The following is a 144,179-nucleotide window of genomic DNA, read 5'->3' as shown; positions in this document are numbered from 1 at the left end:
GCTACGAGGTCACTCAAGATGACATTCTTTGCAGTATGAAGAAACTCAAGTTAGTTCTTTAATAAAGTGTTGACTGAAACTCCCTGATGCGTTTGATTAGGTGAAAACGTATTCTTTTGATATCGGGACCTTCGTAAACAAACATCTATGCAGTGCTGGGAATGTTATGAAAACATTTTGATTTCTTGTGTCAATGTTCAATGCAATATCTATTTTCAGCTCTTCTAGAATAGAACTGGTGGTATTTATTTCAGAAGCGACAGTATAACCCAATTACTCAAAGAGATCGGATACACGGCAGACATTGATGGTGTTGCTCAAGGGCTGAAATATCTCCCTTTTGAACACCAGAACAGCGCAATTCTCGAAGGAGCGGGTGACGTAGCTAAATTTGTCGAAGAAAATAATCTCGCTGAGGCAATGAAACGTCTAAGAGTTGATCAAGTTCGGCGAGCGCTGAAAGTAGCGAAGCTCGATGCTGACGTCATTACAAACGAATTGCTCCACAATTTCTTGAGTAAGATGGGAGCTTCAGAATTGGCTGGTTTTATCCTCAGTAGAGGTCTGACTGAGTCGATTGTTTCGGATGTGCTTAGAGGATGTTCGCAAGATGTAGTTGTTAGAATTTTGAAATGCGCGGGGTTTTTCCCATTTGATGCAGATGTTATGGCTCAGTCGTTCCAAAACATGTTAGAAGCTTCTCAAGCGCAATTCTTCTCAAATATCATGATAGCTGACGCCAGTGTTCTAAATGGCTTCTCAAAGTATCCATTGTCCTTCAAACGTAATCTCATAATGAGTATCGATTATTTGCCGAATCCAGATGACTTGGCTAGATTTATGAGACACCATAATCAGGACGCGAAGCGAGAGATAATAAATGCTATCGATTACCAACCTACGGGTGCAGACATTGTGTATGCGTTTAGATCAACCCCACCAAGGGATGTTTCCAACATGCTACATTCGGCTGGCGTAGAGTTGTATCCTCATGAAGAAGATTGTGTAAGGGCGTTTAAAGATCAGGGAAATGAGTTTGCGAATCGAGTGATGAACGGTTCTTTCTCGCTGTGTGATAAAGAGACTTTGGAAAGGGGATTGCTTGCTTTAAACCCAATGGAACAACAGCAGGTCATCTGTTGCGTTGGCATTCAACCACCGCTATCTGAACCCTTGCTTTTGGAAACACTGAAAGTGCTTCGTCCTGATGAATGCAAGCGAGCTTTGAGGCAGGCTGGTTTCACTTTTGATTCCGAAGAAGAGCTAACAGAGCTGATGATGAAAAAGACATGGCCGCAACAAGAGGAGATTCTGAAGAAAGCGGGGGCAAATTTTGTTCCATTGACAGAACGAGGAATGAGTGACGGTTTGTGTACTTTCACACAAGATAAACTTCGACAGGTGCTCTCGATGATAAACAAATACCCGCCTCCTTATGCAGACAGCCTTGTTGGATTTAAAGCTTTAACTATAGACAAGCAACGTCAGTTTTTAGCTGAGTCGGGTTCCAGAGCTCTCCCTACAGACGAACAGATGTTGGAAGGGTTTCAAGCCATCCGCACCAAAGGGGATTTTCTCTCGAAGGCCGGATATGTACCATCTAAAACAGAATTCATAGATCTGCTAAGCTGTGCTGATCAAGCTATGCGACGTGAAGTGATGATTAGTACAGCTGTACCCTATACGGCGGGAGATGTCAGCAAATTTCTCAAGTCATTGGTACCCCAAGAAGCAGAAGCAGCCATTGTGGCTTCTGGAGTCATAGCTTTGCCCAATGAAGAAATGCTTGTAAAATCGCTATCGCGGCATGCTGAGAGTGTAATTAGTCGTGTGTTCAAAGAAGTAGGCTATACCCCAGATACAGAAGATGTCATTCGTGGATTGCAAGCTAGTAATTACTTGGAAATTGAAAGGATATTCAGACTGGCTAACATAAAACGACCAGTTGATGAAGATGTGATTATTGAAGGACTCAGGACTTTACGACCTGATGAATGTCAGCGAGCTATTAAGAGTGCGGACATTGGCAACCCGACAGCTAAGGACATTATAGATTCCTTGAAAAGCATGTCTGATTACGAACAGCAGCAGATTGTGAAGTCTTCAGGATTGCAAGTAATTCCGGCTACTGAAAGTGCCGTTGCAGAGTACTTAAAGAGTAAATTGAAAGCTAAACAGCGTCAGATTTTGAAAGCAATCGATTTTCCTGGGTACCTTGATCTGATTGAAATTGTGAAAGATCTAGATTTATCGAAGCAGTGGCAGCTAATTGAAGACGCAAACATAGACTATTTCCAGCACTTGATACAGGATGCTGAAAAGCTTCAGGTTATTTTGGTTGAAGGGTTGAAACAATGTGCAAGTATGCAACAAGCACATGTGATTAAACATTCTTGTGACCGATTACCAAGTGAATTAGTTCAGTATTACCTAGCAATGGTGGCACCGGATGAGCGTAAGAAAATATACAGGGAAATTGGACCTTATCCTAACGACCATAGCTCATTATGTGAGTTGGTACAAATTGTTAATTGCATGTCTCCAAAAGATCGCCATAACTTCCTGGAAATGGTTGTGTGCGATGATCTGCCGAATGATATTATGAAGAAAACGTTCAAAAGCAAAAGACCTACAGAAATGCAAGAATTGATTTGTGAATTAGAGCTTATGTTAGAGCCCTATGGTCCACTAATGCGAAAAGACCACGAAAAGATGCGTTGTTGCGTAATCGAATTCTTGAAATGCATCTCAGATATTGACACAAAAGAGATCTTGAAACTTGCAGACAAGTGCATTGTTACTTTATTAAGTGTCCCGCCTAAAGAGTGCATTCCCGTGGAACCGGTAACCAAACTATTGGATTCGATGCCCCGAGCAGATGCTGTTGAGGCCATTGCTAAAACTGATCTTCAATTACGAGCCCAAATTATGCGTTGTCTCTTGGCTGATGTTGCCGTCAGAAAAATTATGAACTACCCATCGCTTGAGGAGTTAGCGATAGAGATACTTGATCTGAAACCAAAGGATTTAGCAGCTCTGATCAAAAGAGTTATGAATGATATCCCGTTTGAGCAAATACTACCAGATGACATACTACTCAAGTGTCTTATGGGACTTCCAGAAACTAGAAGGTACCCACTGGTGTCAGTTTCATGTGGCGAACAAGTTTTGTGTCCATTTCAAATGCCGAGTCAAGAACTGTTCTCTTACATGATTGGTCAACTGCCGACGAATACTGTTATCGAAGTCTTACTCAGGTCTGGAAATGTTGAACTTGCTGATTTATGTACAGGTCTCACAATTTCTAAAGCTATCGAGTTTTTAAGAAAACTGACGGTTCATGATCTGGGGAAAGTCCATGACGAAGTGTGGTGTAAGAATGGATCGTGTATTCAAGTTGACTCTTCGGCCATGATGCGTGAAACTGAAATTCGTATTCGTGATATGTTAAGTCGTGAGGTTGAAGAGTTTAAACAGTGCGTTCATAATGAGTTTGCTCTTCGGGAAAGTGAAATCCGTTCCCAGCATGAAGCTTCTATAGTGTCAATGCAACAGGAAATTGCTACTTTTTTGAAAAGCGAGTGCTGTCGAATGGCCGAGAGAATAGTTAGGAATTTAATTGATGGTATGCACACTCTCGCTCTCTGTTCGAATCAAGACTTCGCTGCTAAACTTTCAAGCGAAGAAACTAAAGAGCTTAAGACTAAGCAAATTTGTGACGAAGTTATAAATGGCGCAACTAGACAATGTATTACAGTAGTAACACAAGGGTTAAGTGACCTCATTAATGAATACTGCGCTAAGTTAAAAGATGCCATTTGTATCAAAAAAGGTTCAACGTCAGCCAGAAACGAAGCATCGGCAGCCACTCCAAGAGGAACCGGAAGCTGTATGTGCAATGCGAGCTTAAATGGCACCTGTGGTACCATGTCGTGTGGTAATTCATGTGGAGGAATTGCCCCCATGTTTCAGCTTAGCTCAAATTTGAACAGATTGATGAGTAAAGTTGATGAAATGGCATCTGGATGTCGAGTGAGAAATAATAGGTGTGGCGTGGGAGGAGGGTGTAGGAAAAGATGCAGGACTCCATGTCATTAGATAACAGAGAACAATAGTTGTTGACATTCCTTCCGGGCTGGTACAGGGCGATGATTTACCGGGCTGGTACAGGAGCGAAGTCTTGTCTATTTAACAGATCTATGTATTAGCATAAATTATAGCTGCTGAACTAAGCGCAAATTTAACTGTGAGATTACGGTTTCTGACAATGCGATGCAAAATTTCAGGATCCTCCTTGCCGCTTTTGAGTTTAAAAGTTTGTAGCAATGATAGTCCTATGATCTCTTTAGTGCTCTTTCGCTGGATCGATTTTTCGTCTGTCCCATTTGACTTTTAGTCCTCAAAAATGGATAAAGAGGTAGCGATCGGAGGGAATTAAATGGGCCTTAGAGCCTTACTTGTCTCTAAGTATGCGATTTACCAAAACTGTTTCGAGAAGAGAATTTCTGGGAGTGTAGGGTGGTTCCTAGTCTTAAAATTTTGAACCCCGCAGACACCCCAACCCCGACACCCCCTTCCAACCCACCAACATCCCCTTTCGATACCCCCTTCCAACCCCCGCCCACCCTCCTCCAACCTGGTAATTTGAACCCCCTTTGCCATCCCACAACTCTACCCCCATTGCTTGACCCCCTAACTCAACTCTCCCTCCCCCCTAATGCTACCATCTCCGAGTCGATGGACAGTCCGAGTGACTTGCTGATGCGATTGGGAAGGTGAGGTCTGGGACTAACTACTCGATAACTTTAATGGGGTTGGGGGTTTGATATTCGGCAAGCACAATCAATTTATATATTCACACATGGCGAAAAGCGATACTTGTAAATCCGTTGAGATAGAGAGGCTATAAATGATTAATTGATTCCATCGCGGGTTTTTTACAACTCAACGAATTTGAATTGATTGGGGGCGCTCTTCTTTTACGAAACTTTTTTTTAATGTTTAGACCCAATTATTTTGAACACCAATTTCCAAAGTGTTTTGGCGGCTATTTTTTTGTTTTTGATAGCCGCGAAGCGATAGCGGCTATTATTGGGGACATCGTGGTTTTTTAATTCGTCGTCCGCATTGATGATTCTTGCGACCATTGACTTTTTCAATTTCAGTGACTTCTACTGCTTTGAAGTTAAAGTTTGTGTGCTTGACGTCATTAGTTCTGCTTCTAGGTCAATTGCGTGACTTACCACACTCAAAAAATGACTTCTGAACTCACTTAATGAACTTTGAAGTTTATGAACATTTACTAGGTAAAGATATATAGTGTGCATCTAAGTATTGCCAAACTATATGCCCTAATTCGTGAGTATTATTATAATAATACGAATTATAATAATATTAGTCTTCTCGGTCTTTTTATGCAATTTTTTGCTTGTTTTTTCGTCTGACGGTTTTGACTTTTGGTCGTCTAAAAAGCGATAAACAGGCAGCGCCCAGTGGGCATTAAGTTCTTTTTGACGAAAGGTGCAAATTTGTTTCAGTTTTTTTGACATCTATTTTTCATTATTCAGGTCTTTCCAGACGTAAGAGCCAGAAAAAGTTCTTAAGGTTTTAATAAATTTTTTTTAAAGAAAAAAAAATAATTCGCTATGGAATAGCTTTCAATTTTTTAATATGACAAGTTTTAGTGATTGCTTTTTTAAATAAAATTTGCGTTTTATAAGGTTTTTGAAAATTTTTGTCGGTTTTCAGGTTTCATCAGCCTCAAAAGCCGAGGGACCTCTTCTGGGGTTTGACAATAGGGTTTGACAATTCAGGTTTTTCATACCAAGAGAAAATCTCAGTTAGGGTTTGATAATGAGTTACTGGAAAATGTTTTTTTTTGGCCAAGGAATAGTTTTCAACTTTTATCTCAAATTTTAGAATTCCTTTATGCAACTTGCAATATTTTTTCAAGTTTTTTGAATTTTTTTGTCATTCTTAGGTTTCTTCCGGCCTCAAGATCCACATAACCTCCTCTAGGGTTTGTTAGGTTAGTGCATAGCTTCTAGATGTAATGGAATGTTTTTCAAGATTTTAATATCAGCCATTTTTAAAAATATTTGCAATTTTTGCATTAAAAGTTATTTTAATCTTTCCATCATTTTTCCGGCACCAGGATCCTAGGGACCTCCTTCAAGGTTGGATGATAAACTGTCGCATATTTTTGAGAGTTAATGGTATGTTTATCAATATTTTGATGACTCCAGCTTTAGCAATTTTTTGATAATTTTTTTTTCAAATTTTTGGAATTTTATTATCATGTAAATTTTATGGATCTTTATGCGCCTTTATTTAAAGCTTGAAATAGGGATACTGGATAGGCTCTTGAGATAATGAAATGGTTTTGAAGATTTGAATATCTTGAATTTTGGCAAGACTTTGTTAAATATTGCGATGTTTTTCAAAATTTTGAATATTTTTGTCCTTTTCTGAGTTTAATGATCATTAGTGACCAAATTTTTTTCAAATCTTGCAGATGGGTTGTTTGACAAAACTCCAGAGACAAAAATAGTTGTGAGCTTATTCACTGCTAAATCTGGAAGCTTAATTTTTCAAATTATTAAAATATCAGTTTTTTATTTGATTTATTTACTGACAAGGGTAGAAAACTAAAAGTTGCAGAGTCGAATCAAGCTAAAGCTAGCCTCAATCAACCTTGGATAGCTACTTAAGAAGCCAGACGGTTGTTTCAGAGCACGCCCGACGTTAGTCAGTTATGTTTTCAAATATTAATTTTGAAAAACTTCTTAGGACTTTTTCCTTGTATAGCTTGTGTCTCATAAAATGACTGCCCGAATCTAACCCAAAAAGTCTAGTTGTCTATAAAAGGACTGATGGTCAATCTGTCTATCTTATTCCGTTAGTTGTTTCAATTCCATGGAAGGCCACAACCGTCTATCGTGGCTGTTTTCCGGCAATCTGCGGCCATGTTATTAACCGATTAATATGAATATTGTGACAACAAAGTCCTTTGAGAATAGTTTGGGGGAGTCCGTAATTTGAAGAGATTTTTGAAAAGGTATTTGTTTGTAGATTTTCTTTTCTAAATTGCTTTTCTTCCAGTTGCCGGCTTATTCTTTGTTGTTGTTTGAGAAATTTGTGTTTATGTAATTGATCAATAGCCGCTATTAGCCTCTAAACGGCTATTATTTAGGCGCTCTCCTGTATGATGCCCAGGGGCATCAAGTTTGGTTGTTGCTCGTCTTTTTTGTTTAATTGTTTCTGACATATTTTTCCATGACTTTGATCTTTCAAAACGAGATAAACAGGTAAGGCATAGGGGGCAAAAAGTTTAATTAGAGGATCATAGCTGTTCCTGTAGTCCTTCATGCTATTATAGTGCTGCAGTTGCTGGAGGGCCCTAATTCAAGGTCAAAAGGTTAGTTTTGGAATCGAGATGAAACTGATGCAATTTTTGCCATTTATGTTTGTTTTTTATTTGATTAGGTTTGAATTGAACTTTCTCTTTTAATTTGAACTTCAGAGGTCGATGAACTTCCTCTTTGGTTTGATAATATTTTCTGCATACTTTTTAGTGGCAAAGGAACGGTTAACAATAAAATATCATGGATTCTAGCGATTTTTCTATAAAGTTTGCAATTTTTCAAATATCTAAAATTATCAATTTATTGTTCATTAATTGATCTCGAATAAGAAGCAATTATTGTAATCGTGTGTCTTTTTTAATGAATATTTTTCGCTGAACAGTTTTTGGGCTTTTTCAGAATGATCTTTGACTTCTCAAATGACTTTTTCACGTACTCTCAAGTGCTCTCACTTCGAAAGAAAGTTCGTTCAAACAAAACCGAATGTTAGAGATGCGATGATAAGGCCCTGAAAGACAATTGGTTTATGCTTCTGTCAAGGTGATGGAATCAGACTCAGAAGGTTGGGGTACGGGGCCTACCTTTTTGCACCCATAAAGAAAATTGCGGCCCCGCCTGTCATTCGAGAGCAATTTTTCCGATGTTGGTCGGTTTATGTTCAATCTTTAAGGGCCAGTGAAACTTCTTCAAGACTTGCATTTGTGTTAATGGATAGTTTCTGGGGATAGTGAATTGGTTTTGCAGACATTACTATCTTAAACTTAAACAACTACCAAGAAAATTTATAGTGTTTAATTTAAAAAATGTATTCGTCATTTTTCTCGAATTTTTATTATTAGTGGCCAATAAAACCCTTTCAAAGCTTTGCATGTATTAATGGGCATATTTAAATTGAGACAATTCGGCTCTTATTATATTAGGTTCCAGAGTTTAAGCACTGCAAATTTTTTGCTAAAAGTATGTGCTCTTATTTTTCAATTGGTCTGCTGGTCTGTTTTAGTAATTTTTAGTTCTTTAGTCAATTCTTTGGATTGTATTTCAGGTTTTGCCGGCTATCTTTTTTGTTTCGCTTTAGCTTTTGATCACGTTTTATGCTTTACATAAGTCACGATTTTTACGTTTGACTTCGACTTTCCTCATTCACTGTTTTAACTGAATGGATTTTAATTTTTTCACTCATTGAATTAACCAATGTGGTGAATACGATCAATATCAGAAGAACAAAATCATGCTAAACGGCATAAGCCGATAGAACCCTGTCATTAAGTCATAGTGCATTAGATTATCACAGCTCATTAGAGCGATCGATAGCTGACATTAGAAAAAAAAAGAAATTAGCTGACTGCTAATTTTTATTCAATCCCGATGTCCGTCAAACGCGCCAACGGCGGCTATTTTCCGTCAATTTGTGGGCTGTGTTTCAGAAATTAATTTTACACGGTATTTTGGGAATTGCTGTTTCTGGGTGTATAAAAGTCGTAACATTTGTCCAAAATATCTGATATTCGATTTCGCTTTCCGTTCTTCGTTTTACTTTTTGTGACGTTATTTTTTCGAATTAACTGAGAAAATGGCGGTACTCTAATTCTAGGTTCACATATAAGCGATTCCGGAAGCTTGCCTTTGTTTTTTGGGGTCTATTCATAAATTTGTCCTCTTTGTTGCAATTGAGAATCATAGCGATTCATTCACGCTGAAATAGTTATGAGCAGAAATCGATTAGTTTTATGGCCTGAAATTTCTTGCAAATGTTTTTTAAGTGACAATTTTTGTATGTAACTTGGTTGCTTTTTTCCAGCCGCCGGCTATTGTTAGTTATAATGCCAATGATTTTGGTAATAATGCCAATAAATTCGGCAAAATACCATCTAAAAATTTTAGGCTATTGGAGATTGTTCTTTCTCAGTTTTATTTTTTGATAGTTATCGATGAGATTTTGTTAAAAGAAACAAAAAAAATAACAACTCCTTTCTAGCAACTTTTGAATATTTTTCAGAACCTAATGTTCATTTCAGGAAACAATTAGTTCGTTCATTTCTTTGTTATAGTTTCTTAATTGCCACATTGTTGGTTGTCTTCGGTTTTCTGATCGGTAGTTTTTTTCTGACAATTTAGTAGAAAAACTTAATAATTTTTGATTTTGCAGGTATCATTATCATGCTTAAAAATTGCTATTTCACTTATTTCTATTTTTTACCTTTGTCAAATTACATTTCTAGTCGAGGCACGGATATAGTTTTCTCGACAGTCGAGTTTTGATTTTCAGATGCAATGCGATAGTGAGTATATTATTCATCTCATCGTAGTTTTAACAAATCGAAGAGGAATGTTGGTATTCTATAGTTTTTTTTTAGCTAAAGGAAGTCCGTTCATGACTTGAACTTTTACTTTTCTTTTCGAGCATTGAGTTCTGTTTTAGAACTTTGACTTCTGGTTTCGAACTTTGGACTTAGCTTAGTTTCTAATATACAGTTTTTAAGATTTGCTGGTAAAATTCAATGTCGAAAGGTAATTTTTAGAAGTTTTGATCACATAGCAGTCCCTGCTCTTTATGCAAACTACAGACACTCCAACTAAAGTTCATTTTGAACGACTCTTCTAGTCGTTTTGCACTATTCTATCGATTGTTTTTGATTCATCGTCTCTATCGATGATACTTGCGACTTCTTCATTTTCAGTGACTGCTACAGCTTTGCAGATGAATTTGCGGGCGTGACGTCTTTTGTTACTCTATTTGGGGTCAGCTTTCAGGTCAATTGTGTAATAAGTTTTCAACTTACCTCACTAAAATTGAGTGCTCTGATAATGGACTTTAAATTTTCAAAGCTTTACTAATTGAAGATCAAGAATTTATCTAATATAAAATGCATCTGAAGTGGGCTAATTTTGAGGATTAGTGGATTTGAACTTTTCATCGTGAACCTTTAATTTTAATAGAGCTCTATTCTTTTAGAGCTTTTTCCTGCGTGTGTCATTTAACAATACACTCCGAATCTGCCTTACACTTAGAATTCTTGAAATCAACAGCTGTTGAATTTATTTATCTTTATTCTTTGCCTTTTTCAATTCTAAATGAAGGTCAAGGCGGTCTATCATGACTATTTTCCGGTATTTCCGGTGTTGAATTTTTTTTGGATTGCATTTCAGTACTTGTTCTGCTATATTTTTCGTTGTCTGCTTAATGCTGAGAAGGTCAGTTTTTCACTCTTTTCAACGGGATTTGTGCGATTAGGTTCTGATCATACGTGACTTACTAATTCAATAAAATGAAATTCATCTCTAAAAAGGAGTTTTCCTTATTTTGTAAGAGGATCTATATTCTACGGCACTCAATTCTATCTCACAGCTATATTTGGCTGTCTGACAGCTATATTTGTGTAACGGATGTGAAAGTAAGAGCTGTTTTGGGGCTCACTGCTGACCTCTGTTGTCCCCAATTATCAGGTTTTCAAAGCCTTTTGAAACTTTAATTGTCAGGACATCCTTCAACTAGAAAAGCAGGCAATCTTTTGCTAGGATAATGTTTAGTCATTCATGCTGCTACATAACGCAACTAAGGGTTAATGGGAGCAAAGTTTGACCGGTTGCAGGATTTCTAGGCTCTGAAACGGGTGACTTTACATCAAAATGAGTTTGGAATATTTTGTCCGATAAAACTATTGACGTAATTTCAATTGAAAAAAAAAAGCAATAAGTGGTCAAAGTTTTGCCTCTATAGAGTTAAGTTACGCTTTGACTTTCTAATTAGCGTTAGTTCGAGACTGCAGAGCTACAAAGTTATCGCTGTGAATTTCATTGTTTTGATACTTCGGAAAATTATGTTTCCGGGCTATTAGGTGCGGTACCTTTTTCAGCTTTTCTTTTTGCTCTTTTCGATCAAGAAATTTATCTCTCGGGAGATTATTTGATTTAGGTGCTAAAAAATGAATTCCTCTTAATTATACGATATCTAACAGATTTATTGGAAAACCGTTTGCGTTCCGTTTGTTTCTTTGCGGTGAGCAGTGACAGGTTTTTCACTTGTCTGGGCGGTCGCTGCTGCAGTTGTGATATAGAAAGCTACAGGCCAGTACAAAGTTGTTTCCAGTTGTATCAATCTGCACTTAACTCTCTGAGCTGAGTAGGCGTAAGATTTGTTGCTGCACTTTTTGGTGTTTTACAAATCGAGAAGCGGCTGATTTCTTGCTTGAGAGCTTCCATTGTGTTGATATTTTGACTTAACAAATTTACTGCATCTCATCTCAAATTTGCAACAAGTGTCGTTGAAATTTGAAACTAGTAGACGTAATCCAGAGCTACTTGGAAGAATTCATAGAATGCCAGTAAAAAGTTCTCAGTGTCGGTAAGAACCTTCAAATTTTTACCATGTTAAATATTTAACAAATAATATGTGGATCAAATAAATGTTCGAGCAAATTTTACGCACAGTTTGTCATGAAATATGTCAGCTTAATTTTTCTTACAACTTTGGCACTGTATATTATAACACTTAGTTCACAACTTCTGGTTCAGTTCGTATGTCCGTGCTTGAACAGCTCCATTATGTGGAAGAAATGTTAAATTGAATCAATTTTTCAGATATGAATGCACTTGCTGGATTAGTTGGCAATTATGGCAGCGGATCAGACAGTTCGGACAACGAAGAAACTGTGATTCCTGTAGAAGTACCTGAAAAGGTACAATCACTTGTGAAAAGTAAATGTCTCCAAATTGTATCAGCCCCTGACGTCATCACAAAGGAGGAAGTTTTTCAATCTCCATTCATGGTGGACACAAGCAAACCTCTGGAGTTATCCTACAATCCGACATACGAAGAACTGTTTGCACCTGAGCAAGGACCGAAGAATCCCTTCAAAACAAACCAAGCGCTAGCCAAAGCAAATACGCTCACAGGTTTTGTCGAAAAAACACACATCAATGACTTCCAGTTTGAAAATCAGCGAAGAACATTTCACAGTTATGGATATGCAGAGGATCCTAGTTTAAACAGTGGTGGAGTTATCATTACCAATTGTAATAAGGTAATTATAAGTTACAATAAAACTTTTAAGTACACGATATTTGCCGTTCCCGTCTTTGAAAATTGAGATTAGTTGTGAAAAGCCATTGCTTATTGCTCCGTCTTCGTTTTATGAGGTAAGCAACTCTATGCCCTTTTTCTGCCATTTTTGTCCTCCCAAAATATTTATATGACATCATTTCAAATCAGTTATTTCAGCAACGAGATTTTTTTATCTTGGTTTTGCTAAGGAAAGAGGTCTTAAAATTTTTGAATTTAATGAAAAGTTAATAAACGTTGAAATGAGTGGTTGTCTCATAACTAATGACCGGTTGTTGATTTGCAAGCGAAATAGGGAACATCGGCTCACAGAGCTGTTTAATTGCTCTCAAACGAAGTTTGTAGCAATTATATTAGTCCTGTGTTCTTTTTATGCGATTTTTCGCTTGACCGATTTTTAGGCTGACCATTTTGACTTTTCGTTCGCGAAAACGGGATAAACAGGTAACGCTGAAATGGCATTAAGTTCGTTCGGTTAGAGCCTTACGCCTGACCAGTCTCTAAGAATACGACCCAAAAAAAACAATTCCCCTCCCCCTCCACTCACCCCAAGTCCGCCCTCTTCGACCTGGCGATTTGGCCCTCCGCTCGGAGCAAATTCTAGACAATTTTTTAAATGAAATAATTCAACTTAGTTTTTCGAGGAAATTCTACAGCATCTCTGAGTCGCAGCTGGATACTACCGAAGGTACGCGCTCGCCGGTCGTTTGAGAGCATTTCGTCCGACGTCAGTTATGTTTATTTATTTGCATGCATTTTTTAAAAAATTGTTTGAATTGATGCTACAAGAGGGTTTGGCATCGGGAGAGACATGATAGAAAACGCATGAGGAGACGAAACGAGAACAATTCTTATTAATTTGATCAAAGTATAGAACTGAAAAAATACTAATACTGTTTCCGTTGAAATATTCTAACGACAAATACATTATTTTTTTAAAAATGACTTGTTAACCCATGTTTTGTTATGCTTCAGCCTGTCATTGTAGATCTTTTAAACATATTTTTAGGAAAATTTTGCTTGCATTTTCAAAAGGTGTATTTCGTAGTGCATCCTGTGTAACGAGAACTGAAAACAGTTTTAAAAATTTTCAGCAAAAAAATATGATTTTTCGTCAAGGGTTGATTCAATTTTCGAAGAGCATTTATGTGCTCACTTTTCGTATGGCTGAGCAAAGTTTATTGATCAGCCGAAATTGACTTAATCGAAGAAATAAAACCAGGATGGCATAAATTTGGAGGATTGGAACAAAATTATTAAAATGGTTTTCCAAAACTAGTTTCATCCTAGTAAAAATCTACATAATTATGTCTAGTTGAATAAAAAATATGACATTTCGAAATGGCAAAAAGTGTCAAAGGTATTCAAAAAATAACCATCCGCAAATTGGCCACAAATTTATAGTGTTTCAACTGGAAAAACGTTGAACAGAAAATATCATTTTGCTCCGAACCTTTCCAGGAACCCGTTTTGGTAGCAAATCACATAATCATGCTAATCGAATTCAAAGTGAAGTGTTTCAGACTGCTTAGTTCAACTGCTTCTTAATAAAAACTATTGTGATCTCATTAATAGCCGCCCTCATCTTCTGAGCCGGCTATTATAGGGCTCCTATTTTTTTTGTCAAACTTTTTTTTCGCTTTACCCATTTTGCCGCTTTTTCGCCTGAAATCTTTTTGACTTCTCTAGACTAGTTTCACTCTTCTGTAATTCTGCTCAAAGTACTTTTTAAACAGCAGCTGCTCAGCAAAGCAATTCAAAATGAAGAGAGTCGGTATAAAAAAAAAACAAAGTCAGAAATAGAAACGGGATAAACCCATAAAGCCCATTTTTAGATGCCCGGTACTTGAACTTTGTTCTCATAAGTTTTAGTTACTATCTATAATGCTTATTGGTATTGATACTAGACCCTGTAGCTTCTCACTGAGAGACAGGAGTATGTTCAATTACGAAATGACATCAAAATCAATCGCACCTAAAAATGTTTTTATACAAAAATCAATTTTTGTTGATATTTTCTTTTCTTTCAATCCCAATAGAGTTATGGGAATCAACGGCGGCTATTTTCCGGCAATCTGCCGGGTATGTTTTTACTTGAAAATTGCTGCGTCACAATGAAATTTTCTAATATGTCACAAACCTTTTGTGTGATGATTTCTCGTTCATTAGAGGACAAAGTCTGTAATACGCAAGTATTAACAAGCCATGAGTTCATTGTCTGGCAATGTACGTTCTCATAGATAAAGAATTTGTTATCAAGAATAAAGTATAGAAATTGACATAACTATGTTTTAACCTTTTATCGTATGAACTATATCTTAAAAATTTGAAGTAATAATTAATTTGTGACTGAAATTTTCATTTTGTTGCAGAAGATCTCAGTTAAACTGAGGGTTTAGTATATTTTTCATTTTATCTGCTTTAGTAGAAGCTTTAGAATATTTTAATTTTCAGTTTTTTCTGGGCTCATGTCCTGAAAGAATCCCTGTGGACTACTTCAATTTAAAATGCCTTGATATCTCGACATGATCTCGAAATTTCGAACGGGACTTCTAAAAAAAATTTTTATTGGATCAACCAGTCGTAAACTTTCTTCGACGTTAGCGTTAAAACAACGAATGTTTGACGTTAGCATTAAAAACAACGTTAGCATCGAATTTTTGCAAATCTCAAGTCAGGCGTTTTAAACATCATGTCTATTTTTTTGCTCTGAACTGCCAAACATTATCCATACAAGTTTGTTTGGTAGAATAAGATTCATGGCCAGTGGTTGAATTTTTTGGGAAAGCATGTTTAAGGGTGAGATACCCGAATGCTCCTGGAAAGAATAGTCCTATAATTTAAAATGGAAATGCTATTTAAAAACAAAATTATTAGCTCTAATTGCGCTAAGTAATGTGAACTTTCTGATAATATTGTAGGTGGCAGATTGGAACTAGTTGTACAATGAGAGAAGCGCGAGCCTCCTTAAACGTTATTTTCGCAACTGTTGTAGAACTGTGCGTAATCGTTCAATTTTTTATCTTGAGTATCTATAGTTCTCTCGAAATCCAGAGTTCTCTGTCCGAATTGTAATTAAATTCTAGGGGTGGGCTCAATTTGGTGAATTAATTGAATGACAAGGCAATGAATTTAGGCAGAGGTGGGGAAATCAGTGTTTGAGAAAGTAAAGAAGCGCGCTGGTGACAAGCGGGAGAGACAGATTGCGAGTGACCCGAGTGATATTGACGGCTACTTGGGACCATGGGGGAAGTATGTGGACGAGCAGACTGTATCCAAGCCTACGGAAGAAGATCAAGTATATCTCAAAGAGGTACTTTGTTAAATCTGTTTTTTTTGGGCAGCTGTGATGAATTTTCTAATAAAGTAATGCCAACATCACCAAAAGAATTAGTCATGGTTGCATAGAATGACGATTATGACCATTAAGGAGTGAGCAAATGCAGAAATATTGGAATCAGAGTGTTCTTTGTGATTATAGCTGCGAAGCTGTAAGCTGAGCGAAGCTATATTGCGGTGCTCTTGGTTTTTTTACAATTCAAAGAATTTGAATTGTATTGGGGCGCTGTCTTTTTTTTTAAGATCTGTTCACACATTTTCATGATTTTTGAAGTCAAATTGGAGTAGTGATTTTGGTCACGCCGAAACAGGAAAAGGAGCGAAAAAGCGAGTGGTTTTGCGGCGTGAATTTGTTTCGCTCTAATTTTAAAGTAGAGTGAGAAAACGGTGTTTGAACAAAAATTCGCTTTCTCGCTAGTGGTTTTTTGTTCACATGCGGCAATTTCACTCTGATTTTTACTGTTTTTTTTTTCGATTTTTTGGATCGGATTTTTTTCTAAATAGTTTTTCCCAATCCATTCGCAGCTCATTCTAGGTCTAGATTTTCTGTTTAGTCAATGAAAATTCTTTGAATTGTACGTCAGGACTTGTCCTGACGTGTTTTTTTGTTCCGTCGTCTGACGCTCTTTTTTCGTTTTACATTTGTTCACACAGCAAAGCTGAAAAGTCAATTTTTCTGAATGACTTCTTCCTCTCACTAACGGCATTTGCGCGCGTGACGTCATTTCTCTTTCGCTTTAGCAAAAGTTTTTAGGTTATTTGCGTGATTAGATTTTGATCATACGTGACTTACCTCACTCAATAAAATGACTTTTGCACTTTAAAACTTAAGTTTAATTTGAATTTGTTTAAGGTCAAAGGAACTCATATGTGCAGTAAAGGTCCCTAATAAGAGGCTTCTGCGGAATGAATTTTAACAAGCTTTATTGATTTATCGCTGAATGTTTTTTACCTTTTTTTTGAGCGGCGTCGATTTTTTTTCAGTTTAGATCTGTATCCGTTTCTAGCTCTATTATATGGCACGCAGGTCTATTCTTTCGCAGCTATTCCGGCAATGTGCCGGCTATTTTTTTATTCTTTATTGAGCTTGTTTGTAAAGCTGGAATAAATAACAGTAAAATATCTCCATGCGAAAAATATTCCTTTTTTTCAGATCACTCAGGCAATTTCCAAAATCGCGGCTTTATGCGCAACAGGATTTGAAAATTTGTATTGCTCCGACCTCGTGTAATGGGGGAAGAAATTCTATGCTAGCCTGGCTTTTTTATTCTGTCGGTTTTGATCTTGCGATATATTAATTGAAGAACAAAATGAGTGGTGAGCAGAATGTTACCGTGAAGACGAATTTTGAATTTCGTTTTTGCTAGAAACATATGAGGTTCTTTAAAAAAAATAGACCCTTAAAGTCATATTTCTCATATTTCATTCCTCATCTAGCTCTTTGAGAAGCTTTTTGTTTGCATGAAAAAAAATTCAACTAACTTTATTATTACTCATTTAGAAAATAGGTCATCAGGGAATTGTTAAACAAGAAATAGGTAGTCAATATGAAAAAAAGGAAACTTGAATTTAAAAAGTAGTTTTTTCGTAAAATTTTATACCTTTTACATAAACCATATTTAACCATTTTTGTTCTTTAGAAATGAAAGGCATTACTAAGAGAATATACTTCTTATTATTTGTTAACTGCTCTCGAATGATGTTCGAAGCAATTAATGTAAACTGTGTGTTTAAATGGTTGCAATTGTTGTTTGAACTGTTTCAGTATCTCACCAAGCAAGCTAAACGGAAGCGCCGAACATTTGACGATGGTACGGAAGAAACTGGTGATGAGAAATCTACACTTCACATCGATAACCCTTACGACTATCAAGGAAGATCATTCCTCACAGCTGCGAAAGACCTCACAGATGCTGATTTAGAGTCCAACGATCCACCACAAAAATGTTACATCCCGAAAGCTTGCATACATACCTATACTGGTCATACCAAAGGTCTAAGTGTTATTAAATGGTTCCCAAACACTGCCCATTTGCTAATGTCTGCAGGACTTGATGGAAAAGTGAAACTTTGGGAAGTTTACAATAAGCGTAGGTGTGTACGAACATATTCTGGACATAAACAGGCAGTCAAAGATTTTGATTTCAATAACGATGGCTCTAAATTCTTAACAGTATCTTATGATCGAATGATAAAACTGTGGGACACTGAAACTGGTAAATGTATATCACGATTTACGAATAAAAAGAACCCTTATTGTGTTAAGTTTAACCCAGACGAAGAGAAACAGAATCTGTTCTTGGTGGGTTGCAGTGATAAGAAAATTCATTGTTTCGATCTAGATTCAGGCGAAGTCACGCAAGAGTACGATCGACATTTAGGCAATGTTAATACAATTACTTTTATCGACGAGAATCGAAGATTTGTTTCAACTTCGGATGATAAATCAATGCGAGTGTGGGAATGGGACATACCAGTTGACTGGAAGTACATTGCAGATCCAAGCATGCATTCGATGCCAAGAGTTGCATTATCTTTTACCGGGAAGTGGCTTGCCGGTCAATCTATGGACAACCAAATTAAAGTGTTCAATGCTCCAGCCAAGCTTAGAGAGAACCGGAAAAAGGTTTTCAAAGGACACATGGTGGCTGGTTATGCGTGTGGGCTCGGATTTTCGCCCGATGGGAGTTATGTAATATCGGGTGATGCGGACGGCAAGCTGATTGTGTGGGATTGGAAAACAACGAAATTGTATGAAAAGATTAAAGCTCATGACAAAGTGTGCATTGATGTGTTGTGGCACCCACATGAGGCTTCGAAAGTGGCCACTGCAGGGTGGGATGGTCTGATCAAACTCTGGGATTGAAGAATGTAACGACCAGCTTGGCTTATGCCGGTAACAGATCAAGTCCAGTTTTGTCGGATTAATGGAGTGGCGGAACTGTAAATCAAAACGGTACTGAATTAGTTAGGATAAACGGACGCTCACGAATGTTCAAAAACTGATGACAAACTTAATTTTATACTGGGGAGCAATGAAAAGTTACAATCATTTGTTTTCAGTGATAACGGCCGTTCGAAAGCGTCAACGGTTTTGTGATATCATTTCAACTGTTTCTTTAGCATTCTAGTCAATTTAGTCTTCACAAAGTTTGTATCCAACTAATGGCAAAGTTCAATCGGCAAACAGCAATCGAATCGTTTTCAGACAGAAACATTATGGTCTTGACGAAATTCCACTAAAATACCTTTGCATGAGAATATTTTGAATATTTTGGTAACTGAACACTATTCATTTTCTTTGAAAGGAATTTTATGCAAAAACAACTACCGCCGTTTTTAACCAATTTGTCCTGGCTGGTCGGTTATGGTCTATATTGGTGGGTGATACTGATCTACGCAATGCAAAAGGCGAAACGTCTAAATGCATTAGGCATGCTTGCTTACTTAGGTATTAAGCAGTCTTGAAGATATTGTTGCGAGCAGATGTACATTTTTGGTGAAGCTATAATTCTGCTCTCACCTAAGAAATCCAAATTATTAAGTTTTCTTTTTGCGGCCATCATTTCCAAATTTTTTTTCGATGAAATAAATCATCCTTGGAAAGGTCAAAATTTTACTGAACTTGCTGCAGAACAGCTGACTTTTGAATTTGATGTGCAAACAAAAGGCCAATATCACGAAAGCTAAGAAAATAATAAATAAATGTTACGCTCCATAATTGTCACATTCGCGGACACTAGTTAGCATAGAAACTGAAAGCCTATTTAATAGCATTAACAGTGTGCACACATTGACGCTTGTCAGCCTACATAGAATTCAAAGCTGAGTGAAATCCTTTTCTAAAAATCCTTTTCTAAATTGAACTCGGAAGCTTGAAACGAGGATCTTGTTCTTTGTGATTAATAGCCTCCGTCGGCCTCTCAACGGCTATTATTTAGGCTCTCCTTTTTGCAATTCAAAGAATTTGAATTGTATTGGGGCGCTGTCTCTTTTTTTAAGATCTGTTCACACATTTTCATGATTAATTGCTATTGAACGAAGTTAATAGCAATTATTGTAAACGTGTGTCTTTTTTATGCAAAATTTTCGCTTGACAATTTTGACTTTTCGGGTGACTTTTACGCCCTTGACTTTTTGCGTTTCGCGTGATCTAAAATTCTATCTCAATCACAATATCAAGCAGCTGCACTCAATTGGCGGCAATTTAATACTAAAATCAAATGAAAAATGCGCCTAAACTTGTGCAATTTTTTTTTACTTTAAAATCTGAATAGTGGCATATGTTAACCTCTAATGTGGTTATTTGAAGCCCACTATTGAATTTCTTAGTCCCATTTAGGCTCCCCCTCCCTCCCTCCCTCCCCCCCCCCCCTCTTCCGACGTTTAGTCGGTTATGTTTTTTTTTGTTCAAATTGGAGTCGTGATTTTGGTAAAGCCAAAACAGGAAGCGAGTGGTTCTGTGGCGTGAATTTTTTCACTCTAATTTTAAAGTTGAGTGAGAGAGCGGTGTTTGCACTCAACTTCGCTTTCTCGCTAGTGGTTTTGTTTGTTCGCATGCGGCATTTTGACATTGATTTTCATTTTCAGTTTGTTTTAATTTTTTTTGGAAATAGTTTTCCCAATTCACGCATAGTCTGCCCGAGGTCTAGTTTTCATTCAGTCACTGAAAATTATTTGAATTGCACGTCAGGACTTGTTCTGCTATGTTTTTTATTCGATTTACTTTTTGATCAAGTTTTTCGTTATACGTAAGTCACGATTTTCACGTTTGACTTTTGACTTACCTCATCCACTGTTTCAACTGAATGCATTTTAAATTCTTTTACGCATTCAATTGCGCAATGTGTTGATTACTGTCAAAGTCAAAAGATCCAAATCAAAGAGACGGGATAAACCGATGAAATCCGATCTTTTAATTCAGTGGGAATTAGGTTATCGAAGTTCATTAGTGTTTGCTAGTGGACATCGGTATTAAGCTCATTAGCTTTCAATTTAAAAGCTGAATTAAGTAAAATTTTAAAATCTAACCAAAACTGCACGCCAAATTAGAACAGTGTTTGACATTGAAAAAAAAATTACGTCAATTTATCTTTTTTTGTTTCAATCCCGATGTTTTACACAAACAGATTTGTTTTTTTTTATTGACACTCAAATTAGTTTTCGTTGATTGGGATTGATGTTTCGCTCAGCGCGTACGTTTTACAAATTCTAATTGAGTTCTTGTCTGCTACAAGTTCTTGTCTGCTAAACTTGAAGATGAAGACGCCTTGCAAAATGGATCAAATTGACCGATTATTCAGGAGCAGCAAAATTAGGAGCATTGGGAGACTTTGTTCATGACTCCGCATTGGGAGACTTTGTTCATGACTTGTTTATATATATATATATATATATATATATATATAATTATTTTGTTTATGTTCCTGCATTGTCCTAACAAAGTAAGTTAACTTGGGGTACGAAATCAATTAAACTTGATTTTATAATAACTGCCCTTCAAATTAAGTACTTGTATATGAATTTTACTGCACTAAATAAAATGAGATTACTATGTACAACATTTCCCATTTTTATGTTGAATATTGTAACCTCATTTTATCTAGTGGAGAGTGATGTGCTTCATTTACGATGTGCTTAATTTAAAAATGTACTTAATTTGAAGGGCATATATCATAAAAGCAAGTTTAATTTTTCTATGTGTCCCTCTCTAAGTAATTTATAAATTTCAGTTGTAACCGTTTTTGTAAATTAATAGGTACTCATCTACCTTTTTGGTGTTTTGGTTGGAGGCGTTTTTGAAATTTTGACTTTACAATATGTACTATAGAACGTCCGATACTTAAATTTAAGTTTCGAAATTATTTTACCATTCTAATTTCAAATGGACTCTGTATCGATGTTGTTGATCATACTACCTTCAATAGGGTTTAGATTTCAATAGGGTTTGAGTGACTGATATACCAAGCGTGTCAAATAGATAGCGACCAATGAGTGAAACCATCTCTGACCTTTATAAACTCGGCGTCCTCGATTCGCCAACCATTGCTTGTCACTGGAGTTTGCATCATACCAATTACAAGAATTGGCTCATTGGCAAAAATTTTAACGGCTTTTAATGGTGTAGTGCTTACAATAATTGCTACCATAATGTCTGAACTTTCATAATCGGATGCGAATTCAGTGTTGTAGTTCCTGTTGGGGATTGCGTTAAGTGAATCATCTGTTACATTTGCTTCGATTGAGTTTACATTTGAACGCTAAGTTTTGATGCATTTATCTTTGTGGTTGATTGACCAAGTGATATCGCAGTTTCGACAGAGTTGATTTGTAGATCGGGTTTGTAGTTGAAAAATTTTGACGTAGATTTGCGTTTCGAAATTGACGTTGTAATATAGCGTTTACTTGTGGGGTGGGTTGAATATTAGAAATTTGAAGTTGATTTTGCTGAACGAGTTCCATATTGATTGCCAAACGTAATGCTGCCTGGCAATGATCAACTGTTTTTTATAACATTTCTTTCTGAATTTCAGTATCCTGCATATTGGCTATTAAGAGTATATTCTTGGTTACCTTGTTCGCAGTTTTCGGATAGTTCTTTCAGTTTTCTATAAAAATGCTCGATCCGTTCTCCTTTTTTCTGTTTCGTTGTGAGTAGCATATATCGGCCGAATGTGATGTTTCTTGGTATAATAAAAGCCTCTTCCGTGATACGCCAAAGTTCTACTGTTGTTAGGAACTCCTTTGAGATGCGGATTTCGGCTACAATCAATTCTCCCATCGGCTGCATTGTTGAGGTATATTACGGAGACAGTCTTTTAGTATCCGGATTTCCAATTGACGTTGACAACGGTTTTCGAGATCCATTTTAACTGTGCATTCCGGGCTAGTCTCTCGCGTTCTGATTGTGCTGATGATCCTTAAATGGTGTCTGTATAAATCGGTTCAAGTGGGAATTGTACTTGCTCCGGTTGAGGGTCGAGTAGAGTCTAGAATTATGTTTTCCCTCGCTAGAAGAACTAACTTTAACTGAATCTGCCATTTCTCTCATTTTAGAGGAGGATCCGAGTTTGGTTTCTCCCAAAAAGGGCTCGATGCCTAAAGGGGTCCGTTTGTGAGAAGCTGACTGCGCCATGTCGTAAACAAACAGATTTGTGTACTTTATTTGAGACTCAAGTTAACTTTGGTTTACCAGGATCGATATTTCGCTCAGCGCGTACGCTTTAAAATTTTAGTAGATTGATTCGCTTGGCGAATTGCCTAGCTAAATCTTGTCTGCTAATTTTGAAGATGAAGCGACTAAAATTGAGCGACTATTCACGAGAATCAAAATTAAGAGAATGAATCTCCATGAGAAAGAGATACTTAAGTCATGAACAAAAAGGCTCCCAATGTGGGAATATAAATTTATATATATATATATATATATATATATATATATATGTATATGTATATGTATACACACACACACACACACATATATATATATATATATATATATATATATATATATAGATATATATATATATATATATATATATATATATATATAGATATATATGAACAATGTAAGTTAACTTGGGGTACGGTTTGAATTTAACTTGATTTTATAATATCTGCCCTTCAAATTAAGAACATCGTATATAAATTTTACTGCACTAGATAAAATGAGATTACTATGTACAACACCCGATGTGCATAAAGCGGGTCAACGGCTGTTATTTTCCGGCAATCTGCCGGCTATGTTAATCCTTTTTGCCGTTAACTCAATTTTTCTTTCCTTTGGCAAAAGAGCAATTTTCAGTGAAACTTCATTGTCAGGCTAAGATTAGCAGATTGACTGAATCTGAAATTATCTGATTTCCAACAAAATTTCAGATGTTATGGACTCAATAGTTTCCAATGCAGCTGCGTCTGGCTCTTCGTCTGCTGGGGAGTCAGTGAAGATTCATCCGCTTGTCATTTTGAACATATCAGACCACTTCACAAGAGTGAGGGCCCAGAACAGTATGCAGACATCCAGTGCCAAACAGCTGAACTCTATACAGGCACGTGTTTTTATGGCTCCCAAAAATGGTCTCGTTAAAAGTTAGCTGGTATATTTGTTTTCTAATCATACGGTTGCTCACTGCGACGCGTTGGGTCAAAAATGGATCTCTGTATTGATAGAGGCAAGGTGTCTTGGAGTATTTTACGGATCTTTTTGTGGTTTGCACTCGATTTAACTTTAAGACTACAGGGCGTTCGATCTATTCCCATTATTTTTATCACATATGTCTCAAATACCTATTACTTTGCTCTTTAAATTTACATTCGTATGTAAGTAGACGACAACTTTTAAATTTAACTATGCTGATATATTCAATTTAAAGCAGTAAATAAAAATGAATGTTTTGTTGCGTATTTCTCTCAATCTTCGGAGCTTTGATACCACAGCAAATTTATAGTACCACGACAAAAGAAGTTTTATCATATTTCCTTCGGGCAAAGTGCTCCTTTTCTGCTTGCTTGAACGAATGGAAAATCATCTATGGAGACAAGGCTGCACGAGATCAGAAACGCAGTTTTATCAATGCTAGCCATCTCAAACTAACCATTAAAAATTTAAAGCATCAGAAAACAACTAGAAGCATAAAAACTCATTTCAATAATTAAATTGAAACTTGTGGTATAAAAAAGGCGTACCAGTTGCGGTGACATCACACGTAGCGGCAGGAGCCGCCACTAATTCAGTGACACCAGCAAAACTAACACTGCTTTTTTATCGCAAGTTTTGGCGTATTTTTTGAAATCATTTTTATACCTGCAAAGCTGTAAGCTGAGCGGAGCTATATTATGGGTGCTCTTGGTTTTTACGACTCGATTGGGAGTATTGGCTTTCTATCGGCCTTTTTTTGTTTTTTTACAGGAAATAGTTTTGTTCATGGGGTATTTTGGACTAAACGCGAAAGTGAGAAAAGCCGCCATGGTGAACAGATTTCTGCTGCGCGAGAGAAATTTTCTGCTGATCATGCGCAGCATTCGGTGAATGACTTTTCGACTTTGAAAAATGTGTTTTGACGGAATGGAGCATATAGATAACCGTTTTTCGTCCAATTGGCCCATTTTTAATTGCTCTTGATTCATAAATTATAGAAATTATCGTAAACATGTTGGTCTTTTTTATGGAAATTTTTTGCTTGACCATTTTGCGCTTTTCTTCTAGGATATTCTTTGAATTCGCAAGTGACTTTTTCACGCTTTCGTTCTTCATTTTTAAGTGATCTCTATTGCTCTCACTCCGATACAAAGCTTGTTGCTAAAATAATATCGATTGCAGCACAGCAAGAAGAAGGGCCTGATAACCGAGTAGGCAGCGCTTCTGGGCAGGGAGCAGGGGGTCAATGGTTTGAATCCCGGCGTGGTAAACTTTTTTTGCATCCTTAGAGAAAAATTTCAAAAAAAGCTGCAGCCCCTGAATTAAATCGCTTCGTCTGTCGTTCAAGAGCAATTTTTCCGACATTATTTGGTGTCTGTTTTTGTTTTTAATTTGGTTTTTTTGTGCAGATAACTTTCATTCGATGCTCATTTGACATGAAATCCTCCTAAAATTAATACCAGTTTTTCGAGAGCCTGATAATGAGTTTCAAGTAAAATGGGCACAAATTTCAGAATTTTGGTCATTTTTTACTTTATTCCTTTTTGAATTTTTGAATCTTTAAGAGGACTTATTTTCAAAAATCAATGCACGTGGAAACTTCCTTTTGATATATCATGCATTGAGCGCCTCTTTCTAACGTGAGGTATCTTGGTTTCTATAAAATTATGATATATGATAATTCGATTTTGCCAGTGCTTCCCAATTTTGTTTATAAGTACTAGAACAAATCTTTCTTGCACCCTCAGGGATATTCATTTGGCCTTATTAATAGCAGAGTCATTTTTGGCATTGAGCTTTTTAAATTTAGTATTTTTTCAAATTATTTTTAAGTTTCACATCTTTGACCTCGGTTTTCGCTTTTTTTGTGCTAGAGGATGGCTATGAATTTTTTCTCAACATGAATGCTAAATAGTTAAATGTATTAGTTTTTCCGCTTTAATTTTCAATTTAGTTTTGTTAGCTCAGAATCAAAAAGTTTTTTAAGGTTTCTATAGTTTTAGACTGTGTCCATATTCTCCACATTCTTGCTCATATCGTTCTAGTATTCTCCTAAGACCTATAGTTTTTTATCTGTGGCTTTATCATTTGTTTTAAAATAAATTTTTGAGCCTGTTTCTTGGAATGTTAGTCCTTGCAATTTATTTCGTTCATATATTGAAGCACTAAGATTCTGCTGGAATTCCGTTTAAACGTTTTGGCTGATTATTGCTTTTTGCTAAAAACCTTGGGGCCTCAGTTTTAGTAATAAACTATTTTGTGCTTTTTATGATTCTATTTTTGTCATGTTCAAGATTTATTTAATTTTTGCAATAGATTGAACTCAGTTTGCCTAAGATATTGCCAACAGGAGAATTATATCTACTGTCTGTCTTAATTGCTATGACTTAAGCTGAAAGATTTTGAGTGCTAAACCCCGTTATAAAAATTAATCAGTTTAGGTTCTAAGAATAATATCTGCCTTAGGATTTCACAATTTGCCTTTGTGGCGCCAAGAGTTGATTGTGGAGTTCTAGTTCTTTTAGAGACTATTATCCTGTTTTATCCAGTATTTAACCCTGTAATTTTTTTCAGTCTCAGTATTTGGCCGTCCTCAGCGTCAATTGCTCAAAGTGTTTTAGTCAAAATTATGTCTTACGGTTTAAATCTGCGGTTTTTGTATTGTTACTGAGTGATACAGTGTTTTTATTTTTTAATTTTTTCAAGGATTTTAATGCTGAATTATTTCTCGTTACGACAGTGGTGTAAGTTTTACCAGATTATTTCGATCAAATCCGTTGAAAATCTACTGTTTAAGGAAAAGATTTTGTTTTCTGCTGGAAGTACGTTTTTTGGGGTTCTTACTCATCGAGTCGGTTCCTGAATTGTTGTTTTTTTTTGTTTTGTCTGACGCTCTTTTTTCGTTTTGGATTTGTTCACACTGCAAATTTTGTGACTTACTTATTCGTCTCACTAACGGTGTTTGCAAGCTTGACGTCTTTTCTCGTTCTCTCTAGCAAAGGTTTTTTAGATTATTTGCGTGATTAGATTTTGACCATACTTAACTCATGCCTAATTTAACCTTGCAAAATCTTCATCTGAAAACCTTTTCCCCGAAACATTCGTGTACCTATTTTTGAATGTTCAGTGTATCAATTTTATAATTATTTAAAATCGGGGTGAATTGATAGATGATTAAGTCAAATTTATTGGGTTGAGAATGCAGGAAATATGATAAAACATTTTCACAAAAAATCAATTAACTGTAAAGATTTCTCTAAATTTCGCTTTTTTTTGTGCTAGAGGATGGCTATGAATTTTTTCTCAACATGAATGCTAATTAGTTAAATGTATTAGTTTTTCCGCTTTAATTTTCAGTTTAGTTTTGTTAGCTCAGAATCAAAAAGTTTTTTAAGGTTTCTATAGTTTTAGACTGTGTCCATATTCTCCACATTCTTGCTCATATCGTTCTAGTATTCTCCTAAGACCTATAGTTTTTTATCTGTGGCTTTATCATTTGTTTTAAAATAAATTTTTGAGCCTGTTTCTTGGAATGTTAGTCCTTGCAATTTATTTCGTTCATATATTGAAGCACTAAGATTCTGCTGGAATTCCGTTTAAACGTTTTGGCTGATTATTGCTTTTTGCTAAAAACCTTGGGGCCTCAGTTTTAGTAATAAACTATTTTGTGCTTTTTATTATTCTATTTTTGTCATGTTCAAGATTTATTTAATTTTTGCAATAGATTGAACTCAGTTTGCCTAAGATATTGCCAACAGAATTATATCTACTGTCTGTCTTAATTGCTATGACCTAAGCTGAAAGATTTTGAGTGCTAAACTCCGTTTTAAAAATTAATCAGTTTAGTTTCTAAGAATAATATCTGCCTTAGGATTTCACAATTTGCCTTTGTGGCGCCAAGAGTTGATTGTGGAGTTCTAGTTCTTTTAGAGACTATTATCCTGTTTTATCCAGTATTTAACCCTGTAATTTTTTTCAGTCTCTGTATTTGGCCGTCCTCAGCGTCAAATGCTCAAAGTGTTTTAGTCAAAATTATGTCTTACGGTTTAAATCTGCGGTTTTTGTATTGTTACTGAGTGATACCGTGTTTTTATTTTTTAATTTTTTCAAGGATTTTAATGCTGAATTATTTCTCGTTACGACAGTGGTGTAAGTTTTACCAGATTATTTCGATCAAATCCGTTGAAAATCTACTGTTTAAGGAAAAGATTTTGTTTTCTGCTGGAAGTACGTTTTTTGGGGTTCTTACTCATCGAGTCGGTTCCTGAATTGTTGTTTTTTTTGTTTTGTCTGACGCTCTTTTTTCGTTTTGGATTTGTTCACACTGCAAATTTTGTGAATTACTTATTCGTCTCACTAACGGTGTTTGCAAGCTTGACGTCTTTTCTCGTTCTCTCTAGCAAAGGTTTTTTAGATTATTTGCGTGATTAGATTTTGACCATACTTAACTCATGCCTAATTTAACCTTGCAAAATCTTCATCTGAAAACCTTTTCCCCGAAACATTCGTGTACCTATTTTTGAATGTTCAGTGTATCAATTTTATAATTTTTTAAAATCGGGGTGAATTGATAGATGATTAAGTCAAATTTATTGGGTTGAGAATGCAGGAAATATGATAAAACATTTTCACAAAAAATCAATTAACTGTAAAGATTTCTCTAAATTTCGCTTTTTTTGTGCTAGAGGATGGCTATGAATTTTTTCTCAACATGAATGCTAATTAGTTAAATGTATTAGTTTTTCCGCTTTAATTTTCAGTTTAGTTTTGTTAGCTCAGAATCAAAAAGTTTTTTAAGGTTTCTATAGTTTTAGACTGTGTCCATATTCTCCACATTCTTGCTCATATCGTTCTAGTATTCTCCTAAGACCTATAGTTTTTTATCTGTGGCTTTATCATTTGTTTTAAAATAAATTTTTGAGCCTGTTTCTTGGAATGTTAGTCCTTGCAATTTATTTCGTTCATATATTGAAGCACTAAGATTCTGCTGGAATTCCGTTTAAACGTTTTGGCTGATTATTGCTTTTTGCTAAAAACCTTGGGGCCTCAGTTTTAGTAATAAACTATTTTGTGCTTTTTATTATTCTATTTTTGTCATGTTCAAGATTTATTTAATTTTTGCAATAGATTGAACTCAGTTTGCCTAAGATATTGCCAACAGAATTATATCTACTGTCTGTCTTAATTGCTATGACTTAAGCTGAAAGATTTTGAGTGCTAAACTCCGTTTTAAAAATTAATCAGTTTAGTTTCTAAGAATAATATCTGCCTTAGGATTTCACAATTTGCCTTTGTGGCGCCAAGAGTTGATTGTGGAGTTCTAGTTCTTTTAGAGACTATTATCCTGTTTTATCCAGTATTTAACCCTGTAATTTTTTTCAGTCTCAGTATTTGGCCGTCCTCAGCGTCAAATGCTCAAAGTGTTTTAGTCAAAATTATGTCTTACGGTTTAAATCTGCGGTTTTTGTATTGTTACTGAGTGATACCGTGTTTTTATTTTTTAATTTTTTCAAGGATTTTAATGCTGAATTATTTCTCGTTACGACAGTGGTGTAAGTTTAACCAGATTATTTTGATCAAATCCGTTTCAATCAAAATTTCAATCAAATCCGCTACTGTTTAAGGAAAAGATTTTGTTTTCTGCTGGAAGTACGTTTTTTGGGGTTCTTACTCTTCGAGTCGGTTCCTGAATTGTTGTTTTTTTTTGTTTTTTCTGACGCTCTTTTTTCGTTCTGGATTTGTTCACACTGCAAATTTTGTGAATGACTTATTCGTCTCACTAACGGTGTTTGCAAGCTTGACGTCTTTTCTCGTTCTCTCTAGCAAAGGTTTTTTAGATTATTTGCGTGATTAGATTTTGACCATACTTAACTCATGCCTAATTTAACCTTGCAAAATCTTCATCTGAAAACCTTTCCCCCGAAACATTCGTGTAGCTATTTTTGAATGTTCAGTGTATCAATTTTATAATGAATTAAAATCGGGGTGAATTGATAGGTGATTAAGTCAAATTTATTGGGTTGAGAATGCAGGAAATGTGATAAAACATTTTCACAAAAAATCAATTAACTGTAAAGATTTCTCTAAATTTCGCTTTTTTTGTGCTAGAGGATGGCTATGAATTTTTTCTCAACATGAATGCTAAATAGTTAAATATATTAGTTTTTCCGTTTTAATTTTCAATTTAGTTTTGTTAGCTCAGAATCAAAGTTTTTTAAGGTTTCTATAGTTTTAGACTGTGTCCATATTCTCCACATTCTTGCTTATATCGTTCTGGTATTCTCCTAAGACCTATAGTTTTTTATCTGTGGCTTTATCATTTGTTTTAAAATAAATTTTTGAGCCTGTTTCTTGGAATGTTAGTCCTTGCAATTTATTTCGTTCATATATTGAAGCACTAAGATTCTGCTGGAATTCCGTTTAAACGTTTTGGCTGATTATTGCTTTTTGCTAAAAACCTTGGGGCCTCAGTTTTAGTAATAAACTATTTGGTGCTTTTAATTCTATTTTTGTCATGTTCAAGATTTATTTAGTTTTTGCAATAGATTGAACTCAGTTTGCTTAAGATATTGCCAACAGAATTATATCTACTGTCTGTCTTAATTGCTATGACCTAAGCTGAAAGATTTTGAGTGCTAAACTCCGTTTTAAAAATTAATCAGTTTAGTTTCTAAGAATAATATCTGCCTTAGGATTTCACAATTTGCCTTTGTGGCGCCAAGAGTTGATTGTGGAGTTCTAGTTCTTTTAGAGACTATTATCCTGTTTTATCCAGTATTTAACCCTGTAATTTTTTTTCAGTCTCAGTATTTGGCCGTCCTCAGCGTCAAATGCTCAAAGTGTTTTAGTCAAAATTATGTCTTACGGTTTAAATCTGCGGTTTTTGTATTGTTACTAAGTGATACCGTGTTTTTATTTTTTAATTTTTCAAGGATTTTAATGCTGAATTATTTCTCGTTACGACAGTGGTGTAAGTTTTACCAGATTATTTCGATCAAATCCGTTTCAATCAAAATTTTAATCAAATCCGCTACTGTTTAAGGAAAAGATTTTGTTTTCTGCTGGAAGTACGTTTTTTGGGGTTCTTACTGTTCGAGTCGGTTCCTGAATTGTTTTTTTTTTGTTTGTCTGACGCTCTTTTTTCGTTTTGGATTTGTTCACACTGCAAATTTTGTGAATTACTTATTCGTCTCACTAACGGTGTTTGTAAGCTTGACGTCTTTTCTCGTTCACTCTAGCAAAGGTTTTTTAGATTATTTGCGTGATTAGATTTTGACCATACTTAACTCATGCCTAATTTAACCTTGCAAAATCTTCATCTGAAAACCTTTTCCACGAAACATTCGTGTACCTATTTTTGAATGTTCAGTGTATCAATTTTATAATGAATTAAAATCGGGTTGAATTGATAGATGATTAAGTCAAATTTATTGGGTTGAGAATGCAGGAAATATAATAAAACATTTTTGCAAAAAATCAATTAACTGTAAAGATTTCTCTAAAATTTGATTTCGTTTTCTAACTGAATTGCGCTTCAAAAGCTTCGATGTCGCCCTATGCCACGCACTAATGGCTAAAGATTGGGTCGAGAGAAAACAAATAATTATTCCGACCCCTCTTGAGGGGGGAGGAACTATATACCTAACTGGTTTTTTTTTGTTCAGAAAATTTTGACTGACCGATATATTTATCGAAGAGAGTTGTGAGTGGTATCTTCAAACGGAGTGCTAGCTTAGAATATTCAATTAAATTTTTTTTTTTGAATTTCGTTTTACAGAGCGAGTTATAGTGGTTTAAATTTTTGTGAATATTAGACGGCTTTGCGTTATTTTTATTCACGTTTTCCGGAATTTTTGCTTAAAATTTTGTCAATTTTTCGAAAATATGTAAAAATTGTCAACAATACTACTGTTAGTTTTATTTTTAAAGACAAAAAGGTTTCTTGACTGTTTTGATATGTTTTTTTTGACTGAAGATTTGGCAAAATATAAAATTCAGCCTTTTTCATCAAAACCTGCCCGGAAAAAGCTTCCTTAGTCCACTTGGATTAAATAAATAGATTCTTTAGTCCACTTGGCCAAAAATGCACACCCAAAAACAGCTAACACAATCTTTGTAAACTACATAGGGAGCTATTCCTACGTCCACTTCTTTTGAGAATAATCTGGAATTAAGATTTTGCCGTTTTTTGCTAACTGTACGATTATCAAAAACGCAGCATCTATTTTTGATCTTAACTAACAAATTATCTAGCTCTATAATATTCGAAACAATGGAGTGTTATTAATGGACGAACAGCAATAGCAAGGCTGGTTTTGGTCTACTCTTGGACTCTTACATTCCAAAAATAATTCGGATTGTAATTTTTTTTACAAAAAATTCGATCTTTTTAATGTTATTAAAGAAAAAACAATCCAAATCCCAGCTCAGTGTTGATACTTTTAATTGGCTTTATAAACAGTTCTAAATAATTTATCTAGTTACTTTACTCGAAAGATTTTCGTCGTTTTTACTTAAAAATGTTTGATTTTTAGATAAACAATGGCTTATTGAACTTTGCCACTATTTTTCTCCTAATTTGGTCAACTTGTTGCTTGTTGTCAGCAGCGAAAGAATGCTTCTTCTCCTTTTTTCTACTGAATTGAAATTTGAAATAATTGGATGTTAAGTTAAGGTTTTCTGGCTTTGATACTACTAGATTTCACTTTTTTTAGGCATTGGCCCATTTTGGAGTTTTTTCTCGTTTTGTGACATGATCGAGTTATTGAAAGTTCACATATTGCATTAATGGCTTCAAATATAAGGCACAATCGAACATATAAAAATCTTTACAGGCATTGGTTATGGTTTTAACGGCTTTCGCACCCCTTTCTCGAAGTTTAACTGATTTTTTTAAATTTGATTTTAACTGTCCTTTTTTATTAGTGTTTTTAGTCGTTTAACGTTTCCTGGATGATTTTAACACGTCTCAGTGGCTTTTTATGGAGGAAAAATTGAGCCTGTTTTCTGATTTGAGTAGGCAGCTGATCGCTTTCAAGAATTTAAAAACAATTGCTTTCAAAAATTAAAAAAAACTTTAACTTTTGTTCTTTTTTGTCTATTTGTCTAGTCTCGTTTATTACTGGTCTTATATGACATTATTGTAATCCAGAAACGTTGCAAGTGTACAAAATCTAATTTATATATCAATTTAAGAATTAACTGGCCTCGACACAGGTTTTTAGCAAAAAAAAGTATAGTAATTTTTGATTTTCGTCTAGTTTTGACTCTTTTTGTAGACGAAAGACATTCTGAACAATTGAATGTCTCAATCGCTTCCTTTGAACAAATCCACAAATCTATTAAATTGTTTAATTTTGTGGCTAATGGCTTTCATGACTTTGAAAACAACTGTTTTCGAAAATACAAAAATATTACTTAATTTTGCCCTTTTTTCTCTTTTTTTTTGTCTACTTATTACCTATTCTCATTGAAAAGAGCTCGAATACCACCACATTATTGGCGTTCAAGGAAGGCTCAATTGAACATATTTGGAGGGGCAAAATTTGCCTTTACGGCCTCGACAGCGTTTTTTCGCAAGTTTTAATAGAATTTTTTGTGTTTGTATTTGTTCTTTTTGTAACCGCATAAAAAATTGAATGAAGTCTTAATGCCCTCCATTCGAGGCGAATAAGATCATAAACTTGATGCATGTTTTCAATTGCTATCTAATGGTTTTTCTTTACTTTGAAACTATTTGTTTTTAAAAATATGTTCCAATTTTTTAACTTCGCTGTTTTTTTGCCCTTTTTTGTCTAATTGATACTGAGCCTTATTATGGAGTGGTCCCATATCTTTTCTAGTGAATTAGAAGTTGTTTTGTTTAATTTCAATTTTATATGACGCTATTTTGACTTGGCTAATAAGTTTTTGTTATTGTTGTTTGATTTTGTTGTTAGTTCTGACTTGCTTTCTTAATTTTGGCTGATCTCATAAATCTAATGCGGCATTGTTTACTCCACTGAATTATCTGCGTTGGAGGGCATCTTTTTGTTCATACACATTTTTTTGAAAAATATTTGAATTTTTTGGGGTTTTCAATCTGTTCCTCATTTGGTAGACATTTATGCCAAAAATGCGGATGAGCGGGGTCGGAACTTTGTGCCAAATCACATTACCGAGCCTCCTTTTTACCTTTTTTAGATTTCAAGTTTCAATATAGTTCGGACTTATCAATAAAGTTGTCAGATTCAACTCTTACACTCCGCGCCGTTCGAATTTTCCGCTCTTTTCTTAATGTGGTACCCGTCCTGATTTCAAAAAATGAAGTTTTCAATGTTTTTAAGTTCAAACATTATGTATGATCGATTCATTAATGAACTGAAATTGAGTTTGCTTGTTTTTTTTTGCAGTGAGAACCACGTTTCAGCAAGCACGTTTCTCGTTTTGATCATTTTCCATTCATAAACCCTCCATTTTTCCTTCATTATGTTCAGTTTTAGCTGATGTATATTTTGACAGTTTTTCAGTCGGTATTGTATGAGAAGCAATCTCAATCTATACCGTGTGAGAGAATTGATGCGTGAAAAACATTTAATATACACATAATCATCAGAACCTGTTGAAAATAGTGGGCTCGCAGAAAGACGCATAAAAATTGAGCTGAGATTTTCATAAGAATGATTTAGATAATTTCAATCGGACAATTTCAACATCCAGGGGCTGCTTCTGTGATTGACTACTGATCGGTACTCAACTACTGGATAATTTGTTTTTTGAAAAATTAGAAGAAAAAGTGGAATTGGAACACCAAAACCTATTTACGATTCATCGCAATTTTATATTGAGTCAAAATTTAGCCAGACTAATTTTTCACTTTTTAACTCATTTTGAAATGGTAAATTTAGCATGCTCAAAAAACAACAGACATGAAAAAGCATTTCTAAAAACAACAGATATGAAAAAAAGCATTCAACTTTTATCGATACCTTTGAAGGATTGCTCTGAACCAACAAGGGCGGTTTTAGATTTTGAAACCTTTGTGGCTCTAGAGTTTGAACAATTGTCAGCTATTATATCAGCTTTTATGCACTTTTTAGTGCTTCCCTTATTATTTTAATAGATATAATAGCTACGGTTGGTTTTAGGTTTATGGTGCTTTGTATGGCAAGCAAGAGGGAAGAAAACTAGAGATGTGCACATCTTTTGAACTGGCACTACTGGAGGGCACAGGAGCTAACAAAATCGACATGACATACTTTCAGTCAAAGGCTGAAAGATGTTAGTAGCTTACTGCACTTATTTTTTCATTTCGCTGTTTTAATTACTAAACATTGAAGTTATTGTAATGAAGTTCAACCTGTGCAAACGAAAATTTTCAGCTATATAATTAGAAGTAGTTTATGACCTATTTGCAGTCAAAGAAGTGTTCGGAGATCTGGAGTTCCTGGGATGGTATACTACTGGAGGTGTCCCTGATGACAGTGATTCAAAGATACATAGACAGGTATTTGTTCCGCTTTATTTTCATTCAGGTGGCTGTGTTTATTTTGTTGAGTTTGTTTTTCTCTTATCAAGAGTCCAGTTTTTATAGTCCAGTTTGGCATCTGACTTTCTCAGATGGAAAGGTTCTTTTAAGTAGTTTTGCAGTAATTGAGTATACATTCGAGTCCATTTAGTACATATGTTATCTGCTTGCTTTGCTTTATTGTTCCAACATTTTCAAAGAAAGTGCAAGAAACTATACTACATTTTCGACGCATGCTAGAAAAACTAGAGCGGTGCCATCTATTATTTTGTCTATTAATTTTATTATTAAGTGCTTATTATTTTTTGCATTTTTATTTTCAGCTTTCCAAAATTTTGCTTTGTTTTTTAGGCTTCGTACTAAGCTTGTACTAATTTGGCAGATGGATTATTATCAGTTTAATTTTAGCAACACAATAATTCTTTTAACTGCATTAATAACTAAAACTTAAAGGATATTTCAAAAAATTGAACTTCTAATCTGTTTCCTATCTGTTTATTATAGCTGTGAGCTGAGAGGAGCTATATTGCGTTCCTCGTGGTTTTTACAGTTCAAAGAACTCTAATTGTATTGGGGCTCTCTTTTATAAAGATCTGTTCACACTTTCATGATTTCTGAAGTCAAATTGGAGTAGTGATTTTGGTCACGCCGAAACAGGAACTGGAGCGAAAAAGCGAGTGGTTTCGGTATGAAATTTTATCACTCGAATTTTAGAGTAGAATTAGAAAATAGTATTTGAACAAAAATTAGTTTTTTCGCTAGTGGCTTTTTGTTCACATGCGGCATGCTCGATTTTTTATCCAATTTTTTCTAAATGGTTTTCCATTTAAGTTTTCCTGACGCTTTATCTGGTTTTACATTTGTTCACTCAGCAAATTCTCTTAATGACTTCATCCTCTCACTAACGGCTTTTGCGCGGGTGACGTCATGTCTCTCTCTCTCTCTCTCTCTCTCTCTCTCTCTCTCTCTCTCTCTCTCTCTCTCTCTCTCTCTCTCTCTCTCTCTCTAACAAAAGTTTTTTGCGTGATTACATTTTGATCATACGTGACTTACCTCACTCAATAGAAATGACTTTTGCACTTAAAAATTTAAGGTTAATTTGAATTAAGTTAAGGTCAAAGGAAATCATTTGTGTAATAAAGGTCCCTGATAAAAAGGTTTTTGTTGAATGACTTTTAATCAGCTTTATTAATTTATGGCTGAAATGTTTTTTAAGATAACTTTTTTAGAGGCGTCGATTTTTTTTTCAATTTAGATCTGTATCTGTTTCTATCTCTTATACGGCACTCAAGTCTATTCCGACAACCTGGAGACTGTGTTATCTTTTATATGACAAGCTATCTTTCTGCTAGTCTTTATATTTTGTGCAACCTTTTTTGTAGGCTGTAGCAGGAAAAAATTTAGTACAAAGAAATTATAATTGAAAGAAAAATTAAAAGTAATACTAGTGAAAATTTTATTTTAAAATCGTTTTTCTCTTTCTCTCTCTTTGGGACTGAAGGGCTCAGACCGGTATTAACTTTCGAGATTTTTGACACAATTATTTCTCCATGACGTTAGTTACAGTTCATAGAACACTTATGCATTTAGAACTTTTCTCTGAAATACTGTTGGAGCTATATCGTAATGACAAGAAGTAAAACGAAGTTTTTTCAATTTTTAAAAGTCATTTTGTGGCCTTTTCTCGATATAGGGTCTGAATATATTTTTCAGAAAGAGTCAATGGGCGAATTCGCGCAAACTCATTGGTTAAGATAATAACTTGTTACCTCATATTTGTTTTTTTTTTTGTAAAAACCGAAAATACAAAGGTTTTTTATTCCAAGGTTTATGTATTTTACCTTATTCGAGGAGTATTAATTGGTCTCGTTGGAATTTCGCACAAAAATCTTCCTCTATCATTTTTTATCTGATTGTTGAAAAGAAAAAAAACACATTTTGACCGCACTCATCGAATAAATCCTGTAATACCCCTCATTTGATCTGGAAATTTTTATAGGTAGGCTTTGTTCTGTTACGAACAGATTGAATTTTGCCACGCTATGCAACGTCACGGGCGCGATTGTTATTGTTTCAGTTTATGGATATCAATGAAAACCCAGTTCTACTAAAGCTGTCTCCTCTGCAATCGTCAGCTTCTGAGGTATTGATTCATTTCTCTCAATTAATTCTGATTACATGTGAAGTATATAAGACCATTAAATGTTGCTCACAAATCTTCATTACGTAATGACATGAAACTAGCGCCTATTGTTGGTTTAAATGTACACTTCAAATTCTAAAGATTCTAAATAAAAACTACACGTCGTGACAAAGAATCATGGAACATGTAATTGGTCTCCATAATCATTTATATGAGTAAAAAATCAGAGGCAGAAGAAGCGAATCAATTTTGTCTCTAATATTGATTCAATGTTAGTTGATTTGCGCATTTGTACGTGAAATCGTCTGTTGGTGAATCTTGTGTTGATTTGAAGCTTCCTCTGACTTTGTGGGAAGGATGTGTGTCCTCAGATGGAGAGCAGGTATCTTTTCTGAAATTGAGCTATGCTCTTGCAACTGACGAGGCGGAGAGGATTGGGGTGGATCACGTGGCTAGAGTGTCCACCGTCCATCACACCAGGAAGACAACTCTTGCTGCTGTCAACCCCAATGTAGTTGGATCTAGTGGAGCGGCTGCTGCTGACGCTTTGCAGAATAGCAATATCACTGTTATTGAGCCTACTTCAACAAGTAAGGTTCATTTTTGAAGCTAATAGCAATTTAGAGTAGCTTGTAAAAAATTTGGAAAAAAAACATGTTTTGTTTTTGTGTACGCTGCCATGCAACTCATTTAATTATTGTAACAACGGAATTTTGTTGCTTCCTTCCTGTTGCCGAAATAAATAAATGCTAACCAAAAGTTCATGGTGGTATTTTTAGTCTGCGATCAGTACATGAGCCACCATAGTGCAGTTAAGATGCTTCATAGTCGAGTGAGGCTGATACTGGACTACATATGCTCAGTACAAAAAGGAGAGCTAGGTCCAGTGAACCAAGAGATCTTGAGAGAGATCAATTCCCTCTGCCACACGTTGCCTCTCGTGGCAGTGTCATCCTCCTCTTGTGATGCAACAGTTGCTAGTGGAACACAGGGAGCTGCATCGCCTACAACTAATGCAGAAGAGTTCAAAGCTGAGTTCCTGCAGCAGTACAATGAAGTAGCTCTCTTGTCCTTTTTGGGCACTCTCATGAAAGGCTGCAATACTATTAATCAGGTAACAGGAACTCGCGCGTTCTTTGGGAATTTTGACAGTATAATATCACACGTGCGTCGATAGTTTTTGACTATTCTCGAACGAATTTTAAGCCCCATAGTGAAGTTATCCGTTATCCCCCTCCGCTAAAGCAGCATACAAGCAACATCTGCTGCTGCTGCAAGTTGCAATAAAATCAAGCCCGCGCCTGTCATTCGAGCGCATCTTTCACCAATCGATCGGATGATAGTTTTCTGGCCACTATGACGGTGGGAGCACGCGACCAGACCTTCTTATTAAGTGTGCATACTAACTGTCCATATGTTAAACATACCCGATAGATTGTCGGAAAATAGCCGCAAATGATTTTCATGATCCCAAAATGGATTGATTGCTTTTTAATAGCCTCAAAACGATAGCTGATTATGGTCTTGTATTATTCGTCTTCTCTTGGTTTTTTACGACTCGAAGAATAGTATTGGTTTTCTTAAGGTTTTTTATACCGGAAGTACTGTTCGTTCAGACGTCGTTTTGACCTAAAAGCGAAAGAGTAAAGATGCCGTGTAAACTAATTTTTTCTTGCGGGAGAGAAGTTTTGTAATCAAGCACTTCGATCAGTGAATGACTTTTCCACTTTGAAAAGCGTTTTATGGCCGAATTGGGTATATAGATAACCATGTTTAGCCGTTCTGTCGTCCAATTGGCCCAGTTGTTTTGCTTATAATTTAGTTTTTTTTGTAGAAATAATTTTTAATAGAAGCTGTATTAATATGAAGCTCTGAAAATGGTACCACAGTGTTTTAATTGCTCTTGAGCGAAGTTCATGTAATTATCGTACACGTGTGTGTCTTTTTATGCAAATTTTTTGCTTGACAATTTTGCGCTATTCTTCTAGAACATTCTGTGACTTCTCAAGTGACTTTTTCACGCTTTCGTTCTTCATTTTTGAGTGGTCTCTATTGGTCTCACTCCGCAGTAACGCTTGTTGCTAATATAAATTGGTTGCAGCACAACAAGAGTTTTTCTGATGGCGCAGTTGTAAGTGCTTGGGGGCACGGTTCTGGAGGTCAATGGTTCGAATCCCGGACGGGAAAGGTTTTTGCACCCATAAAGAAAAATTGATCCAGGCTACAACCCCTGAATTAACAGCTACAGCCTCGCCTGTCGTTCAAGAGCAATTTTTCCGACATTTGTGGGTTTATGTTTGAGATTCTAATAATGCGTTTTAAATTCTAATTGAGAACATCTCCAAATTGTTTATTTCATTTACTAAATTAATTTCTTCATTTTTTTGTTATAGCAGATTTTTCTCGCAAAAATCAATGCATAGGGGGATTTATTTTATGCATTGAATGACTCTCTGTAACGTGAACGAGAATCGTACACATATTTGCCCTATTTTGCAGTTTTTCGTCCAATTTTTCTTGTTTGTTTGTTTTTTAGTATAGTTACTAGAAAGTCTTTTTGTGCACTGTCTGGGATTCCAATTTTCTTCTATTAATAATTGAATGATTTTGTGGCGTTCATCATTTGAAATTCTCGAGATTTTTTCATAAATGGAATTTTTAAAAAATGTTTTGACAATTTTATTGTAAAATATATTCTTTCCACTCTTTGAACTATGTTAATATTTTAATCTATACAGGAAGACAGCTATATGAATTTATTTTGAATAGGGAAATGTAATTGTTATTCTACTTATTTTGTTTTTTACTTTGAATTTTATGGCTAATTTCTGGCTTTGAATTTTGGCTAATAATTAATCATCACCAATTTTATTGGGGTCTTAGTTTTGATTTCGAACAATTTAGAGTTTGAATTATATTCTGTTTCTTTTGTCTTTTTATTGATTAATTTGAAGGTTTTTCAACTATTTTATTGATTTCTTGTCTTTGTGTGTTTGTCCCATTGTATCGTTTTGTTGAATTTATTGTTAATTGAATTAAAGCCTCATTCCTGTAGGTGCTGTTTACTAAAAAGTTTTCTCTCTAATCAATTTAACAAAATTTTGAATTTTTACATTTTTTTCCTTATTTATCCCTGTTTTCTCTGCATGGATGCGTTCTGCATGGAGGTATTAGCTTTTTGAAAAGACAGTTCTTTTGGAGGATGCGACTGCGAGTCTTTTCCAGAATTCTTCCGGCTATTTTTATTTCGTCGTCAAGGTTTTTGTTACGACCATATGACGTCACTCTCATTTCAAATCTTTTGTTCATTCGTTCATGCAGTTTCGACTGAATTGCGTGCATGATGTCATTTTTCTCTCTTAGTGAAAATAGTTTTTTTTTCGTTCACGTGACTAAGTTTTGGGTCACACGCGACTTACCTAACTCTCACAAATGACTTCTTTAATCGGAAATTGACTTTTCTTTACATTATTTCAAACTTTAAACTTTAATCAACGAGATAAGTTTAAGTGAGTGCGTGTCACTCTAATTGATGGGTATTTGAAGGCAGCTAATAGAAAGAGCAAAAGGTTAAAAAGGTTCTAAATCAAAATTTAACTTCACAGCATTTAATAAAAAGAAACTTTTTTAGTTTGTTTCTTTTGCTATCTTTTTGTTTGAGACTCCAGATCTACGAAGCTATTGAGGCTATTTTCTGGCAATCTGCCAGCTATGTTAAGATTGTTAAATATTGAGTTAACTTGTTTGCTTTGTTTTGAACGTTGTTTTGAAGTTTGCTTTGAAACGCGACTTATGCATGTGTATCGTTGTAAGGCTTTCTAGGGAAAGGGTTTATCAATAGCCGGAAAGCGATAGCTGAGGCTATTAATGGCCTTATCTTGTTTTTTTTACAGTTCAAAAAGTTTGAATTGTATTGGGAGCCGTCTTTCTTTTAAGATCTGTTCTCACATTTTAATGATTTTTGAAGTCAAAACAAGAAGTTGAGCGAAAAAGCGAGTGGTTTTGCGGCGTGAAATTTTTTCGCTCTAATTTTAAAGTACAATGAGAAGCGTGTTTGAAGAAAAATTCCCTCTCTCGCTAGTTTTTTTTTGTGCACATGCGGCATTTTGACCTTGATTGTTACTGTTTTTCGATTTTTTTGGATCTAATTTTTTTCTAAATGGTTTTGCTAATCAAATCATTGTCCATTTTAGGTCTAGTTGTTTTTGTTTACTCAATGAAAGTTCTTTGTATTGTATGCCAGGACTTGCCCTTCTATGTTTTTGTTTATTTCGTCAACAGGAAATTTGTTACGACGATGACGCTGCAATCACTTCAAATCTGCTTTTTTTTTATTCGTTCATGCAATTTCAACTGAATTGTTTGCGTAACGTCGTTTTTCACTCTTAGGTCAGAACGTTTTTGTTCATTCGAGTGATAATTTTTTTGGTCACATGGAACTTATCTCACTCTCTAAAATGACTTCCTCACTCTGAAATTGACTTTTCTTTACTTCAATTCAAAGAGATAAATTCAATCGAGTGCGTGTCCTTCTAATTGAAGGGTAATTGAGTGCAGCTACTATAACTGGCAACAAGTTAAACAAATTCCTATTCAGAATATAACATCTCAGCATATCAAAATTTTCGTTTTTGGCGTTTGCTGTCTTTTTAAAACTGCAGCTTTACGAAGCTATTGCGGCATTTTCTGACAATCTGCAAGCTATGTTTGAAATTTTTTTAATTGTACAATTGTTTCATGCTGATTTTTATAAAGTTTGGAAAAACCGAGGTCCGATGACGCTTATGGTGTCTGGCTTGCTTTTTTCTGTGAACTAAAAGCGTTCCAAATAGTGTTTTACTTCTTCGACTATTTGAATTTTGCGGGATCTATATTTGTCTCTCATTCGCAGTTTTAACCAATTGAACTCAGTTGGCGCCATTTCAACAAAAATCAAGTGAGAATTGCTAAAAAAAAATCGGTTTTAAAATCTCATTTGGTCGCGGTGACACATGATAGTGGTCTATAATAACCTCTTATAACTTCCTTTTAATCACCTTAGTGAAGTTTTTGCTACCACTCCAATCTGTCCCACGCTTTAAGCCGACTACAAAAAATCGAGTCTCTGCCGGTCGTTCGAGAGCAAATAGTCGGTTAATGCAATTGATCCTGTTAATTGTATGCATGCTAATATAGTTTGAGCTTATATGTTGGGATAGATTTGTTTAATTGGTCTCGAACAAAATTTGTAGCTATTAACTCAGCTGTATTCCTCAACTGCGAACTCAAGTTTGACCGAGGAGAAAAGGTTAGAATTATTGAAGGCTTATGTTTTAGAATGTTTTCACGTGTTGTTATACCAAGCAAGTTACGAGCTGTCTTTTTTCCTTCCATAGAGTGACTTTGTTATGGAACTGAATTTTTACATATTGTTTTTATAGCTGCAAAGCTGTAAGTTGAGCGGAGCTATATTGCGGTGCTCTTGGTTTTGTTCACAATTTGAATTTAAATTTTAATTGTATTGGGGCGCTGTCTTTTTTAAGATCTGTCCACACATTTTCATGATTTTTGAAGTCAAATTGGAGTAGTGATTTTGGTCACGCCGAAACAGGAAATGGAGCGAAAAAGCGAGTGGTTTTGCAATGTGAAATTTCTTCGCTCTAATTTTAAAGTAGAGTGCGAATACGGTGTTTGAACAAAAATTCGCTTTCTCGGTAGTGGTTTTTTTGTTCACATGCGGCAATTTCACTTTGATTTTTTACTGTTTTTTCGATTTTTCGGATTGGATTTTTTTCTAATTGGTTTTCCCAATCCATTCATAGTTCATTCTAGACCTAGTTTTTTGTTTGAACCAAATTTTCATTTCTCGCTAATGGTTTTTTGTTCACATGTGGCATTTTTACATTGATTTTCTGTTTTTTTATCTGATTTTAAATGGTTTTTCCAATTCACTTATAGTCCGTTATAGGTATAGTTTTTTGTTTAGTCATTGAAAATTCTTTGAATTGTACGTCAGGACTTGTCCTGCTATGTTTTTTTGTTTCGTCGTCTGACGCTCTTTTTCGTTTTACATTTGTTCACACAGCAAAGCTGAAAAAGTCAAATCTTCTGAATGACTTCTTCCTCTCACTAACAGCGTTTGCGCGCGTGACGTCATTTCTCACCCTTTTTAGTATAATTTTTTTGAGTGATTAGATTTTGATCACAAGTGACTTACCTCACTCAATAAAAGGACTTTTGCACTTTAAAATTTAAGTTTAATTTGAATTTGTTTAAGGTCAAAGGAACTCATATGTGCCGTAAAGGTCCCTAATAAGAGGCTTCTGCGGGATGAATTTTAACAAGCTTTATTTATTTATCGCCGAATGTTTTTTACCTAGCTTTTTGAGCGGCGTCGATTTTTCAATTTCGATCTGTCTCTGTTTCTATCTCTATTTACGGCACGCTGGTCTATTCTTTCGCAGCTATTCCGGCAATCTGCCGGCTATGTTTTAGTTTCTGATTGTATCACACTTTTTCTACAGTCAAGGACTGCCATTCGTTGCTGTATGGTTAAGAAATTTCCAAACCGTATTTAGCGATCATTGTTGGAACTTTCTATTCAGCGTATAAACTCGCGTCTCTTTTAATCGATGGTGTTCTTACTGTTGCCAGAAATGCTTGTACTCTGTAGCAGCTTTGTAGCGATAAAATATGTGGCATGTAAAGTTTCTAAGTTTTAGGTTTTTTAAAAGAAAATTGCCGTTATGTTTATGATATGTCCATTTCGTGCAAGGAACGGTGAAATGGTGATATATACTTTGCAATGGTGATGTTATTTCAGTATGCCCAGAAGTTCTCTAAGGTGCATGATCAGCCCCTGGGTACTCAACCATCTCATCCTTCTATGCGAGCTACCAGACAGCGCGCCGCCTTCATGTGACCCATAACTCCTCAACTAATGAACAAAACCTGCTAAATCTAGCCGTAGAATACAATTTATTGTTGCTGTAGTGCACTGTGTGCAGTTATTGATTCTGAATGCTTCATGTTAAATTTGATTTTATTGGAATGCCGTTTTTGCCCAACGCGAGAAATTATCTGGTTGGAGAATAAATAATGATTGCCGTCCAAGATAACATTAAGAAATCCAGACCCTGTTTACCCAGTGGAGGGCCTGGACAAACATATGCTGGTAGTGTGGAGATTAGTGTCGGAGAGAACACTCTCTCGCTAGTACCTCATAAATCACTTCAAGTGCTGTAGGTGCTATTGTAACAACGTGGGACTTCTCCAAGTGGGGATTTAGGGTCTACTTTGTAAATTCTCTACTACACTGATAAAGCGCTAACCCGAGAAACATGAAAGTGTATTATTATTAGCTTAGTCTGAAGTCAAATAACCGACATTTCTAACTTGCGGTGCGCGTATAAAAATTGAGCTGCTACAATCGCAACTTCTTGATACAAAATTCCCTACTTGAATTAAGTTTAGGATTACCGCTTGTGCCTTGCGTCAAATTCAGATGACATTCTATAATTTGATTACATGTTTGAATTGTCTCTGAATTACTGATTTGGTGAAAAGTTAATCCCGACTTAAATGTGCAGAAAACTGGACGAATCAAGTGATGATCTCTTGAAGACCAGATCAACAACCCTCTGGTTCGAATTGCTTGCAGATTTCTTTTACATTGAGAGTTAAAATTGGACTTACCTGAAGTACTACCGTGTATAAATCTCGTGGATAAACAACTTACTTCCATCAGAAATCGATTTGATCACAAGTCAAAATGTCTTTGGCAATGGAAACATTATCGCTTGCGGAGAGGTCGCGCAAGAATAACGACTTCTACGAGCATACTATCTCAGACACCTTAGACAGTCATCGGACGGAAGGGAGTTACTCAGATCTTCGCAACTTCGAGGACTTGATTGTTGAGCCGAAAACTTCTAAAACCTTTTCGAGACGTCGAATTTCGAACAGATTTACGTTGCTACTCCTCTGCGTGATGTTTCTACTGGCGCTGATTTGTGTGATTGCATTTGCATTCATGCTTGAGGTGTATCGACTGGATAAGGAGCTGAACAAACTGAAATTGGGACTCAACCAGTGCGCCGAACACAAGAGAACACTTGACCAAAGGCTGGACAAGCTCGCGTTGATATTGAATCCTAATCTTGGTCAAAGCACGAGCACTGAAACATCAGTTGAAAAACGGGATACAACTAATAACGACGTTGCTGACGAACCAATTCTCCCGAACGAAACCCCTAATAACAATTGGGACTTTTCGGGCGTAAATTTAACAAGTTCTGATGAAATTCAGCATATTTTGCCGAGTGCCAAGCCTATTAAGGAGAGGACAAAAGCGGCTAACATATACTATGCTGAACCATTGCCTCCGTCATGGCTCGATGACAATTGGCTGGAATCTGACTTACCATTGGCGGGATCATATCGCTATGAAAACCGTGGCAAAGATGCTTTTGATTACCCACACGTCGGCAAACAGACTCGCAATCATATTCCTATTTCTGCTGAAGTTGCACCTGCGTGGCCCGAGGGAAGTTATTGCCTTCTAGCTGATGGGCCTTGTCCAGAAGGTTTCCAGGCGAACTCTGCCAGTCTGAGTGGAATTAAGTTGGTCTCAAAAATGAGCACCCAGTATTACTCTGTGTTTGGATACTCAGATATCTACGTTCACGGACGCGTTGCAAGTTTGCGTATCATTACATGCTGCAAAATTCCTTAGTGATCAACTTAAATTACGTTACAAATACATTTTATACAGGTCGTAAAATTGAAACAAACTATGCGGGCTCTGCTATTTCTTTCTAATGTTAGCAGAAATTGTCTGTTTTCAATGAGAATATTTGCCCACTCTTAGGATGCGACATACAGAAACAGCTTCTATTTATTTTATGAGTTTTAATAAATTGCACGTCAGTTGTGAAATACAATGATTTAGCGGAATGCTTTGGATTATTTTAATCTGAAGATGGAAAGTGTTAAAAGGCATCCATAGGATGGTGCTTTCGCAAACCGTAAAACTTCGATCAAACAGAGTGCGTAGTTTTAGGCTGAGAAAATTGATTTCATTGGTTCTGAAATAAGTGCGTTTTGGCGTAATAATAATTGAATTTAACTGATTAGTTACAGATTAATTTTGCAAAACATTTACAATATATAACCATCAGTAGAGATTTTCCCTTGCCCCAATTGCCCTTTAAGGGAAGATTGGAAGCCATGAAGAACAAAAAGATTGATATAGGGTGCCCCATTTCTTTTCCTTATACTCAGAAAACTACTTGATCCCAAAAACGAGATCTTTAATCTCTTCATTTCGGCAGATGTACGTTCCTGCAAAACTGTGGTTGAATTTGTTTAATCTATAATCGGATAATTCATCAATGTTAAAACTTATTCTCCAGCGGCTGAGTATTTTACACAGTCCCACTAGAGGCCTATGTAATGGGAAAACGTCTTTCACATCTTGTAATTTCATTGTTAGAGGTCGCTTATTACGGTGAGACAGTTTTTCAATCGTTTTCAAATCGAAGAATTTAAGTATTGGATTGTCTATAGAACCTGTGATGGTTTTGAACCGTTCAAAAATGTGAAGCTCGTATACTGTCATGATTTTATAATTGAACAAATCAGATACCGAATCAAACTCAGCTCTATAGTTAAGAGTATTTAGAATTTTACACTGCATACTGGAAATGGACGACAAAGCACTTTTCGTGGTGCATCCATATACAAAAATGCCATATTGTATTACATAAAAATTAAATAATTGTGTACATGTAAATCTGTCTCTAATATGATAACATAATACACGTAATTTCGATAACTCTCTACAAACTTTCGAAATGTGATTATGGAAAACAAGCTTGCGATCAATAATAAAAAATAATTTTTAATTTGGCGTAAATTTTTAATTATGAGTGGGCATTATGGAAGTGAATAAGTTCGGGTTTGCCATTCCGATTTGGCGATTACACCGCGTCCTGAATTCAAATAGCCTTAACAGCTAGATCAAGGTAGATATATATAGGGAAGGGGTTAAAATGCCCTACATTGAATTGCATTTCAGCCTCGAACAATGAACAAAGAGTTTAAAGAAAAGTTTTCGAAAATTATGCATAAATTTGCTTTTGTCTCGGACAACGCGAAAACCAAGCTTTGAACAGTGACCACGTCAGCTCGAATAGTTATGTAGACACAACAATAAAACTGCTTTTTATTTTTAAAAAATTGCGAAAAGAACATGCAATTTATTGAAAAAATTTTTGAGTTTAGAAAATGACGAAATCGGAAGTTTGAACTTTTCAGTAACAAATTGCTTTGGCAATTTTGAATGAGCAGCGACTTTCAAATTTTGAAAGTTACTGGATATCTATGCCGGTTACATGACAATAGACCCAATGCCGTTATTCCCAATACACTGATATATTCGTTCAACAATCTGACTACAAATAAGCCGTCGATCTTACACATTTTTAACATACTCAAGCTGATAATTTAATCCCGTGTTCATTTGCGATAGCTTTATATCATGTCCCACGCGCCGCTGAGGCATGGCCATGGACATTACGTACGTTAAAACAAGTGTAATAAGCAACTACTGATTTATAGTCGGTTAATTGCATTGGGTATTTTATCCTGACACCATCTACCCCAAAACACTGATCTTAATGTTTTCAGTTCACTTTGAAAATACCTCTTGGACGAGCAAAGAAAATGACTCCCATTCTGAATTTTCTATATTAAAGACAGAAAGTGTGAATGACATTGGGCGTGAAGTTGCGATAATGGGCCAAAAGATAAGAGACTTTCAGTAAAGTTGTTTTATTTCTGCTCCAGGAAGCGGGGGCTCGGTCAAAAATGACCATTACGCTCTCTTGACGATTGCTGCTGTCGTAAATCTAGTTTTTTGGTTCTAAGAAATTATATAAATATTTTTGGGGCTGCTCAAGGGAAGAACTGTGATTAATTAATTGGAATTTAATGCTACTGTGATTAGTTGTCTCGTTGAAAAAAAACTAAGTTAAACAGTAATCGGCTAAACCTGCAATAGATCTCGGTTGTTTCAAGAAGTGTGTTCAAAAACGTGCGAAAAATGCAAAAATAATTGTTCAAAACAGCATTCCAATATGTTTATTGGGAAATCGAGCGACAAGATTTGCCCCACTACTATATGCCCTGACCTCAAAAAAACTTGTCTTCCTAGCTTAGGAGATGCACACAGTTTTCAGACCAATTTTGTTCGATCCAACTTTCCAAACCTGTATTTTACATTTGAGAAGTTTATTGTTTTACGCGTTCAAGCGAGTTGAAATATTGAGTGTTCTAAGTTATAGTGTATATAAAAAAATAAAATGCCGAAAACAGCAATACCGCAGAATATGAAATGTTTCTTTGTAAAAAGTTTCAAAATACACTAGTACTTGACAAAGGCACCGCATGCAGTTTTCCTATTGTAGAGATAAAAAACTTCAAGTGACAAGAATCTTCAAAATTTGGTTCAAAATTTTCACAATTTCGGATGAAGCAGTTCGTGCTTGCTTGTTGTCTTGACTACTTTGACCTTAATGAGATATCCCGAACATCTAGGTTGGAGGCGGTCCGCACTGCAGCTTCATCCGAAAAATTGATTAAAAAAATCAGATATGCGCCACAAATAATGTATTGCTTAAATAATCAACCTCAAATGAACTTCGAAGCAAATATCGAAAACCCATGTGTCTGTTTAATTCAAAATTGCTGTTTGAATATTTTGTGTTTGTTCGAGAAACTCCTTGCTTTCGAGAAACTCCACTCTTTGCTTTCAAGAAACTCCTTAACTTATGCGTCATCTCAAAAGCTCTTATTTGGAAATAAATTCGGTAACTAAAATAAAAGTACTTGTAAGTGAGGAATTAAAGCCCTAACAGCTCGGTGGCTATGGCCGCATACGTAATGTCGCGGGTTCGATCCCCCTCTCGTTGGCTTTGCATCCATATTAAAATTCTAGCTACAGTCCTTCTCAATTAAACTGCCCCGCCTGTCGTTCAATAGGAATTCACCCGACGTTGATGGTTTTATGTATTTTACTGACCATCTTCAGCCTCTCGACACTGGATTGTATTGGAACGCTATCTTTTTTAAGATCTCTTTACACTTTGTCGGCGTTTTCACCCCACTGAGGAGTCAAATTGGAGTGGTGATTTTATTCAGGCTGTAATAGTAAAAGGAACAACGAAGCAAGTAAGTTTGAAACCTCAAGTGACCTTCAAATGACTTCAAAAATCTTGAAATGGCCTTTTAAGTGGGGTGAGAAACTTGTACTTCAACAATTTTTTGTATTTCGGAAACTTTTCACCTGCTGCAAATTGACTTTGTTTCCTGAGTTTATTCTCTTGAGCCCTAATGTTGCAATACTTGTGTTCAAATATCGCGTATTTGCAACTGCTTGAATTCAGCAACGGGGCAGCTAATACTTTTCCTGTCTTGGAAAATTTTTGTTGGCATAGAATATCTGTATTTCTTTGATTTTCCCCCTTTATTATTATTCCTGTTGGCTTTTCATTAAGTATCATTTTAGCCAAATCCCATTGTTTTCTAATGAGTTGTAAAGGAAGCTAATTACTGGTTTGAGTTGATGGCTATTGAATTTAATGACTTTGACCCTATTTGTTCTTAAAAATTTTTAATGAATTTTTGTGTTTTGCGATTATTTGTAGAACTTTTTTGCGTTTTTAAATCTATGAAGACAGGCCTCGCAAATTGCTAATAGCGATTATTTCAATCGAGTCAATTATTTTTATTCAAATCTAATGCCTTCTATGATTTTGGCACCAAATGTTTTTGAGGAATATGGTAAATTTTTTGAGCTCTGATAGTTTTTTATCAACTTTTCGTCTAAAAAATCATAAGTCTTACTGGTTGCTAATGAGTCAAAAAAATACCTAATTTGGTTATCATTGATAGAGTTCAAGGTTACTTTTTCTTGATTTTAGCGCTAGTTGTTTTCAACAGTTCTTTCGAGTTTTTAATGTAATTTTTTTCTCTTGTGAATTAATCTCAATTAATGGCAGGTCTCATAGGTTTTCAATAGGAACTATTTCAATCCGTTTCTTTGTTTGATTTGAAAACAAATGCTTTCTATGATTTTGAGAGTAATTTCTACTGAGAAGTATTATTGAAATTTTCTGTTTTGCTACTTTTTTGTTCCCTTTGTTGTCTTTGCTCTTACTCTGAAAAAAGACAGGTCTCAACTGTTGCAAGTGATGACTTAACTTATTTTCTTGTTTGAGTCTATGGCTTTCGCGTTCTCTGCCCCTTTTTAACTCCAAAAAGAATCAGCGAGTTTTTGGGAAAAATAGTTATTTTTTATTCTCCTATCTTTCATTCTCCTATATGTCGGGTTCAATAGGAATTCACCCGACGTTGATGGTTTTATGTATTTTACTGACCATCTTCAGCCTCTCGACACTGGATTGTATTGGAACGCTATCTTTTTTAAGATCTGTTCACACTTTGTCGGCGTTTTCACCCCACTGAGGAGTCAAATTGGAGTGGTGATTTTATTCAGACTGTAATAGTAAAAGGAACAACGAAGCAAGTAAGTTTGAAACCTCAAGTGACCTTCAAATGACTTCAAAAATCTTCAAATGGCCTTTTAAATGGGGTGAGAAACTTGTACTTCAACAATTTTTTTGTATTTCGGAAACTTTTCACCTGCTGCACTTTGATTTTGTTTCCTGAGATTATTCTCTTGAGCCCTAATGTTGCAAAACTTGTGTTCAAATATCGCGTATTTGCAACTGCTTGAATTCAGCAACGGGGCAGCTAATACTTTTCCTGTCTTGGAAAATTTTTGTTGGCATAAAATATCTGTATTTCTTTGATTTTCCCCTTTATTATTATTCCTGTTGGCTTTTCATTATGTATCATTTTAGCCAAATCCCATTGTTTTCTAATGAGTTGTAAAGGAACCTAATTACTGGTTTGAGTTGATGGCTATTTATTTAATGACTTTGACCCTATTTGTTCTTAAAAATTTTTAAAGAATTTTTGTGTTTTGCGAGTATTTGTAGAACTTTTATGCGTTTTTAAATCTATGAAGACAGGCCTCGCAAATTGCTAATAGCGATTATTTCAGTCGAGTCAATTATTTTTATTCAAATCTAATGCCTTCTATGATTTTGGCACCAAATGTTTTTGAGGAATATGGTAAATTTTTTGACCTTTGATAGTTCTTTATCAACTTTTCGTCTAAAAAATCATAAGTCTTACTGGTTGCTAATGAGTCAAAAAAATACCTAATTTGGTTATCATTGTTAGAATTCAAGGTTACTTTCTCTTGATTTTAGCGCTAGTTGTTTTCAACAGTTCTTTCGAGTTTTTAATGTAATTTTTTTCTCTTGTGAATTAATCTCAATTAATGGCAGGTCTCATAGGTTTTCAATAGGAACTATTTCAATCCGTTTCTTTGTTTGATTTGAAAACAAATGCTTTCTATGATTTTGAGAGTAATTTCTACTGAGAAGTATTATTGAAATTTTCTGTTTTGCTACTTTTTTGTTCCCTTTGTTGTCTTTGCTCTTACTCTGAAAAAAGACAGGTCTCAACTGTTGCAAGTGATGACTTAACTTATATTCTTGTTTGAGTCTATGGCTTTCGCGTTCTCTGCCCCTTTTTAACTCCAAAAAGAATCAGCGAGTTTTTGGGAAAAATAGTTATTTTTTATTCTCCTATCTTTCATTCTCCTATATGTCGGGTTCAATAGGAATTCACCCGACTTTGATGGTTTTATGTATTTTACTGACCATCTTCAGCCTCTCGACACTGGATTGTATTGGAACGCTCTCTTTTTTAAGATCTGTTCACACTTTGTCGGCGTTTTCACCCCACTGAGGAGTCAAATTGGAGTGGTGATTTTATTCAGGCTGTAATAGTAAAAGGAACAACGAAGCAAGTAAGTTTGAAATCTCAAGTGACCTTCAAATGACTTCAAAAATCTTCAAATGGCCTTTTAAGTGGGGTGAGAAATTTGTACTTCAACAATTTTTTTGTATTTCGGAAACTTTTCACCTGCTTCACTTTGATTTTGTTTCCTGAGATTATTCTCTTGATCCCTAATGTTGCAAAACTTGTGTTCAAATATCGCGTATTTGCAACTGCTTGAATTCAGCAACGGGGCAGCTAATACTTTTCCTGTCTTGGAAAATTTTTGTTGGCATAAAACATCTGTATTTCTTTGATTTTCCTCCTTTATTATTATTCCTGTTGGCTTTTCATTAAGTATCATTTTAGCCAAATCCCATTGTTTTCTAATGAGTTGTAAAGGAAGCTAATTACTGGTTTGAGTTGATGGCTATTGAATTTAATGACTTTGACCCTATTTGTTCTTAAAAATTTTTAATGAATTTTTGTGTTTTGCGATTATTTGTAGAACTTTTTTGCGTTTTTAAATCTATGAAGACAGGCCTCGCAAATTGCTAATAGCGATTATTTCAATCGAGTCAATTATTTTTATTCAAATCTAATGCCTTCTATGATTTTGGCACCAAATGTTTTTGAGGAATATGGTAAATTTTTTGAGCTCTGATAGTTTTTTATCAACTTTTCGTCTAAAAAATCATAAGTCTTACTGGTTGCTAATGAGTCAAAAAAATACCTAATTTGGTTATCATTGTTAGAGTTCAAGGTTACTTTTTCTTGATTTTAGCGCTAGTTGTTTTCAACAGTTCTTTCGAGTTTTTAATGTAATTTTTTTCTCTTGTGAATTAATCTCAATTAATGGCAGGTCTCATAGGTTTTCAATAGGAACTATTTCAATCCGTTTCTTTGTTTGATTTGAAAACAAATGCTTTCTATGATTTTGAGAGTAATTTCTACTGAGAAGTATTATTGAAATTTTCTGTTTTGCTACTTTTTTGTTCCCTTTGTTGTCTTTGCTCTTACTCTGAAAAAAGACAGGTCTCAACTGTTGCAAGTGATGACTTAACTTATATTCTTGTTTGAGTCTATGGCTTTCGCGTTCTCCGCCCCTTTTTAACTCCAAAAAGAATCAGCGAGTTTTTGGGAAAAATAGTTATTTTTTATTCTCCTATCTTTCATTCTCCTATATGTCGGGTTCAATAGGAATTCACCCGACGTTGATGGTTTTATGTACTTTACTGACCATCTTCAGCCTCTCGACACTGGATTGTATTGGAACGCTATCTTTTTTAAGATCTGTTCACACTTTGTCGGCGTTTTCACCCCACTGAGGAGTCAAATTGGAGTGGTGATTTTATTCAGGCTGTAATAGTAAAAGGAACAACGAAGCAAGTAAGTTTGAAACCTCAAGTGACCTTCAAATGAGTTCAAAAATCTTCAAATGGCCTTTTAATTGGGGTGAGAAATTTGTACTTCAACAATTTTTTTGTATTTCGGAAACTTTTCACCTGCTTCACTTTGATTTTGTTTCCTGAGATTATTCTCTTGATCCCTAATGTTGCAAAACTTGTGTTCAAATATCGCGTATTTGCAACTGCTTGAATTCAGCAACGGGGCAGCTAATACTTTTCCTGTCTTGGAAAATTTTTGTTGGCATAGAATATCTGTATTTCTTTGATTTTCCCCCTTTATTATTATTCCTGTTGGCTTTTCATTAAGTATCATTTTAGCCAAATCCCATTGTTTTCTAATGAGTTGTAAAGGAACCTAATTACTGGTTTGAGTTGATGGCTATTGAATTTAATGACTTTGACCCTATTTGTTCTTAAAAATTTTTAATGAATTTTTGTGTTTTGCGATTATTTGTAGAACTTTTTTGCGTTTTTAAATCTATGAAGACAGGCCTCGCAAATTGCTAATAGCGATTATTTCAATCGAGTCAATTATTTTTATTCAAATCTAATGCCTTCTATGATTTTGGCACCAAATGTTTTTGAGGAATATGGTAAATTTTTTGAGCTTTGATAGTTTTTTATCAACTTTTCGTCTAAAAAATCATAAGTCTTACTGGTTGCTAATGAGTCATAAAAATACCTAATTTGGTTATCATTGTTAGAGTTCAAGGTTACTTTTTCTTGATTTTAGCGCTAGTTGTTTTCAACAGTTCTTTCGAGTTTTTAATGTAATTTTTTTCTCTTGTGAATTAATCTCAATTAATGGCAGGTCTCATAGGTTTTCAATAGGAACTATTTCAATCCGTTTCTTTGTTTGATTTGAAAACAAATGCTTTCTATGACTTTGAGAGTAATTTCTACTGAGAAGTATTATTGAAATTTTCTGTTTTGCTACTTTTTTGTTCCCTTTGTTGTCTTTGCTCTTACTCTGAAAAAAGACAGGTCTCAACTGTTGCAATTGATGACTTAAATTATATTCTTGTTTGAGTCTATGGCTTTCGCGTTCTCTGCCCCTTTTTAACTCCAAAAAGTATCAGCGAGTTTTTGGGAAAAATAGTTATTTTTTATTCTCCTATCTTTTATTCTCAATAACGACAGGTTTTGAAGATTGCTAATGATGAATAAATGCATCTAAGTAGCCAATTGGCTTCAAAACAGTTGATTTTCTAATTTAAGACTTAATTTACAAAAAGTAAAATTTGAATTCAGTCCGGCGCTTTTTTCTTGTAGTGTTCTTGTTTAATCGCAAAAATAACATTTCTTATCGGGCTTCAGTGCGGCCTAAGAGACGCCCAGTTACTGGCTCCAGCTTTTGTTTTTCGGTTTTAATGAACAACATACTACTATTTTCGAACACAAGTTGTTTTAAGTGAATTGGTGAATCTAACCCTCATTTGTAATCCTTTTGTCCATCTTTTCACCATTGGAACTTCTAAAAGGTATTTTATGATTTTAGTGAATTATGATTTGCTATCGTTAAGGATATTGGCTTTGAGTCATGAGTTTCTCCTATTTGACGCTACCAAAATTCAAAGATATTCTGACTTTCTTTTAATGTCGTTAATTTGGTGCCTCTTCTTGCTTTGTCTGTCATTGATTACCAAATGGTTTTTGCTTTTAGTGTACTCATTCGCATTGGGTGACAGATCTAATAGGTTGCCAATAAGGACTAATTCAATCGGTTTTTTTTATTTGGGTTCAGAGCGATTGCTTTCTATGACTTCGACACTAATAGTTTCTAAGAAATGTTATCAACATTCTGTTTTGCTAGTTTTTTTTCACTTTGTTGTCTTTGCTCTAAGTCTCATTAAAAACAAGTCTCAACTGTAGCTAATAGCGACTTAGTTAATTGATATATTTGTTTGAGTCGGTGATTTTTGCGTTCTCTGCCCTTCTTACTCTCAAAAATAACAGCGAGGTTTTGCAAAAATTGGTTATTTATTCTTTGTCCTATCAATTAGTCTTATTAATGACAGGTTCTGTAGATTGCTAATGAAGAAAAAATGCATCTAATTAGTCGGTTGGCTTCAGTTGTTTTCACGATTTTAACACTTCATTTTCAAAAAGCAATATTGTTTTCATTCCAGCACTTTTTTTGCAGTTTTCATGCTTAGTCGCAGCAAAAACGGATCTAATTGGTCCTTCAGTGCCGCCTAAATGGCGCCACATTTTTGACTCCTACTTTTAGTTTTTGATTTCTTCGACCAACATATGGTTTTTTTTAATACGGCTTCTTTTAAGATAATTGGTGAATCTAACTTTCATTTGTAATTTTTTTTCTTAAAACATAATATTTTCTATTATAAAATTTAAAAACTTTCAGAAGTTTTTGTTCATTTTTGCGCACATAGGGTCATGGAATTTTTGTCTATCTTACTTCAACGTTGCTGTAAAAACATTCACTGTCAGGTCATTAGTTACATCAATCCTGTGGATATTTTTTTCAGTATTTGTCCTTTTATGTTATTTAAATCACTTTACCTTTTGATCACGCTTTTTGGTTTATATAGGTGACAAAATCCACGTTTTAGTCTTGGCTTACCTCACTCACTGTACCAACTCAACTGATTTTAAAATACTTGACACATTGAATGAAGCTGTGATACATGTATAATCATCAATAATTGTTCATTTTATTTAGCGCAGTAAAGTTTAATGCGATGTTATAATTAAGTTCTTTTTTCGGTTTGTCGTTCATTCTTATTTCACCTCCAGTTAGTATCTCACGTGTCCAACTTCAAGTTGCTTTTAATCAGTTGATAAGTATTTCCGGCTTTGTGAGCAGACACGTCTGATCACCTGATCTCATTTGATGTCAACCACTTCACTTTTGTTCTTCTTATTTCTTAATTACAAATCAGTTGCTTTAATCTCTTTAATTCCGCGCCGCGATATCAAGTATAGAAATTAATACGTATTTCGCCTAGAAAAATCCAACTGTAATCAGAAGTGTGCTTTTGCGTTGCAAAAGCCTACTGCAATTGAATGGAGTACGACTTGCTGCAGCCCACAACTGACCCACCTTTACTATGGGATGAATGGAGGGTTCAGTATAAACTAGACTTGCTTGCCAAGGAAAACAGCATCCTCGGTACAGTTCTCGGCCCGAAACCCGAAATAGTAGAACTTTCCCTGGAAACAACAAACGAAGAAACAATTGTCGGATCTTCAGCGCAATCAGAATGGGAGCCCAATGCCCGAAACGCCCAACAAAATATGAATTGTCAAAACATATTCCAAAGAATCGTTGAAATCGATATAACTCGGTATAATCGTGTTGGGAGAAGGCTTGGCCGCTTGCGGATCGAAAGACAGTCTCCCTTCTCTTTCTGAGTATTAATGTAAAATGCCGCAGGATTCTCAACTGCAAAAATTGTCACATAATGATCGACACTCTCACGACTGCTGAATTCTGGAAAATTGTAGAAGATTCATTCATCCGGCCAAGAAACATTACTTTTGACAGACACGTTTTCCTCATCACCAAGCAAATCCCGAGAGAAACTGTTGAACAATTTTACGGAAAACTTAGGGATCTGGTTGAAAATTGCGATTTCGTGAACACGGAAGAAGCGTTGATCAAAGACGTTTTCATTACAAACTTAAAAGACACCTAAATACAAAAAGAACTTCTCAAACAAACTGTAGAGCTGAGACAAGTGTTAGAACTTGCAAAAAAACTTGGAACTCGGGGTGAGAAATTAGTACCAATTTCAACAACACAACAATACTCTCATTCTGGCTAGCGTGAAAGCAATTCAGTATTCACCCATTACCCGGTCTTCGAATTGGTCACTCTCGAATAACGTCCATAAGCAAATCAATTGTCCTCCTCTTTATTGTTTCAATTGTGGCGCAAATTGGCTCCCTAAACACCGGGTAAAATGCATTCCAAAAGGTAAAACCTGCAATAACTCTGGTTTGTTAAACCATTTCTCTAAAATCTGTCGTAAAAAAAGAATCAGAAACCTGAGATCCCAAAGAAACGGTTAGTTAACAACATAGATGAAGAACGTCATCCTGAGGACTCCGTAAATTTCTTACAATCTTCGAAACTAATACAAATCTGACTTCAGTAGCGGCGATGACAACATGGTGACTACAATTCATAATGATCTCAAGAAAATAGAGCCCCTAAACACGCCGATCAAAATCGGTTATACTACTACACTTCTACTCGTTGACTCCGGAAGTGCATGTTGCATTTGAAATCAGTCACTCGCTACGCGCGTGGTCAACAACAATTGGCATGTGATCTGGGTACGGGAATCTAATACACTACAATTGCGGACCTTCTTAAACGAACCGCTCCAAATTGAAAGAAAATTTCAAACACCCGTAACTTACAACGGATGGCACAATCCAGCCGCCACATTCACAGTCGTTTTGGATGGCCTAAAACCTTGGGACTTGCAGTTACACAATCTTCTTCTTAAAAATGTTACAAAGTGAATAATATCTCACCACACTCCGCAATTAAAGAAAAGATAGCCTTACAACTCCCCAACTTAATAACTCGAATTGGACCACCAAAAAATCACGTAGCAAAATCTAAGATTCACAAAAATTTTTAACACCGACATCAAAAGGAGAGACGCATACCCACTAATCTAAAAGATAAAGCAAATAAGGGACTCAAAAATTTGCTTGACGAAAGACACAAATAACAAAACGTGCCATGACATATTTCGTTTCAGCAATTGTAGTCACTACCAGAAAAGACCAGTCAATAAAACTTCCACTTGATTCCAAATTACTTACTAAAGCGATTTGCAAAAACATGAACACAATGCCGAACGTTGATACGCTAATCGAATATATATCTCAACAAATTAGTGATCCCAAGTCGCAAAGCACCACATATTTTTCTACATTAGATCTTAAAAATGCCTACAGCTAGTTAATTATGGGCCCTGATACAGTTTGTCCTTGTAATTTCAATATTATATGCGGTGATTGGACAGGCACAAACAGATTTTAAAATCGATATTGTGGTCTCACAGATGTGGCGGCCGAAATTCAAAAGGCCATGGACAATACATTTTTTGGACTAAGAAATCCATTTTGCTTCCTCGACGACATTTTAATTGTTAGTAAAAGATCAGAGGAAGATCATAAACAATATGTATCATTAAACTGTCTCAAAAGTCTGGATAAGGAAAATCTTTCAATTATTCTTCCGAAATGCCATTTTGCTAATTTTGAAACTGACTGGCTTGGTTATCATCTTTCACAATCTGCTATCTTGTCTCCTGAAGCACCAAAAACACCAAAGAAGCTTCGTTTATTCCGTGGCTCAGTGCATTTTATAAATAAATTCACTCCAAATCTTGTCCAAATTAGTCATCCACTACGCCCATTATTGAAAAAGTCTACTAAACTCATTTTGACTGAATCACAAGAAAATTTTATTCAGGTGCAAATGCAACTGAAAAGTATCATGACAACCCGAAACGCGGGATAAATTTGATGCTTCTCGCTCCGGGCTTGGCGCAGCCCTTAAACAGATAACAGTGGTCGCGTGAAAACCGATCGTCTTCACTTCTAGATTCCTGAACTCTTGTGAAGAGAGATACAGTGGCAATGAATTAGAACTACAGGGTGTAATTTGGTCTATTGAGTACTTTAAAAGTTATTTCTGTGGTAAACAATTTAAAGCTATCACAGATCACAGAGCTCTCCGTTCAATCTTAAAAGAAAATTGTTCAAATAAGTCATACACTAGCTGCCTCACCCATTCGGCAGATAGACTTTTACCCTACCAGTTTGAAATTGAACATATGCCAGGAACCAAATTGAGCCTGGTTGTATGAATATCTTGACACAAAAAGCTAAAACGTTTCCGCTTATGATGAGGAATTTATTGTAGCAAAACATGATCTCATTTCCGCACCCACAAATTCTTTAAAACTGACATCTAGTCAATCTGCAACTCAACTTTACAATTTACTTAAAATATTTGATCCCGTACCGCGAAGCACAACTAATATTGAACCTATCAAGAATTCAATAAATACAATTAACACCTTCGACACTCACTTACACACACATGGATTTCACTTATCTCCTGCAAAGCGAAATCCATTAAAAAATACCAACAAGGTAAATAATTCTAATTATGCATACCCAGCGTCGCAGATACCAATTAACACCACACTCACTAAACGAAATCCACATCATTTTAAGAATTCTTCTCAAAATCAGAACGTAAAATGTTCCGCGGGGCAAGAATCGCAATTTTATAAGCCCAAGTTCCCGCTAGTTAATAGAAATTCCACGCATATTTTCAAAAGTCAATCACCAAGAATAAAATCAGTGCTTTTTTACCCCATCTAACTCTGAAAATCAGTCGTCAATATTTATCTCAAAACCACATCTCAACTTTCCTCGACATTTTGATCAAACTAAATCAATATACCTCCAAAGATGCGAAGTACTCCAGTCCGATTTGGTGACTATTGCCGCACAGTGAATCCATCCTCTATAATTACTACATCAATATTTTTATCGGCATCCTCAAATAACAGCACACTACTCACATTCAGTCCGCAATTTCCTACATTCGAAAATAAAATAGGAAAAGTGTTTAGCAAGCCGTTAGTAGCGTCCCTAACAAGCAAAAATGCGGTACTCAAAGAGATGCGTGACTACATTCTTACCAATAAGGAAGCTAGATTGAAAGAACTAAACCCGTACATTCATTCTTATTGGCGGGATGTACACATGCGTTCCCGTTGCGTCTGTATAGACGAAAAAATTGTAATACCGAATGTCTTGCGGGAAGTGCTTATCGATGATCTCCACGCAAGCCACTCAGGTAACTGTGAACTGATATGTATGGCTACACCTTGCTGGTGGCCATACATGATTAAGGAGCTAATCGTCAAATCCACTTAATGTTAACCCTGTACTGCAATTTGTAAGAATCTTAAATCATTATTTCCCGTTTAGCAATATTACTCTCATATACCGTGTGCTGAACGGAACCAGGAAATACAAATTGATTTTGGAGGACCAATCTTTGATGAAAAAGAATATGAAAAATACTTCCTTGCCGCATTAGATCGTTTTTCTAAATTTCCTTCTACATGTAAATTTGAAAAGCAAACGGTCCCTATGTTCTCAATTTTTTGAACATGTATTTTGAAAATCATGGAAAACAGCGTTTCATTCGTTTGGATCACGCAAAATGTCTTGTGGGACATCAAGTAAAGATTTTCTGTAATAAGAATAATATTGAAAATTTTGAAGCTCCTGTCAACGATCATTGAGCTATTGGACTGTTAGAAAAACTAGTACAGACAATTAAGAATAGACTTGTATGTATCAAAGAAGAAAAATCGGCTACTAATTCGTTCAACATAAAGCATTCACTAAAGATCATCATTATTCACCAACTGCGAGTTTGTAAATAGAAAACAACAATGATGTCGTCCTTCGGAGCACAAGTTGGAAGGCCTATTTACCCGCCGAGCGTAATCTGTACTATACCTAAATTGTCTAACCTCTCTTACGATAATATTATAAACTATTATATAGATGAAGACACAGTCACCCCCGAAGCCATCCTACCTGATTATAATTTGTAAAATGGTTACAGAAGCGATATCGAGGTGGAGAAGGGGATAACAAGAGCGACCAATGACGCTAATGACCAGGAGAGGAACAACACGGACGAAGGATCAGGATTTCTTCTACCTCGCTCTACAGACCAGTACCCCGATCGGAACGCGCGTTGCAACTGAAGCTAGCCCGTAAAGTGCATAGGAAATGCAGGTCAAAGAAAAAGCTTGAAGGATTATACGAAGTGCTAGCACCTGACTCACATATCTTGAAAGTTAGTCCGATAAGTTTGACAATCGATGAACCGGTGAAGTCGATTGTGACTGTTCGCAAAAGCGATATTGCGACATTCGGGACTCAAAAAGAGCGCCAGATACCCTTAAATGTGCACGCCGACCATCGTGGGCCACGTAATAGCAAAAAACAAGTCGAAGAACGGATGCGAATTCACATTAAAGAGCACACATGAAAACTGAAAGGGGATAGTGAATTGAAACACAAGCGACGAGACCCAGACAGCGGCGTATACTCTTCCGGATCAAATATCGCACGCGCGATGCGGGGGTGCATTCCCAAGCTGCCAAACTTTTCTGCTCTGCGAAATCAACTAGAAGTAACCAACCCCGATCCGCCGAGCTAACTCATCATACATGTATCGAATGCTCCAACATCAGCGTTGCAACAGGTTCCGCCATCTACTTCGATTTCATCTACAAAAGACAAACGCTCATCTGAAGCCCGCCATACTATGGCTTCGAGAACTCTTCTCCAGACTCGGAAATTAAGGCACCTCCAAAGAGACCACGTAGAGCGGGTGACGTTGAAATTTTCAAGCCACCAAACGTGTCGTTGGTCGAAACCATACAATCATCCGCCGAGCAAGTTCCGGACGAAAAAAGCATCTCGCGAGTCATCTGGACTGTGTCGCCTTATGATCCTCAAGTTCGTGCCTTAGCAGATCAGAGGAACCCGACACTCGAAGACGATGTTATCTCGATGACGGTTTACGAACCAAGAACCAATATAACTCAGATTGAAATCAAACTCATTGAAACTCGCTCTGTATAATCATCATTAATTGTTCATATTTTTAGTACAGTAAAATTTAATACGATGTTATAATTTAGTTTTTTTTTCAGTTTGCCCGCCATTCGTACTTTGCCTGTAGTTCGTATTTCACGTTTACTTCAAGATGATGTTAATCAGTTGACTAGTATTTCCCGCCTCGTGGTCTGTTGACCTGGTCCCATTTATTGACAACCACTTGACTTTTATTCTTCTTATTTCTCAATTCAGAATTGGTTGCTTCAATTTATTTTTTTATTTCGCGCCGCAAGATCGAGTATAGATTTTAGTACGTATTTTTCCTAGCGAAATTCATTGTAATCAGTAGTGTGCTTTCGCGTTGCAAAAGCTCACTGCGAATAAATAGAGTACGACAAAAGCAATGATTTGAATACGGTCAAAGTCAAAAGGATAAAAATAGAACAAACTGGTATAAACAATTAAAACCCCTTGTTATGGTCAAATAGAATATCGAAGTTCATTAGAGCACTTGCTGGCTGGCATTAGCATTAAGCGGAATAGTTTTATGTTTAGAAAACGGATCAGGCATAGTTTTATAATCTAGCTGAAACAGCACTTCGAATTGGAACATTTTTTGTCACTCGGAAACGACATCTCTAAAGTTTTTCCTCTGGGTTTTGTTTCTATTTTTCAATCCCCATGTGAGACGAGCGCGTCACCGTCAGCTAATTTTCCAGAAATGTTCGGGCCATGTTCTCTAACTCTTCATCTGGTCCCTTTGAAAGTAGTGATCGCAATCGCAGCTTATATCCCATATCTTTAGAACATTTGCTGAAGAAAAATTGACCATCATGTTGCTTCTCGTCATCGTTAGAGCATCCTTTATTTTAACTTAGGGATCACATAGGTGGGTCACTTTTTTTCAAAAACTTTTACACTTAAATTTGTGCATTATTTAGACATAAATAGGAGAAGCAACATATGTATGCGTATGATTGCTAGGCTATTCTAGGATAGGATTTTTGTGAAAATTTTTGTTCAGTTGTAAAAATTGTTAAGTTTTTGTTATTGCTCATTTCTACAAAAAATTTGGGAAAGAACTTATGTGACTATCTTGCTTGTTTATTTATGATCTAACAACAACACAATAATTCTGTTCTACTTCATCGCCTCATTTAGCGCAATTCTAGTTTAAGAGTCAAATGAAGTGTGCACAAAGTACGTTTTACTGGTTTCATTTGTTTATTGTAAATTTTAATAGGGCTCTATGAAAACCTCTAATAGCTCCTTTTTAATCCGCATAGTGAAGTTTTTGACTCCAAATGCCATCCGTCACAAGCATGAAGCTGACTGCAAAATTCAAATCGCCCGTCGTTTGACAGCAATTAGTCGGTTCATCTTTTCATTCCGAGAGCAATTGATCCTGTTAATGGCTTGCATGCTGATATGATTTGAGCTAATGTGTTGGGATGATAGGTTTGTTTAACTGCTCTCGAATGAAATTTGAAGCAGTTGTTGGATTTGGGTTCCTTTTAAGAACCGCATGTGAGGAGTGGTTTAATATCGGGTTACTGATTTTTGCCAGGTTATTCTCCAAGTGTTTGTCCTAAATGCTAAAGAAATTGGCTTAGCTTTCCACGCTCAGAAAACTGGCTTTAGTTTTCTGACTCTGAATTTCAGTAAGGACAATTTCCGGCTGTTTTTAAATTTTATTTCTCTTTCAGCGATGCCATTCACTGTTTTGCTCTATTTCATATTTCGGCATGATCAAAGTTATCACTCAAATTTGACTTCAAAAGTTGCCAAAGTTTCTGCCGAGTTCTCAAAAAGACAAGCCCAAACGCATAAACATTGCGCAGTTCATATCACGCATTCAGGCGGTTGGGGAATGACCAATATGGCCATTCAAGCTGTGTGGCCGTATATGAACCGTGACATCATGCAAAGACGGTAACACGTGACCTTTCTGTACCAATATAGGTAAAAAAACACATCTATGACTCGAGAAAAAAAAACGACAACCTATAAAACGTAAAGTTCCAAAAGTAGAAAAACAAATTACTTTTAAGCAAAAATTAATTTTTAATTGAGATGTTGAAGTATATTTTATAGGTTGTTTAGATTGCATTTGAAGAGAGTTTTCTACTGCAGAATATTTTGAACACACTAATGGAATAAAAATTTAATTTTAAAAAAACCACGTGTAGAGCCGCATTGCAAAAGCAATTAGATGCGATCTAAGCCGGCTCACAAATTGGTCAGCAAATCATGGCATTTGTTAAACAAATTAATATTGATTTAATTCTGGCACCAAAAGATGATCACAGAGCAATCGGTCAAGTTGAACGGCTAAAATCGACAGTTACAAACCTAAAAATGACTCAATATTATGCTCATTTTGGCACATCAACCGATATTCTATTAAGTAACATTAAGTAACTGAGCCTGATACAAATGATTTTACACAAAAACTCATCATACAAGAATTATTAGTTCTGGAAATAGTATGGTGGACCAATTATTATCTGATGACAAATGGGAGGCTTCGTTGAGCAACGATACCGAGATTGATGAAAACCGGTACAAGGTAACACATGACGACAACCGATGTAGGACCATGATTAGCGCAAGGCTTATCACCTGCCATGCCACATCCTGGTTTTGGACTACCAATACCTCGCACCAAAGAACACCTTCACTAAGAATATTAGAAAAAAAGAAGTGTAACACAGCCCAGAAAAACTTAAACGGATTGCCGGAGGTCTTTGCTCCATTTTTATCTGTTGCTATGACAAACAAATATATTTCAATGATCCAAAAACAAGAACTTGAATTAACAATCTGTAGTTCTGAAGTAATTAGCCAAAACTGGAATACACGCCGTGAACAATACACACTTAGCCGTCTATGCAAAACAAGTTCTACACGACAGACGATTGAGAAGATTGGAAAACATGCGAGGAATGTTATACGGAAATTTGTGGGAATAACGATTGGAAGCCGATGCGTTTTTCGATACATTTGAAATTATCCAGTGCTCTGATTGTAGGCCTGCAGCTTAAAACTCAGAACTAAAGCAATCGCACCACAAGATGTAGTTATACTCAGGTTACATCCCAGGTCGAGTTGGCCAGACCAAAGTGACCTTCTGATCAGACTTCGAGCGCACACATGTCCTCGGCGCGCTTGAATTACATTGTCTGGAGAAGACTTCGAGCGCACTTTTGTCTGGACAATGGTCTGGAATTTGTCTGATCAGAAGTCACTTCGCTCTGGGATGGTCTGACCAGAGGCAGTTTTGACCGCACATTTGTCTGATCAGAGGCCGATGCGAGCGCACACAAGTCTGATCAGAGGCTGATTCGAACGCACATTAGTCTGATCATAGGCAATTTCGAGCGCACTTCGGTCTGATCAGAGGCAATTTCGAGCGCACTTCAGTCTGATCAGAGGCCGATTCGAACGCACATTAGTCTGATCAGAGGAAATTTTTGCGCGCACTTTAAGCGCACACGGAGCTTCGAGCGCACTATAGTCTGATCAGAGGACAAATCCGTCTGGGTCGGTCTGATCAGAGGTCACTTTTGTCTGGGATGGTCTGATCAGAGACCATTTCAGTCTGGACCTCAACCTGGGATGTACTGCACTGCAAGTTATCCCTGTTCATCCACAAAAGCCAAAAGGGAAAAATCCAACGCAATACAGCCGTCCCATCAAAGCAAAGAGTTAAGTCATCGTCTCCAAAAACCGAATCAGAGGCCGCCACTGACTCAATCGTGACAGCATCGCGTATTTGACATGGAACATCGAAATCGTTGAAAAAATCTAGCCGAATCTTGTCACAATCAATGACAGATAATAAAGAGAACCAGAATTCCAGTCGCAATTAATGTACTATCGAAAACATACAATAAATTGCGGAGCAAACATCAGCTCGTACGGAATCTACCATTGTGACAGGCGAATGCTCCCCAAACGAACCATACCCCGCCCAAACATTCATTTCGCCAAATTATGAGGCACTAATTGTTACGCGCTCCGTGAAGCGGAAAATGCAAGCGAGTCCAATAGTGACTTTGATTACAACCCTCATTATTTTATTACCTATTATAACAAGCAAATGTAATTTTTCTGATGTTCTCAAATGTCAATTTCAAATTTTCCAATAATCATTTCTCCTTTTGCTAAGCGAGTCAGTTTAAGCGTATATATTGAATCGCTCAGCGATTCACTTATTAGTTAGTTTTCGAGAGGAATTTCGACCGCAAATGTCCAATTCATTTGATGTCATTCACTTGTGAACGACAAAGTCAGTAGCCAATTCCCCTTAATGAACTGTTAGGCCGCTCATTGGCGCTTCAAATGTTTTCTTCACAGAAATGATTTTGAGCATAGAGCGCAATTGTATGCAACCTGTCCTTGTCCTACGAAAAAGGAATAGTTTTTATCCAGATTAGACTATATCCCAATAAGAAAACAAAAATAGTTTATTGAAAACCAGACATGATCACCAGAATCAGAAATTGTGTCTGGGAAAATTCTCTCTTTCTCATTTTATGAAAAGTTGTTTTGGTCTCATTGCAGAAGTTTTGACTGCGCAAAAGCTTGAACTACTGTCTGATCGATTTTTGTTGCCCCTAAGTCTGCTCAATCGTCTTCTCATGATGTATTCTGTGAGCAATTATTTTGGTTGCCGATGGTCTCATCAGAGATGTTTGTGATTAGTGCACGAAGCCCGTTATCATAGGCCATTTTTACTGTGGTGATCTGATCAGAGGTTGCTTTGGCTTGAGACAGTCTGATCAGAGGTCACTTAGGTCTTTGTTCTCTGTTTTCTTAAACCCACATACAATGAATTCAATTTGTTTTTTTTTCAAAACGTACGACCAGTATTTTTCTCACTGCTTTAGCAATTTTTTTTTGCTGTGACTAAACCATTACAATTACAGCTCACAATTTATTCTGTCTGAAAAATTTATTTCTGTTCTAATGGACTCTTGGTTGGATCGTGAAATAACTGAAAAAGTTTTTAGAGTGTTTATACAACCATGGAGTTCTAATGGAATAAATTCAACTTCATGTCCTGTTTTACATCAATCTTTTCAAGCACTAAGAAATGGACGCTTAGAAAAAATCAATCAAAATTAGGTCCTCTTCAGCGGATGAAGGCTGCTTTAGATCTTATTGCGACATTGATCCACAAATCTGTTTATGGTTTTCATCATTAAAAATGCATGATCGAACAGAACTGCTGTGTACTAAATATCTCATAAAATATTCAATCTTCTATTCATTTAAACTGAAGACATTTAATCGCATTTTTTAGTGATGCACACAAAAAAGCAATGCACAATGGTATATAGAATTTAACCGGGACAAAATTGTTAAGTGATTACCACTTACAATTTTCTGTCCCGGTTAAATTTTACATACCGTTGTGCATTGTTCATTTTGTGCATCACTAAAACTTTCGATTATAAGGTATCAGCTTAAATATTTTCTCTCCTTTCACAATATTGACGGACTTACATAGCGACTTCGTATATTTTCTTAACCGTTTCTATATTAATTAATCGAATAATTTCGTTGTACAGCTGATTCAATTTTTGTTTCAAGATAAGAAGTAAATTAGGAAAACTTAAAAAATAAGGTAGTTAGAAGTCAAAAGTCTGCATTAATTGCTTTTTTCGGAGATAAAACAGATAAAATCGATTAAAGAAATAATTCGTTTATCACTATATAATTATAACTTGTGAGCCTTTTTAAAATTGTTACCTCATTTTTCATAACTGCTTAATTACATGGCTTTCAGTTTTGTAGATTTAATTAGGACTGTTAAGCTTCTTTTGACCAAAAAATTTTTTATTCATTATCTTATTTTTGTCACACTAGCTATTAATTTCATGTTTTTATATACATGCAGTTATAAACTTGTCAGAAACTTGAAATCAAAAGAAAACAATACTGACAAGACGGATAACACAGCAATTAAACGACAATTTTCCCCAGATCAAAACGATTGGATATCGTTTAACGCTATTCGACACTCAATACATTCTATTTTATTCGTCTCAGCTCGCCAGAATGACTTTAATTTAGCGAAATTTTACCTAGATTTATCATTGAATTTTATTAAAGGACAATTTGTTACCATTAAACAAACAGTAGGCGAGCTCGACACAACAGAACTTGATCGGAAACTTTCAAAAAAGTTTGAAAAGCTGGGTAAACTCACAAGAGGTCGCGAAAATTGGGAAAAGTTATCACAAATTTCACCGGTTATAACCGATTTGGGAGAGTGGTATGTCAAATTGAAGCAACGTTTTTTGAAACATACAAAAACTGACCGCCTCAAATGTGATCAAGTCATGGGTGAACTTGAACACAGAATTGTTGAACAAATTATTGACGTTCAAAATGGCGACACCTGTCGAAAAAGCAAAGAGGTTCTTCATTTTACAGATTTTAAATTTTGGAAACTCGGGATGGGTAGCTGTGCCCATCGGATTACGTGGTGCATCTCCGTCGCTATGGCAACCAACATACCCTGCTACGTTAACGACACTAATTTTAGTTACGATCCGGGAAATTTGAAAAAATATTTTAACAACACTTCTCTGTGTGAGAAGTCCAAAAGTGTAAATTGGATTCCGTTTGTTTCGACAAGGCAGCCAGAAAGATTCAAGGGTTATCTTGGCCATCCGTACGTTCCAAAAGAGGTCAAAGAGTCAATTGAATTCTGTCACGAGGATGTGTCGGCATGGTATGCAGGAGTCATTTTGAAGCACATGTTCAACAAAAGTAGTTTTCTCTACTCCAGAATAGTTTTCACTTTTACCGTAATTTTCGTTCGAATTAACGTTTTTTCTACGAAAAATTTAATTCAAAATTAGATTTCACGCCAAAAAGTAAATCAATTTTAGATCATACCATTCCCATCCGGAAGTGACCGCTGATCATACCATTCCCGTCCGCAATTGACCCCTGATCAGACTATTCCCATCCGGAACCAAAACCCAGACCCTGTAATTATGGTCTGGGAACACACCGTGTGCGTTGAACTTCGGATGATCAGAGGTCACTTCCGGATGGCACCTCAACCTCCCAGGTTGAGGTGCCATCCGGAAGTGACCTCTGATCAGACCGTGCCAGACGAAAGTAACCTCTGATCAGACCATCCCAGACGAAGATGACCTCTGATCAGACTAATATGCGCTCAAAACACCGTGTGCGCTGAATGTGCGCTCAAAATGGTCTCTGATCATACCATTCCCATCCGGAACTGATCTCTGATCAGACCCAATTCAGACCATTGCCAGACGATTGTGCAACCATGGACCAGACGAAACCCAGACCATTGTCCAGACGATTGTGCGCGTCAGATGACCTCTGATCAGACTATCCCCAGACGAAAAATGCCATTGATCAGACCATCTTCCCAAGATTTTCTGACCACCTCCAGACCATTGTCCAGACGATTGTGCAACCATGGCCCAGACGATTGTGCGCGTCAGATGACCTCTGATCAGACTATCCCCAGACCAAAAATGCCATTGATCAGACCATATTCCAAAGATTTTCTGACCACCTCCAGACCATTGTCCAGACGATTGTGCAACCATGGCCCAGACGATTGTGCGCGTCAGATGACCTCTGATCAGACTATCCCCAGATCAAAAGTGCCATTGATCAGACCATCTTCCAAAGATTTTCTGACCACCTCCAGACCATTGTCCAGACGATTGTGCAACCATGGCCCCCACTAAACCCAGACCATTTTCCCGACAGTTGTTAAGTCAGATGATCTCCAATCAGACTATCCCAAAGGAAAAATGCCACTATTCAGACACGTTTCTAGGAGAAATTTGATTGGGTCAAGGGGCAAGTTTAATGTGAACCAAATTGTTAACCCAGACTTACAATAGTATTTAGAGATATGCGGAGAATTCATATATTTTACCTCATTTACCATTTTAAAAAAGGGTTCTGAATGTTCTTTTACATTTATTACTGAATATATTGTGAAAAAAAAATTAATGAATGAAGATATGTTAAGAAAATCTATGGTTACATGGATTTAAAATGAACTATCATTTTTTCTTTTTATATTCTTTTAACTTCTTCACAAATAGATGTTCTTTATGTTAATTTTGTTGTTTCTTAATGTTTATTTTAATCATCGAAATGCTTATTGGTCAATGTATCTAATTTTAGTGAATTGACAATAGTATTGTAGACAACGTATGGAAAATCAGCTCACTAAAAATAGATACATTGAACAGTAAGCATTACGATGATTAAAATAAACATAAAGAAACAACAAAATTAACATAAGGAACATCTATTTGTGAAGAAGAAGTTGAATGAATTTAAAAAGAAAAGAGGATAATTGATTTTAAACCCATGTAACCATAAATTTTTTTAACATAGATTTTCTCAAGATATATTCAGTAATAAATATAAAAGAGCATTTAGAGTTATTACATTAGTATTTAGAGATATGCGGAGAATTCGTATATTTTACCTGAGTTACCATATTAAAATAAAGTTCTTATTGTTTTATATTTATTAATGAATATATTTTGAAAAAATCCATGTTAAAAAAATCTATGGTTATATGGATTTAAAATGAATTATCCTCTATTCTTTTTAAATTCTTTTAACTTGTTCTTCACAAATAGATGTTCTTTTTTGTTAATTTTGTTGTTTCTTAATGTTTATTTTAATCATCGAAATGCTTATTGGTCAATGTATCTAATTTTAGTGAATTGACAATAGTATTGTAGACAACGTATGGAAAATCAGCTCACTAAAAATAGATACATTGAACAGTAAGCATTACGATGATTAAAATAAACATAAAGAAACAACAAAATTAACATAAGGAACATCTATTTGTGAAGAAGAAGTTGAATGAATTTAAAAAGAAAAGAGGATAATTGATTTTAAACCCATGTAACCATAAATTTTTTTAACATAGATTTTCTCAAGATATATTCAGTAATAAATATAAAAGAGCATTTAGAGTTATTACATTAGTATTTAGAGATATGCGGAGAATTCGTATATTTTACCTGAGTTACCATATTAAAATAAAGTTCTTATTGTTTTATATTTATTAATGAATATATTTTGAAAAAATCCATGTTAAAAAAATCTATGGTTATATGGATTTAAAATGAATTATCCTCTATTCTTTTTAAATTCTTTTAACTTGTTCTTCACAAATAGATGTTCTTTTTTGTTAATTTTGTTGTTTCTTCATGTTTATTTTAATCATCGTAATGCTTATTGTTCAATGTATCTATTTTAGTGAACTGCTTTTTCATACATATGACTGTTTCTTCATAAAAGCTCAAGAAGTAGTCAAGTTTATTTTATTTTTACCTATTTTCACTTTCAAAAATGAAAAAAAAAACGCGTCGAGGAGTTGCTTAAAGTAAACCGAATTGATTCCCCAGACTACCATAAATATAAAACTTTTTAAACAATCAGAGTGGTCTGCCTAACTGATATATATGAATAATCATCCCGGAAAGTGAATAAAAAAACAAAAACTACATTCAAGTTTTTAAGCATTTTCGGCTTCCAAATTTTTTCCAACAATATACGTGTTCCTTGTTAACTGATACGCACAAAACGCTAGTTTCAACGCCAAATCAGACATATAACACAAATGAACTAAATTTTAAATCGGAATAACTTTAAAAAGTTAACTAATTTGTTTTGTTAAGTTTAAACATTTTTTAACGTCTTGAGCATCCTTTTGCTATGAATCTTTGACTATTGCAAACTTTTTTTGACAAAATATTACTAATTGCACCTTTTTGATAATTCTGCTGAAAGTTTCTATTGTTTCTGCAAATCGAGTTGATGGTCAGATCATAAAAAGGACACAATGTAAAATTTTAGTAAATATTTCTTTTTGGTTTTTGTAGTTCTTCTTTAGACACTAACGCTATCGGACTATATCAAATATAAAGCACGTTTTTCTCGAAAACAAAATATCTTTTTGCTGACGATTTGATGTAAAAATGCTTCAGAAACAGCCCCTAATATTGATCAAAATAATGAAATTTTTTCAAAAATTTTCAAAAAGTAATTTGTTTCAATTACTCCTACTCAATTTTCAGAAAAAGTCTAAGAAGAGAGGACGTACTAACAATCAAAACAAAATTTATTTGATAGGAAACGAAAAAAATTGTAAAAAAAGAATTGAAAAGCTTATGATGCAAATTGTTTTGAATAACGGTAATTAGTAGTCATCTTTTTCTTAAATCGTTCAACAATATTTTCTTAAGTAAGCTTTGTTTATTGGAGTTTTTATAAAGAAAATTTAGCCTTTTGGATAGGTCCGACAATGAAGAAAAAACGTTGTAGTTTTATCAACTTTCCTGTAGTAAGAATCTTCTGTATTGCTAATAACAGCTGCAAAGTTTTCAAAATTTTGGTCATTTATAAAAATCTCTTCCTCTAATAATTTTTCAGTTAGAAAGAGATGAGACGCGTATTATAGCTCATTTTCTTGCATTTTTAACGTTTTTTTTTAATATATGTATATTAAATACTTTTTTTTCAGTTTGAACGAAATATTCTGTAAAAGAGTAACTTTTGTCAACAAAAATTACGGTTTTTTCAAGAATCTTTCACTAATAACTTTTTGTTCAGGCAATGTTTTGCAAAGTTTTTATAACCAAAATTTAGCATTTCTATTGGTTCTCACAATGCAAAACAAAAATAATGTAGTTCTCTCCATTTTCGTGCCCTAAGAAGCCTCTGTAGTGCTACAAAGAGCTGCAAATTTTGCTAAATTTTGGTCATTTTCAAAGTTTCTTTCTTTAATAACTTTTAAGTTTTTGTGAGTTAAGACGTGTACTATAGCTTATTTTCTTGCAATTTAAACGGTCTTTCTGAATATATATATATATATATATATATATATATATATATATATATATATATTCAATATGTTAAAACTAGTTTCAAAGGGAATTTTTAACCTTTTTCAAGGGGTAGTCAATTTGACCAAATTCCGGTGTCTGGGGCTAAAATCGTCAAGATGAAAACCTTGTTAAAGTGCTATACTTTTATATGGCATCCAAGCCCGGTTCATCCTGAGTTCAGAACACTAAATTTTATCAATTTTCGTTCAGTAGTTTCGGAGAAATAGCCTTTTTTGTGAGTTTCACAATTTTGGTAACGTGTCCTTAAATTCGGGCTTATACGTGGACTAATACATATGAAATTGCCGAAACGCAACTATTTATAACAGAAACTTTATAGCTGTTTTTAATGATGTTCCCGGACTCGAAAATAGATTCCGTTCAGTTAGTTGAACTCGCCTTATCAAGAGCTTTTCAACGATATATATTTGATACCACTTAAAATTTGGTCCTCCTTCGTCCTAGATCACCTGCGTTCGCCTTGTTAAATATTCGAAGCTGTCCGCAGTCTGCCACAGTTCACATGCTCATTAGGTGGACAGCAGAGGGGTATGAAGACAGCGAAGACAGTACACTGGTGACTGCGAACAAAGGAGGTATAAATAAACATGAAATGAAATAAGAAGTTCAGATTGTGTATAGCATCAGTTCATCAGTTTCGGATTAGTGGGGGTGGAGGAAATTTGCATCAGCTAAGGGTAGTTGAGCAGCGAAAGAGCAGTTGAGCAGCCAGAGGGTAGTTGCGCAGCCAGTTAGTGCGCGAAGTAGAAGCAGTGAGGGTAGAAGCATTGGTTCTTGTAGTCAAATACACCTGTTTCAGAGCAGAATGGAGGTTCTATTCTCAGAAGAACGTGAATATGAGTTTGAGGAAACCACCCGAAGTGATGAAGTGATAAGACCTGGAGGCATAAAGAAGCAATTGATGTTAAAACGCATGAAAGAGCGCGAAGAAGAGAAAGCAACTAGCAAGTTCTTGCGTACTACCCCGAAACCCAAAGACGAAAAGTACGCCCTATCTTTCAAGTTTCAAAAGTATGTTGGAAACTGCTTGCCAGGCGAGGCTCAGGACAAAATTTTCAATCTTTTCGAGGGAACAACGGATGTTAAATTGGGTAGATTGAGGCCCAACGATAAGCAAAACGACAAGACAAAGTACCGATATAACGGGTTGATCAATTTTTTTTCTGTTGGTGATTGTCATAGAGCTATGGAGGCTACACGAAACATCGAAGAAAAAACTAATGGGATGCAGATAGTGAAGATTGGAAAAGTGCGCGAACTGGTATGTGAGTTTTCAAAAAAGAAGAAAGAGCAGAAGAGAGTGCAACCTGCGATTTGCTATAACGGCGATGGAACCAAACAACTGGTCAGAATGGTTAAATTTTCAAAGAAACCAGCGAAGAATGACAAACCCATTGTCAAGCCGCACCCAAATTTTTAGATTCGATCAGAAATTTGTTAGTTTGTTTTGATAGTTGGAATTTGATGATGTTTGGAATTTGTTGATGTTTGGAATTTGATTTCTTGAGATTTGCCCTAATTGACAGCTTTCACCACGGTTTATCTTTTTCTAGATTTACGATTTATGATGTTTATATTCAATTTTTGAGGCCAGTCTGCAGGGGAACCCTAGAATACCAACAGACTGGCCTATAGGAAAATTATCAAATCGTCTTTCTCATATGTTCGTATTTCAATCGGAAATATCGAGTTATTCGCTTATTTTATTTTCAACAATATAGAAATTTTATCGGGTCAAGGAGTTGTTCAAATCAAACCAAACTTGGTATGCAGTATCCCCTGTGTATGTAGATATGTAGAATCTAGAACAAAAAGAATTTTTGCTATAGCTTGCCTAGGAAAAAAGTTAGTTTTGCAATCGGAAATATCGAGTTATTCGCTTATTTTATTTTCAAAAATATAGAAATTTTATCGGGTCAAGGAGTTGTTCAAATCAAACCAAATTGGTATGCAGTATCCCCTGTGTATGTAGACTCTAGAACAAAAACAATTTTTGCTATAGCCTGCCTAGGAAAAAAGTTAGTTTTGCAATCGGAAATATCGAGTTATTCGCTTATTTTATTTTCAAAAATAAAGAAATTTTATCGGGTCAAGGAGATGTTCAAATCAAACCAAACTTGGTATGCAGTATCCCCTGTGTATGTAGAATCTAGAACAAAAAGAATTTTTGCTATAGCTTGCCTAGGAAAAAAGTTAGTTTCGCAATCGGAAATATCGAGTTATTCGCTTATTTTATTTTCAAAAATATAGAAATTTTATCGAGTCAAGGAGTTGTTCAAATCAAACCAAACTTGGTATGCAGTATCCCCTCTGTACCTAGAGTCTAGAACAAAAAGAATTTTTGCTATAGCTTGTCTAGAAAAAAAGTTCGTATTTCAATCGGAAATATCCAGTTATTCGCTTATTATATTTTCAGAAATATAGAAATTTTATCGGGTCAAGGAGTTGTTCAAATCTAACCAAACTGGGTATGGAGTATACCACGGGCAAGTAGAGTCTAAAACAAAAAGAATTTTGGCTATAGCTTGACTAGGAAAAAAGTTCGTATTTCAATCGGAAATATCCAGTTATTCGCTTATTATATATTTTCAAAAATATAGAAATTTTATCGGGTCAAGGAGTTGTTCAAATCTAAGCAAACTGGGTAGGGAGTATACCATGGGCAAGTAGAGTCTAAAACAAAAAGAATTTTGGCTATAGCTTGCCTAGGAAAAAAGTTAGTTTTGCAATCGGAAATTTGCGAATATTTCGAATATTTAATTTCAAAAATAGGTCTTTTTCATCGGGTCAAGGAGTTGTTGAAATCAAACCAAACTCGGTATGGAGTATCCCATGTGTACCTAGAGTCTAGAACAAAAAGAATTTTTGCTATAGCTTGTCTAGAAAAAAGTTCGTATTTCAATCGGAAATATCCAGTTATTCGCTTATTCTATTTTCAAAAATATAGAAATTTTATCGGGTCAAGGAGTTGTTCAAATCAAACCAAACTCGGTATGGAGTATCCCATGTGTACCTAGAGTCTAGAACAAAAAGAATTTTTGCTATAGCTTGTCTAGAAAAAAAGTTCGTATTTCAATCGGAAATATCCAGTTATTCGCTTATTATATTTTCAAAAATATAGAAATTTTATCGGGTCAAGGAGTTGTTCAAATCTAACCAAACTGGGTATGGAGTATACCATGGGCAAGTAGAGTCTTAAACAAAAAGAATTTTGGCTATAGCTTGCCTAGGAAAAAGTTCGTATTTCAATCGGAAATATCCAGCTATTCGCTTATTATATATTTTCAAAAATATAGAAATTTTATCGAGTCAAGGAGTTGTTCAAATCTAACCAAACTGGGTATGGAGTAGACCATGGGCAAGTAGAGTCTAAAACAAAAAGAATTTTGGCTATAGCTTGCCTAGGAAAAATGTTAGTTTTGCAATCGGAAATTTGCGAATATTTCGAATATTTAATTTCAAAAATAGGTCTTTTTCATCGGGTCAAGGAGTTGTTCAAATCAAACCAAACTCGGTATGGAGTATCCCATGTGTACCTAGAGTCTGGAACAAAAAGAATTTTTGCTATAGCTTGTCTAGAAAAAAGTTCGTGTTTCAATCGGAAATATCCAGTTATTCGCTTATTCTATTTTCAAAAATATAGAAATTTTATCGGATCAAGGAGTTGTTCAAATCAAACCAAACTCGGTATGGAGTATCCCGTGTGTACCTAGAGTCTAGAACAAAAAGAGTTTTTGCTATAGCTTGTCTAGAAAAAAGTTCGTATTTCAATCGGAAATGTCCAGTTATTCGCTTATTATATTTTCAAAACTATAGAAATTTTATCGGGTCAAGGAGTTGCTCAAATCTAACCAAACTGGGTATGGAGTATACCATGGGCAAGTAGAGTCTTAAACAAAAAGAATTTTGGCTATAGCTTGCCTAGGAAAAAGTTCGTATTTCAATCGGAAATATCCAGTTATTCGCTTATTCTATTTTCAAAAATATAGAAATTTTATCGGATCAAGGAGTTGTTCAAATCAAACCAAACTCGGTATGGAGTATCCCGTGTGTACCTAGAGTCTAGAACAAAAAGAGTTTTTGCTATAGCTTGTCTAGAAAAAAGTTCGTATTTCAATCGGAAATGTCCAGTTATTCGCTTATTATATTTTCAAAACTATAGAAATTTTATCGGGTCAAGGAGTTGCTCAAATCTAACCAAACTGGGTATGGAGTATACCATGGGCAAGTAGAGTCTTAAACAAAAAGAATTTTGGCTATAGCTTGCCTAGGAAAAAGTTCGTATTTCAATCGGAAATATCCAGTTATTCGCTTATTATATATTTTCAAAAATATAGAAATTTTATCGGATCAAGGAGTTGCTCAAATCTAACCAAACTGGGTATGGAGTATACCATGGGCAAGTAGAGTTTAAAACAAAAAGAATTTTGGCTATAGCTTGCCTAGGAAAAAGTTAGTTTTGCAATCGGAAATTTGCGAATATTTCGAATATTTAATTTCAAAAATAGGTCTTTTTCATCGGGTCAAGGAGTTGTTCAAATCAAACGAAACTCGGTATGGAGTATCCCATGTGTACCTAGAGTCTAGAAAAAAAAGAGTTTTTGCTATAGCTTGTCTAGAAAAAAGTTCGTATTTCAATCGGAAATATCCAGTTATTCGCTTATTCTATTTTCAAAAATATAGAAATTTTATCGGATCAAGGAGTTGTTCAAATCAAACCAAACTCGGTATGGAGTATCCCGTGTGTACCTAGAGTCTAGAACAAAAAGAGTTTTTGCTATAGCTTGTCTAGAAAAAAGTTCGTATTTCAATCGGAAATGTCCAGTTATTCGCTTATTATATTTTCAAAAATATAAAAATTTTAGATTTTGAAAATATAGAAATTTCTATATTTTTTTTGAAAATATAGAAATTTCTATATTTTCAAAAATATAGAAATTGTGTCAAGGAGTTGTTCAAATCTAACCAAACTGGGTATGGAGTATACCATGGGCATGTAGAGTCTAAAACAAAAAGAATTTTGGCTATAGCTTGCCTAGGGAAAAAGTTCGTATTTCAATCGGAAATATCCAGTTATTCGCTTATTATATATTTTCAAAAATATAGAAATTTTATCGGGTCAAGGAGTTGCTCAAATCTAACCAAACTGGGTATGGAGTATACCATGGGCAAGTAGAGTCTTAAACAAAAAGAATTTTGGCTATAGCTTGCCTAGGAAAAAGTTCGTATTTCAATCGGAAATATCCAGTTATTCGCTTATTCTATTTTCAAAAATATAGAAATTTTATCGGATCAAGGAGTTGTTCAAATCAAACCAAACTCGGTATGGAGTATCCCGTGTGTACCTAGAGTCTAGAACAAAAAGAGTTTTTGCTATAGCTTGTCTAGAAAAAAGTTCGTATTTCAATCGGAAATGTCCAGTTATTCGCTTATTATATTTTCAAAACTATAGAAATTTTATCGGGTCAAGGAGTTGCTCAAATCTAACCAAACTGGGTATGGAGTATACCATGGGCAAGTAGAGTCTTAAACAAAAAGAATTTTGGCTATAGCTTGCCTAGGAAAAAGTTCGTATTTCAATCGGAAATATCCAGTTATTCGCTTATTATATATTTTCAAAAATATAGAAATTTTATCGGATCAAGGAGTTGCTCAAATCTAACCAAACTGGGTATGGAGTATACCATGGGCAAGTAGAGTTTAAAACAAAAAGAATTTTGGCTATAGCTTGCCTAGGAAAAAGTTAGTTTTGCAATCGGAAATTTGCGAATATTTCGAATATTTAATTTCAAAAATAGGTCTTTTTCATCGGGTCAAGGAGTTGTTCAAATCAAACGAAACTCGGTATGGAGTATCCCATGTGTACCTAGAGTCTAGAAAAAAAAGAGTTTTTGCTATAGCTTGTCTAGAAAAAAGTTCGTATTTCAATCGGAAATATCCAGTTATTCGCTTATTCTATTTTCAAAAATATAGAAATTTTATCGGATCAAGGAGTTGTTCAAATCAAACCAAACTCGGTATGGAGTATCCCGTGTGTACCTAGAGTCTAGAACAAAAAGAGTTTTTGCTATAGCTTGTCTAGAAAAAAGTTCGTATTTCAATCGGAAATGTCCAGTTATTCGCTTATTATATTTTCAAAAATATAAAAATTTTAGATTTTGAAAATATAGAAATTTCTATATTTTTTTTGAAAATATAGAAATTTCTATATTTTCAAAAATATAGAAATTGTGTCAAGGAGTTGTTCAAATCTAACCAAACTGGGTATGGAGTATACCATGGGCATGTAGAGTCTAAAACAAAAAGAATTTTGGCTATAGCTTGCCTAGGGAAAAAGTTCGTATTTCAATCGGAAATATCCAGTTATTCGCTTATTATATATTTTCAAAAATATAGAAATTTTATCGGGTCAAGGAGTTGTTCAAATCTAACCAGACTGGGTATGGAGTATACCATGGGAAGGTAGAGTCTAAAACAAAAAGAATTTTTGCTATAGCTTGTCTAGAAAAAAGTTCGTATTTCAATCGGAAATATCCAGTTATTCGCTTATTATATTTTCAAAAATATAGAAATTTTATCGGGTCAAGGAGTTGTTCAAATCAAACCAAACTCGGTATGGAGTATCCCGTGTGTACCTAGAGTCGAGAACGAAAAGAGTTTTTGCTATAGCTTGTCTAGAAAAAAGTTCGTATTTCAATCGGAAATATCCAGTTATTCGCTTATTCTATTTTCAAAAATACAGAAATTTTATCGGGTCAAGGAGTTGTTCAAATCAAACCAAATTCGGTATGGAGTATCCCATGTGTACCTAGAGTCTAGAACAAAAAGAATTTTCGCTATAGCTTGTCTAGAAAAAAAGTTCGTATTTCAATCGGAAATGTCCAGTTATTCGCTTATTATATTTTCAAAAATATAGAAATTTTATCGGGTCAAGGAGTTGCTCGTAACCCGTGTGTACCTAGAGTCTAGAACAAAAAGAGTTTTTGCTATAGCTTGTCTAGAAAAAAAGTTCGTATTTCAATCGGAAATGTCCAGTTATTCGCTTATTATATTTTCAAAAATATAAAAATTTTAGATTTTGAAAATATAGAAATTTCTATATTTTTTTTGAAAATATAGAAATTTCTATATTTTCAAAAATATAGAAATCGTGTCAAGGAGTTGTTCAAATCTAACCAAACTGGGTATGGAGTATACCATGGGCAAGTAGAGTCTAAAACAAAAAGAATTTTGGCTATAGCTTGCCTAGGAAAAAAGTTCGTTTTTCAATCGGAAATATCCAGTTATTCGCTTATTATATATTTTCAAAAATATAGAAATTTTATCGGGTCAAGGAGTTGTTCAAATCTAACCAAACTGGGTATGGAGTATACCATGGGCAAGTAGAGTCTAAAACAAAAAGAATTTTGGCTATAGCTTGCCTAGGGAAAAAGTTCGTATTTCAATCGGAAATATCCAGTTATTCGCTTATTATATATTTTCAAAAATATAGAAATTTTATCGGGTCAAGGAGTTGTTCAAATCTAACCAGACTGGGTATGGAGTATACCATGGGAAGGTAGAGTCTAAAACAAAAAGAATTTTTGCTATAGCTTGTCTAGAAAAAAAGTTCGTATTTCAATCGGAAATATCCAGTTATTCGCTTATTATATTTTCAAAAATATAGAAATTTTATCGGGTCAAGGAGTTGTTCAAATCAAACCGAACTCGGTATGGAGTATCCCGTGTGTACCTAGAGTCTAGAACAAAAAAAGTTTTTGCTATAGCTTGTCTAGAAAAAAGTTCGTATTTCAATCGGAAATATCCAGTTATTCGCTTATTCTATTTTCAAAAATACAGAAATTTTATCGGGTCAAGGAGTTGTTCAAATCAAACCAAATTCGGTATGGAGTATCCCATGTGTACCTAGAGTCTAGAACAAAAAGAATTTTCGCTATAGCTTGTCTAGAAAAAAAGTTCGTATTTCAATCGGAAATTTGCGAATATTTCGAATATTTAATTTCAAAAATAGGTCTTTTTCATCGGGTCAAGGAGTTGTTCAAATCAAACCAAACTCGGTATGGAGTATCCCGTGTGTACCTAGAGTCTAGAACAAAAAGAGTTTTTGCTATAGCTTGTCTAGAAAAAAGTTCGTATTTCAATCGGAAATGTCCAGTTATTCGCTTATTATATTTTCAAAAATATAAAAATTTTAGATTTTGAAAATATAGAAATTTCTATATTTTTTTTTGAAAATATAGAAAATTCTATATTTTCAAAAATATAGAAATCGTGTCAAGGAGTTGTTCAAATCTAACCAAACTGGGTATGGAGTATACCATGGACAAGTAGAGTCTAAAACAAAAAAAATTTTGGCTATAGCTTGCCTAGGAAAAAAGTTCGTTTTTCAATCGGAAATATCCAGTTATTCGCTTATTATATATTTTCAAAAATATAGAAATTTTATCGGGTCAAGGAGTTGTTCAAATCTAACCAAACTGGGTATGGAGTATACCATGGGCAAGTAGAGTCTAAAACAAAAAGAATTTTGGCTATAGCTTGCCTAGGGAAAAAGTTCGTATTTCAATCGGAAATATCCAGTTATTCGCTTATTATATATTTTCAAAAATATAGAAATTTTATCGGGTCAAGGAGTTGTTCAAATCAAACCAAACTCGGTATGGAGTATCCCGTGTGTACCTAGAGTCTAGAACAAAAAGAGTTTTTGCTATAGCTTGTCTAGAAAAAAGTTCGTATTTCAATTGGAAATATCCAGTTATTCGCTTATTCTATTTTCAAAAATACAGAAATTTTATCGGGTCAAGGAGTTGTTCAAATCAAACCAAATTCGGTATGGAGTATCCCATGTGTACCTAGAGTCTAGAACAAAAAAAATTTTCGCTATAGCTTGTCTAGAAAAAAAGTTCGTATTTCAATCGGAAATTTGCGAATATTTCGAATATTTAATTTCAAAAATAGGTCTTTTTCATCGGGTCAAGGAGTTGTTCAAATCAAACCAAACTCGGTATGGAGTATCCCGTGTGTACCTAGAGTCTAGAACAAAAAGAATTTTTGCTATAGCTTGTCTAGAAAAAAAAGTTCTTATTTCAATCGGAAATGTCCAGTTATTCGCTTATTATATTTTCAAAAATATAAAAATTTTAGATTTTGAAAATATAGAAATTTCTATATTTTTTTTTGAAAATATAGAAATTTCTATATTTTCAAAAATATAGAAATCGTGTCAAGGAGTTGTTCAAATCTAACCAAACTGGGTATGGAGTATACCATGGTCAAGTAGAGTCTAAAACAAAAAGAATTTTGGCTATAGCTTGCCTAGGAAAAAAGTTCGTTTTTCAATCGGAAATATCCAGTTATTCGCTTATTATATATTTTCAAAAATATAGAAATTTTATCGGGTCAAGGAGTTGTTCAAATCTAACCAAACTGGGTATGGAGTATACCATGGGCAAGTAGAGTCTAAAACAAAAAGAATTTTGGCTATTGCTTGCCTAGGGAAAAAGTTCGTATTTCAATCGGAAATATCCAGTTATTCGCTTATTATATATTTTCAAAAATATAGAAATTTTAACGGGTCAAGGAGTTGTTCAAATCTAACCAGACTGGGTATGGAGTATACCATGGGAAGGTAGAGTCTAAAACAAAAAGAATTTTTGCTATAGCTTGTCTAGAAAAAAAGTTCGTATTTCAATCGGAAATATCCAGTTATTCGCTTATTATATTTTCAAAAATATAGAAATTTTATCGGGTCAAGGAGTTGTTCAAATCAAACCAAACTCGGTATGGAGTATCCCGTGTGTACCTAGAGTCTAGAACAAAAAGAGTTTTTGCTATAGCTTGTCTAGAAAAAAGTTCGTATTTCAATCGGAAATATCCAGTTATTCGCTTATTCTATTTTCAAAAATACAGAAATTTTATCGGGTCAAGGAGTTGTTCAAATCAAACCAAATTCGGTATGGAGTATCCCATGTGTACGTAGAGTCTAGAACAAAAAGAATTTTCGCTACAGCTTGTCTAGAAAAAAAGTTCGTATTTCAATCGGAAATTTGCGAATATTTCGAATATTTAATTTCAAAAATAGGTCTTTTTCATCGGGTCAAGGAGTTGTTCAAATCAAACCAAACTCGGTATGGAGTATCCCATGTGTACCTAGAGTCTAGAACAAAAAAAATTTTTGCTATAGCTTGTCTAGAAAAAAAGTTCGTATTTCAATCGGAAATATCCAGTTATTCGCTTATTCTATTTTCAAAAATATAGAGATTTTATCGGGTCAAGGAGTTGTTCAAATCAAACCAAACTCGGTATGGAGTATCCCGTGTGTACCTAGAGTCTAGAACAAAAAGAGTTTTTGCTATAGCTTGTCTAGAAAAAAGTTCGTATTTCAATCGGAAATATCCAGTTATTCGCTTATTCTATTTTCAAAAATACAGAAATTTTATCGGGTCAAGGAGTTGTTCAAATCAAACCAAATTCGGTATGGAGTATCCCATGTGTACGTAGAGTCTAGAACAAAAAGAATTTTCGCTATAGCTTGTCTAGAAAAAAAGTTCGTATTTCAATCGGAAATTTGCGAATATTTCGAATATTTAATTTCAAAAATAGGTCTTTTTCATCGGGTCAAGGAGTTGTTCAAATCAAACCAAACTCGGTATGGAGTATCCCATGTGTACCTAGAGTCTAGAACAAAAAAAATTTTTGCTATAGCTTGTCTAGAAAAAAAGTTCGTATTTCAATCGGAAATATCCAGTTATTCGCTTATTCTATTTTCAAAAATATAGAAATTTTATCGGGTCAAGGAGTTGTTCAAATCAAACCAAACTCGGTATGGAGTATCCCGTGTGTACCTAGAGTCTAGAACAAAAAGAGTTTTTGCTATAGCTTGTCTAGAAAAAAAGTTCGTATTTCAATCGGAAATATCCAGTTATTCGCTTATTCTATTTTCAAAAATATAGAAATTTTATCGGGTCAAGGAGTTGTTCAAATCAAACCAAACTCGGTATGGAGTATCCCGTGTGTACCTAGAGTCTAGAACAAAAAGAGTTTTTGCTATAGCTTGTCTAGAAAAAAGTTCGTTTTTCAATCGGAAATATCCAGTTATTCGCTTATTCTATTTTCAAAAATATAGAAATTTTATGGGGTCAAGGAGTTGTTCAAATCTAACCAAACTGGGTATGGAGTATACCAAGGTCAAGTAGAGTCTTAAACAAAAAGAATTTTGGCTATAGCTTGCCTCGGAAAAAGTTCGTATTTCAATCGGAAATATCCAGTTATTCGCTTATTATATATTTTCAAAAATATAGAAATTTTATCGGGTCAAGGAGTTGTTCAAATCTAACCAAACTGGGTATGGAGTATACCATGGGCAAGTAGAGTCTAAAACAAAAAGAATTTTGGCTATAGCTTGCCTAGGAAAAAAGTTAGTTTTGCAATCGGAAATTTGCGAATATTTCGAATATTTAATTTCAAAAATAGGTCTTTTTCATCGGGTCAAGGAGTTGTTCAAATCAAACGAAACTCGGTATGGAGTATCCCATGTGTACCTAGAGTCTAGAAAAAAAGAATTTTTGCTATAGCTTGTCTAGAAAAAAGTCCGTATTTCAATCGGAAATATCCAGTTATTCGCTTATTCTATTTTCAAAAATATAGAAATTTTATCGGATCAAGGAGTTGTTCAAATCAAACCAAACTCGGTATGGAGTATCCCGTGTGTACCTAGAGTCTAGAACAAAAAGAGTTTTTGCTATAGCTTGTCTAGAAAAAAAGTTCGTATTTCAATCGGAAATGTCCAGTTATTCGCTTATTATATTTTCAAAAATATAAAAATTTTAGATTTTGAAAATATAGAAATTTCTATATTTTTTTTGAAAATATAGAAATTTCTATATTTTCAAAAATATAGAAATCGTGTCAAGGAGTTGTTCAAATCTAACCAAACTGGGTATGGAGTATACCATGGGCAAGTAGAGTCTAAAACAAAAAGAATTTTGGCTATAGCTTGCCTAGGAAAAAAGTTCGTTTTTCAATCGGAAATATCCAGTTATTCGCTTATTATATATTTTCAAAAATATAGAAATTTTATCGGGTCAAGGAGTTGTTCAAATCTAACCAAACTGGGTATGGAGTATACCATGGGAAGGTAGAGTCTAAAACAAAAAGAATTTTTGCTATAGCTTGTCTAGAAAAAAAGTTCGTATTTCAATCGGAAATAACCAGTTATTCGCTTATTATATTTTCAAAAATATAGAAATTTTATCGTGTCAAGGAGTTGTTCAAATCAAACCAAACTCGGTATGGAGTATCCCGTGTGTACCTAGAGTCTAGAACAAAAAGAGTTTTTGCTATAGCTTGTCTAGAAAAAAGTTCGTATTTCAATCGGAAATATCCAGTTATTCGCTTATTCTATTTTCAAAAATACAGAAATTTTATCGGGTCAAGGAGTTGTTCAAATCAAACCAAATTCGGTATGGAGTATCCCATGTGTACCTAGAGTCTAGAACAAAAAGAATTTTCGCTATAGCTTGTCTAGAAAAAAAGTTCGTATTTCAATCGGAAATTTGCGAATATTTCGAATATTTAATTTCAAAAATAGGTCTTTTTCATCGGGTCAAGGAGTTGTTCAAATCAAACCAAACTCGGTATGGAGTATCCCATGTGTACCTAGAGTCTAGAACAAAAAGAATTTTTGCTATAGCTTGTCTAGAAAAAAAGTTCGTATTTCAATCGGAAATATCCAGTTATTCGCTTATTATATTTTCAAAAATATAGAAATTTTATCGGGTCAAGGAGTTGTTCAAATCAAACCAAACTCGGTATGGAGTATCCCGTGTGTACCTAGAGTCTAGAACAAAAAGAGTTTTTGCTATAGCTTGTCTAGAAAAAAAGTTCGTATTTCAATCGGAAATGTCCAGTTATTCGCTTATTATATTTTCAAAAATATAAAAATTTTAGATTTTGAAAATATAGAAATTTCTATATTTTTTTTGAAAATATAGAAATTTCTATATTTTCAAAAATATAGAAATCGTGTCAAGGAGTTGTTCAAATCTAACCAAACTGGGTATGGAGTATACCATGGGCAAGTAGAGTCTAAAACAAAAAGAATTTTGGCTATAGCTTGCCTAGGAAAAAAGTTCGTTTTTCAATCGGAAATATCCAGTTATTCGCTTATTATATATTTTCAAAAATATAGAAATTTTATCGGGTCAAGGAGTTGTTCAAATCTAACCAAACTGGGTATGGAGTATACCATGGGAAGGTAGAGTCTAAAACAAAAAGAATTTTTGCTATAGCTTGTCTAGAAAAAAAGTTCGTATTTCAATCGGAAATAACCAGTTATTCGCTTATTATATTTTCAAAAATATAGAAATTTTATCGTGTCAAGGAGTTGTTCAAATCAAACCAAACTCGGTATGGAGTATCCCGTGTGTACCTAGAGTCTAGAACAAAAAGAGTTTTTGCTATAGCTTGTCTAGAAAAAAGTTCGTATTTCAATCGGAAATATCCAGTTATTCGCTTATTCTATTTTCAAAAATACAGAAATTTTATCGGGTCAAGGAGTTGTTCAAATCAAACCAAATTCGGTATGGAGTATCCCATGTGTACCTAGAGTCTAGAACAAAAAGAATTTTCGCTATAGCTTGTCTAGAAAAAAAGTTCGTATTTCAATCGGAAATTTGCGAATATTTCGAATATTTAATTTCAAAAATAGGTCTTTTTCATCGGGTCAAGGAGTTGTTCAAATCAAACCAAACTCGGTATGGAGTATCCCATGTGTACCTAGAGTCTAGAACAAAAAGAATTTTTGCTATAGCTTGTCTAGAAAAAAAGTTCGTATTTCAATCGGAAATATCCAGTTATTCGCTTATTATATTTTCAAAAATATAGAAATTTTATCGGGTCAAGGAGTTGTTCAAATCAAACCAAACTTGGTATGGAGTATCCCGTGTGTACCTAGAGTCTAGAACAAAAAGAGTTTTTGCTATAGCTTGTCTAGAAAAAAGTTCGTATTTCAATCGGAAATATCCAGTTATTCGCTTGTTCTATTTTCAAAAATACAGAAATTTTATCGGGTCAAGGAGTTGTTCAAATCAAACCAAATTCGGTATGGAGTATCCCATGTGTACCTAGAGTCTAGAACAAAAAGAATTTTCGCTATAGCTTGTCTAGAAAAAAAGTTCGTATTTCAATCGGAAATATCCAGTTATTCGCTTATTATATTTTCAAAAATATAGAAATTTTATCGGGTCAAGGAGTTGTTCAAATCAAACCAAACTCGGTATGGAGTATCCCGTGTGTACCTAGAGTCTAGAACAAAAAGAGTTTTTGCTATAGCTTGTCTAGAAAAAAAGTTCGTATTTCAATCGGAAATATCCAGTTATTCGCTTATTCTATTTTCAAAAATATAGAAATTTTATCGGGTCAAGGAGTTGTTCAAATCAAACCAAACTCGGTATGGAGTATCCCGTGTGTACCTAGAGTCTAGAACAAAAAGAGTTTTTGCTATAGCTTGTCTAGAAAAAAAGTTCGTATTTCAATCGGAAATATCCAGTTATTCGCTTATTATATATTTTCAAAAATATAGAAATTTTATCGGGTCAAGGAGTTGTTCAAATCTAACCAAACTGGGTATGGAGTATACCATGGGCAAGTAGAGTCTAAAACAATAAGAATTTTGGCTATAGCTTGCCTAGGAAAAAAGTTCGTATTTCAATCGGAAATATCCAGTTATTCGCTTATTATATTTTCAAAAATATAGAAATTTTATCGGGTCAAGGAGTTGTTCAAATCAAACCAAACTCGGTATGGAGTATCCCGTGTGTACCTAGAGTCTAGAACAAAAAGAATTTTTGCTATAGCTTGTCTAGAAAAAAGTTCGTATTTCAATCGGAAATATCCAGTTATTCGCTTGTTCTATTTTCAAAAATACAGAAATTTTATCGGGTCAAGGAGTTGTTCAAATCAAACCAAATTCGGTATGGAGTATCCCATGTGTACCTAGAGTCTAGAACAAAAAGAATTTTCGCTATAGCTTGTCTAGAAAAAAAGTTCGTATTTCAATCGGAAATTTGCGAATATTTCGAATAATTAATTTCAAAAATAGGTCTTTTTCATCGGGTCAAGGAGTTGTTCAAATCAAACCAAACTCGGTATGGAGTATCCCATGTGTACCTAGAGTCTAGAAAAAAAAAGAGTTTTTGCTATAGCTTGTCTAGAAAAAAGTTCGTATTTCAATCGGAAATATCCAGTTATTCGCTTATTCTATTTTCAAAAATATAGAAATTTTATCGGATCAAGGAGTTGTTCAAATCAAACCAAACTCGGTATGGAGTATCCCGTGTGTACCTAGAGTCTAGAACAAAAAGAGTTTTTGCTATAGCTTGTCTAGAAAAAAGTTCGTATTTCAATCGGAAATGTCCAGTTATTCGCTTATTATATTTTCAAAAATATAAAAATTTTAGATTTTGAAAATATAGAAATTTCTATATTTTTTTTGAAAATATAGAAATTTCTATATTTTCAAAAATATAGAAATTGTGTCAAGGAGTTGTTCAAATCTAACCAAACTGGGTATGGAGTATACCATGGGCATGTAGAGTCTAAAACAAAAAGAATTTTGGCTATAGCTTGCCTAGGGAAAAAGTTCGTATTTCAATCGGAAATATCCAGTTATTCGCTTATTATATATTTTCAAAAATATAGAAATTTTATCGGGTCAAGGAGTTGTTCAAATCTAACCAGACTGGGTATGGAGTATACCATGGGAAGGTAGAGTCTAAAACAAAAAGAATTTTTGCTATAGCTTGTCTAGAAAAAAGTTCGTATTTCAATCGGAAATATCCAGTTATTCGCTTATTATATTTTCAAAAATATAGAAATTTTATCGGGTCAAGGAGTTGTTCAAATCAAACCAAACTCGGTATGGAGTATCCCGTGTGTACCTAGAGTCGAGAACGAAAAGAGTTTTTGCTATAGCTTGTCTAGAAAAAAGTTCGTATTTCAATCGGAAATATCCAGTTATTCGCTTATTCTATTTTCAAAAATACAGAAATTTTATCGGGTCAAGGAGTTGTTCAAATCAAACCAAATTCGGTATGGAGTATCCCATGTGTACCTAGAGTCTAGAACAAAAAGAATTTTCGCTATAGCTTGTCTAGAAAAAAAGTTCGTATTTCAATCGGAAATGTCCAGTTATTCGCTTATTATATTTTCAAAAATATAGAAATTTTATCGGGTCAAGGAGTTGCTCGTAACCCGTGTGTACCTAGAGTCTAGAACAAAAAGAGTTTTTGCTATAGCTTGTCTAGAAAAAAAGTTCGTATTTCAATCGGAAATGTCCAGTTATTCGCTTATTATATTTTCAAAAATATAAAAATTTTAGATTTTGAAAATATAGAAATTTCTATATTTTTTTTGAAAATATAGAAATTTCTATATTTTCAAAAATATAGAAATCGTGTCAAGGAGTTGTTCAAATCTAACCAAACTGGGTATGGAGTATACCATGGGCAAGTAGAGTCTAAAACAAAAAGAATTTTGGCTATAGCTTGCCTAGGAAAAAAGTTCGTTTTTCAATCGGAAATATCCAGTTATTCGCTTATTATATATTTTCAAAAATATAGAAATTTTATCGGGTCAAGGAGTTGTTCAAATCTAACCAAACTGGGTATGGATTATACCATGGGCAAGTAGAGTCTAAAACAAAAAGAATTTTGGCTATAGCTTGCCTAGGGAAAAAGTTCGTATTTCAATCGGAAATATCCAGTTATTCGCTTATTATATATTTTCAAAAATATAGAAATTTTATCGGGTCAAGGAGTTGTTCAAATCTAACCAGACTGGGTATGGAGTATACCATGGGAAGGTAGAGTCTAAAACAAAAAGAATTTTTGCTATAGCTTGTCTAGAAAAAAAGTTCGTATTTCAATCGGAAATATCCAGTTATTCGCTTATTATATTTTCAAAAATATAGAAATTTTATCGGGTCAAGGAGTTGTTCAAATCAAACCGAACTCGGTATGGAGTATCCCGTGTGTACCTAGAGTCTAGAACAAAAAAAGTTTTTGCTATAGCTTGTCTAGAAAAAAGTTCGTATTTCAATCGGAAATATCCAGTTATTCGCTTATTCTATTTTCAAAAATACAGAAATTTTATCGGGTCAAGGAGTTGTTCAAATCAAACCAAATTCGGTATGGAGTATCCCATGTGTACCTAGAGTCTAGAACAAAAAGAATTTTCGCTATAGCTTGTCTAGAAAAAAAGTTCGTATTTCAATCGGAAATTTGCGAATATTTCGAATATTTAATTTCAAAAATAGGTCTTTTTCATCGGGTCAAGGAGTTGTTCAAATCAAACCAAACTCGGTATGGAGTATCCCGTGTGTACCTAGAGTCTAGAACAAAAAGAGTTTTTGCTATAGCTTGTCTAGAAAAAAGTTCGTATTTCAATCGGAAATGTCCAGTTATTCGCTTATTATATTTTCAAAAATATAAAAATTTTAGATTTTGAAAATATAGAAATTTCTATATTTTTTTTTGAAAATATAGAAAATTCTATATTTTCAAAAATATAGAAATCGTGTCAAGGAGTTGTTCAAATCTAACCAAACTGGGTATGGAGTATACCATGGACAAGTAGAGTCTAAAACAAAAAAAATTTTGGCTATAGCTTGCCTAGGAAAAAAGTTCGTTTTTCAATCGGAAATATCCAGTTATTCGCTTATTATATATTTTCAAAAATATAGAAATTTTATCGGGTCAAGGAGTTGTTCAAATCTAACCAAACTGGGTATGGAGTATACCATGGGCAAGTAGAGTCTAAAACAAAAAGAATTTTGGCTATAGCTTGCCTAGGGAAAAAGTTCGTATTTCAATCGGAAATATCCAGTTATTCGCTTATTATATATTTTCAAAAATATAGAAATTTTATCGGGTCAAGGAGTTGTTCAAATCAAACCAAACTCGGTATGGAGTATCCCGTGTGTACCTAGAGTCTAGAACAAAAAGAGTTTTTGCTATAGCTTGTCTAGAAAAAAGTTCGTATTTCAATTGGAAATATCCAGTTATTCGCTTATTCTATTTTCAAAAATACAGAAATTTTATCGGGTCAAGGAGTTGTTCAAATCAAACCAAATTCGGTATGGAGTATCCCATGTGTACCTAGAGTCTAGAACAAAAAAAATTTTCGCTATAGCTTGTCTAGAAAAAAAGTTCGTATTTCAATCGGAAATTTGCGAATATTTCGAATATTTAATTTCAAAAATAGGTCTTTTTCATCGGGTCAAGGAGTTGTTCAAATCAAACCAAACTCGGTATGGAGTATCCCGTGTGTACCTAGAGTCTAGAACAAAAAGAATTTTTGCTATAGCTTGTCTAGAAAAAAAAGTTCGTATTTCAATCGGAAATGTCCAGTTATTCGCTTATTATATTTTCAAAAATATAAAAATTTTAGATTTTGAAAATATAGAAATTTCTATATTTTTTTTTGAAAATATAGAAATTTCTATATTTTCAAAAATATAGAAATCGTGTCAAGGAGTTGTTCAAATCTAACCAAACTGGGTATGGAGTATACCATGGTCAAGTAGAGTCTAAAACAAAAAGAATTTTGGCTATAGCTTGCCTAGGAAAAAAGTTCGTTTTTCAATCGGAAATATCCAGTTATTCGCTTATTATATATTTTCAAAAATATAGAAATTTTATCGGGTCAAGGAGTTGTTCAAATCTAACCAAACTGGGTATGGAGTATACCATGGGCAAGTAGAGTCTAAAACAAAAAGAATTTTGGCTATTGCTTGCCTAGGGAAAAAGTTCGTATTTCAATCGGAAATATCCAGTTATTCGCTTATTATATATTTTCAAAAATATAGAAATTTTAACGGGTCAAGGAGTTGTTCAAATCTAACCAGACTGGGTATGGAGTATACCATGGGAAGGTAGAGTCTAAAACAAAAAGAATTTTTGCTATAGCTTGTCTAGAAAAAAAGTTCGTATTTCAATCGGAAATATCCAGTTATTCGCTTATTATATTTTCAAAAATATAGAAATTTTATCGGGTCAAGGAGTTGTTCAAATCAAACCAAACTCGGTATGGAGTATCCCGTGTGTACCTAGAGTCTAGAACAAAAAGAGTTTTTGCTATAGCTTGTCTAGAAAAAAGTTCGTATTTCAATCGGAAATATCCAGTTATTCGCTTATTCTATTTTCAAAAATACAGAAATTTTATCGGGTCAAGGAGTTGTTCAAATCAAACCAAATTCGGTATGGAGTATCCCATGTGTACGTAGAGTCTAGAACAAAAAGATTTTTCGCTATAGCTTGTCTAGAAAAAAAGTTCGTATTTCAATCGGAAATTTGCGAATATTTCGAATATTTAATTTCAAAAATAGGTCTTTTTCATCGGGTCAAGGAGTTGTTCAAATCAAACCAAACTCGGTATGGAGTATCCCATGTGTACCTAGAGTCTAGAACAAAAAAAATTTTTGCTATAGCTTGTCTAGAAAAAAAGTTCGTATTTCAATCGGAAATATCCAGTTATTCGCTTATTCTATTTTCAAAAATATAGAGATTTTATCGGGTCAAGGAGTTGTTCAAATCAAACCAAACTCGGTATGGAGTATCCCGTGTGTACCTAGAGTCTAGAACAAAAAGAGTTTTTGCTATAGCTTGTCTAGAAAAAAGTTCGTATTTCAATCGGAAATATCCAGTTATTCGCTTATTCTATTTTCAAAAATACAGAAATTTTATCGGGTCAAGGAGTTGTTCAAATCAAACCAAATTCGGTATGGAGTATCCCATGTGTACGTAGAGTCTAGAACAAAAAGAATTTTCGCTATAGCTTGTCTAGAAAAAAAGTTCGTATTTCAATCGGAAATTTGCGAATATTTCGAATATTTAATTTCAAAAATAGGTCTTTTTCATCGGGTCAAGGAGTTGTTCAAATCAAACCAAACTCGGTATGGAGTATCCCATGTGTACCTAGAGTCTAGAACAAAAAAAATTTTTGCTATAGCTTGTCTAGAAAAAAAGTTCGTATTTCAATCGGAAATATCCAGTTATTCGCTTATTCTATTTTCAAAAATATAGAAATTTTATCGGGTCAAGGAGTTGTTCAAATCAAACCAAACTCGGTATGGAGTATCCCGTGTGTACCTAGAGTCTAGAACAAAAAGAGTTTTTGCTATAGCTTGTCTAGAAAAAAAGTTCGTATTTCAATCGGAAATATCCAGTTATTCGCTTATTCTATTTTCAAAAATATAGAAATTTTATCGGGTCAAGGAGTTGTTCAAATCAAACCAAACTCGGTATGGAGTATCCCGTGTGTACCTAGAGTCTAGAACAAAAAGAGTTTTTGCTATAGCTTGTCTAGAAAAAAAGTTCGTTTTTCAATCGGAAATATCCAGTTATTCGCTTATTCTATTTTCAAAAATATAGAAATTTTATGGTGTCAAGGAGTTGTTCAAATCAAACCAAACTCGGTATGGAGTATCCCATGTGTACCTAGAGTGTAGAACAAAAAAAATTTTTGCTATAGCTTGTCTAGAAAAAAAGTTCGTATTTCAATCGGAAATATCCAGTTATTCGCTTATTCTATTTTCAAAAATATAGAAATTTTATCGGGTCAAGGAGTTGTTCAAATCAAACCAAACTCGGTATGGAGTATCCCGTGTGTACCTAGAGTCTAGAACAAAAAGAGTTTTTGCTATAGCTTGTCTAGAAAAAAAGTTCGTATTTCAATCGGAAATATCCAGTTATTCGCTTATTCTATTTTCAAAAATATAGAAATTTTATCGGGTCAAGGAGTTGTTCAAATCAAACCAAACTCGGTATGGAGTATCCCGTGTGTACCTAGAGTCTAGAACAAAAAGAGTTTTTGCTATAGCTTGTCTAGAAAAAAAGTTCGTTTTTCAATCGGAAATATCCAGTTATTCGCTTATTCTATTTTCAAAAATATAGAAATTTTATGGGGTCAAGGAGTTGTTCAAATCAAACCAAACTCGGTATGGAGTATCCCATGTGTACCTAGAGTCTAGAACAAAAAAAATTTTTGCTATAGCTTGTCTAGAAAAAAAGTTCGTATTTCAATCGGAAATATCCAGTTATTCGCTTATTCTATTTTCAAAAATATAGAAATTTTATCGGGTCAAGGAGTTGTTCAAATCAAACCAAACTCGGTATGGAGTATCCCGTGTGTACCTAGAGTCTAGAACAAAAAGAGTTTTTGCTATAGCTTGTCTAGAAAAAAAGTTCGTATTTCAATCGGAAATATCCAGTTATTCGCTTATTCTATTTTCAAAAATATAGAAATTTTATCGGGTCAAGGAGTTGTTCAAATCAAACCAAACTCGGTATGGAGTATCCCGTGTGTACCTAGAGTCTAGAACAAAAAGAGTTTTTGCTATAGCTTGTCTAGAAAAAAAGTTCGTTTTTCAATCGGAAATATCCAGTTATTCGCTTATTCTATTTTCAAAAATATAGAAATTTTATGGGGTCACGGAGTTGTTCAAATCTAACCAAACTGGGTATGGAGTATACCAAGGTCAAGTAGAGTCTTAAACAAAAAGAATTTTGGCTATAGCTTGCCTCGGAAAAAGTTCGTATTTCAATCGGAAATATCCAGTTTTTCGCTTATTATATATTTTCAAAAATATAGAAATTTTATCGGGTCAAGGAGTTGTTCAAATCTAACCAAACTGGGTATGGAGTATACCATGGGCAAGTAGAGTCTAAAACAAAAAGAATTTTGGCTATAGCTTGCCTAGGAAAAAAGTTAGTTTTGCAATCGGAAATTTGCGAATATTTCGAATATTTAATTTCAAAAATAGGTCTTTTTCATCGGGTCAAGGAGTTGTTCAAATCAAACGAAACTCGGTATGGAGTATCCCATGTGTACCTAGAGTCTAGAAAAAAGAATTTTTGCTATAGCTTGTCTAGAAAAAAGTCCGTATTTCAATCGGAAATATCCAGTTATTCGCTTATTCTATTTTCAAAAATATAGAAATTTTATCGGATCAAGGAGTTGTTCAAATCAAACCAAACTCGGTATGGAGTATCCCGTGTGTACCTAGAGTCTAGAACAAAAAGAGTTTTTGCTATAGCTTGTCTAGAAAAAAAGTTCGTATTTCAATCGGAAATGTCCAGTTATTCGCTTATTATATTTTCAAAAATATAAAAATTTTAGATTTTGAAAATATAGAAATTTCTATATTTTTTTTGAAAATATAGAAATTTCTATATTTTCAAAAATATAGAAATCGTGTCAAGGAGTTGTTCAAATCTAACCAAACTGGGTATGGAGTATACCATGGGCAAGTAGAGTCTAAAACAAAAAGAATTTTGGCTATAGCTTGCCTAGGAAAAAAGTTCGTTTTTCAATCGGAAATATCCAGTTATTCGCTTATTATATATTTTCAAAAATATAGAAATTTTATCGGGTCAAGGAGTTGTTCAAATCTAACCAAACTGGGTATGGAGTATACCATGGGCAAGTAGAGTCTAAAACAAAAAGAATTTTGGCTAAAGCTTGCCTAGGGAAAAAGTTCGTATTTCAATCGGAAATATCCAGTTATTCGCTTATTATATATTTTCAAAAATATAGAAATTTTATCGGGTCAAGGAGTTGTTCAAATCTAACCAGACTGGGTATGGAGTATACCATGGGAAGGTAGAGTCTAAAACAAAAAGAATTTTTGCTATAGCTTGTCTAGAAAAAAAGTTCGTATTTCAATCGGAAATAACCAGTTATTCGCTTATTATATTTTCAAAAATATAGAAATTTTATCGTGTCAAGGAGTTGTTCAAATCAAACCAAACTCGGTATGGAGTATCCCGTGTGTACCTAGAGTCTAGAACAAAAAGAGTTTTTGCTATAGCTTGTCTAGAAAAAAGTTCGTATTTCAATCGGAAATATCCAGTTATTCGCTTATTCTATTTTCAAAAATACAGAAATTTTATCGGGTCAAGGAGTTGTTCAAATCAAACCAAATTCGGTATGGAGTATCCCATGTGTACCTAGAGTCTAGAACAAAAAGAATTTTCGCTATAGCTTGTCTAGAAAAAAAGTTCGTATTTCAATCGGAAATTTGCGAATATTTCGAATATTTAATTTCAAAAATAGGTCTTTTTCATCGGGTCAAGGAGTTGTTCAAATCAAACCAAACTCGGTATGGAGTATCCCATGTGTACCTAGAGTCTAGAACAAAAAGAATTTTTGCTATAGCTTGTCTAGAAAAAAAGTTCGTATTTCAATCGGAAATATCCAGTTATTCGCTTATTATATTTTCAAAAATATAGAAATTTTATCGGGTCAAGGAGTTGTTCAAATCAAACCAAACTCGGTATGGAGTATCCCGTGTGTACCTAGAGTCTAGAACAAAAAGAGTTTTTGCTATAGCTTGTCTAGAAAAAAGTTCGTATTTCAATCGGAAATATCCAGTTATTCGCTTGTTCTATTTTCAAAAATACAGAAATTTTATCGGGTCAAGGAGTTGTTCAAATCAAACCAAATTCGGTATGGAGTATCCCATGTGTACCTAGAGTCTAGAACAAAAAGAATTTTCGCTATAGCTTGTCTAGAAAAAAAGTTCGTATTTCAATCGGAAATTTGCGAATATTTCGAATAATTAATTTCAAAAATAGGTCTTTTTCATCGGGTCAAGGAGTTGTTCAAATCAAACCAAACTCGGTATGGAGTTTCCCATGTGTACCTAGAGTCTAGAACAAAAAGAATTTTTGCTATAGCTTGTCTAGAAAAAAAGTTCCTATTTCAATCGGAAATATCCAGTTATTCGCTTATTCTATTTTCAAAAATATAGAAATTTTATCGGGTCAAGGAGTTGTTCAAATCAAACCAAACTCGGTATGGAGTATCCCGTGTGTACCTAGAGTCTAGAACAAAAAGAGTTTTTGCTATAGCTTGTCTAGAAAAAAAGTTCGTATTTCAATCGGAAATATCCAGTTATTCGCTTATTCTATTTTCAAAAATATAGAAATTTTATCGGGTCAAGGAGTTGTTCAAATCAAACCAAACTCGGTATGGAGTATCCCGTGTGTACCTAGAGTCTAGAACAAAAAGAGTTTTTGCTATAGCTTGTCTAGAAAAAAAGTTCGTATTTCAATCGGAAATATCCAGTTATTCGCTTATTATATATTTTCAAAAATATAGAAATTTTATCGGGTCAAGGAGTTGTTCAAATCTAACCAAACTGGGTATGGAGTATACCATGGGCAAGTAGAGTCTAAAACAAAAAGAATTTTGGCTATAGCTTGCCTAGGAAAAAAGTTCGTATTTCAATCGGAAATATCCAGTTATTCGCTTATTATATTTTCAAAAATATAGAAATTTTATCGGGTCAAGGAGTTGTTCAAATCAAACCAAACTCGGTATGGAGTATCCCGTGTGTACCTAGAGTCTAGAACAAAAAGAATTTGTGCTATAGCTTGTCTAGAAAAAAGTTCGTATTTCAATCGGAAATATCCAGTTATTCGCTTGTTCTATTTTCAAAAATACAGAAATTTTATCGGGTCAAGGAGTTGTTCAAATCAAACCAAATTCGGTATGGAGTATCCCATGTGTACCTAGAGTCTAGAACAAAAAGAATTTTCGCTATAGCTTGTCTAGAAAAAAAGTTCGTATTTCAATCGGAAATTTGCGAATATTTCGAATAATTAATTTCAAAAATAGGTCTTTTTCATCGGGTCAAGGAGTTGTTCAAATCAAACCAAACTCGGTATGGAGTTTCCCATGTGTACCTAGAGTCTAGAACAAAAAGAATTTTTGCTATAGCTTGTCTAGAAAAAAAGTTCGTATTTCAATCGGAAATATCCAGTTATTCGCTTATTCTATTTTCAAAAATATAGAAATTTTATCGGGTCAAGGAGTTGTTCAAATCAAACCAAACTCGGTATGGAGTATCCCGTGTGTACCTAGAGTCTAGAACAAAAAGAGTTTTTGCTATAGCTTGTCTAGAAAAAAAGTTCGTATTTCAATCGGAAATATCCAGTTATTCGCTTATTCTATTTTCAAAAATATAGAAATTTTATCGGGTCAAGGAGTTGTTCAAATCAAACCAAACTCGGTATGGAGTATCCCGTGTGTACCTAGAGTCTAGAACAAAAAGAGTTTTTGCTATAGCTTGTCTAGAAAAAAAGTTCGTATTTCAATCGGAAATATCCAGTTATTCGCTTATTATATATTTTCAAAAATATAGAAATTTTATCGGGTCAAGGAGTTGTTCAAATCTAACCAAACTGGGTATGGAGTATACCATGGGCAAGTAGAGTCTAAAACAAAAAGAATTTTGGCTATAGCTTGCCTAGGAAAAAAGTTCGTATTTCAATCGGAAATATCCAGTTATTCGCTTATATATTTTCAAAAATGTAGAAATTTTATCGGGTCAAGGAGTTGTTCAAATCAAACCAAACTCGGTATGGAGTATCCCGTGTGTACCTAGAGTCTAGAACAAAAAGAGTTTTTGCTATAGCTTGTCTAGAAAAAAGTTCGTATTTCAATCGGAAATATCCAGTTATTCGCTTATTCTATTTTCAAAAATACAGAAATTTTATCGGGTCAAGGAGTTGTTCAAATCAAACCAAATTCGGTATGGAGTATCCCATGTGTACCTAGAGTCTAGAACAAAAAGAATTTTCGCTATAGCTTGTCTAGAAAAAAAGTTCGTATTTCAATCGGAAATTTGCGAATATTTCGAATATTTAATTTCAAAAATAGGTCTTTTTCATCGGGTCAAGGAGTTGTTCAAATCAAACCAAACTCGGTATGGAGTATCCCATGTGTACTTAGAGTCTAGAACAAAAAGAATTTTTGCTATAGCTTGTCTAGAAAAAAAGTTCGTATTTCAATCGGAAATATCCAGTTATTCGCTTATTCTATTTTCAAAAATATAGAAATTTTATCGGGTCAAGGAGTTGTTCAAATCAAACCAAACTCGGTATGGAGTATCCCGTGTGTACCTAGAGTCTAGAACAAAAAGAATTTTTGCTATAGCTTGTCTAGAAAAAAAGTTCGTATTTCAATCGGAAATATCCAGTTATTCGCTTATTCTATTTTCAAAAATATAGAAATTTTATCGGGTCAAGGAGTTGTTCAAATCAAACCAAACTCGGTATGGAGTATGCCGTGTGTACCTAGAGTCTAGAACAAAAAGAGTTTTTGCTATAGCTTGCCTAGGAAAAAAGTTCGTATTTCAATCGGAAATATCGACATATTCGCTTATTATTCGCTTATTCTATTTTCAAAAAAATAGAAATTTTATCGGGTCAAGGAGTTGTTCAAATTAAACCAAACTCGGTATGGAGTATCCCATGTGTATCTAGAGTCTAGAACAAAAAGAATTTTGGCTATAGCTTGCCTAGGAAAAAAGTTAACGTTTTATACGGAAATTTTCGAATATTTCGAATATTTAATTTCAAAAAAAGGTCTTTTTCATCGGGTCAAGGAGTTGCTCAAATGGAATCAAACTCGGTATGCAGTATCCCCTGTGTATGTAGAATTTAGAACAAAAAAAAATTTTTGCTATTGCTTGCCTAGGAAAAAAGTTAGTTTTTCATACGGAATTTTGCAATTATTTCGAATAACTTGAGATTATTGAATTTTAAAAATTGGTCTATTTCGTCTGATCAAGGAGTTGTTCAAATCGAATCAAACTCGGTATGGAGTATTCCATGTGTACCTAGAGTCTAGAACAAAACTAGTTTTTGCTATAGCTTGTCTAGAAAAAAAGTTCGTATTTCAATCGGAAATATCCAGTTATTCGCTTATTGTATTTTCAAAAATATAGAAATTTTATCGGGTCAAGGAGTTGTTCAAATCTAACCAAACTGGGTATGGAGTATACCATGGGAAGGTAGAGTCTAAAACAAAAAGAATTTTGGCTATAGCTTGTCTAGAAAAAAAGTTCGTATTTCAATCGGAAATATCCAGTTATTCGCTTATTCTATTTTCAAAAATATAGAAATTTTATCGGGTCAAGGAGTTGTTCAAATCAAACCAAATTCGGTATGGAGTATCCCATGTGTATCTAGAGTCTAGGACAAAAAGAATTTTGGCTCTAGCTTGCCTAGGAAAAAAGTAAACGTTTTATAGGGAAATTTTCGAATATTTCGAATATTTAATTTCGAAAATAGGTCTTTTTCATCGGGTCAATGAGTTGTTCAAATGGAATCAAACTCGGTATGGAGTATTCCATGGGTATCTAGAGTCTAAAGCAGAAAGAATTTTTGCTATTACTTGCCTAGGAAAAAAAGTTAGCTTTGCAATCGGAAATTTCGAGTTATTCGCTTATTTTATTTTCAAAAATATAGAAATTTTATCGGGTCAAGGAGTTGTTCAAATCAAACCAAACTTGGTATGCAGTATCCCCTGTGTATGTAGAATCTAGAATGTTTGCTATATCTTGCCTAGGAAAAAAGTTAGTTTTGCAATCGGAAATTTGCGAATATTTCGAATATTTAATTTCAAAAATAGGTCTTTTTCATCGGGTCAAGGAGTTGTTCAAATCAAACCAAACTGGGTATGGAGTATACCATGGGCCAGTAGAGTCTAAAACAAAAAGAATTTTCGGTATAGCTTGCCTAGCAAAAAAGTTTTACTATTATTCTAAGGTGAGGGCCTCGGGGCCGCTTGAGGTGCACCCCCCCCCCTGCCCCGTTGAGACGCCGGTTAGTCGGTTTCCCCTCCCGCTGGGATTTTGTGCACCTCATTTGTGGGGACGTGAGTTTTTTTCCAACAGTACGGTTACCAGTGTAATTAGAGTGTAAAACAACAATAATTTTTGCAATAGCTTGCCTAGGAAAAAAGTTTAATATTTCGAATATTTAATTTCAAAAATAGGTCTTTTTCATCGGGTCAAGGAGTTGTTCAAATCAAACCAAACTCGGTATGGAGTATACCATGGGCAAGTAGAGTCTAAAACAAAAAGAATTTTGGCTATAGCTTGCCTAGGAAAAAGGTTAGTTTTTCATACGGAAATTTGCGAATTTCGCAAATAACGAATTTTAAAAATAGGTCTTTTTCATCGGGTCAAGGAGTTGTTCAAATCAAACCAAACTCGGTATAGAGTATTCCGTGTGTACCTAGAGTCTAAAGCAAAAAGATTTTTTGTCATAGCTTGCCTAGGAAAAGAGTTAGTTTTTCATACGGAAATTTGCGATTATTTCGAATAAAGGATTTTAAAAATGGTCTTTTTCATCGGGTCAAGGAGTTGTTCAAATCAAACCAAACTCGGTATAGAGTATCCCGTGTGTACCTAGAGTCTAGAACAAAAAGAATTTTTGCTATAGCTTGCCTAGGAATAAAGTTCGTATTTCAATCGGAAATATCCAGTTATTCGCTTATTCGATTTTAAAAAATATAGAAATTTTATCGGGTCAAGGAGTTGTTCAAATCTAACCAAACTGGTTATGGAGTATACCATGGGCAAGTAGATTCTAAAACAAAAAGAATTTTGGCTATAGCTTGCCTAGGAAAAAAGTTAGTTTTTCATACGGAATTTTGCAATTATTTCGAGTAACTTGAGATTATTGAATTTTGAAAATTGGTCCATTTCGTCGGATCAAGGAGTTGTTCAAATCAAACCAAAACCGGTATGGAGTATCCCCTGTGTACCTAGAGTCTAGAACAAAAAGAATTTTTGCTATAGCTTGCCTAGGAAAAAAGTTAGTTTTGCAATCGGAAATTTGCGAATATTTCGAATATTTAATTTCAAAAATAAGTCTTTTTCATCGGGTCAAGGAGTTGTTCAAATCATACGAAACTCGGTATGGAGTATCCCATGTGTACCTAGAGTCTAGAAAAAAAGAATTTTTGCTATAGCTTGTCTAGAAAAAATTTCGTATTTCAATCGGAAATATCCAGTTATTCGCTTATTCTATTTTCAAAAATATAGAAATTTTATCGGATCAAGGAGTTGTTCAAATCAAACCAAACTCGGTATGGAGTATCCCGTGTGTACCTAGAGTCTAGAAAAAAAGAATTTTTGCTATAGCTTGTCTAGAAAAAAGTTCGTATTTCAATCGGAAATATCCAGTTATTCGCTTATTCTATTTTCAAAAATATAGAAATTTTATCGGATCAAGGAGTTGTTCAAATCAAACGAAACTCGGTATGGAGTATCCCATGTGTACCTAGAGTCTAGAAAAAAAGAATTTTTGCTATAGCTTGTCTAGAAAAAAGTTCGTATTTCAATCGGAAATATCCAGTTATTCGCTTATTCTATTTTCAAAAATATAGAAGTTTTATCGGGTCAAGGAGTTGTTCAAATCTAACCAAACTGGGTATGGAGTATCCCGTGTGTACCTAGAGTCTAGAACAAAAAGAATTTTTGCTATAGCTTGCCTAGGAAAAAAGTTCGTATTTCAATCGGAAATATCCAGTTTTTCGCTTATTCGATTTTAAAAAATATAGAAATTTTATCGGGTCAAGGAGTTGTACAAATCAAATCAAACTCGGTATAGAGTATCCCGTGTGTACCTAGAGTCTAGAACAAAAAGAATTTTTGCTATAGCTTGTCTAGAAAAAAGTTCGTATTTCAATCGGAAATATCCAGTTATTCGCTTATTCTATTTTCAAAAATATAGAAATTTTATCGGGTCAAGGATTTGTTCAAATCTAACCAAACTGGGTATGGAGTATACCATGGGCAAGTAGAGTCTAAAACAAAAAGAATTTTGGCTAGAGCTTGCCTAGGAAAAAAGTTAGTTTTTCATACGGAATTTTGCAATTATTTCGAATAACTTGAGATTATTGAATTTTAAAAATTGGTCTATTTCGTCGGATCAAGGAGTTGTTCAAATCAAACCAAACCCGGTATGGAGTATCCCTTGTGTACCTAGATTCTTGAACAAAAAGAATTTTTGCTATAGCTTGCCTAGGAAAAAAGTTAGTTTTGCAATCGGAAATTTGCGAATATTTCGAATATTTAATTTCAAAAATAGGTCTTTTTCATCGGGTCAAGGAGTTGTTCAAATCGAACCAAACTGGGTATGGAGTATACCATGGGCAAGTAGAGTCTAAAACAAAAAGAATTTTTGCTATAGCTTGCCTAGGAAAAAAGTTAGTTTTTCATACGGAAATTTCCGATTAATTCGAATAGTTAATTTTTAATAATTTTAAAAAATAGGTCTTTTTGATTAGGTCTTAGAGTTGTCCAAAGTGAACCAAACTCGGTATGCAGTGTTCCATGGGTATCTAGATGGTAAAACGAAAAGAATTGTTGCTATAGCTTGCCTAGGAAAAAAGTTAGTTTTGCAATCGGAATTATCGAGTTATTCGCTTATTCTATTTTCAAAAATATTGAAATTTTATCGGGTCAAGGAGTTGATCAAATCAAACCAAACTCTTTATGGAGTATCCCATGTGTACCTAGAGTCTAGAACAAAAAGAATTTTTGCTATAGCTTGCCTAGGAAAAAAGTTAGTTTTGCTATCGGAAATATCGAGTTATTCGCTTATTTTATTTTGAAAAATATAGAAATTTTATCGGGTCAAGGAGTTGTTTGTTCAAATCAAACCAAATCCGGTGTGGAGTATCTTAGGTCTACTTAGAGTGTAAAACAGAAGAAATTTTTGGTATAGCTTGACTAGGAAAAAAGTTAGTTTTTCATACGGAATTTTGCAATTATTTCGAATAACTTGAGATTATTGAATTTTATAAATTGGTCTCTTTCATCGGGTCAAGGAGTTGTTCAAATCAAACCAAATCCGGTGTGGAGTATCTTAGGTCTACTTAGAGTGTAAAACAGAAGAAATTTTTGCTATAGCTTGCCTAGGGAAAAAGTTCGTATTTCAATCGAAAATATCCAGTTATTCGCTTATTCGATTTTAAAAAATATAGAAATTTTATCGGGTCAAGGAGTTGTTCAAATCTAACCAAACTGGGCATGGAGTATCCCGTGTGTACCTAGAGTCTAAAGCCAAAAGAATTTTTGCTTTTACTTGCCTAGGAAAAAAGTTAGTTTTTCATACGGAATATTGCAATTATTTCGAATAAAGAATTTTAAAAATAGGTCTTTTTCATCGGGTCAAGGAGTTGTTCAAATCAAACCAAACTCGGTATAGAGTATCCCGTGTGTACCTAGAGTCTAAAGCAAAAAGAATTTTTGCTATTACTTGCCTAGGAAAAAAGTTAGTTTTTCATACGGAAATTTGCGATTATTTCCATTAAAGAATTTTAAAAATAGTTCTTTTTCATCGGGTCAAGGAGTTTTTCAAATCAAACCAAACTCGTTATGGAGTATCCTCTGTGTATTCAGAGTCTAGAACAAAAAGAGTTTTTGCTATAGCTTGCCTGAGAAAAAAGTTAGTTATTCATACGGAATTTTGCAATTATTTCGAATAACATGAGATTATTGAATTTTAAAAATAGACCGTTTTCATTGGGTCAAGGACTTGTCCAAATTGTACCAAACTTGGTATGGAGTATCCACTGTGTATGTAGAGTCTAAAACAAAAGGAATTTTTGCTATTACTTTCCTAGGAAAAAAATTAGTTTTTCATACGGAAATTTGCGAATTTCGCAAATAACGAATTTTAAAAATAGGTCTTTTTCATCGGGTCAAGGAGTTGTTCAAATCAAACCAAATCCGGTGTGGAGTATCTTAGGTCTACTTAGAGTGTAAAACAGAAGAAATTTTTGCTATAGCTTGCCTAGGGAAAAAGTTCGTATTTCAATCGAAAATATCCAGTTATTCGCTTATTCGATTTTAAAAAATATAGAAATTTTATCGGGTCAAGGAGTTGTTCAAATCTAACCAAACTGGGTATGGAGTATCCCGTGTGTACCTAGAATCTAAAGCCAAAAGAATTTTTGCTTTTACTTGCCTAGGAAAAAAGTTAGTTTTTCATACGGAATATTGCAATTATTTCGAATAAAGAATTTTAAAAATAGGTCTTTTTCATCGGGTCAAGGAGTTGTTCAAATCAAACCAAACTCGGTATAGAGTATCCCGTGTGTACCTAGAGTCTAAAGCAAAAAGAATTTTTGCTATTACTTGCCTAGGAAAAAAGTTAGTTTTTCATACGGAAATTTGCGATTATTTCCATTAAAGAATTTTAAAAATAGGTCTTTTTCATCGGGTCAAGGAGTTTTTCAAATCAAACCAAACTCGTTATGGAGTATCCTCTGTGTATTCAGAGTCTAGAACAAAAAGAGTTTTTGCTATAGCTTGCCTGAGAAAAAAGTTAGTTATTCATACGGAATTTTGCAATTATTTCGAATAACTTGAGATTATTGAATTTTAAAAATAGACCGTTTTCATTGGGTCAAGGACTTGTCCAAATTGTACCAAACTTGGTATGGAGTATCCACTGTGTATGTAGAGTCTAAAACAAAAAGAATTTTTGCTATTACTTGCCTAGGAAAAAAGTTAGTTTTTCATACGGAAATTTGCGAATTTCGCAAATAACGAATTTTAAAAATAGGTCTTTTTCATCGGGTCAAGGAGTTGTTCAAATCAAACCAAACTCGATATAGAGTATTCCGTGTGTACCTAGAGTCTAAAACAAAAAGAATTTTTGGCATAGCTTGCCTAGGAAAAAAGTTAGCTTTTCATACGGAAATTTGCAATTTTTCAAATTAGATTATTGAATTTCAAAAAATATGTCTTTTTCGGAAATTTCGACTTCGACTTTTTCGCTTTTATTTTTTCAAAGAGAAACTTTACTGGATCAAAGAGTTGTTGAAAGTGAAACGAATTGTTATCCCAGAATACCAGTAGTGTGTAGGTTGTATAATAGAAAGAATGATCCGCCTAGCGTTCCTAGAAGAAAGTTATTATTTCACTCATTGCTTATTTTGTTTTCCAAACTAGTTTTTTTTTATCTGGTGAAGAATTTTTACACTTTCTCAAATACTTTTCAGTGAACATGTTGCAACAAACAACTATTGTTGTCAGGCAAAATGAAATTATTGCAGAAAGACCTCGTGCATCAAACTTGCGTCAAATTGAGGGGTTAGTTCAGGACAGTAGTTTGGAAGAGCAAGTGAAAGAACTAAAGGCTAAAGTAGAAGATCTTACGAGGCGCGTAAGACAACTCGAGCAAGCTGCCATTGAAACTGTCGATCTTACTGGAGACGACAGTTTTAACACAACTGTCTCTGTTCATTCCGAAGATATGAGTCCTGTGGAAACTGGCCTTTGAAGGTCAATTTCTCTAAATTCAAGTAGATCAGACATATAGTTTTTGTTTTGTTGTGAACGTGGCTTATTCTTGCCTTGATGTTGTTTGTTATCATTGGTTGATTTAGCTAAAGTCATTAGTCTATGTTAGATTTTTTCAGAAGCACTTACATCCAGACAATTTTCAAATCAATTTTATTCTGATATAAACTCGTTTTTCCTGGCCTCACTTTTCGATATAATCCGCCCTGAAGTTTGTTTTATTCTGTTTAACGCTGATTTTGACTTTTTCAGATCATTGAAATGACTTCTCTGAATTGTTCGTTCGTGTGGTTGGTAATGTCAGCAAACAAAGATGATGCTAGGATAATTGACAAAAATTTGTCGTTGTGGGGCTCACTATTATATTATGAGAAATTGAGGAAATCAGAAGGGACAGTAGTAAACCTTCTCATAGGTGGCGCTGAAGTTCCCTATATAGTAGTAAAGCAAGGGATGGCAAACTTTGATAAGGATTTGGAGAATTTGAAAAAAGATCTGTCTATTCAACCTACCTCAGCGAACGTGAATCTTATAGAATCTAATGATGCCACTTCTCAGCAAGAGAGAGCTGAATTGTTACCGCAACCGCACTCGTCCTCATCGTCATCCCAGCTGCCCCTGAATGATGGCACAGTTTCCGTAACGGTAATTTTAATGTCATTTAAAATTATTCTAAAGATTTGGTTATTATCGTCGTAATTTAGTTACTATCGTGTTCTATTGTGGTTTTAAAATGAGCGCAAATGTTTTAATCAGTGCAGGTCTTTCATTTTTTGTTTGTTTTATTTACCATCAATTTCTGATCGATTTAGTGCTGCCAGGATCATCGTGCAATTGCAGAAGTACTCTTACAAAACGAAAAACGTTTTTATGAGGTCGTGGATATGATGCAGAAGTCTTCGAACCAGTCATCTGAAGAATTTGTGAACCTGAAGCAAAGTGTGGCCACTATTGTGAGGCAGATTTCAAGTTTTAAGTATGAGTTCGCATTTCTGATTCTCAGTGTTTTTGTTTTCACTAGGTGAACGACGTTTTTCATTCCATTGATGTAACCGAAAGTGTTCCTGACAAAAACGAGGATTCGGATGAAGAAATTGCGGCTGTAGACGCCGATGATACGAATTTGTTTCTTGCTGTAGAGAGGAATCCACCGGTTCAGTACGGATTAAATGGTCAAAATTTGGACAAGGTGTACAATGGCCATTTACCCTCACAATATGGAACTGCTCTTAGAAAATGGATTTATGGATTTAATGGACTGGCATTTGAAATGATCATGCCTGCAAAACATACTAAAGAAGGTCGAAAATGCGCTTCAAAGGAATCCATGCTAACGTTCTTCCGTGAGATTTTACAAATATTTTAAAATTACTTTTTCCTGATCTTAGGCATCCTAAATATAAGTTATGCAACCTATTAGTCAACATGTCTTTGCACTTATGAATGGAAAATCTGACCACTAGTTTTTTTTATTTTTGCCTAATATAACCTGTACAAACCCATAGTTTACATATTTTCTCTATGTTGTTGAAATGCTATTTTAAATTTTAGGAGCTGTTGAAAGAAAGTTCCCAAGAGACAAGTATCCAAAAGCAAAACTGCAAGCAAAGAACGCTGCTAATAGAACAGGGCTCAATGCTAGACAGCGGGTGCTGGGGACGGGCAAATACAGTGAGGCTGGTAAAGCTGAGAGAAATAAATCTCAGAAAGCAAAAAGAGCTCAAGGAAAGGATGCAAGTGCAGGGAACCAAGATTAGCTTGCATGTGATGATTTTTGACTTTGCTTGATGCCTGATTGCAGCCTAAATTGTAGCTTCATTATGTGAACGTTTTTGTTTTATATAGCTTTAGATTTTGTATTCATATTGTCACTTGTGAAAGTACTCCATTAGAAGCATGTCTTTGAAATTCCAGTTTTGTTTAAGTTTTGTATCAGATTTTTTTTGAACTTTCTGTAGTTGATTCTTGTGCAGAGTTTTTGTCTCTTTCTTAAACCATTTCATGAAAAAAGGCGAAGGCGTGGTAGTTCCAGATTAACATATTTAGTTCTTGTCAAATGTTTGGTTTTCATGGTGTTAAAATTGTTAACAACATTAATTTTTTCTCCGATCAAATTAAAACGGAATTTGTTTTTTTTTCAGAACCATGTCTCAGACCAGAAAGTCAAATACCGGAAAGTCATCATCTGGCCGTCCTATTAAAGGCACACAATTCGAAACTGATCCTGAGACAGTTGTTGAAAGATCTTTGCAAGAAGAGAACAGAGATACGAAGTTCCTCTTCTATTATTCGCAAGCTTTATTCTCTTGCTATCTGAACGCTGATAACTGGCCAGCCAAGACAACCACTGATTTCAAACTGTCTTTGAAGGCCGGACAAAGGACTGACATGTGGCATCGATCCAAGCCGCAGAATTGTATCTTCTTGGGAAAGGGGCCATCAAAACTCGTGTCTGAGCACCAAAAACAGACATTGGACAGACTGAAAAGAGGGCTTCCCGCAACTCACGTACCGACTCAGGTTCAAAAGAGTGCAGTTGCCTTGCCTTCGAATACCGCAGATGGCGCTCGTGAAACGGCCACGGCAACACAAAGTTCGGGAAAACAGAAGGCTTCGAAGCCATGTAGAGCTCTACTGTTTGACGATTCACCAACTGGTGTCAGCAACGAACCTGAGCCGACTGCAACGCAAGAAGAATCTAGGGCACAGTGCAGTGAAGTGTGCGACAACTTCAAAAAGTTTTTGGTGGGACACGAGCAGAGAATGGTCCGCTCTAGAGCAATTGCTGACGTCCTCAAAAACAACGCAGACAAAAGGAGACGCAAGGCTGTGAAGGAGATAGAAGAACTAGTAAGATAGCTTTTTCTTTCTGATCAGAATTCTTTATGGTGTATATATATATATAGTAACATAAACTAGTTTTGATATGTTTTCATTCTGTGGAATTTGTTCTGATTCGATCTGTTTTTTGAAAGGTTTATTGTTCATTAAGGTAGAAGACCTCCGCGAAGCCAGACCCCTGACTCTGAAAGGATTTCAAAGTGTTGACGAAAACCCAACCTTGCTGGCATTATACCCTACCAAATCGGTTGAGCATAATCGAGTCCATCTAAACAAAAGCATCAAAGCTGGCCCACATCCCTCGACACTCGGTAGAAATTTGAGGAGGACATTGTTTGGAGAGGACGGACTGACCGAAGATATGATAGAAAGTGAGAATTCCCCAATCGCAAAGAAGCGAAAACAGAGCTCTGCATGCTTTTCAGAGGTAAAGGATTTGTACCCTTAAATTTTTTTTACAATAATCCAGTTTTCGCGATTAGATGTCCTCCAACCATTGAAAGATTTTTTGCAAATTCTGTCACACATTAATTTTTTTTTAGATCTAGTGGAGCAAAAACACCCTCTGACGCCCCGACTAGCATACAAGAAAGCGAAAATGGCAGCTAATCAAGCAGGTTTGGAGAGAAAAAGTTTTTTGAATCGAAAAGACAATCTGGTACCAGATGAATCTGAACAGAGGATGGAAGATGAAGATAATGAATTAGACGTCGTCTGCAGTTAATTACTACGTTATCTACTCCAATTTTTAAAGCAGAAAAACTTTGTCTGTAGACATTTAGCGTTTATGTTCTTACCTTGTTTGCTCCTTTATTTCAAGTATCCTCATTTCCTTAAATCCTGTACATTTTGTTTCAATGGTTTTACTCTTCAAATGAATTTTTGATACGATGTGATCTATCTTGCATTATGTTATTTGATCTCGTGTTTGAGTGGAATGAAATAGGGGTTTAAAGTTTCGTTTGATTTAGCCTTCTGGTTGTTTATCTTTTGATTTACTTGTTTAAAGTTTTTATGTGTTTTGGATATTAGCTGTACTTTTTCAGTTGATGTGCAAATTTTTTGATAGAGAAATCAGAGAGTTGTTTATATAGATTTACTTGTTTAAACTGTTCATGTGTTTCGGATATTAGATGTATCTGTTCAGGCGATGTGCTAATTTTCTGGATAGAGAAATCAGAGAGTTGTTTATTGATATACCTGTTCAAAGTATTTATGAATTTTGGATATTAGATTTACTTTTTCAGTTGATGTGCTGATTTTTTGATAGAGAAATCAGAGTTGTATATATTGATTTAATTGTTTAAAGTATATGTGTTTCGGATATTAGATGTTATTCTACAGGTGATGTGCTAATCTTTTGGATAAAGAAATCAGAGAGCTGTTTATATTTATATACCTGTTCAAAGTATTTATGAATTTTGGATATTAGATTTACTTTTTCAGTTGATGTGCTGATTTTTTGATAGGAGAAATCAACGAGTATCTAATTGAGAGTTTTATCGATTGTTTTTCTAGCAGTTTTCAATCATAATGTGTTCTTCTTTTGGTTTTGTCGCCAGTTACTCAGCTGAAATGTTTCTCTTATAACGGTTCCTATTAAGGGTGACTCAACGCAAATTTTAATTTTAGTGTTTTTAAGATATGGACTTTTGTGAAAAATTTTGCCTAGTCGAAGACGCTGTGTCAAAGCGCTTTATCAGTGATACTGTTGTGGTTCCACATGCATTAACATCAATGATTTCCGATGAAGACTTCTGCCGTCTCCAAGCATCTGACCGTCAGTTCTTGAAACTATACAACGATATGATATGTATATATACGGCAGCATACGAGGCTGGCTTTCGTATTGAACCAGATAGCTTTGGTGGGTTTTGCCTGGTTAATAGAAGTGGTCGCACTATCAAATCTGGAGTTATTGATAGCACTGTAGGACTACTTGCCAAAAAACCACCGAATCGTGAAACTGATGAATGGTCCATAATGGAAGGGGAATGACTTATGGTTGGAGTTGCTAGGTGGGTAAACCATTCCTGTCGACCAAATTGCGACTATTACATGAGTGGAGGTTTTAATGGAAGGCCTTGTGTTCGACTTCGAGCACTTCAGCAAATTCCAGACGGTTCCCAGTTGATGGCATTTTACAGTTCAAACTATTTTGGTGAAGATAATGTTGACTGCCTCTGTGGACATAACGATTTGCATGGCCTGAAAGTCAATGATGTTGAAACTGATACTTTGTGTTGCAGTCAAATCTCGGAAAGCAAGAAACGAAGACGCGTCCTACCACGTATCAAATTTCAAGAGCGTTCTACTGTTTTAGAGGGTTTCATCAACTTTTATGAAGAATGTTCAAATTTAAGCACTACCTCCTTGGAAAGCAGCCTTGAAATAAATTTTCCCGTCAATATTGGGGAACAAATACCAGGAATTGTCGTTTCTGAACCTGAGTTTGAACAACTCTCAGATATTGATGTGTGTGATACGAATTTGTTTGAAAGTGAGGTTGACGCGATTGCTGCTCTGATCAGGAACAGCAGCTCATCCTCTGATTCAAGCGAAAAATATAGCTTTAATTTAATCAACGAAGCTCTCAACCGTTAAATCACGTGAATGACGTCTTTCCAGTTAATTTAGCAGCGTCGTTGGTTGCTTTGGTGGCAAAACATAATGGGTCAGATGCTCTGCTTAATGATTTGCTGAAGCGCGATCAAGCCCTTTTTGGCGATTCTGCTCTTACGCCATGGTCAGTAAGGAGCCAATTTCAAGAAGTATGTCAGCAATACCAATCGAGCAAGAAGGTTTCTCCAAATGGTGAACTGATTTTATTGAATTTTCGATCCTTGTTGATGGACATAGTTATTAAGTCTCTTCCCGATATGTTATTGTACGCAAGGAGCAAAGATGTTAATGAAGATATTCTGTTACCTGAGTTGAAAATTACTGATGGAAAAGTGTCAATAAGGCTGCTTGTAAATACAGACGGTGCTGTTGTTTCTAAGTCACTGGTGTTATCCGCTTGGCCACTATTTTTAGCTATTGCTGACCTTCCACCGAGAAAAGGACAAGCTTTTGAGAACATAATGCTCGGTTCTCTCTTTGTTGGCTCAGGGTATCCTGATTTTGATTGCATTTTTGCTCACATTAAAAAAGAGTTGTCTGTGAGTGAGTATATTGACTTTGAAGGACAAAAGTTAGCCGTTTCTTTTAAACCGATCCTGTTGATTGCTGACTTGATAGCGAAAGCAAAGGTGCTGAAAATGAAGCAATGTAACGGCTACTACGGTTGCACTCTCTGTACGCAAAGGGGAACCCACTATGCTGGTGCCCATCAATACCCTCATGACCAACCAATTGTTATGAGGTCGACTGATTCGCATTTGATCAATATTCGTGAATTAGAAAGCAGAAGCATAGAGAAGATGAAATCTAAGCATGGTCCTGAAAATGATTGCGAGATGCGAACGCAAGGTGTGAAAGGAAGGAGCGAAATTCTTTCACTCATTCCAAATCAGCCGCTGAGCTCGCCAGTTGACCCGATGCATCAACTGTTTTTAGGTGTCTCGAAAGAATTGTTTCTTTTTTTCTACGATAAGATGCATTCTGCTGAAAAACGTGAACTGAACGAATTTATTTCATCGCTCAAGCTCCCACATGAGATTAAAAACTCTGTGCGATCTTTAGATGCGCTGCATACCTTCAAAGCTAAAGAACTCAAGTTTGTACTATTTTATTTGTCACCGGTTGCTTTTCCTCCCTTCTTTCATGGTGAAGACAGAGTTAGTGACGAAATTGATCTTAAAAAGCTGGTCTTTGCAACCCGCAGCTTGTTCGATACAATCGCAAACGCCAATTTTTGCGACAGACTTTTGAATGAGTTCTGCCGTAGCATGGCTGAAAAAACGGAGAAAATGGAATCAATAAACTTCCATCTGTTAAGGCACTTGGGATGGCAGGCCAAGAATATCGGACCTCTGTTCACCACATCGGCCTCAATGTTTGAATCGGGAAACCGCCTGTTAATTGCACCGTTGACAGGAACTGTGAATCAGTGCCAATTGATGACTTCGAGATTTATCCGTGCAAAGTTTGTTTTGAAAATGGAGTTGAGGGAGGACTGTTTGAGCTCAGCGATAAAAGATTTCCGGGGAAATAAGAAGATCGACGAAGTCTTTGCTTTTGTTGACAGCCCAGAAACTAAAAAATTTCAGGAAGTTCATCCAGATGCAGAGCTCTTTTGCCGAACATTTCACAAGTTTTACCTCGGTTCCGCATCATATGGTCGCGGCTCAGATGCCGACAACTACGTTGCTGCCAAATTGGGAGATGTTTTTATTGGCGAAATACTTTTCTTTTACAAAAAAGACAGCTCAACACATTGCGTTCTTCAGAAATTTGAGATAATCAGGAGAATTAATTTGGTGAAAACTAATTTTGAGACAGATCTTCCATTCGGATTTGTTGTTGGTGACCCGAAGGAGACCATTGAAATTCCTATAAATGCTATAAAGAGCAAATTGTTTCGTTTTCAGTTCAAAAATACAGTTTATATGATTACAATGTTGAAACATTACGAGCACAATTAATTCATCCGCTTGAAAAAGGTTGACTTTGACTGCTTGCATTTGTTATAGCCTTTTTCTTAATTTTTGTACGGTTTTTGATGTTCATATAAAGCATTCGAATTTGTTTACATTAATTACTATAGTTTTCCTAAAGATTTAGTCTGAAATTTGCATCTTATCGATAAAGTTTTTTTACATTCGAGTTACATAACATAAACATATACATTTTTGTATTCAATTTAGACAATTTCTATACAATTTTTTTAAGCTGTTCTGCAGATGTTAGAAAACTTAACAATGGTTTCTTTTTGTCTGTATGTATGTATGTATGTATGTATATGTATGTGTATGTATGTATGTATGTATCTATCTAAAACAAAAAGAATTTTCGCTATAGCTTGCCTAGGAAAAAAGTTAGTATTTCATACGGAAATTTGCAATTATTTCGAATAACTTGAGATTATTAAATTTTACAAATAGGCCGTTTTCATTGGGTCAAGGACTTGTACAAATTGTACCAAACTCGGTATGGATTATCCCCTGTCTAATTAGAGTGTAAAAAAAGAATTTTTGCAATAGCTTGCCTAGGAAAAAAGTTAGCTTTTTATACGGAAGTTTTCGAATATTTCGAATATTTAATTTCATAAATAGGCCGTTTTCATCGGGTCAAGGACTTGTCCAAATTGTACCAAACTCTGTATGGAGTATCCCCAGTGTAATTAGAGTGTAAAGCATAAAGAATTTTTGCTGTAGCTTGCCTAGGAAAAAATTTAGTTTTGCAATCGGAAATATCGAGTTATTCGCTTGTTCTATTTTCAAAAATATAGAAATTTTATCGGGTCAAAGAGTTGTTCAAATCGAATCAAACTCGGTGTGGAGTATCTTAGGTCTACTTAGAGTGTAAAACAGAAGAAATTTTTGGTATAGCTTGCCTAGGAAAAAGTTAGTTTTTCATACGGAATTTTGCAATTATTTCGAATAACTTGAGATTATTGAATTTTAAAAATTGGTCTATTTCGTCGGATCAAGGAGTTGTTCAAATCTAATCAAACTCGGTATAGAGTATTCCCTGTGTACCTAGAGTCTAAAGCAAAAAGAATTTTTGTCATAGCTTGCCTAGGAAAAAAGTTAGTTTTTCATACGGAAATTTGCGAATTTCGCAAATAACGAATTTTAAAAATAGGTCTTTTTCATCGGGTCAAGGAGTTGTTCAAAGCAAACAAAACTCGGTATAGAGTATTCCGTGTGTACCTAGAGTCTAAAGCAAAAAGAATTTTTGTCATAACTTGCCTAGGAAAAAAGTTTGTTTTTCATACGGAAATTTGCGATTATTTCGAATAAAGAATTTTAAAAATAGGTCTTTTTCATCGGGTCAAGGAGTTGTTCAAATCAAACCAAACTAGGTATAGAGTATCCCGTTTGTACCTAGAGTCTAGAACAAAAAAAATTTTTGCTATAGCTTGCCTAGGAAAAAAGTTCGTATTTCAATCGGAAATATCCAGTTATTCGCTTATTCGATTTTAAAAAATATAGAAATTTTATCGGGTCAAGGAGTTGTTCAAATCTAACCAAACTGGGTATGGAGTATCCCGTGTGTACCTAGAGTCTAAAGCAAAAAGAATTTTTGCTATTACTTGCCTAGGAAGAAAGTTCGTATTTCAATCGGAAAAATCCAGTTATTCGCTTATTCGATTTTAAAAAATATAGAAATTTTATCGGGTCAAGGAGTTGTTCAAATCAAACCAAACCCGGTATGGAGTATCCCCTGTGTACCTAGAGTCTAGAACAAAAAGAATGTTTGCTATAGCTTGCCTAGGAAAAAAGTTCGTATTTCAATCGGAAATATCCAGTTATTCGCTTATTCGATTTTAAAAAATATAGAAATTTTATCGGGTCAAGGAGTTGTTCAAATCTAACCAAACTGGGTATGGAGTATCCCGTGTGTACCTAGAGTCTAAAGCAAAAAGAATTTTTGGTATTACTTGCCTAGGAAAAAAGTTAGTTTTTCATATGGAAATTTGCGAATTTCGCAAATAACGAATTTTAAAAAAAGGTCTTTTTCATCGGGTCAAGGAGTTGTTCAAATCAAACCAAACTCGGTATAGAGTATCCCGTGTGTACCTAGAGTCTAGAACAAAAAGAATGTTTGCTATAGCTTGCCTAGGAAAAAAGTTCGTATTTCAATCGGAAATATCCAGTTATTCGCTTATTCGATTTTAAAAAATATAGAAATTTTATCGGGTCAAGGAGTTGTTCAAATCTAACCAAACTGGGTATGGAGTATCCCGTGTGTACCTAGAGTCTAAAGCAAAAAGAATTTTTGCTATTACTTGCCTAGGAAGAAAGTTCGTATTTCAATCGGAAAAATCCAGTTATTCGCTTATTCGATTTTAAAAAATATAGAAATTTTATCGGGTCAAGGAGTTGTTCAAATCAAACCAAACCCGGTATGGAGTATCCCCTGTGTACCTAGAGTCTAGAACAAAAAGGATTTTTGCTATAGCTTGTCTAGAAAAAAGTTCGTATTTCAATCGGAAATATCCAGTTATTCGCTTATTCGATTTTAAAAAATATAGAAATTTTATCGGGTCAAGGAGTTGTTCAAATCTAACCAAACTGGGTATGGAGTATCCCGTGTGTACCTAGAGTCTAGAACAAAAAGAATTTTTGCTATAGCTTGCCTAGGAAAAAAGTTCGTATTTCAATCGGAAATATCCAGTTATTCGCTTATTCGATTTTAAAAAATATAGAAATTTTATCGGGTCAAGGAGTTGTACAAATCAAATCAAACTCGGTATAGAGTATCCCGTGTGTACCTAGAGTCTAGAACAAAAAGAATTTTTGCTATAGCTTGCCTAGGAAAAAAGTTCGTATTTCAATCGGAAATATCCAGTTATTCGCTTATTCGATTTTAAAAAATATAGACATTTTATCGGGTCAAGGAGTTGTTCAAATCTAACCAAACTGGGTATGGAGTATCCCGTGTGTACCTAGAGTCTAAAGCAAAAAGAATTTTTGCTATTACTTGCCTAGGAAAAAGGTTAGTTTTTCATACGGAAATTTGCGAATTTCGCAAATAACGAATTTTAAAAATAGGTCTTTTTAATCGGGTCAAGGAGTTGTTCAAATCAAACCAAACTCGATATAGAGTATTCCGTGTGTACCTAGAGTCTAAAACAAAACGAATTTTTGTCATAGCTTGCCTAGCAAAAAAGTCTATTTCAGTCTTACTATTATTCTAAGGTGAGGGCCTCGGGCCCGCTTGAGGTGCACCCCCCCTGCCCCGTTGAGACGCCGGTTAGTCGGTTTCCCCCCGCTGGGATTTTGTGCACCTCATTTGTGGGGACGTGAGTTTTTTTCCGACAGAACGGTTACCAGCATCAGACGGTTATCATCCAGAACAGACCTCTGATCAGACTACCCCCAGACAGAAGTGACCTCTGATCATACTATTGTGCGCTCGAAAGGGGCCTATGATCATACCATTCCCATCCGGAAGCGACCTCTGATCATACCATTCCCATCCGCAAGTGACCCCTGATCATACTATTCCCATCCGGAAGCGACCTCTGATCATACTATTGTGCGCTCGAAAGGGGCCTCTGATCATACCATTTCCATCCGGAAGCGACCTCTGATCATACCATTCCCATCCGCAATTGACCCCTGATCAGACTATTCCCATCCGGAACCAAAACCCAGACCCTGTAATTATGGTCTGGGAACACACCGTGTGCGTTGAACTTCGGATGATCAGAGGTCACTTCCGGATGGCACCTCAACCTGATATAATTATAACTTGTGAGCCTTTTTAAAATTGTTACCTCATTTTTCATAACTGCTTAATTACATGGCTTTCAGTTTTGTAGATTTAATTAGGACTGTTAAGCTTCTTTTGACCAAAAAATTTTTTATTCATTATCTTATTTTTGTCACACTAGCTATTAATTTCATGTTTTTATATACATGCAGTTATAAACTTGTCAGAAACTTGAAATAAAAAGAAAACAATGCTGACAAGACGGATAACACAGCAATTAAACGACAATTTTCCCCAGATCAAAACGATTGGATATCGTTTAACGCTATTCGACACTCAATACATTCTATTTTATTCGTCTCAGCTTGACAGAATGACTTTAATTTAGCGAAAATTTACCTAGATTTATCATTGAATTTTATTAAAGGACAATTTGTTACCATTAAACAAACAGTAGGCGAGCTCGACACAACAGAACTTGATCGGAAACTTTCAAAAAAATTTTGAAAAGCTGGGTAAACTCACAAGAGATCGCGAAAATTGGGAAAATTTATCACAAATTTCACCGGTTATAACCGATTTGGGAGAGTGGTATGTCAAATTGAAGCAACGTTTTTTGAAACATACAAAAACTGACCACCTCAAATGTGATCAAGTCATGGGTGAACTTGAACACAGAATTGTTGAACAAATTATTGACGTTCAAAATGGCGACACCTGTCGAAAAAGCAAAGAGGTTCTTCATTTTACAGATTTTAAATTTTGGAAACTCGGGATGGGTAGCTGTGCCCACCGGATTACGTGGTGCATCTCCGTCGCAATGGCAACCATCATACCCTGCTACGTTAACGACACTAATTTTAGTTACGATCCGGGAAATTTGAAAAAATATTTTAACAACACTTCTCTGTGTGAGAAGTCCAAAAGAGTAAATTGGATTCCGTTTGTTTCGACAAGGCAGCCAGAAAGATTCAAGGGTTATCTTGGCCATCCGTACGTTCCAAAAGAGGTCAAAGAGTCAATTGAATTCTGTCACGAGGATGTATCGGCATGGTATGCAGGAGTCATTTTGAAGCACATGTTCAACAAAAGTAGTTTTCTCTACTCCAGAATAGTTTTCATCTCTTAAAATAGTACGCCTTTACGAGTATAAAATTAATTCTCGGTTTTTAGAAATAATATTTAGGTTAAAAAAACTTACGGTCCTACTGGAATGCAATAGGTTTTGAAATTCCTGGTTATAATATTAAAACGATACTTAGTTTAATTGTTCCGACCCCACTTGTGGGGGGGAGGAACTATATACTCAAATGGGTTTTTTTTTGTTCCGTGAATTTTGGCCGACCGATATATTCATGGTAGAGAAATGTGCGTGGTATCATTAAAAAGCTCTTCCAGCGTAGAATTCGAAATTAAAAAGATTTTTTTGAATTTCGTTTTTTTCGAGGAGTTATCGAGGTTTAAAGTTTCATGTGAACACTGGATATTTGGTTCACTTTTGTTCACTTTTACCGTATTTTTCGTTCGAATTAACGTTTTTTCTACGAAAAATTTAATTCAAAATTAGATTTCACGCCAAAAAATAAATCTATTTTAGGTTTTTAATAGACGAAAGGAGATAATAAAGACTAGTTCTAGTCTTAGAGGGAAGTTTAATATATATAAAAAAAATTCGAATTAGGTTTGGGAGCTCTTTTTTTGGAAAAATTTGCAATTTTTTTGTTTTTTCAAGTCACCTAGAGACTACTAGACACTTTTAATATCAAAGTTCAGTTAATGACAAACCTATTTTACGATCAAATGAAGCCCAATGAACAAAAAATTTGTTTCGAAGGGATCCCTCATGTTTTTTTTGGATTCGTATCTCAAATTTCGTAATTTTAAATGAAATTTTGATTTATTTTTTGAGGTTTTACTAAAATTTTATAATCCTATGGCATAAACTTTTTGAATAAAGGTGTAAAAGATTTGCTAATGAGCAATAAGCGAACCTATCTAGTGCTGTGAGTGGACAACTAATGGCTGTTAAGACTTTGAAAAAAAAACTTTTGAAGTTTTTTTTTAAAATTAGTAAATCATAAACTTATTTTTGTGAACTGTAAGTTCGTCTCAGTAAAACAGGATTGAACTCCCTCATACCAGTGCAACATACGTTAATCCCATTGGCGGCTTTATCAAATAACTATTGGTTATACGTCTTCAATGCCACAAGATTTCAAATTTTTTAAAAATTTTTTTTGGACATTTCGTTTTATTGGTTCATTTTGAAATCTTATCACGTCATCCTAATATTGATGGCTACATCTTCCTTTATTGAAGACGTCCAAAGGATCATAGATAAATCTTTCTGAGAAAAAAATATGTTTTAAATGGCTTCAACACTTTCTTCTCCCATTTTTCTAAAGAAATTTTGAATTTTGCTTGTATTTGTTGTTTTTTTCATAGTCATAAGACATACTGTGATGTCTTATTGATAGCCTAGGCATGATAAACATCTTTGTATTCACATCGTGGCATAGCTGAGCGTATTCATTGAATTCCTATGAAAGCTTTTGAGATTAATGGCTGTTAAGACTTTAAAAAAATTTTTTTTTTGAATTTTTTTTGAACATAAATCAATCTTAAGCTTATTTTCGTGGATTGTAAGTCAGTCTCGTTAATGACAAAACCGCTTTTTTTCTGCATCAACGACAATTTATCTAGTTAGCGGTTTTGTCTTCTAACTATTGGTTTTTTTTACTTCGGTGCACGACTTTTCATAATTTTTATAATTTTTGGATTTTTTTTAGTTATTTTGGTTCCTTTTGAAATCGTATTACTTTATCCTAATATTGATAGCTCCCATTGGCTTAGTGAAGACCTTCAATGGATCGTTGAAAAAGTTTTCACAGAAAAAAGCTTGCGGTTTAAATAGCTTCGACACTTTCTTCTCTCAATTTTCTACCGAACTTTTGGATTTTGCCTGTTTTTGTTGTTGTTTTCATAGTCAATGACTTGTTGTAATGTCTTATTGATAAATTTTGAATGACAAACATCCTTTTCGTCACATAATTTAGCGTAATAAATGCCTTCCGTTGAAAGCTGTAGAATTTTATGACTTTGATACTATGGGATTTCTCAAAAATTTCGTGGTTTTGATGTATATTTCTTTGCCATACGACTTATTGTGATGAGTTACTGATGTCACATGAATGAAACCTATGATTTCTATTTCATCGAGGCAGAATTAAGTGTGTTTAATTAACTGCGTTGACAATAATTGAATTTAATGTCTTTGATACTAGGGCTTTTCTCAAAAACTTCGTGGTTTTAATATCTTTGTTTATATTTGTTGTTTTTCAAGTCATTTTGTAACAATAGAAACAATCACCTTGCTGTTAAAAAATTAATTGAAAATAGAAGAGTTTATACTGAAAATTTCATTCTCTAATGACTTTGAAATTTTTCTCGCTTAATTTTTGTGAGTTTGCTGTTTTTGCTTTTTTTTATATTTAGGTAGCCGTAAAATTCTGATCGGTCTCATAAACCTTTATTGTTGCCTGTCATGTTGCCCATAAACCTGTAATGAGTGATGTTACCCGAAGCAGTCAGTTTAAAGCCAATAGTCTTAAAAGTTATGATATTATACATCTTCAAAAATTTTTTTTGTTCTTTTTGTCAACTTTTTCTCGTCATTGAGAAGTCCACTCCAATTCCTTGAATTTCAAAAAACAACTTGTCTACTAATATTATGTCGTAACTGATGTTTTGTTTGGTGGACATTACGCGTTTTCATAAAAAATATTGTGAGTGGTGTATTTGTGTTTCTTTTTTCTCTTCTTTTAGCTTATTCAGGTAATAACAGATCCCAATGATTTTCAAATGTGGCCCAAATGAACGAACTTCTTTTCTCTTTTAGTATAATTTTAGCTGAATGAGTATAAATGTAAACTGAAAAAAAAATAAATAAAATTCATATAATAGCTGATGATTTTAATGGCTTCAATAATTTATGTTATTGTTCTTAATTTTTTGAGATTTTCTGGGTCTTTGTGTAAATTGTTCGTTTTTTGAGATTTTCTGCGTATTTAGTTTATTCCTATGGTTTAGTCTCAGCAAAGACAGGTCCCATTAGTTTCATATTGACTTTTTAGTAAATTTATCAAGAATTATTTTGTAAAAACGCTAAAGATTTTTTTAGACTTTTGAAATTATTTGGTTTAAGAAATGTTGATTGATCTTTGACTTTAACCTCATTTTTATTCTCTATGTCATTTTTTTACCTAATCTCATTATGAAAAACATACATCTGCTGTATAGTTAGCAAAAACTAAATTTGTGGAGTTAAGGTTTTATTTGATTGCATTTTGACGTTGTTACTAGGTGCTTTTAAAATTATATATTGGGTTTCTGCCGTGAAAATTTTGTTTTTGCATATTTTGTTGTTTGCTGTTTTTTCTCGTAGTCTTTTTATTGGTAGATCTCGTGAGCGCTGTAATGAGAAATGGCATTATGTAATTCATTTAGTATTTACGTTTTGTAACGTGTTTTTTAAAGTCAAACATCTATTTTTGTTATCTCTTCATTTGGTTGACAATTAAGTCAAAAATGTAGATGAGCTCGGGTCGGAACATCATGTGCGAACGCACATTAACGAGCCGCCTTGTTAGTTTAGAAAAACAATCGAGTTTCTGTTAAGCACTTCAGTTTTCCAGTTGCTCTATAAACATCTAAGAAGGTTATTGTTATTGATGTTCAACGACTGCATGCGCTGGTAAAGAGCCCTGATGATCATGAGTGTTGTGTTGCTGGAGATTGTAACTCTTGGGGGGATTTGTGTTCCTTTGTTTTCTTTGTATCGTCATTCGTTTGGTATCAGCTCTGAGGTTGCGATCACGTTATCGTTCCGACCCACCCGTAGAATTTATAAAAAAAATTGAATTTCTCTTTATCCACGGAGTTATCGAGGCTCAAAACTTTGTGAGCATTCGACTGATTTCAGTTGTTATTAATCGCATTTTCCGCATTTTTGCTCAAATTTTGTCAATTTTGCTGGTCTGTTAAAATCTGTTAAAGTCCTCTACCAAACTTTTAGTGATTTCAATTTTAAAGACAAAATAAATGTGTTGGACAGTTTCATTCGAAATTTTTGCTAACAATTTGGCTAAATTTATTTTCAAATTCAGCCTTTTTTCATAAAACATGCAGTTCTATGGAATAGTTTGTTCAATTTAGCTGGAAGTACAAACCTGAAAAACGCTGACACAAATTCTCCTCAAAATCCTAGAATGTCTTTTTTACTTTCGTTTGCTATGAGAGGGTTGCGGAATTAAATAATTGCCGGTTTCTTTTCCAAGTTAACACTGATGATTCTCAAAAATTCGTCAATTATTTTTGATATATTGACCTTTTTCGTCAAATGATGCACTTCGCAAAGATTTTGAACATTTGCTTGTTTCTGAAAGAAGACAAGAATATCAAGGCTAGTACTGGTCAATTTGTAGTTCCGAATTGTATTAGTCGCAGTTTTTTCTTTTGCAATTTTTTTTTGCTTTTTTGTTTCTCCTAAGTGAATTACCTGAATGCTATTACACCGGAATGACTTCAGTTTCTTGCCCACTTACGGACAGATCTTTTGGTACCCTGAAAACTTAGGCCCCATGAACATATAAAAGAATTTTTTGAGTATCTCAAAGTTTTTATGGTTTCACAAACAAGTGGTTTGCGTAAAATTGTTGTTTTTTCAATGAAATTTTTTGTTATTTTTTCTTGATGTGTCTGAAATATTTTGTGTTTTAAGGCTTAGTCCCGCTATTGACATGTCCCATTGGAGTCCTATCGAGCTAAAAATTAATCTACTTTAAAGCTGATTGTTTTTTAACTTTCGTTTTTTAACTTTTCAAAACGAAAAACAGCTGATTCTTGAACTTTCGCCATTTTTCCTTCTTTATGTCAACTGTAGCTCATTTCGAGCAAAAGAGCACATTTTTTTGCTTACAAAATTGATTTTATCCTTCATTGCGTTTTAAGTTTTCAGAAATGGTTTTTTCTCTTTGTGACTACGAGTTAAAATATTTTTATGTTCAATCATCTGTTTTCTTTTACACTGGTCTTTGTTGCCTCCCCAAGTTGTTAAACTAATTACAGAATACCTATCACAACAACGGCGTTGACAAAACGCAATATAAAACATCTCGGCTTCTTAGTTAATAGATTATGTTTTTTAACGGCGTCGACACAGTTTTCTAGTCACAATTTTAACGTCGGCCTATAGTGGGGTTCTTTTTAGAGTTTTGTGATATATTGGCAATAAATACAGGTCTCCGACTGGTAAAACTGATCTTGTTCAAATTTCTAAGCCCGACTCTAATTGTTTTCATGACTTTGTGTTTATTTGTTATAAAATGATATATATTTTTCAAACCATTTTTCATTCTGTCAAGTTGTAGCTCAATTCCGGAAAAGAAACTGCAATTTGTTTTCTACTGAATTGGAATTCCAGCTGCCGAGATTACATTCGTTTCGTACTTTCTTTTGTTTTTATTTTTGTACATTTGTCTTCTTTGTCTGGCCACTTTTTTATGCTAATCACAGGACACTTATCACAACAAAGTTTTTATAGGAATGCAGAGTTGAACGGAAATAAATTTTTTAGTGAATAGGTTCTGTTTTTAACGGCTTCGAAGCCGTTTTTTGCGAAATTTGTTTGTAGTTGCATTTTTTTGGTCGCATTATTTATTTATTTAATTTCAAAACTAATGATTTTCATGACCGCTTTTAAATAGCGGTTTCAAACTTAGAATAATAATTTTCTGACTTTCATCCTAGTTTTTTAAAATCTGTTATGAGTTAGTCCCATTAGCATGAAATGCAGACCCAATTACATATATATATATATATATATATATATATATATATATATAGTTACTTGTGTCTTTAGTTCAGTTAATAGCTTAGGTTTTTAACGGCTTGGACAATGTTTTCTAGCAAACTTTTCATGAAATTTTTGTTTTTTTCCAGTTTTTGTTGTTCATTAAATAGTCGAAAGACATAATTTTGGATAAAGAGAGGTCTCAATGTTTTCTTCTGGAGTTATAAATAAAACTAGTTAATGATTTACATTCGTAGCTAAGGGACTGAAGGGACTAAAAAGGACGAACGGTTTAAAAGTCTTATAAACGAAACACAAATGTTTTTTCGTTTTGCTCTTTGCTCTTCTTTGTCTAATTGTTACGTAGTCTCAATAAAAGCAGGTCTCATATCTTGTTGAAAGAACTACAACTTGTTGTTTTTTCAAAATAGTTTTTATTTGATGACCAATTTAGTTTTTTTTAATTTTAAAGAACATACATTGAATATTTGATCGCAATTCAGGTTTTGGGTTTTGCGTGTTTAACTTTTTCTTTGTCTCGTCTCGTAACCTTGTTAATGGCATATCTCATCGGCATTGTTTAATTAGGTTATTGGTTTGAGTTTGAAGCAACTTTTTTTGTTCAAACTTGAGGTCTTTGTGAGATAAAAAGAAATCTTTGAAATCTCTTACTCTAACCGAAGGCAATTCAATGAAAAATTTAGATAAGCGGCGTAAGAACTTTGTGGGCGAACGTATGTTACCAAGCCGCCTTGTTGAAGTTTTCGTTATCCAATTAAACTTTGGACTGATTTTTTTTGCTTTACGCGGTATTTTTGTTTTACTGTTATGAGGTTTACATAAATAACTATATCAAGTACCATTTTTTCACTTTTTACGTGGCTTTTGCTTTCATTATTTGTAAGGTCCAGCTGAGAATACCTCATTTAAATTGACTCGGGGAAAAATTTGAGGGGAAATTTATAAATTGTATTGTTGATATTAAAACTACTGCTTAAATAAAACTAACCAAAGAACTAATGCTGGTAAAATTTTTTGGCGAAGTTAGTTCACCTTTTTGATTGTATTTCTTTCAACCCTTTTTAGTGGGAGGAGGAACTATATACTCGAATGGGTTTTTTTATCAGTTAAATTTGGCCGATCGATATAATAATTGTAGAGAGTGGTGAGTGGTGTCATTAGAAAGCCTGTCCAACTTAAAATATGGAATTGAATTGACTTTTTTATTCTCGTTTTTTAAAGGGAGTTATCGAGGTTTAAAGTTTTGTGAATAGCAGACAATATTCCGTTGTTTCTATGCAAATTTCAGCATACTTGACTCGATTTTCGTCAATATTGTCAAAACATGTCAAAATTGTAGATGACAATGGGATTGATTTTATCTCAAGAGATAGCAGAGGGGTGCTGAATTGTTCGGTCCAAGTTCATGTCTAGAACTTACGCTTTCGTTCTCAAAGTTCAAATTTTTATGTCAAAAATGAGACCAAATATGCTTATAGCCCACTTTTTTAAATTTGCCTGAAGTAGACATCGTAAAACTGCGGTCATATTCTTCTTATGCTCAAAAGAAGAACTATTTGTACTCCCAATGGCATTAAGAGTTTTTTGAAATTATGATTTTGCCGGTTTTTTGCAGATTTCAATCCGATAATTATACAAAATGGATTATTTATTTTTGATATACTGGAAATTGTTGTGTAAAAACTGATCTATTTAGCCACAACTTAAATATTTGAGTGTTTTCTTAGACGTGCATCAACATCAGGGCTGATCTTGATCTCACCATGTATCCTTACGGTAAAAAAATTATATTTTTATGGGGCCTGGCCTTTTTTCAAAGTATTTACGTCATTACAGATTTTTTTTTATAAATTACTGAAAAAAAAAATCAAATGAAATTTTGACAGCTACTATATACAAGGATTGAGGCCCAACAAACACATACTTTGGCTTTAGAGTTAAGCGCATGGTTTTTTTGGCTCTGACCAATTGTTTTCATAAACTTTTTTGGACTTCTCATGTTTCGCTTTCATTTGTAATCGTTATTCTGATCCAATAACTTAAGTGTCCCCAATCAGAAATCCAATTGGCTTTTTTAAGATTTATAAGTGAGCGTAGACAATTTTTTCAGTTGCTATGTAATGTCCCGTAAGGGTTCGAATATACTTGCTTTAAGAAAATATCGGTGAATTTTTGAACTTTGCCACTACTCTATTTTATAGCACTCAAGTTCTGGCGTATCCTCAATAAAGGCAGCTGGAAAACCATTTTCTAAGAGTTATAATTTTTTGTTTGTAACGGTTTTAGATTCAACTATTGGTTTCTTGGTTTTGATAAAAAGATTTTTTGTTTTTTTAGCCTAATTGCGCATTTTATAGGTTCATTCTGTTTCATTGTAAAGTAACCACCTCATCGATGGAGGGGTCCAATCGATGGAAAGCATAGTTGGCAAAAGCACAGCGTTAAAAAACGGGTATCTGAATAATTGAACTGTTTCTCTTGAATAGTTAATGTTGAATATATATTTATGTATAAATATATATATATATATATATATATATATATATATATATATGTATATATATGTATATATATATATATATATATATATATATATATATGTATTTGCATTTATTATTAGTTTAGGCTTTAAACTGCTGGGACATTGAGTTTCAGCGAACTTTTACTGAATTTTTTATTTTTTTCCCAGTATTTGTTGTTCTTTAATTAGTCGAAAGACCTAAGTTGGATAATGAGAGTAATTGCACATAATTGCGTTTTAGCTTTGCTCTTTTATCTTTTTTTATCTAATTGTTACCTAGTCTCAATAAAGGCAGGTCCCATGTCTTGTTGAGTTTTGGTACAATTGATTTTTTCAAATTAGTTTTTGTTTGATCTTTGAGTCTTTAACATTACAAAGAGTACATACATTAAATATTTGATCGCGATTCATGTTTGGTTTTGTATGTTTAATTTTTTCTTTTTCTTGTCTCGTAGTCTTGTTAATGACATATCTCATCGGCATTGTTTAATTAGGTTATTGGTTTGAGTTTGAAGCAACTTTTTTTTATTTTGTGATAAATAGAAATCGTTGAAATCTCTGACTCTAACCAAGGACAATTCAATGAAAAGTGTAGATGAGCGGCATCTGAAATTTGTGTGCGAACATATATTACCCAGCCTCCTAGTTGAAGTTTTCATTAGCCAATGAAACTTTGGACTGACTTTTTTTGCTTGATGCGGTATTTTTGTTTTAATGTAATGAGATTTCCATAAATAACTATATCAAGTACTCTTTTTTCTTTTTTTTATTTGGATTTTGCTTTCATTATTTGTAAGGTCCAGCTGACTATGTCTCAGATAAATTGATTCTATTTGGGGGAAAAATTTAAAAATTATACTTTTTTGTTGAAACTACTGACTATATAAAACTAATCCAATAACTAATACTGGTTAAATCAATTTAGCTACGTTAGTTCTCCTTTCCAATTGTATTTTTTTCCGACCTACTTTAGGGGGGGGGGGAAGGAACTACATACTCAAAATGGTTTTTTATCAGTCAATTTTGTTCGATTGATATAATCATCGTAGAGAGTTGTGAGTGATATCATTAGAAAACCGTGGAATATGGAATCGAAAGGATGTTTAGAATTTTTTTACAGGTAGCTATTGAGGTTAAAAGTTTTGTGATTAGGAGACGATATTCCGCTGTTTCTATTCAGACTTTCCGTATTTTTGACCCGAATTTTGTCAATTTTGGTAAAAACATGTTCAAATTGTAAACGATAGTGGAATTGATTTTGTCTTTAAAGATAGCAGAGAGTTGCTGAAATGTTCGATCCAAGTTTTAAGTCTAGAACTTACGCTAAATTTTTCGAAATTCAGACTTTTTTGTCAAAAATGGGACCAACTATGATTATAGTCCACCTTCTTTGATTTCTCCGAAAGAAGACATCGTAAAACATCAGTCATATTCTTCTTATGCTCAAAAAGAGAAATAGTTGTACTCCTGATGGCTTAAAGAGTCTTCTGAAATTATGATTTTGCAAGTTTTTACATATTTAAACCCGATAATTATACAAAATGCATTATTCATTTTTAATTTAATGAAAATTTTAGTTTAAAAATTGATGTATTTTGCAAACAATTAAACAATTGACGGTTGTTTAGAGGTTAAGCAGATGATTTTTATGACTCTGACCAGTTTTTTTCGTAAAACTTTATGGACTTCGCATGTTTTGATTTGGTTTGTAATACTTTTTTCTGAACCAATAACTTAAGTATCCCCAATCAAAGACCCAGTTGGTTTTTTAAGGGTTATAAATTAGCGTAGAAAATAATTTCAGTTGCTATTTATTGCCTCGTAAGACTTTGAATAAATTTGCTTTTAGAAAATATCTGTGAATCTATGAAATTTGCCACTATTCTAACTTATAGAACTGAAATTTTGGCGTATTCTCAGTAAAAGCGGCTGGAAAACCATTGTGAAATGCAATTTTTGTTTGTAATGGTTGTATTTTAAGCTATTGGTTTCTTGGTTTTGATAAAAAAAGTTTTTAGTTTTTTTTTTATTTTAGAGCCTAATTGCATATTTTATAAGTTCATTCTGGTTCCTTGACCAATAACCACCTCATTGACAGGTCCAATTGATGGAAAGCATAGTTGGCAAAACCACAGCGTTGAAAAGGAAGTATTTATATATGTTAATTGTTTTTGCTGAATATTTTATGCTTTTGGGCTCAGACACAGTTCTCTAGCAAAATTTAGTGGACCCTTTTTTTTTAATTTTTGCCTTTGTCGTTCTTTTTGTTGTTGTATAAAATATACCTGAAAATGACATGTCTCAAATGATTGTCGAGAACGTATAATTGAACCTATTGAGAGATTTCACACGATAGCTGTTTGTTGAGTGACTTTCAAATTAACAATTAAAAAAGGTTTTTTCTACTGTCTCCTGTTTGCCATCTTTTTCGTCACCATATATATCAATCTCAATAATATGAAATCTCACACACTTTTCTAATTCAGAAATTTTCGTCTCTTTTAGATTTTTGTTTTGACTAATGGATTTGACCATTTAATTTCATAAAAAATGATCCAGATTTTTATACTGCTCAATTTTTGGGAATCTTTTTGTTGTCATTTCTCGGTAGTCTACTATTAGGAATACCCGTTGATCTTCACTTGGGACGCATGTAATTATCTACAATTTTTGCAGATAATTTCTTGAAAGTAAAGTGTCTTAAACACTGTGGTGTCGTAAAGTTGTATGTGAAGTTTTGGCTTCTGCGTTTATTTGTTGTTAATTTGTAGTCTTGTCACTTAGTCTCATTATAAACAGGACCGATTGGCTTCCTGCATTGCAACTTACCTTATCTCTGTTAATTGGAATCCTTAGTGTGTTAAGACTTTTGAAAACGTTTGTTTTTAAAAACAAATTTGGATTTTTGAGCTTGGCTTTTTTTCAATGTTTTTCAGTCGGTTTGTATGTAGCTTAGTCTCTGTAAAAACAGTTCAAAACCCATTTTTACAATTTAAAAAACCGAGCTACATTTTAATTTTATTCCAGTTTTAATTTCGAATATTTTTTTTCTGGGCTTTGTTACTAGTGTTAATATGACTATGAAATTTCAGAAAATGCTTGAGATTTTCATATATTTGTAATTTTTAATGAAGTTATTTAAGTTTTAATAATAATGGTAGGTTTAATAATAATGGTATTTCAAAGCAAAAATAATTGGCTTTGAAATATTGTCCAATTGGTTATTTTTAATGCACTTAGTGTCAAGATTATTTTTTAACGGCTTCGCTGCCATTTTCGCGCAAATTGGAATTGAAATTTTCAATTTTGCTATTATTTGTCCTCCTTTTTCTAGTCGTATGACGTACACTGGAGAATGACAGGCCTTAATAGCTTTCTATGGAGGTTTTAATGAACTTTTTAGGGATTTCGCTTAATATCTTTTGATAATATTCACCCTGAAATTAATCATTTTCAAAAAAAAAGTATTTTCGAACTTCTATCTTTTCGCTCTTTTTTTCAACCTGTTACCCAGTCTATTGAGGACAACTCTCATATTTGTTCTAGTGAAGTTTAGGTTAATTTGTTTTGTATAGGTTTTATCTGATGCGAGTGTGATTATGTTATAATTTTTTTAATATGGACATTGAATTTTGGTCGTAATTTATTCTTGTTATTTGATTTTTAGTATTGTCTTCTTTATTTTTTGTCTTCTTCGCGGACAAAAACAGGCATCCGTTAAGTACTCTGCATTAAATAATGCTTCGCATGTTTTTAGGACATGGCGCAGCATGATACAAAACAAAATGTCCTTTTCTGTCAATTGTCATAAACAAAATTTAAAAAAATCAAAATTTTTAAGTTTTTTTTCAATTTGAAAAATGCTCAATTTGTTCATGGATCACTTTATAACTTGAAACTTTGTTCTGTTCTGCTCTGCTTGGCTAAACATTTAATGAAAACATTTGCGGCCTTGAAAAAAAATTTTTGACAAGGAAAAACTTCTTGGCTGTATTTTGCGTTCCGTTTGTTTTCATCATGAGAACCAAAAATCTCATTTTGTGATATTTAGATTTAAACTATTCTCAAATAATAGGTGATTATGCGCGCAAAGACATTGCAAAATCTATAAGAGAATCGAATATTTCGGCTGGGGCGCGAGTTTCACGAGAAATTATCTCAGTACACATTCGAAGTAGTGACAAAAAGTCAGAAGCTAAGATAATTCCACCGGAGCAATATTACAAATTTATCTCGTACACATGTACAATGTTCAAGCATCTATGTCGCGAGGACTACAAATATTGGATAGCTACCGATTCTGCCAACAATATTGATCAGTTCCGTGAGGCAGCTAGGCAAAACGGCGTCAAACGTCAAAAATCCAGTAACGTAACCGTATATTCTTTGAAGAAAACCAGCAATTCAGGTTTAACTTCCAATAGATATAACCCGAAATCTTTGCTTCATTTTCTAGCTGACCTCGAAATGATATCGGATGCAAAACTATCATTCGGGACTTTTTCTTCAAATGCTCTTATGCAAGCGTACGAATTGCGCAGTGTAGCAGACCCATTCGCATTAGACTCTACTTTTTCCTTAGACCTGACTTTCGATGATTTGATGTTCCAAACACGAAGAACGTCTGCAGTTCTGGATTGCAGATTGGTCTATCCATTATGGGCGTTAAATTCCAATAATATAACAAAACTTACAACTTGGATACACGAGTTTCAGGGATCCAAAAAGCGTAAAGCTTGTGAAAAAACTTTCGTGACTATAACAAGGCCAGATGCACGAACGATGTCCCCAAATGACTTGGGCTTCTTAAAAGTGACATTCAAAAACGAAGCAATTTTTGGCACAGAAGCATATTATGTGCCGCGTTTTAACCTTAACAAATATTTATGAATTTTTCATTAGAAAGACTTGCACTTAAACAAACATGCTCGGACGCTGATTAAGCAACAACAAACCTTTTTCAAGCTTTATTTTGTGTGTGTAAATTAATTGATCATCTTGTTTAATTAGTTCAATTTTCTGAGCCACAGCTCGTTTTCTCTAAATTGAACTTTGTTTGAAAGACAATCATCCCAACCAAATATCTGGCTGTGAACACAACGTAACAATTTGTTATCGGGATAAAGTCGTACAAATTGTGATCTAACAAAGAGCTGCAAATTTGAATTTACAGTGAATTTACGTGAAAGCCGAAAGTTATGTAATAGTAATGTAATCTATCAAAAATATTACATTGTTAACCATTACAATCAACACTACGCATAGTATTATAGTGCATTATGTATTCCAATGCACCAAAGAAACAGAAATACGTCAATTTTTAGACATCTAGTGGGTACGGGCCTCAGCGGACCACTCTCCACGACCATGCCTCTCACCCGCAGTGGGATGTAATCCGGCGACGCCGAGGGCCAAATTAAAATTCGGTATCCCAAAATTCGGTTTGCTTGCCTATCGGCTTACTTGACCGCCACCTGAATGTACAGTTTTCCTTCCCAAATTTTGAAACCTCTGATCGGGTGCCCCAAAATTTTTTGCCTTACCTTCTTACTATTCGCGTTTTCAAAAAAAATGAGCAACAAGGAGGTCCGGTAATGTGTCCGGTAAAAATTTCTGACCCCTCTCATACAAAGATTTCAAATTTCCAAAAGGCAATTGAAATTTCTGTAGAACACAGAAATCAACTGCAACAAATTGCTGTTAACGAAATCCAATAGAACGTTTGAAAATATTTTCAAGGTTTGTCAAAAAATAGGTAGCAGAAAAAAAAGAAACACTTTTATCTTATAATTGGAAAAAGTATATGGACAGTTTTTTTGTTGGTTTTCAAAAAATGTATTTTTGAAAGCTTTTGACCATAACTCTTCTAATGTCAGCTTTTGACCATAACTCTTCTAATGTCTTCTATTATTGACTGAATAGAAAAACGTCTGACCTTATCTGTGAAAAAATATATAGGCTAAGAAAAACCTTAACAAAAAGCAAATAAAAACAGTTTTTTTTGGCGCCATTTCGATATGCGTATACTATACAACGCAGTCCCTTCTTGTTTCTGTTTCAGAATAAAAATGCCTCGAGCTATGACTTTAAGTGAATCGAATATCCCTAATCTCTATCAGCTTTTTGTTCAAAAATCTTTTGTTTTACTATAACTATCTTTCTGTAGAAATGATATGAACATGATTAATTTGCAGTAACTCTGTTTCTATTGCGGACATCGAACAGATAAATCTTCTTAAACAAGAGTTAAAAGACGCGAAGAGCAGAATACAAAAGAAAAAGTTATTCAATCTTAAAATCAACAGAATATTTACAACACACTGCGTGCGCAGGAACGATGTTAACAAAAAAAATGTGATGGTGATTAATCAGCCGTATGATGTTAGCAATTTTTAATATGTGATTCTTGAGACCTTAAACATTTTACGAAAATTGCTTTAACATTTTGAATCAACAGTCAGTAATTCTTAAAATATAGTGCCTGGACAACTCAGAAACATCAATATGTCGACGTTAACAAAAAAAAATTTTTCTTCGGAAGAAAAAATCTTTAAAAAAAGAGTGCCATCTTCAATAAGATGTCATTGCCCGAACCTTAGAAAAATAAAACAAATCAAGTTGCAAGCACGAGTAAGATAAAATAAATGCATAACTGCCCCATTGTGGTTTGGATTATGTAGAACGTGTTTAGTTGCGGAGAGAAAGACAATTCTAAAAAGCAGAAAAACAATATAATTGAGTAAATAATTTTTTAATGTTTTCTATCTCTTCAAGGAAATTTTTTGTTTTGCATACGAATTACTGAGCAGATGATAATCATAGTCGTACTATTCCCAAGTTAAATATTGTTCCGGTTATCAATGGAATCCATTAATTTTCGTTGCATCATGTTTTGGTCTTGAGAACCAAGTGGTTCTTTTAGGTTAGGATATACAAATTCGGTTGAAGTGCAGGATTTTGAGGAAGATAATAAAAGGATTAGCGTGGCTATGGTGTATGTATAACCCGAAGTTAAATCGTTGTATTGTGTAAAAACAATAAGGGCATAAATATACTCTTGATTTTTCGAAAGCTGACTTTTCAATTTATTGAAAACTAAAAATCCATTTTTTAAGCTCTAAACCTTTTTAGCACAATTTCATCCCAAGTTGCTCTTTCTTAGTAATCATAAAAAGATCATCTTTTATGAAATACAAGCCATAAGCTTTTTCCTTGTACGACCCTTGTATAATTTATTTTTTCGCCTGGGGTTATTATTTTGCAAGTGTTGAATCTTGTTGCCAGATTCTTGCATGATTTGAATCCGCTCATAACTAGACATGTGTGTCACAAAAGATTGTACTATCTTATTTGAATACCTCATTATGTTTTCCAAATTCGTTTTTGTCGTTTAATACGTCTTTAAAATTTTCTTCATTCTTTTTAATTGTGTTTTAGAACATACAGTTTTCGATTTAAGGTCTTTGTATGGTTACCAGGATATCATAGATTCATATACGACCTTATACGATTATTGCGGAGGAAAAATGTTTGTTTTTTGACTGAGTTTACACATCTGGTTGACAACAAAGCAGTATTGTTTACGAATGTGATTGTTTGAACATCCATTAGAAAGTGTATGATCCTAGTATGATAACTGGGAAAACATACAAATCACATATGAAATTGTACAATTACCGAGTGTCATATGTAACCTCATATGGTTACCGGGAGTTTTGTATGGCCGGATTTATCTTCACAACACATTAAAAAATGTAATAGTATTTCTTCAACTTCAATAGAGTATTTTTTAACTGCGCTTCTGACAAAAGTTATTGATTTTTTCATTTTTTCAATTAATTTTGAAAATCTTTAAGAATTCATATTGATTGGGCACCAAATGAACACAAATTCTTCAAAATTTTCAAAATTAATTCTTCAAAAAAGCCATAAGGTTATGAACGCAATGCTACCGAATATTTGTTGCATACCGAACATCCGTGATTGATTTCAAAAAGCGTTGGCAGTCTTCGAGGAAAACTAATAGGTTTATTTTCATCTGAAACATGGTTTTGAATATCCAAAATAAACAGCTTTGCTTCTTTTTGACTGATATCCATTTAAATTTCAAGGAGAGTTAAGATAATTGGCGGCACAAGCATTTTCACCAAATTCCTCGAAAGTGCCGCTCAAACATTTGGCCCGCAGTTTTCAATCTGTTCAGTTTTCTAAACGAAGTTATTTAGCATACACCTACACTGCAGCAGAACATAAATACATAATGTGTATTCTTCAACATTCTCCAACATTCACTGACTGAGGAGATTCTATTCCGTTATATGCAGACTTAACCCCAGCCAGTCTAACAGCTAGATTTTTATACCTTTGATTCCGTTGCTGTATTTTATTACCGGGAATTTCAAAAGTCTTTTGACGCCCAGCAGTTGTAGACAGAAGATCAACTATTTTTAGAGAGCCTTATTTGCCTGTGTGGAGATAAAATAAAGACTCCAGCAGTACGAATCGAACAAATGGCTTGAAAGCTCTAGTTGATAAATAATCAGATATGAGAAACGCCTAAATTATCAATGTTTTATTCAAAGCAGTAGACAGGCAATTAGCACGGATTGCACTAAAAATTACTGCAAATCAAACTTCAACAGCACTAAAACCCCAGCTTTCTTTTGAAAAACTTGTAGAAGCAATTCACTAAGAGGGTATTACAAAAATACTTATTGATCGACACATGGTTGAAACTAAATCTACCCTCTCACAAAACATAAAAAACCATAAATATGGATATAGATAATTGAACAACAGAAAATATAACACCCACGCAACAAAAGAGAGCATATAATATTAACGTAGTACGACACGAGTAATCAAATCACTCTAACTTCAAAGGCGAAATTCAATGCCAAATTTTTTTCAACAGACTTTTCATCAAACTACGAAATATAACCAAAAGCTACCAAATAAACAATTCACATCAAATTTTATGACAGATAAAACTCTACCATTTGAATAGCGCCCTAGGCGCAATAAAAAAGAACGACGAGAATTTTCTCGCAATAGAGTTACTAACATGAAAAGTACACAAAATTATCGAACTAATAGGACTTCAGACTACGGAGCAGATTGACATCACCAAACCTTTGACCACAAAACTACCAAATTAAAAAACCATCCAGCTCTTACAACAATTACCATCCAATTCCTCGAGCACGATATTTTGTGCCAAAATACCGTATAGATGGTTATCGTTCATGAAGCTCTTTCTCAAACGACCGTTTTAGAAATAAGCGAAGCTCTATTTGTTCACTGCTAGAACTAGACTAAGAAACAACACACGACAAAATAGTTCAAACAGAGACAGCGTGAAACACAATATGTCTCTGAAGAACAATTGCTGGAAAACATTTCAATGACTTAATTTAGAGATAAATGGAGATACACGAGAAGAATATTTTAACTATTAAGAAAAGTGTTAATTATTCCGAGAGAAGTATTTTTTATCCACTTCATCCAAAAACAATATTTAGGTACTACTTCTCACTCTATATTCAACTCAAACAATCAATTATACAAAAATTTTTTCATCACCACTCATTGAGACAAACTTCCTCATTGACTCAGTTGCTACTCAGTTGCGACTAAGTTGAAATGAGAACTTGAAGTACCATTAAATTGAATTGAAAGCGTTTCAGTTTGATCGCCCAGCAGCTAATAACGCTAAAATTTGAGCTAAAAGCATATTTAATTTAAATTTATAGCCCGATTTCACTGAAAAACGTAGATCTCAATATACGCAATTTGCACTAATTATTCATGCCTGCAACAAAAGACCCGACCTTTCAAAAACTTCATTTCTAGAGAAAAACTTAGATTCAATGAAAAGCACTGGTTATAAAATACTAATTAAACAAAATTCTATGAATTTAAAATCGTTACTCAGACGGAAGACAATTATTTACTTCACATATATGATTATAACGATATAGAAAATCAAGTTTGTCTTAATCATGGATAAAAGCAGAATAAAATGTCAGTTTATTTTTTTACAAACAAGTTTATCCAATAGTTATTAAATCATCCACTAACACTAACAAGTTGAGAAATTAGTTATGCACAACGAGAAGTATCGCTTGCGGATTACCATACAACAAAATATCACGTTTGTACAGTAAAAGAATTCATGGACGCCTATTTTTCTATTTACTTCAGTCATGATACATCAATAACATTTAAAAATTTGTACTGCGTAAACTTAGAAAAACAAAACTTTACACGCCAAAAAAAATCAAATAAAATTGAGCACTTTCTGAACAATTGGCAAAACTTCTAATGCAATATAAGACGCTCAATAAAACATCTAAATTTGATGTCGGAGAACTCATTGCACCGCTTAAAGCAACAGCAATTTTCAAAAAAACGGCGTGCTACTCCTTTTTTAAAAACTAAAGAACAAGAAAGTCACTTACTCGACGTACAGACGCATTTTGACACAATTTCTCCAGTAAACAATGACTCCCTATCTACGGGAAAACGTTTAATAATACAGAAGTAACTCTGCAGAAAGAAGAGTACCTACAAACAGTCCTGGCCGCTTGTCAATGGAACACAATGAGTGACAAAACAATGTGCAACTGGCCAAGCGGATCAAAACAGATAAGTTTAACATGAAGTAAAGGAAATTTTTATCGCAGCAGGACAACAATACTGCTTCAAATGACTTTTTTTGACATCTCAATTGGCCCAGCTGCCTTTTCATCTTTTAGGAGTGTCATATTTAAACTTTTAGTTTTAATGAAACGGAGCAATCACATGTTTAGGCAAGGGTTTTCTATAAGGCGAAACAACAGACACAACATTACAAACCCTAAAATAATATTACCGAATCCTCAGAATTGAAAGACTTAAAGCTGCTCTAGGTAAACACTTTTTTTTCTAAACTCGGTGATTTTTCCTGGCCATCACGTGAAAAACAATAACGTTTATCGGTTAAGGTTTAATATCAATTTTTCTTGGAACTTCAACCACCAGAAAACAAAAACAAAACTACTTAGGCTTTCTTACTTTTATATCAAACCATATTTATTATTTAGAAGTTATTCCAATACCATTCTATTTACATTTCAAAAGTTAATTTGATTTTAAAAGGACATTCTACTGAAAAATTACATCAGAAAAATAGAAATCATTTCAGCAATTTTTGTCCCTCAACCGCCGAACTTCGACAATCAACTATTTTGACAAAATGCCCAAGAATTATCTATGCCCTCTCAATAAACGAAATCAAGGTAAAAAAGAAAAGAACAATCTATTACTCTGTACACGGTTCACACACAAATTCTCTTTCTATTCACACAGAAAAACAAACCGAACCATATAGTTTATAATTCTCAACTCATACGATGAAGTTTCCAAATTAACATACTGTTTGGACAGAAAAGAAAAATCTTTGACTTCCCTCGAATTACTTAGTAACACTTTAACTCCAGTTACATATGACGAGTGCCGTCTTCAATTATTGAAAATACAAAAAAAAACAAAATTTTGACTCATAACTAAAATAACTCACAGATCTCTGCAAATATTACGTTTCATAAGAAAATATAACAGCATAACAAAAAATCCACCACACGACTCATTAAATTTTCTCAGAATAAAGGACAACTATTTCAAGGTATAGCTGGAAAATAACACCTTTTTACCAGTCTTATACGAAGAGTACCTTACGAAAATACTACCACGTGAATCAACACAAAATCGAATGACCCTGACATCAAAAATTTTTTCTGAAAAAATGATGAAACCAGACCGGTTATATATAAAAAAGATGGTACACAAAACATTAAAAAACAGAAAAATATCTCAATGTATTTTGGCAGCAGTCTATGCTGAGTTACTAAAGACTGTTAAAATTTAGCGAGGGTTAACTCTATACATAATACACAACAGGTATATAAATATTTCTCTCTGAACTAACTGAAATCCGAGAAACAATTTTGCTGGATGCACAACAACAAGACACATCAATTATGGAAAAATCGCAAAATAACCCAATCACACCAACGCTTTCCATACGAGCAAGTGAAGGGGTAATACATTATTATCGTTGTTTTATCGAATCTTTTAATTCCTAAAGCAAACAATACCGCCAAATATTTGCTTACCCCTTTCTGTACTACTATGAAGTTTTCAAACAGCTCGCACTTGCAACCTCTCAGGCCAGCCATGTTTCTAGAGAACATATGCCAACATATCAAAAGAAAATTACTTCCCCAACTTTAGAACATGGGCAGGCATAATCACCTAATAAGGTATCTTAGAAAGCAAAACTAGCAAATCTATGCCTAATCTTCTGATGGCCCACAACAACCATCTTTCTGATGGCCCATTTCTGAAACTTTCTCCATTCTTCAGCCACCGCCTTTTAATCGACAGCAAGGGTCCAATTGTTCCTGCCTCAGAGGGATTTTTCTTTTTTACTGTTTTGTAGATGCGTTCCCATACCACGTTGTCTTACAACTAACATCCAAGAAAGATGCTTTTAATGGACCTAACGTTTTATTCGATAAGTGGATAACCAATTTCGGCCTTCGCAATATCCCAATCACGAGTAAAAAAGAAATCATTATATTAACGGCGACATCACAAATTAGGACTATTTGAAAATGGTAAGACACAATTAAACGCAAATCTGGCGCACTGTTCTGTATACACAACTATTTCAAAGTAAAATTACAGAATAATACATTTTTAGCATTCTCTTATGAAGAGTACCTTACGAAAGCACTACCAGTTGATTCAGCACAAAATCAAATAACACTAAGATCATTAAACTCTAAAATATACTGTAACAAGCCCGGTTACACAGAATAAGGATTTTAAATTAAACATAAAAACAACACAACTCATCTCCCAATATATTATAGCAACGGACTATGCGGAATTCTGAAAAATGTTTATTTTTTTCCTCCCAGCTATGGATAATTTTATATCTCAAATACAACTGTTATATAACTATTTTTTCTCTGAATTAACTGAAGTCACAGAAAAACGTTTGCTTGATGCACAAAAACAAGACCCAGTAACTCATCGAATTGTATGATAAAAAAGTTCAAAATTAACCTTATCACGCTAAAACTTACCATAAGATCAAGAAAAAGATTATCGTTTTTTTATCTCCGTTTTCACGACCCAAGTTGGAATGAATCAAATCGAAGATTTATCTCCTGCAAAAAGCTACACTACGAACGATTTGCTTACCAATTTCTTAGTGCTTTTCAAAAATCCCTCACTCGCATCCTTTCAGGCCATCCAGGTTTTTAGAAAGTTTTTGCAAACATAACAGAAGAAAAATAAATCCCCAACCTCGGAGCACGAATAAACATGCTCACCTAAAAAGATTGCTTAGAATGCAAAACTAGTAAATCTACGCCTAATATTTTGTTGGCCCACAACAACCATTTCTGTAAGTTTCTCCATTTTTCAACCACCGCATTTTAACCGACAGCAAAAGTCCAATTTTACCTGCCTCAAAGAAGTAGTTTTTTTAAATGTTTTATTGATGCGTTCTCACACCATATTGTCTTACAACCATCATCAAAAAACAATTATATTTTACTGTTTAGTTTCTTACGTTTTTACTGTTTTGTAGGTGTGTTCCAAACCAAGTTGTCTTACAACCATCATCCAAGAAAGATGCTATCAATAGACTTAACGTATTATTCCAAAATTGGATTGCCAAGTTCGGTACTAGCAATATCCCAATCACGGACAAAGGAAAAGAATACATTAACGGCGACTTTACAAATTAGGACTACGTGAAAGTGATAAGAGACAATTAAATGCAACTCAGGCGCACTGTTCTGAATACACATTTATTCCACCGTACAAAAAGAAAATAACACATTTTCATCATTCTCTTATGAAGAGTACCCTACGAAAGCACTAACAGTTGAATTAACACAAACTCAAATGCCCTTGGATCATTAAGTTTTAAAATAAACTGAAACAAGCCCGTTTATACATAATCAGTGTTTTACATTAAACAAAGAACCGACACAACTCATCTCACAATGTATCACAGCAGCGGACTAATCTGATTTTTTAATAACGTTTATTTTTTGCTCCCAGCTATGGATAGTTTTATACCCCAATTACAACTGGTTTATAACTGTTTTTTCTTTGAATTAACTGAAATAACAGAAAAACGTTTCTTTGATGCAAAGCAACAACACCCACCAATTCTTCCAATTGTATGATGAAAACACACAAAATTAACCTAATCACGTTAAAACTTACCTACGACCAAAAATAGATTGTCATTATTTTACCTCCAATTTAACGACCTAAGTTGGAATGAATCAAATCGAAGATTTATCTCCTGCAAAAAGCTACACCACGAACGATTTGCTTACCACTTTCTAAGTGCTTTTCAAAAATCCCGCACTCGCGTCCTTTCAGGCCATCCAGATTTTTAGAAAGTTTTTGTAAACTTAACAGGAGAAAAATAAATCCCCGACCTCGGAGCATGAATAGCCATGCTCACCTAACAAGATTGCTTAGAATTCAAAACTACTAAATCTATGCCTAATCTTTTGTTGGCCCACAACAACCAATTCTGTAAGTTTCTCCATTTTTCAACCACCGCATTTTAACCGGCAGCAAAAGTCCAATTGTATCTGCCTCAAAGAAGTAGTTTTTTTAAATGTTTTATTGATGCGTTCTCACACCATATTGTCTTACAACCATCATCCAAAAACAATTATATTTTACTGTTTTGTTTCTTACGTTTTTACTGTTTTGTAGATGTGTTCCAAACCAAGTTGTCTTACATCCATCATCCAAGAAAGATGCTATCAATAGACTTAACGTATTATTCCAAAATTGGATTGCCAAGTTCGGCACTAGCAATATCCCAATCACGGACAAAGGAAAAGAATACATTAACGGCGACTTTACAAATTAGGACTAGGTGAAAGTGATAAGAGACAATTAAATGCAATTCAGGCGCACTGTTCTGAATACACTTTTATTCCACCGTACAAAAAGAAAATAGCACATTTTCATCATTCTCTTATGAAGAGTACCCTACGAAAGCACTAACAGTTGAATTAACACAAACTCAAATGCCCTTGGATCATTAAGTTTTAAAATAAACTGAAACAAGCCCGTTTATACATAATCAGGGTTTTACATTAAACATAGAACCGACACAACTCATCTCACAATGTATCACAGCAGCGGACTAATCTGAATTTTTAATAACGTTTATTTTTTGCTCCCCGCTATGGATAATTTTTTACCCAAATTACAACTGGTTTATAACTGTTTTTTCTTTGAATTAACTGAAATAACAGAAAGACGTTTCTTTGATGCAAAGCAACAACACCCACCAATTCTTCCAATTGTATGATGAAAACATACAAAATTAACCTAATCACTTTAAAACTTAACTACGACCAAACAAAGATTGTCATTATTTTACCTCCATTTTAACGACCTAAGTTGGAATGAATCAAATCGAAGATTTATCTCCTGCAAAAAGCTACACCAGGAACGATTTGCTTACCACTTTCTAAGTGCTTTTCAAAAATCCCGCACTCGCGTCCTTTCAGGCCATCCAGATTTTTAGAAAGTTTTTGTAAACTTAACAGAAGAAAAATAAACCCCCGACCTCGGAGCATGAATAGCCATGCCCACCTAACAAGATTGCTTAAAATGCAAAACTACTAAATCTATGCCTAATCTTTTGTTGGCCCACAACAACCAATTCTGTAAGTTTCTCCATTTTTCAACCACCGCATTTTAACCGACAGCAAAAGTCCAATTGTACCCACCTCAAAGAAGTAGTTTTTTTAAATGTTTTATTGATGCGTTCTCACACCATATTGTCTTACAACCATCATCCAAAAACAATTATATTTTACTGTTTTGTTTCTTACGTTTTTACTGTTTTGTAGATGTGTTCCAAACCAAGTTGTCTTACAACCATCATCCAAGAAAGATGCTATCAAAAGACTTAACGTATTATTCCAAAATTGGATTGCCAAGTTCGGCACTAGCAACATCCCAATCACGGACAAAGGAAAAGAATACATTAACGGCGACTCTACAAATTAGGACTAGGTGATAGTGATAAGAGACAATTAAATGCAACTCAGGCGCACTGTTCTGAATACACATTTAGTCCACCGTACAAAAAGAAAATAGCACATTTTCATCATTCTCTTATGAAGAGTACCCTACGAAAGCACTAACAGTTGAATTAACACAAACTCAAATGCCCCTGGATCATTAAGTTTTAAAATAAACTGAAACAAGCCCGTTTATACATAATCAGGGTTTTACATTAAACATAGAACCGACACAACTCATCTCACAATGTATCACAGCAGCGGACTAATCTGAATTTTTAATAACGTTTATTTTTTGCTCCCCGCTATGGATAATTTTTTACCCAAATTACAACTGGTTTATAACTGTTTTTTCTTTGAATTAACTGAAATAACAGAAAGACGTTTCTTTGATGCAAAGCAACAACACCCACCAATTCTTCCAATTGTATGATGAAAACATACAAAATTAACCTAATCACTTTAAAACTTAACTACGACCAAAAAAAGATTGTCATTATTTTACCTCCATTTTAACGACCTAAGTTGGAATGAATCAAATCGAAGATTTATCTCCTGCAAAAAGCTACACCAGGAACGATTTGCTTACCACTTTCTAAGTGCTTTTCAAAAATCCCGCACTCGCGTCCTTTCAGGCCATCCAGATTTTTAGAAAGTTTTTGTAAACTTAACAGAAGAAAAATAAACCCCCGACCTCGGAGCATGAATAGCCATGCCCACCTAACAAGATTGCTTAAAATGCAAAACTACTAAATCTATGCCTAATCTTTTGTTGGCCCACAACAACCAATTCTGTAAGTTTCTCCATTTTTCAACCACCGCATTTTAACCGACAGCAAAAGTCCAATTGTACCCACCTCAAAGAAGTAGTTTTTTTAAAAGTT

At 34.4% G+C, this 144,179-nt stretch overlaps 4 protein-coding genes across 6 annotated transcripts in view; all 4 read left to right on the top strand.

Moving 5' to 3' along the window:
• LOC142336718 (uncharacterized) overlaps positions 1-4,302 on the top strand; it is a 14,396-nt gene extending 10,094 nt beyond the window's left edge. For both annotated transcript variants that reach the window (XM_075385640.1, XM_075385634.1), the window contains 2 exons: positions 1-49; positions 255-4,302. The exon at positions 1-49 is cut by the window's left edge and continues 126 nt beyond it. In XM_075385640.1, coding sequence (XP_075241755.1) covers positions 1-49; positions 255-4,098 — 3,893 coding nt within the window. In that variant the 3' untranslated portion in view covers positions 4,099-4,302. The remainder of the gene's footprint in view (positions 50-254) is intronic.
• The window catches only part of LOC142347436 (COP9 signalosome complex subunit 6-like), a 527,653-nt gene extending 483,075 nt beyond the window's left edge, over positions 1-44,578 (top strand). The window contains exons 2-8 of the mRNA XM_075398933.1: positions 23,639-23,810; positions 35,026-35,158; positions 35,296-35,384; positions 37,483-37,548; positions 37,883-38,138; positions 38,328-38,662; positions 44,351-44,578. Coding sequence (XP_075255048.1) covers positions 23,646-23,810; positions 35,026-35,158; positions 35,296-35,384; positions 37,483-37,548; positions 37,883-38,138; positions 38,328-38,662; positions 44,351-44,449 — 1,143 coding nt within the window. The 5' untranslated portion in view covers positions 23,639-23,645 and the 3' untranslated portion in view covers positions 44,450-44,578. The remainder of the gene's footprint in view (positions 1-23,638; positions 23,811-35,025; positions 35,159-35,295; positions 35,385-37,482; positions 37,549-37,882; positions 38,139-38,327; positions 38,663-44,350) is intronic.
• Positions 11,944-18,917, top strand: LOC142336709 (pre-mRNA-processing factor 17-like). Its single transcript, XM_075385625.1, has 3 exons — positions 11,944-12,385; positions 15,560-15,736; positions 17,528-18,917. The coding sequence occupies exons 1-3, from the start codon at positions 11,945-11,947 to the stop codon at positions 18,626-18,628; spliced, it is 1,719 nt and encodes a 572-aa protein (XP_075241740.1). The 5' UTR covers position 11,944; the 3' UTR covers positions 18,629-18,917.
• Positions 44,579-67,934: 23,356 nt separating the features above from the next.
• On the top strand, positions 67,935-132,103 carry LOC142347357 (uncharacterized). Of its 2 annotated transcripts, none has more exons than XM_075398927.1 (2): positions 67,935-69,281; positions 131,247-132,103. In XM_075398927.1, the coding sequence occupies exons 1-2, from the start codon at positions 68,282-68,284 to the stop codon at positions 132,059-132,061; spliced, it is 1,815 nt and encodes a 604-aa protein (XP_075255042.1). In that variant the 5' UTR covers positions 67,935-68,281; the 3' UTR covers positions 132,062-132,103. The 2 variants fall into 2 exon arrangements, 1 of the variants encoding a protein (XP_075255042.1); XR_012760368.1 differs by lacking the exon at positions 67,935-69,281 and adding an exon at positions 118,733-118,870.
• The last annotated feature ends 12,076 nt before the right edge of the window (positions 132,104-144,179 follow it).

This window comes from Convolutriloba macropyga, chromosome 1 (assembly GCF_964194025.1).
Source record: "Convolutriloba macropyga chromosome 1, txConMacr16.3, whole genome shotgun sequence".
NCBI lineage: Eukaryota > Metazoa > Xenacoelomorpha > Acoela > Convolutidae > Convolutriloba > Convolutriloba macropyga.
This window is presented reverse-complemented; position numbering and strand designations above follow the sequence as displayed.

Excerpts from the sequence above, each read along its gene's own strand:
- LOC142336709 (XM_075385625.1), top strand. The coding sequence starts at position 11,945 with ATGAATGCACTTGCTGGATTAGTTGGCAATTATGGCAGCGGATCAGAC. Across the intron at positions 12,386-15,559 it reads TCATTACCAATTGTAATAAG|GCAGAGGTGGGGAAATCAGT; the intron begins GTAATTATAAGT and ends CAATGAATTTAG. Across the intron at positions 15,737-17,527 it reads ATCAAGTATATCTCAAAGAG|TATCTCACCAAGCAAGCTAA; the intron begins GTACTTTGTTAA and ends GAACTGTTTCAG.
- LOC142347357 (XM_075398927.1), top strand. The coding sequence starts at position 68,282 with ATGGCTTTCAGTTTTGTAGATTTAATTAGGACTGTTAAGCTTCTTTTG. Across the intron at positions 69,282-131,246 it reads GAAGCACATGTTCAACAAAA|GTGATTATGCGCGCAAAGAC; the intron begins GTAGTTTTCTCT and ends CTCAAATAATAG.